Source organism: Chiloscyllium punctatum, chromosome 40 (assembly GCF_047496795.1).
Source record: "Chiloscyllium punctatum isolate Juve2018m chromosome 40, sChiPun1.3, whole genome shotgun sequence".
Lineage (NCBI taxonomy): Eukaryota > Metazoa > Chordata > Chondrichthyes > Orectolobiformes > Hemiscylliidae > Chiloscyllium > Chiloscyllium punctatum.
The window spans coordinates 19276383-19420561 of NC_092778.1; positions in this window are offsets into that span (position 1 = coordinate 19276383).

A 144179-nucleotide genomic window follows, 5' to 3' on the forward strand; every position below is an offset into this window, starting at 1 on the left:
TCCCTCATCAATCAGCTTTGTCACTTCCTCATAGAATTTTATTAAATTGGTAAGACATGACCTTCCCTCACAAAACCATGCTGTCTAACACTGATAAGCCCATTTCCTTCCAAACGGGAATACATTCTATCTGTCAGTATCTTCTCCAGGAGCTTTCCTACCAATGACATCAGGCTTACCAGTTTATAAGTACCTGGATTTTCCCTGCCACCCTTCTGAAACAAGGGCACAACATGAGCAGTTCTCCAATCCTCTGGGACCTCACCCATGCTCAAGGATGCTGCAAAGATATCTGTTAAAACCCCAGCTATTTCCTCTCTCGCTTCCCTTAGTAAGCTGGGACAGATCCCATTTGGATCTGGGGACTTGTCCTCCTTAATGCCATTTTGAATACCCAACACTTCCTCTCTCCTTATGCCAACTTGACCTGGAGTAATCAAATATCTATCCCTACCCTCAACATCTGTCATGTCCCTCTCCTTGTTAAATACCGATGCAAAGTTCTCAGTAAAAATCTCACCCATTCTCTCTGATTCCACACATAGCTTTCATCCTTTGTCCTTGAATGGGCCAACCCTTTCTCTAATTACCCTCTTGATCCTTACACATGAATAAAAGACTTTGGGATTTTCCTTAGCCCTGTTTGCTAAAGATATTTCATGACCACTTTTAGCCCTCATAATTCCTCGTTTCAGATGGGTCCTACTTTCCTGATAGTCTTCCAAAGCTTTATCTGTTTACAATCACCTAGACCTTATGTATTCTTCCTTTTTCCTCTTAGCTAATCTCACAATTTCACCTGTCACCCATTGTTCTCTAATCTTGCCATTTCTATCCCTCATTTTCATAGTGATATATCTGTCCTGCACTCTAATCAAGCTTTGTTTAAAAGCCTCCCACATATCAAATGTGGATTTACCTTCAAACATTTGCTCCCAATCCACATTCCCCAGCTCCTGCTGAAGTTTGGTATTGTTGGGCTTCCCCAAATTTATCCTTCTTCCTTTAGACAATTCTTGTCTTTGTCCATGAGTATTCTAAAACTTATGGAATTGAGATCACTATTCCTAAAGTAATCATTCCCCAACACCAGGCCTTTTCCCAAGTTGGGCTATTTACATACTGGGCAGCATCTGAGGAGCAGGAGAATCGACATTTCGGGCATAAGCCCTTCTTCAGGAATGAGGCTGGTGTGCTATTCCTGAAGAAGGGCTTATGCCCAAAACATCGATTCTCCTGCTCCTCGGATGCTGCCTGGCCTGCTGTGTTTTTCCAACACCACATTTTTCAACTCTGGTACTCCAGCATCTGCAGTCCTCACTTTCGCCTATTTACATACTGCTCCAGATAATCACCTGAATGCTCCTTACAAATTCTGCTCCGTCTAGCCCTCTAACAATAAGCAAATCCCAGCCAATGTTGGGAAAATTAAAATCTCCTATCACCACCATCCTCTTGCTCCTACATCTTTCCATAATCTATTTACATATTTATACATCTACCTTACACTCGCTATTGCGAGGCCTGGAGTACAGTCCCAATTTGGCTACCATACTCTTCCTATTTCTGAGCACTGCCCATATTGCCTCACTGCTCAAGTCCTCCACAGTGCCCTCCATCAACACAGCTATGATATCCTCTTTGACCAGTAATGCAACTCCTCCACCCCTTTTACCTTCCTCTCTACCCCACCTGAAGCATCGATATCTTGGGATATTTAATTGTCAATCATGCCGTTCCCTCAACCAAGTCTTAGTAATAGCAATAACATCATACTCCCAGGTACTAATCCAAGCCCTAAGTACATCTGCCTTACCTACTATACTTCTCGCATTAAAACAAATGCACCTCAGGCTACCTGTCCCTTTGTGTTCATTGCCTGCTTTAGTTACTACCTCCTTCCTGTCTACTAACCTCCTCATTTGGTTCCCATCCCCCATCCCAACAGCATTAGCAAAAGTGTCCCCTAGGACATGGGTTCCAGTCTGGCCCAGGAGTAGACAGTTCAATTTGTAATAGTCCCACCTCCCCCAGAACCAGTCCCAATGTCCCAAAAATCTGAATCCCTCCCTCCTGCAATATCTCTCGAGCCAAGTGCAAAGCCTCAAGCAATGACCATCTCCAATAAGAGAGAATCTAACCCTCGACCCTTGATAGTTAATGGCATTACCATGGCTAAATTTCCCATTGTCAATATCCTTAAGTTTTCTATTCAGCAGAAACTGAAATGCATCATCCATATAATTACAAAAACAGGTCAGTGGCTGGTCTTTTTGTGGCAAATATCTCACCTCTGGGTTCTCCAGTTCCTGACCATTATCTACAAGTTGAGACGCAATATAACAATCTTCCCTTGCCTTGGTTGATCTAACAACGTGAAAAGGTACGGGGACAGCAGAGATTTGAGAACACCACAAACTGCAAGTTCCCATCCAAAGCACCCACCATTCTGACTTAGAGCTGTATTGCCTTTCCTTCACTGTCACTGGGTGAATACCTTCAACTCCATTCCCAGCAGCACTGCGGGTATCTCTGAATTCCAATGACTGGAACAGGTTAAGAAGGCAGCTTTTCAAATATGCGCAGTATGCGCAGGCCTAGCCAGGGACATCCACATCCCAAAAACAAATAATATAAATTGGATGGAGATCACAGGTGCATTGCAAACCATCACCCTAGTCTCTGCTTTAAGATCCTGATCCCATAATTAGCATTCTGCACTCATTGCTGACAGCTACATTGGTCTGTACTTTGGAGTGCGTTTTGCAGATCACCCACTAGCGTGACCCTGAGTTTGGACACTCCAATTTGCTTCAATGTGGACCTTTCACTTTGCAGTCAGCTGCAGTGAAGCTCAATGTGAGCTTCAGGAACAGCACCGTAACTTTTGAGTCAAATCTCTTTAGCATTCTGGATGCAAAATCAAAATCAACAATGAGAGATCATAACTTCAGCTTCCCATTTTGTTCTGTGTGCTTTTCTTTTGTGTGTTTCTTTGTTTCTCTCGGGTCTGGGAACGGACCCATTCTTAGTACAGCTTATGCTTTTTCACCATCTATTAAGGTATATTTTACAAACTTTAGTAAAATAAATGCTAAAATGTCCATTAAGCTTTGTTTGGGCAATGGTGAGGTTCTTTGTGTGTGTCTGCTTTGACACAAGGCACTGTAGACTAGATGGTAGGGAGTAAGCAAAACAGCCATGACTCTGTTAAACCAAGCAGTAATTTAGAATTTAGAATTCCTACAGTGTGGGAACAGGCCCTTCAGCCCAACAAATCTACACTGAACCTCCAAAGATTCTCTCCCACTGATTACTCTATATTTATGCCTGACTAATGCACCTAATCTACACATCCCTGAACACTATGGACATTTTAGCATTGCCAGTTCACTTTTGGATTGTGGGAGGAAACCAGTGCACCCAGAGGAAACGCACACAGACACGGGGAAAATGTGCAAACTCCACACAGACTGGAATCGAACCCAGGTCCCTGGCGCTGTGAGGCAGCAGTACCAACCACTGAGCCACCATGTTGCCCTCCATGTTATTTCTCTCCATAATGCAGCTACAGGTTGACAGGGTGTGCTCCCAGGATCTTAGTAACATTGTTGCCACTGTTCCTCCTTCCCCTGTTATGATCCACAGTCTGGTGGCTCCCTCTATGCTGGATGACAACTCAGGCATTGGTTTCGAACATCACCAATTGTGATGATATGGGCAGCGCTATCTTTGTTCCTGGCAGCTGCAGCTTTCATCACTTCGAGGTGAAGTAACCTTGCATGTTCAGTGGCACTGGTGTTGACAATAAATGCAGATATCTACATCGTCATCTCTTTGGCTTTTGCATCTTCGATGAATGTTGCCAGTTCATTTCTCCTGCCCTATCAGAGTCCCCTCTTGTTCCTTTGCCACCTTACCCTCCTCAGGGCTCTATTGCTGGCTTAAAAACATTGATATTTCCACCATCCTCTAGTTCTGAAGAAAGGTCATTGACCTGAGACATTAACTCAAACTATGCAGAGCCTGCTTTATCATTGCTAAGAGCTAATGTTGCTGCTGTTGTTGACCAGAGCAGTTGAAGTGACACCCAATTTTCATGTTTACTTGTTTTTGCATGTATATCGAAACACCCAGCTCTGCCTAACTGACTATTATCACATCTGACTATTCAACTGCCTTGAAATTGTTACACTGCTTATTAATTATCCAGTCATGCTTGAGGTTGAACCTGACTCTTCGCAACAATGACATTGCAAAGAGCTACCTAGTACTTATTAAGATATCCTAAATCCTCCGACATGACATGACCAGCTCAGCCACACTGTTTCCAAAATATACCAGCCTTTGTCATCACTAGCCTTGATAACACTCGCTTGACATAGAATCCCGACAGTGTGGAAGCAGGCCATTCAACCCTTCGGGTCCGCTCTGACCCTCAGAACAGCATCACATCCATAGCCAATTGCCTACCCCATCCCTGCAAACCCTGCATTTTCCATGGCTAATCCATCTAGTCTGCACGTCCCTGGACAACTTAACATGGCCAATCCACCTGACCTGCACGTCTTTGAACTGTGGGAGGAAACCTGCACAGACATGGGGTGGGGGGGGCGGAGGTGGTGTTGGGGCGGTGGCGAGATAGCAGGGGAAGGTGTTGGGGGGTGTGAATGCACAAACTCCACACAGACAGTCACCCGAGGATGGGATTAAACCTGGGTCCCTGGTGCTGCTAGCACTGAGCCACTTTGCTGCCCATCTCACAGTGTACAATGTGGAAACTTGACATCAATCAATTTTTTGCTGCTCATGTTGTTAACACAACAAGTCCTGTTCACCATCACCCAGATAGGGTGTTTTTATCTTTAAATTCTCAACTGGTTTCTAAATCCTTGCACCTTAAAAATCTACCTTATGTTGCAGTTTTACAGGATGTTGGTGAGGCTGCACTTTGAGAATTGTGTTCAGTTTTGGTCACCTTGCTATCTGTTATTAAACTGGAAAGGGTCCAGAAGAAATGTACAAGGATGTTGCCTGCACTCAACAGTCTGAGTCATAGGGAGAGGTTGGACAAGCTGGGACTTTTTCTTTAGAATATTGGAGACTGAGGGGGGACCTTATGGAGCTGTATAAGATCATGAGAGGCATAGATAGGGTGAATGCAATCAGTCTTTTCCCCAGGTTGGGGAATCAAGGACTGGAGGGTATCAGGTTAAGGTTAGACGGGAAAGGATAAAAGGGAACCTGAGGGGCAACTTTTTTATACAGAGGGTGGTACACATATGGAATGAGCTGCCAGCGGAAGTGATTGAGGCAGGTGCATTTACGACATTTAAAAGGCATTTGGACAAATACATGGACAGGAAAGGATGAGAAGGATATGGGCCACGTGCAGGGAAATGGGGTTTTGGTCAGCATGGAGCAGTTTGGGTCATAGGGCCAGTCTCTGTGCTATAAAACTCTAGGATTCATTGACCAAACTTATCCTTCTATTTCTCCATGTTGTCTGGTATAAAATTTGATTGGTACCACTCCTGTCAAATACCTCAGGTCATTTTGCTACATTGCATTCACTGCACTTTCCAAATTGTCCACAGTGCAACCACGTTGCTGTGGGTCTGGAGCCTCACAAACTTGATTGAGTTTTTTGAAGAAGTAACAAAGAGGATTGATAAGGATAGAGTGGTAATGTGATCTATATGGACTTATAAGGTGCTCGATAAAGTTCCCTATGGGAGACTGGTTAGCAAAATTGGATCTCATGAAATAAAGTGAAAAATACCCATTTGGATAAGAACTGGCTCAAAGGTAGAAGACAGAGAGTGGTGGTGGAGGGTTGTTTTTCAGACTGGAGGCCTGTGAGCAGTAGAGTGCCACAAGGATCGATGCTGGGTCCACTACTTTTCATCATTTATATAAATGATTTGTATGTGAGCCTAAGAGATGTAGCCAGTAAGTTTGCAGATGACACCAAAATTGGAGGTGTAGAGGACAGCGAAGAAGTTTACCTTGGGTTACAACAGGATCTTGATCACATGGGCGAATGGGCTGAGAAGTGGCAGATTGAGTTTAATTCAGATAAATGTAAGGTGCTGCATTTTGGGAAAGCAAATCTTAGCAGGACTTAGACACTTAATGGTAAGGTCCGAGGGAGTGTTGCTGAACAAAGACACATTGGAGTGCAGGTTCATAGCTCCTTGAAAGTGGAGTTGCAGGTGGATAGCATTGTGAAGAAGGTGTTTGGTATGCTTTCCTTTATTGGTCAGAGTATTGAGTACAGGAGTTGGGAGGTCATGCTGAGGCTGTACAGGTAATTGGTTAGACCACTGTTGGAATATTGCATGCAATTCTGGTCTCCTTCCTATCGGAAAGATGTTGTGAAACTTGAAAGGGTTCAGAAAGGATTTACAAGGATGTTGCCAGGGTTATAGGATTTGAACTACAGGGAGAGTTTGAATAGTTTGGTGTTATTTTCCCAGGAATGTTGGCGGCTGAGGGGTGAACTTATAGAGGTTTATAAAATCATGAGGAGCACGGATATGGTAAATAGACAAGGTCTTTCCCCTGGGGTTGGGGAGTCCAGAACTAGAGGGCATAGGGTTAGGGTGAGAGGGGAAAGATATAAAAGAGACCTAAGGGGCAACTTTTTCACATGGATGGTAGTGCAATATGGAATGAGTTGCCAGAGGAAATGGGGAGAATGGTACAATTGCAACATTTAAAAGGCATTTGGATGGGTATATGATTAGGAAGGGTTTGGAGGGACATGGGCCGGGTGCTGGCAGGTGGGACTAGATTGGGTTGGGATATCTGGTCGGCATGGACGGGTTGGACCGAAGGGTCTGTTTCCATGCTGTACATCTCTATGACTCTATGAGATGTAGGCCCGACCTGGTAAGGATAGCAGTTTCCTTCCCTAAAGGTCATGAGTGAGCCATTACAAGTAAACACCTAGAACTTTTTAGTGCTGGCCTTCATGTTCACATTATCAACATCAAACAGCGCTCAGGCATTAGAAGTTGCCTTTAGGGAGCTGTTATCAAAGATAGAACCAAAGTTCCTGGCACCGATATTTCAAACAAATGGTTTTGCAGTTCACTCATGCCATTAATCCCCCAGAAAGCATATTTATATATTTTCCCTGAATATCTCTGCAATATTTTATTGCATTTTCACCAACTTGTTTCAGGAGTAATCCTTTTTGAAGGTGTACGGAGAAAACTGGGCATGATTGACAATTTCTCAAACTTTTATTAAACTGTTCCATGGGCTACATCCCTGAATTAAAGTCGTTTGGTTGATGGGTTCGGGCAGATTTGGTGTTTCTGTTATGGTTAGAATTAACTGGCTGACATCTGACAGCTCCAACAAGGATGACCATTAACCTGCACGTCACGAGAATATTTCATTGTCCCACCATGCCCCACAGCACTTCACAGGAATTGAGCTGTGCCAAAGTTGGAATTGTTGTTGCTATGATAATAAATGCAGCAGGTAGCAATTGCACATAAGAAAAGTTGATCAGTGATCAGAAAATGCAAATACCCCAGAAAATTCGGCAATCAGAAAATTGTGATGTTTGTTTTTCCTATGCTCAGTAGAAATGCTACAGCTGGTACACTCCTTCTAGCTGACTTCTGATGTAAATGGCTGTAGTATTTAGCCTAGTGCTAATCAGGAGAGGTTTGTGCAAGACCATTACTATATCGTAAGCAGGCCATGGCTCACAAAGGTGAGGTGGCACCCAACTACAGTCAGAACTAAAAGAATACCTGACCAACATGGTGGCTCAATGGTTAGCACTGCTGTCTCACAGCACCAGGGGAATGGGTTCGATTCTAATCTTGAATGACAGTTGAATGTGAAGTTTGCACATTCTCTCTGTGCCTGTGAGGGTTTCCTCTCACAGTCCAAAGATGTGCAGGCTAGGTGGATTGACCATGTTCAATTTACCCTCATAGCATCCAGGAATGTGCAGGCTATGTGGGAATCGCGATGGGAAATGTAACGTCACAGGGTTGGGGAGGAGTGGGCATTGGCTCTGGCTGGGATGATGTTCGGAGGGTCAGTGGAGACTCGATAGGCAGAATGACCTCTTTGCTTTACAATAGGGGTCCTATGCGAGCGTGTGACTTAGTAAATAGTGGGATCGCATATCGTTTAGTGCAGGAAGTGACTGCGAGAGATACTGACTCATTCAGTTCAGTGGGATAAGCATTTAGGGAGTGCAATGGTCACAGTGGATCAAAAGCTGAGAAGGTGGGCATTGTGCCATGAGAAATTCCCTGACTTCACTCTCTAAGTTTGGTGAAGAGGGAGTGGGTGATACCAGAGGCCCCTGCTGCTTCTCAGTGAGCTGTTGATTTTAATGCGCTTAGCATAGCAGGTGAAAGCCCATTGGCCTATCTGTGTTTGACTGCGGCTGCACTTGCCTTCCTGCTCCCTGGAGGAGAAGAGGAAGGGAGCAGGGGGAGACAGAAATCAGGTCCTAGGGTTAAGTGGACATTGGGACAATTGGGTCACAGGATCATGGAAGTAGAGGGGAGTCTCGAGTCCCAGGGAGTGGTGTCAGATTCTGAGGGGAGAGAGGGGTGTGTCAGGTCTGGGTCTGAGTTCTGAGAGAGCCGTAGGGGTCTGGGGAAGTGGCAATAGATGAGGTGGGAAGTAAGTCAGGGACTCAACTGAATAGTTGCTTAAGAGTTAGACTATCAATTCAATACTAATTTTTGCTGAGTAACTATTTACTTAACTGCATTGGAATCCTTCAAACACTTTGCCTTGAACAGATATTTCCAGAACCTTTCAGGTGAAGGGAAAATTGTTGAATGGAATCTTAAATTTCCCAGGCAGTTTGCCTGGAATTTGCTGCAATGGGGATTGTACATGGTCTCATACGTAACTCCAGCCACTCTGCAGCAAGTTAAACATCACACACAGCTCCAGGTTATAGTATTATAGGTTTATTTGGAAGCACTCGCTCTCAGAGCACTTCTCCCTCTGAAAGCCAGTACTTCCAGATAAACCTGTTGGATGATAACCTGGTGTTGTGTGATTTTTAACTTTGGATTAGAGTAGTGCTGGAAAAACACAGCAGGTCAGGCAGCATCCGAGGACAGTCCTTGTTTTTACCTAATTGATCTTTAACCTTGTCCACCCCGGTCCAACACTGGCATCTCCACATCAACACTGCGGAAATGACTGCAATTCAAGCCCAAATTTAAACACAGATGTTGGTAGCCCATTCCCATCGACATCCACATACCCTCCCTTAAGTTAAAGCCCTCGCGATATGCCTGATGCATCTATCCCTAGTGTTATATCCAGTCTTTTGGGTGAGGGAAAACCAGTAAAATTTGCAAAGGCTCACACTGCTCCCAACTTGTCTGACACACCTCACAGCAGACTCTCTCTACAACAGTACATTCATTTTCAGGTGTGGCTTTTTAGAAAAAGGCATTTCCCTGAATACAAATAAAAGCCTTGTGTGATGAAAACCAGGTGCTGCATTTTGGAAAGGCAAATCAGGGTAGGACTTACACACTTAATGGTAAGGTCCTGGGGAGTGTTGCTGAACAAAGAGACCATAATCACAGGTAGATCAGATAGTGAAGAAGGTATTTGGCATGCTTGTCTTTATTGGTCAGAGCATTGAGCATAGGAATTGGGAGGTCATGCTGCAGCTGTGCAGGACACTGGTTCGGCCACTTCTGGAATATTGCATTAACCTTTGTACTCCAGGAAGGATGTTGTGAAACTTGAAAGGGTTTAGAAAAGATTTACAAGGATGTTGCCAGGTTTGGTGGATTTGAGCTATAGGGAGAGGCTGAACAGGCTGGGGCTGTTTTCCCTGGAACATTGGAGGCTGAGGGGTGGCCTTATCGAGGTTTATAAAATCATGAGGGACATGGATAGGGTAAATAGGCAAAGTCTTTTCCCTGGGGTTGAGGGAGTCCACAACTGGAAGGCATGGATTTAGGGTGAGAGGGGAAAGATATATAACGGCCAACTTTTTCATGCAGTGAGTGCTGCGTTAATGGAATGAGCTGCCAGAGGAGGTGGTGGAAGCTGGTACAATTACAACATTTAAAAAGCATCTGGATGGGTATATGAATAGGAAGGGTTTGGAGGGATATGGGCCAAATGCTGGCAATGGGACTAGATTAATTTAGGATATTTGGTCAGCATGGGTGAGTTGGACAAAAGGGTCTGTTTCTGTGCTGTACATCTCTCTGACTCTGTAACTCACTACAAATTACTGCACAAATTACTCCCATTAACCAGGGATTTCTCAACAATGACTGCATTTTGTTTAAATCACATCGAATCCCTATGGTGTGGGCACATTGATTCTATACCAACCCACACCCCCAAAAGCAAGGGAAACCAGACCTATCCCTGCATTCCCCATCACTAGCCCACCAGACCTGCACATCCCTGGACACAATGGGGCAATTTAGAACAGTCAATCCACCCTAACCTGCACACCTTTGGACTGTGGGAGGAAAGCGGAGCACTCGGAGGAAACTCACGCAGACATGGGAAGAATGGGCAAACCGCACACAGACAGTCACCCAAGGGTGGAATTGAACCCAGGTCCCTGACGCCGTGAGGCAGCAGTGCTAACCACTGAGCCTAACCATGACGCTCCAATTTCCACATTTCCAGCCAAAGTGCTGGGAAAATTACCAATCCAGTTGTTAAATTGAATAACATTTACATATGACAGCAAAAGCAATTCTGTTGATTTAAAAAAATATACGTTATTTGTCCTTGAACTTGTACAGTTTTGCATTGTATCATGTACAAGATTCCTTTGACTAAAAGTTGTTTATCCATTCTGTTCTCTTCCACTGTTTAAAAAGTCATTAAGGCAAACAATAGACTAACAATTGCATTTGTATTCGAAACCAAAAAAAAAGAACACCACATGGTTAAAAGTTGCTTTATAAATTTTAACCGTTAAACCCACACCCTTTAGCATTAAATATCTTCGCAAAACACACTTGACAAACAAAAATGTCGTTTCACAGAAACTCAGTTGCCCAACGGATTGTGAATATCTGGATAATGCAGACGGGTGGGTTCCTAGCGAGATAGCAGGCTGCACTTTCCATGCAGTATCTGGGCTCCCAATGCTGAGCCATTCCTAATGAAGAAATGGCTTCCACAGTCATTATTAACAATGGCTAGTGACTGCACAGTGTGGGGCAGCGCCAGGTGGGGGGAGACAGAACTTGTTGAGGCTCACGGGAGATCCTCAAAAATGCAGGTTCCGTCTGATAGCTGCAGAACATTAAATAAAGTAATGAAGGCCCACATCAGTGTGGCCCAGGACTGACCATGCTGCAAGTTTGACTTTCTTATCCTGGTGTATCCTTCATTATCATCTTTTTCTTCCTTTGGTGTGAGGTGAACATAACAGAAAAAATACTGCTTTTATTGCTTACTTTCAATGAAGTGCTTGTTATTACCGACTGAAATGCCTCTGACAAGGCAAGATCAGAGAAGTTACATCAAAACAAGTCACGCCGACTTGTATTAAAGGTGTCGAGATGAAAATATTAAAACAGCAAAGAGAGAAATTTGGCATCAGTCAGTTCACACAATAATGTCACTACCTGCAATGTGGGCCCTCACAACCTCACCATTGTCCGACACATTTCAAGACACAGCTCTCCAGCATCTTCTCAAGGGCAATTAATGATGGATAATAAATGCTGATCTGACCCATACCTCTTGCAGAAATACCACAGAACAATGGTCTGTGTGACAGCTATTCTTTCTGCAGCTGCAAGAAACACTGTCAGGATTAAATGAGATAAATCATCAGATAAAGCTTCCCCCAATTTGTTCTATTACTATATTCTCTCTTTGCCTCCTCTTGTTCCCATTTTTAGATTTAGTCAACTTGGTAGAATCCCTTATTGTCACACGTACTGACATGGATTTAGTCACAAGCCTTGATCCCTGGATCAGAATCGATCTGGGAATCAGTCAGTAACCCCTTCACATGCAGTATAAATTATTGTTCCTTCTGAGATTCAGCATTCTTGAAGTATGGAGAAGGTACAATGGCAGCCTCTTATGATCCCATGTTAGGTACAAATACCTAGCTACAAACCTTGCATACAACAGAGGAATAAAGAAGTAGTTTAAAAAATAAGTTAGAATTAAGATAGCATTAAAGGGTTGACCTTACAGTGGGGTAAAACAATTTCAGATAAACATTACAGTGTAGCAGCTCGGCACAGGGCCACCATTAGATTAGATTAGGTTACTTACAGTGTGGAAACAGGCCCTTCGGCCCAACAAGTCCACACTGCCCCGCCGAAGCGCAACCCACCCATACCCCTACATATACCACTTACCTAACACTACAGGCAATTTAGCATGGCCAATTCACCTGACCTGCACATCTTTGGACTGTGGGAGGAAACCGGAGCACCTGGAGGAAACCCACGCAGACATGGGGAAAACGTGCAAACTCCACACAGTCAGTCGCCTGAGGCGGGAAATGAACCCGGGCCTCTGGCTAACTTTCTTCCTGTTTGTCCTACGTAGTGTTTGTGGCAGTCCTTGCATGGAATTTTGTAGATGACGTTGGTTTTGTCCAGGGGTTGTACTGGGTCTTTTAAGTTTGTTTGTTTTTGTTTAAGAGTGTTGGCTAGAACAAACAGCCCTACCAATCATCAAACCAAAAATCTGGGTTCACTACATAGATGACACCTTTGTCATCACAAAACGAAACAAGATAAAAGAGACATTTAACATCATCAACAACACCTTCACAGGCATGAAGTTCACCAAGGAGGAAGAAAACGACAACAAACTCGCATTTCTAGATGTCACAGTCGAAAGAAAGGACAAGGGAGAACTACAAACCTGTGTATACAGAAAACTGACAAACACTGACCAAATACTTAACTACACCAGTAACCATCCCAAAACACACAAACAAAGCTGGATCAGAACACTATTCCAATGGCCACCACACACTGCAGCACAGAGGAACTTTGGAATACAGAGAACTACCTATACAACATATTCAAGAAGAACTGTACTCAAAAATACAGTGCGCAGATTCTTCAAGAACAAACCACAACAAGCAGACCAAACACAGCCAGAAACCCTAACCACCTTACCATACATCAAAGAAGTTTCAGAAATGACAGCCAGACTACTGAGACCCCTCAGACTCCTAGTAGCGCACAAACCCACCAACACTCTCAAACAAAAACTAACAAACTTAAAAGACCCAATACAATCCACGGACAAAACCAACGTCATCTACAAAATTCCATGCAAGGACTGCCACAAACACTACGTAGGACAAACAGGAAGAAAGTTAGCCACCAGGATACATGAACACCAGCTAGCCACAAAAAGACACGACCCTCTCTCCCTCGTAGCCCTACACATGGATGAAAAAAAAACACCATTTCGACTGGGACAACACATCTATCCTGGGACAGGCTAAGCAAAGACAGGCTAGAGAATTCCTAGAGGCCTGGCACTCCAACCACAACGCCATAAACAAACAAATAGATCTATTAACCCCTCAGAAAACGAACAGGAAATGACATCACCACAAACTCCAGGAACCCCATCCAGGAGAAAGATATCAATAGAAAGCAGGAGACAACAGCTTCACTTCACTTGGAGGTCACCATGATGATGTTACCTAGCCAGGTAATGAAACGTCTGGATATCAAACCTACAACTCAGCGAGCAAACCTACACCCTAAGCTTATCTTGGTGTTGGGATCCCCTTACTGTATTTTTGGTGCATCTGCCACAGGGCAAGTGAAATTCTCACTGGGGAGTGGTGGGTTGCTGATTAGGGGGGAGAATTACAGTTTGGTAAATGACTCATTAACACCCCAACTGACCTCATTAATATTCAGCTACCTTGTCTTACCAAATGCATTGAGCAATCGAGACATCGACATCGAAGTCAGAGCATTAAACTGGTGAGTGCTTCCTCTGATTGATCTCCGTCATGAACACTGGGTACCAAATCTCAGGGCACTTTGGGCACTGACACTGGCACCCAACATATGTTAACTTCAAAAACTTTGTGATCCATTTACAAATGCTCTGACCCTTCAAAGCTGCCCCAGTAACCCATACTGTAATGCTGCAGCAAGGACACACCCAGTTGATGGAATGGGCCAGGCTCTAACTTCAGAATCCTTACTTGCTGTCACAGTGCTCACTCACTCTGAGCTAACATTCCTGCCTTGCCTTGTCCTTATGTGATTTGCCCCTTCAGCCAGAGACAATTAACTGGATGGCTACATGATATCAGCAGCATGGGTCTGATTCTTGCATTGGTTATGCTTACTGTGGGAAAATTTCTTTCTCAAACTTTGCTCCAGGTCTGAGGCATGGTGACCCTCAGGTGAAACCACCACCAGTTGTCTCTCTCTCTCTCTCTCTCTCTAATGGTCTGGTAAAAATATGGCAATTTTATCTTGACTGCCATGTAGAACAATACAAAGTATTTCTGTCATCAGCAGTCAGAGGTGTACTGCCTGATAATGGACCCTTCAGTCCAACCAGTCCACACCAAACATCATCCCAAACTATACTAATCATACCAGGCCCATATGCTTCTATGTCTTTCCTATTTATATATTTATCCAAGTGTCTTTTCAATGTTGTAATTGTGCCCACATCCACCACTTCCTTAAGAAGCTCATTCCACATGCAAACTACCCTCTGTGTAAACAAAATTGTCCCTCTTGTTTTGAAAACTCTCTCCTCTCACCTTAAAAATATACCAGTCAAGTCAAGGAAGAGAACCCTCAATTAGAAGCTCCAGACTTAGAAGGTCAAGGGCAGCCTCCAATACCAGTACAAGAGCATGGAAACAGTCAGTCAGCCACTAAGTCGGAGTCTGGATACCTTCCACATAAGGAGTAAGGTCAACCTGTGACTTGGCTTGACTCAGTTTGCCCTTTTGTGGGGTGTTTTCCTCCTGGAATGAGAGATAGGTGAGTACTGAGAGAGATGCAACTCAGTGGCATTGCTATTTCTTGTAACAGAAGTGTCCCAACTGAATGAATAGGCAGCGTGAAAGGTCGGTGCCAGTGGAAATTGGGGTGAGTAGGCAAATGAAGGAAAACACAACAGGCAATCTGAGCCTTGGTGGCAGGTCTGTGTGGAAGGAGATAAGAGAGAGAGTGAGTGAATTGGAGAGGTTATGGCACTTAAAGTGGAGGAAGTCATTGATTTTCAGTCATCTTGTACAGTGTTGTGCAATCAGTGGTTGAAGCTGATTTAACAGGCTGGCATGGTGTCATGGTGTCTTCAATCACAAAGTGCATTCTGTCTGCTCTCATTGGTAGATAAGTTATTAGAATAAATTCTGAGAGAAAACAGAATTAAACAAGGATGGTCAGCTTGACTTTGTTAGGGAAAGATTGTACCTTACCTACAGGATCACATTCTTTTTGAGAAAGTAACAAGGAGGTCTGGTATGGTCAGTACAGTGGACATTAGATACATGGATTTAAATAAGACATTTAACAAGGCACAACATATCAGACTGGGTCAGAAATGTGAAATTTCATGGCGAATGTCATGAGTTGGGTCAAATTTAGCTCCCTGACGGGAAACAATGGGCAATGATCAGTCGATAGTTTTGTGAAAGTGGTTTCCAGACTTGGGGCTCTGCCTATTTGCTGCATATATTGACGATGTAAACTCAAGTGCAGAAGGCATTATTTGGAAATTTGGAGATGACACAAGATTGGCCGTGTAAGGGGTAGCAAAGAGGGCTTGTTTCCAGAATGATATTAACAGCTCGTTTGAATGAAGCAAAAAATGGCCAATGTAACGCGATCTAGAGAAATATGAAATTATGCATTTGTGAAGGGCAAACAAAGCTAGGGAACTGACGGTAAATTGGAAAATATTGAAAGGGGTAAAGGCAGTGACAGACCTCAGAGAGTTTGTCCACATATGTTGTGGCTGTACAGGACATTGGTTAGACCACTGTTACAGTTCTCCTTCCTAACAAAAAGATGCTGTGAAACTTGAAAGGGTTCAGAAAAGATTTACAAGGACGTTGCCAGGGTTGGAGGGTTTGAGCTATAGGGAGAGGCTGAACAGGCTGGGGCTGTTGTCCCTGTAGCGTCGGAGGCTGAGGTTTATAAAATCATGAGGGGCATAGATAGATAAATAGACAAAGTTTTTTTTCCCTGGGCTGGGGGAGTCCAGAACTAGAGGGCATAGGTTTAGGGTGAGAGGGGAAAGATATAACAGGACAACCTTTTCACACAGAAAGTGGTACGTGTATGTAATGAGCTGCCAGAGGAAGTGGTGGTGGCTGGTACAATTACAACATTTAAAAGGCATCTGGATGGTTGTATGAATAGGAAGAGTTTGGAGGGATATGGGCCAGGTGCTGGCAGGTGGGACTAGATTGGGTTGGGATATCTGATCGGCATGGATGGGTTGTACCGAAGGGTTTGTTTTTATGCTGTACATCTCTATGACTCTATGACTCCATCTTTGAAGATAGCAGGACATCTCAAAAGGTGGCAAAGAAAACTAATGGAATTCTTTTTTTATTGGATTAGGTATAGAATACCAAAATCAGGGATACTACACTGGAACTGCGGAAATGCTGCTTAGAATGCTGCAAAACTAGAATTTTGTGGACAATATTGATCATCCCATCAGAGGATACAATTGCTCTGGAGATAATACAGAACTTTTTTACAAGAATGCTTTCAGTGCTTGTTAGTAGCAGGTATGAAGAAAGATTGAATGGTCTAGGGTTGATTTTGTTGAGAACAGCAGAGTTTGAAGGGTGACTTCATGGAATTGTACAAAATAATAAGGGGTCTAAGGTAGAGTGATGTCTTGGATCACAAAGTGTATCCAAACAGTTCTTTTTGGATTTGAATAAATGTAGTTAAGAGAAGACTCAACAATAACAATTTAGATTAGGTTATTAACAGTGTGGAAATAGGCCCTTCGGCCCAACAAGTCCACACCGACCCTCCGAACAGCAACCCACCCAGACCCATTCCCCTACATTTACCCCTTCAGCTAACACTATGGGCAATTTAGCATGGCCAATTCACCTGACCCGCATATTTTTGGACTGTGGGAGGAAACTGGAGCACCCGGAGGAAACCCATGCAGACACGGGGAGAATGTGCAAACTCCACACAGACAGTTGCCTGAGGCAGGAATCGAGCCCGGGTCTCTGGTGCTGTGAGGCAGCAGTGCTAACCACTGTGCCACCGTGCCGCGCATTTTGCTTGAATAAACATGAATATTTATTGAGTAATAATAAAAAATGGAAATTGAAGGAAAATTAAAAGATGGAATTATGTACATCAATTAAGTAATAAAAAAAGGAAAAAGAAGGAAAATAAAGCAATGAGCCTTATGTCCTCCTGCATGTTGGGACCCGTCAATTGATGGCTGGTCTGGACGCTTAGGTTTGTTCCTTGCACCGTTCACAATCTCGATCCAAGGTGAAGTCTGAATGAAACTCTCTGTTATACAAAATTAAAAATCACACAACACCAGGTTATACTCCAAAAGGTTTATTTGGTAGCACTAGCTTTCAGAGCACTGTTCCTTAAGATTGTAAGAAACAGAATTTATAGCAAAAATTTACAGTGTGACACAACTGAAATTTTGTATTGAAAAAGATCTGGATTGTTTGTTAAGTCTCTCATCTTTTAGAATGAGCATGTTGGTTTCAGTTCTTTCATATGTAAATCCAAGGACCTTTTTTAAAAGTTACATTCTCAAGTAAACTTTAACAATAGGTGCTGTGTCATCTCAGATAATTGAAGGTGTGAGGTGCCTTGTTAGAGACTGTCTGTGAGATACACAAAGCCAACACACCAGGACGTCCCACTGTATCAAGCAAAGGGACTCTGTGTGAGAAGCTCTCTGGCTATGTTGAAGGCATCTTGAAACCCATTGTAATATAGATTAGATTAGATTACTTACAGTGTGGAAACAGGCCCTTCAGGCCCACACCGACCCGCCGAAGCACAACCCACCCACACCCTACATTTACCCCTTCACCTAACACTACGGGCAATTTAGCATGGCCAATTCACCTAACCCGCACATTTTTGGACTGTGGGAGGAAACCGGAGCACCCGGAGGAAACCCACACAGACACGGGGAGAATGTGCAAACTCCACACAGTCAGTCGCCTGAGGTGGGAATTGAACCTGGGTCTCTGGCACTGTGAGGCAGCAGTGCTAACCACTGTGCCACCATGCCGCCGTGCCGCCCACTACAACATGCCAACATTTTCATGCACAAGTTCAACCAAGACTTCTTCTCCACGTAGGACCTCTAATCAACACTATACACTAGGTATATTGACAACATTTTCTTCCTCTGGACCCATGGTGAGGAGTCACTGAAACAATGAATTTCATCCCACCATCAAAACTCATCATGGAACTACTCTTTAGTATCTGTCTCATTCTTGGACACATGCATCTCCTTCAGGGGTGGGTACTTCAGCACCTCACTCTACCGCAAACCCATGGATAACTTCACAATGCTACACTTTTCCAGCTTCCACCTGAAACATATTAAAACAGCCATCCTTTATGGACAAGCCCTATCTGATGTACACAGATCTGTTCAGATGAGGAGAAACATGACAGGCACTTGCAAGTACTCAAGGATGCCTTCATAAGAACAGGGTACCATGCTCACCTCATCAACTGCCAGTTCCTACGTGCCATAGCAAGATACCGTAAAGGAACTCAGGGGACAAACACGAACTGCAACCGACAGGGAACCCTTCATTGTCCAGTATTTTCCAGGAGCCGAAAAACTATGCCATATTCTTCGCAGCCAGGAAAACACATTATCAATGAGGATGAGCACCTCGCCAAGACGTTCCCCGCACCTCCACTGCTCACCTTTAGACAACCACCAAACCTCAAACAGATCATTGTTCGTAGCAAACTGTCAGGCTTTCAGGACAACACCAGACAACCCTGTCAGGGTAGGCACTGCAAGACGTGTCAGACTGTGGACACGGATACCACCATTACACGTGGGGACACCACTCACTATGTATGTGGCAGGTACTCATGTGACTCGGCCAATGTTGTCTACCTCATATGCTGCAGGCAAGGATGCCCTGAGGCATGGTACATTGGTGAGACCGAGCAGAGGCTACAGCAATGGATGAAAGGACGCCGCACCGACAGGAGTGTTCCAGGATATTTGACCTTGGACCTTCGGGTGACCATCCTACAAGGCAGACTTTGGGACAAGCAACAACACAAAATGGATGAACAGAGGCTGATAGCTAAGTTCCCACAGGGATGGCCTCAACCGGGACCTTGGGTTTATGTCACACTACAGGTGATCCCACTGCATGACACTCTCTTTCTCTCTCTCACACACACACACACAAACACACACACTCCCACAGACATTTGTATTCTTCCACACACCCACACCCACATGTGCACACACAAACACATATAAGTTTGTGGGGTGAATTTGTACTTGCAGAATTATATTTTATTTTGCTCAAAAACTGCATGAATCCATGCAAGATTCTGTACATCTCTTTTATTAGAAATAGAATCAGTGTGAACGTTGGGCACAGACAGCCTCACACAGGCACACCTTCAATGCACTATCTGAGATGACATGGCACCTATTGTTAAAGTTCACTTGAGAATGTAACTTTAAGAAAAGGTTCTATGATTTGTATATGAAAGAACTAAAAGCAACATGGTCATTCTAAAAGATGAGAGACTTAACAAACAATTCAGGACTTTTTCAATATAAAATTTCAGTTGCATCATACTGTAAACTTTTGCTATAGATTCTGTGTCTTACAATCTTATATTCCACCTGATGAAGGAGCAGCACTCTGAAAGCTCGTGCTTCCAAATAAACCTGTTGGATTTTTAACTTTGCACACCCCAGTCCAACACCAGCTCCTCTAAATCATCTCTCTTATCCAGTTTAACAACAGGAAAACAAATTGATTATGTCACCTTCAGCATGTACAGGAGTGTTCACAGAACTCATTCAAGCTCATGCAGCTGTCAAATATCACCAACAAATTTAGCCCTTTGGCCCATCCTATACAACAGGAAAAGCCAGATGCCCAGAGAATTGTGAGCATCTGGGAGTCACTGCCTGATTTGGTGATTGATGCAGAAACACTCTATCTATTTAAAACGTACTTAGGTCTGCAACTGAACTGTGGTAACCCACAATCTATTGCCATTCTAATTATAGTCAGCCTTTCTGGCTTTGTGGATATGTAATGTAATTAAGTAGAGCTGGCTAGACAGGCAATGTGCTGTAGCTGTATGATGTGAGAGCTGGCTGAACCCATTGTGAACGGCAGTGACCACATCTGCAGCAACTGTTGGTTGCTGGAAGAACTCCGGATCAGAGTTGATGATCTGGAATCTGAGCTTCAAATGCCGCGGCATATCTGGGAGGGGGAGAGTTACCTCGACGCTTTGTTTCAGGAGGCAGTCACACCCAGTAGATTAAATATTTCAGACTCAGTTCATGATCAGGAACAACAGGGTGGGACTGTAAGTGAGGCAGGTCGAGGGATTCTGAGTTCAGGCATGGAGGAGCCTCAGCCCTTGACCTTGTCCAACAGGTATGAGATTTTTGCTCCCTGTATGGATGTGGAAAAGGGCTGCGGGGAGGATGAGCCAGCTGATTGAGGCACCATGGTGCAGAAGGCCATTCAAGAGGGCGGGGGAGCAAAAAAGACAAGTAGTTGTTATAGGGTGTTCTATAATTAGGGGGACAGATAGTATCCTTTACGAGCCAGATCAGGAGTCCTGCATGGCGTGTTGCCTGCCCAGTGCCAGGGACCAGGACATCTCCGACATGCTTGAAAGGATATTGGAGCAGGAGGGAGAGGATCCGGTTGTTGTGGTCCACGTTGGCACTAACAACATAGGCAAGGCTAGGGTAGAGGACATGTTTGGGAATTATCAAGCATGAGGAAGAAAATTGAAGAACAGGTCCTCGAGGGTCATAATCTCTGGATTACTGCCGGAGTCATGTGCGAATTGGCAAAGGGATAAGAAAATTAGGGAAGTCAACACGTCACTTAGAGATTGGTGTGGGAAAGAGGGATTCCATTTCATGGGACATTGGCATCAATTTTGGATCCGGAGGGATCTGTACCGATGGGATGGTCTCCACCTGAACCAATCTGGAATCAGTATTCTGGCAAAAAGGATAAATAGGGTAGTCACGAGGACTTTAAAGGGAATTCACAGAAAACTTACAGGATGGCTTTTTGGAACAGCTTGTGATGGAACCCACAAGGGAGCAGACTATTCTGGACTTAGTGCTGTGTAATGAGCCTGACTTTATAAAAGTAAGGAACACTTAGAGACAGCCATGATAATATGGTAGAGTTCAGTCTGCAGTTTGAAAGAGAGAAGGCAAAATCAGATGCAATGGTGTTACAGTTAAATCAAGGTAATTGCAGGGGCATGAGAGAGGAAATGATGAAAGTCAACTGGATGCTCAGCCAAGTGGGGAAGACAGTAGAGCAACAATGGCAGGCATTCCTGGGTGTAATTGAGGACACAGTTCACAGGTTCATCCCAAAGAAAATAAAGATGATCTGGGGAGGGGTTAGATAGCCATGGCTGACAAAGAAGTCAGTAAATGTATCTAGGAAAAAGAGAGAGCCTATAAAGTGGCCAAGAGCACTGGGAAATCAGAAGATTGGGACGACTACAAAAACAGAGAATAACAAAGAGAGAAATAAGGAAGGAGAGGATCAAATATGAAAGTAAGCTAGCTAGTAATATTAGACATGATAATAAAAGTTTCTTTCAATATATAAGTAGAAACGGGGCCACTCCAAATTGATGCAGGAAAGCTAGTGCTAGGAGATAAGGAAGTGGTTGAATAACTTAATAAGTACTTAGTGTCAGTCTTCACAGTGAATAATATCCCAAATAAATAAATAAATAAGGAGAGTCAAGGAGTAGAGTTGAGTATGGTAGCCATTGCAAAAGAGAAAGAGCCAGAAAACCTAAAAGGTCTTAAAATCAATAAATCTCCTGGCCCCGATGAGCTACATCCTAGAGTTCTGAGGGAGATGGCTGAAGAAATAGCGGAGGGATTGGTTGTGATCTTTCAAAAATCACTGGAGTCAGAAAAAGTCCCAGATGATTGGAAAATTGCTGGTGTAACCCCCTTGTTCAAGACAGGATCAAGACAAAAGATGGAAAATTATAGGTCGATTAGCCTAACCTTGGTGGTAGGTAAAATTCTAGAATCCATCGGTAAGGATGAGATTTCTAAACTCTTGGAAGTGCAGGGTCGGATTACAACAAGTCAGCATGGATTTAGTAAGGGACAGTCATGCCTGACCAACTTGTTAGAATTCTTTGAAGAGGTAACAAGTAGGTTAGACCAAGGAAACCCACTGGATGTTATCTATCTAGACTTCCAAAATGCCTCACGGGAGGTTGCTGAGTAAGGTGAGGGCCCATGTGTTCGAGGTAAGCTACTAGCATGGATTGGGGATTGGCTGTCTGACAGAAGGTAGTTGGGATAAAAAGGCTCTTTTTTGGAATGGCAACTGGTGACAAGTGGTGTCCTGCAGAGTTCAGTGTTGAGTGAACAGTGCAGCTGTTCACTTTATGTATTAATGATCTGGATGAAGGGACTGGGGGCATTCTGGCAAAGTTCGCCAATGATACAAAGTGAGGCGGACAGGCAGGTAGTTATGAGGAGGTGGGGAGGCTGCAGAAAGATTTAAATAGTTTAGGAGAGTGGTCCAGGAAATGGCTAATGAAACATGAACAAGTAAGAGGTCTTGCACTTTGGAAAAAAGAATACAGGTATGGACTATTTTTTAAGTGGTGAGAAAATTCCTAAAGCCAAAGTATAAAGGGATCTGGGAGTGCTGCTTCAGAATTGTCTCAAGGTTGATTTGCAGGTTGAGTCTATGATTAAGAAAGTAAATGTAATGTTGTCATTTATCTCAAGAGGGTTGGAATATAAAAGCAGCAACGTGCTTCTGAGACTTTATAAAGCTCTGGTTAGGCCCCATTTGGAGTACTGTGTCCAATTTTGGGTCCCACACCTCAGGAAGGACATACTGGTACTGAGCGTGTCCAGTGGAGATTCACACAGATGATCCCTGGAATGGTAGGCCTAACATATGATGAACGGCTGAGGATCCTGGGATTGTATTCATTAGAGTTTAGAAGGTTGAGGGGAGATCTAATAGAAACTTACAAGACAATGCATGGCTTAGAAAGGGTGGATGCTTGGAAGTTGTTTCAGTAAAGCAGGGACACTAGGACCCATGGACACAGCCTTAAAATTAGAGGGGGTCAATTTAAAACGGAAATGAGGAGACATTCATCTGGAGAGTGGTGGGCCAAGGAATTTGTTGCCATGGAGCGCAGTGGAGGCCAGGACATTGAGTGTCTTCAAGGCAAAGATTGATAAATTCTTGATCTTGCAAGGATTTAGGGGCTACAGGGAGAGTGCAGATAAGTGCACTCAGCCATGATTAAATGGTGGAGTGGACTTGATGAGCTGAATGGCCTTGCTTCCAAGCCTATGTCTCATGGTCTCCTGGAAATTTACCATGCATTTGCCCACTCACTGAACCTGTTCACATCATAATCATTTATCTCTGCATCCTCCTCACAGCTCACCCTCTCACCCAGCTTTGTGTCATCTGAAAATTTAGAGATGTTGCATTTAGATCCCTTCTCTAAAGTATGAAGTACATTGGAAATGGCTAGAGACCCAGCATTGATCCCTGCAATATCCCAGTATCTACTGCTTGCCATTCAGAAAAAGTCTAATTAATCCTGACTCTTGTTTCTTGTCTATCAACAGACCTCTGCCCAAAGCAGTACACCAGACACAATCCCACATGCTTTAAATTTTGTGTTCTAATCTCTTATGTGGAACCTCTTCAAAAGCGTTCTGAGAGTCCAAATAAATCACATCCTCAAAGATTCCAATAGATTTGTAAAGCACAATTTCCCGTTCATAAGTGCATTATGACTCGCCCTAATCTTTTCATTGTTTTCCAAGTGCTCTGTTGCAAATAGAGACATGGAGATGTACAGCACAGAAACAGACCCTTCGGTCCAACTCATCCATGCCGACCAGATATCCCAACCCAATCTAGTCCCACCTGGCAGCACCCGGCCCATATCTCTCCAAACCCGACCTATTCATAGACCCATTCATATGCCTTTTAAATGTTGCAATTGTACCAGCTTCCACCACTGCCTCTGGTAGCTCATTTCATATAGGTACCACTCTCTGCATGAAAAAGTTGCCCCTTAGGTGCCTTTTATATCTGTTCCTTCTCACCCTAAACCTATAACCTCAAGTTCTGGACTCCCCCATCTCAGGGAAAAGACTTTGTCTAGTTATCCTATCCATGACCCTCATGATTTTCTCAATCTCTATAAGGTAACCGTTCAGCCCCTGTCACTTCAGGGAAAACAGCCCCAGTCTATTCAACCTCTCCCTATTGCTCAAATCCTCCAACCCTGACAACATCCTTGTAAATCTTATCTAAACATTTTCAAGTTTCACAATATCCTTCCAACAGGAGAGAGACCAGAGATGCATTCAATATTCCTAAAGTAGCCTAACCAATGTCCTGTACAGCTGCAATATGATCTCCCAACTCCTATACTGAATATTCTGACCAAGAAAGGAAAGCATACCAAACACCTTCTTCACTGTCTTATCCACATACGACTCTACTTTCAAAGAGCTATGAACCTGCACTCCAAGGTCTCTTTGTTCAGCAACACTCCCTAGGACCTTACCATTAAGTGTGTAAGTCCTGCTAAGATTTGCTTTCCCAAGATGCAACAACTTGCTTTTATCTAAATTAAACTCTATCTGCCATTCCTCAGCCTATTGGCCTGAGTAATCTGAGGTACCCTTCTTTGCCGTCCACTATGCATCTAATTTTGGTGTCATCTGCAAACTTACTAACTGTACCTCTCATGCTCGCATCCAAATCATTTATACAAATAATGAAAAGTAGTGAACCCAGCACCGATCCTTGTGGCACTTGACAGGTCACAGGCCTCCAGTCTGAAAAACAACCCTCCACCACCACCCTCTGTCTTCTGCCTTTGTGCTAGTTTTGTATCCAAATGGCTAGTACTCCCTATAATCCATGAGATCTAACCTTGTTAACCAGTCTCCCATGGGAAACCTTGTCAAACGCCTTGCTGAAGTCCATATAGATCACATCTACTGCTCTGCCCTCATCAATCCTCCTTGTTACTTCTTCAAAAAACTCAACCAAGTTTGTGAGACATGATTTTCCACTCACAAAGCCATGTTGACTATCCCGAATCAGTCCTTGCCTTTCCAAATACATGTACATCCTATCCCTCAGGATTCCCTCCAACAACTTGCCCAATACCGACATCAGGCTCACTAGTCTATAGTTCCCTGGCTTGTCCTTACCACCCTTCTTAAACAGTGGCACCATATTAGCCAACCTCCAGTCTTCCGAACCTCACCTGTGACTATCGATTATGCAACTATCTCAGTAAGGAGCCCAGCAATCATGTCCCTAGCTTCCCACAGAGTTCTAGGGTACACCTAGTCAGGTCCTGGGGATTTATCTGCCTTTATGTGTTTCAAGACATCCAGCACCTCCTCCTCTGTGATATGGACATTTTTCAAGATGTCGCCATCTATTTCCCTACATTCTATATCTTCCATGTCCTTTTCCACAGTAAACACTGTTGCAAAAGACTCATTTAGTATCTCCCCATCCCCTGTGGCTCCACACAAAGACCGCCTTGCTGATCTTTGAGGGGCCCTATTCTGTCCTTAGTTACCCTTTTGTCCTTAATGTATTTGTCAACGTCCTTTGGATTCTCCTTAACTCTGTTTGCCAAAGCTATTTCATATCCCCTTTTTGCCCTCCTGATCTCCCTCTTAAGTATACTCTGACTGCCGTTATACTCTTCTAAGTAATCATTCAATCTCTCCTGTCTATACCTCACATACGTTTCTTCCTTTTTCTGAACCAAACCTTCAATTTCTTTAGTCATCCAGCATTCTCTACACCCACCAGCCATTATTTTCGCCTTAGCAGAAATGTACTGTCTCTGGACTCTCATTATTTCATTTCTGAAGCTGTCCCTTTACCTGCAAACATCTGCCCCCAATCAGTTCAACCTTAAAATTAGCCTTCAACTTTTAGATCTGGTCTATCCTTTTCCATCACTATTTTAAAACTAATAGAATTATGGTCGTTGGCCTCAAAGTGCTCCCCCACTGACACCTCGGTCACTTGCCCTGCCATATTTTCCAAGAGTAGGTCAAGCTTTGCACCTCCTCTAGTCGGTACATCCAAATACTGAATCAAAAAATTTTCTTGTACGCACTTAACAAATTCCTCTCCACCTAAACCCTTAATACTGGCAGTCCCGGTCTATGTTTGCAAAGTTAAAATCCCCTACCATAACCACCTTATTATTCTTACAGATAACTGAGATCTCCATACAAATTTGTTTCTCAATTTCCTCTGACTATTAGGGGGTGTATAGTACAATCCCAATTTCTTATTTCTCAGTTCTACCCAAATAACTTCCCTGGATGTATTTCCGGGAATATGCTCCCTCAGCACAGCTGTAATGCTATCCCTTATCAAAAATGCCACTTCCCCTCCTCTCTTGCCTTCCTTTCTATCCTTCCTGTAGTATTTGTATCCTGGAACATTAAGTCGCCAATCCTGTTTTTCCCTGAGCCATGTTTCCGTACCTGCTATGATATCCCAGTCGCATGTTCCTAACCATGCCCTGAGTTCATCTGCCTTCCCTGTCAAGGGTCTCACATTGAAATAAATGCAGTTTAATTTATCAGTCCTACCTTGTTCTCTGCTGTATACCTGCCTGCCCTGACTGTTTGACTTGCTTCTTTTCTCAACTGTACCACTCTCTGATTGATCTCTTTCCTCACTATCTCCCTGGATCTCCCAACCACACTCCCCTGCACCTTGCTAGTTTAAATCCTCCTGAATAGGTCTAGCAAATCTCTGTGTCAGTATATTAGTCCACTTCCAATTCAGGTGCAATCCATCCTGCTTGTACTTCTACCACAGAAGAGATTCCAATGATTCAAAAATGTGAATCCTTCTCCCATACACCAACTCCTCAGCCGTGCATTCATCTGCTTTATCCTCCTCTTCCTACCCTCACTAGCTCGTGGCACCAGGAGTAATCCAGATATTACTACTCTCGAGGACCTCCTTTTTAAATTTCTGCCTAACTCTCTATACTCTCCCTTCAGAATCTCAACCTTTTCCCTTTCTATGTAATTTGTTACAATGACCTCCTACTGGGCCCTCTCTCCCTTGAGAACATTTTGCACCCTCTGAGACATCCTTAATCCTGGCACAAGGGAGGCAACACACCATTCTGCTTTTTCACTGCTGGCCACAGAAACGTCTGTCTGTACCTCGGACTAGAAAATCCCCTAACACAATCGATCTCTTTGAATCTGACCTACCCCTCATTGCATTAGAGCCAGTCTTGATACCAGAAACGTGGCTGTTCATGCAACTCACCCCCTCCATTTTCCAAAACAGCATACATGTTTGAAATGGGTGTGGCTACAGAAGACTCCTGCACTAACTGCCTACTTCACCTGCCTTTCCTGGAATTGACTCTGTCTGCGACTTTTCTCCCTTCCTGTAATTGCCATCCATCACACCCCTTCGCTCTTGCAAATTCCTCATTGTCTCTGTCGCTCTAATTGTTCCATTCAATTTGATAGGATTCGCAACCAAAGGCATTTATTGCAGATAGAATCCTCAGGAACATGTAAACTCTCCATAAACCCCTACATCTGACAAGAAGAGCATTTTACTAAGGGCCATTTTTGCTTCTTCCAATCTACAGACCCAGAAAGTAGCCCCGTCTTATTCCTCTACAAAACACTGCTCCACTTAACACTTACGGCTTATATTTTTACGTTTAATCAAGAGACATAGCTCAATGAAACATAGAATGAAGAAACAATCCACTCCACTCACTGCAGTAAATTTACAGCAAGGTTATACTTTCCTGTTTCTGTACTATGACCTCTCCCAAGCAGATTCCTCTCGGATTAGTTGTGAATTTTGCTGTTTGTTAATTTTCCTAGGCGCACTCCGATGTCCAGCAATACATGAATTCCAACAGCAAAGGCGGTAACTGTACAGGTTCACCGCTGTGCCAGTTAGCAGTGTGGCTCTCTCTCTCTCTGTCCCAGTCTATTGAATCTTGGAAAATGGACAACAATACATCCACCATTTCTAGGGCTACTTCCTTAAATGTTGCACGATAAATATTATAGGGTTCTGGGGATTTATTAGCTTTTAATCCCATCCTTTTCCTGATTAATACTGATTTCCATCAGCTCCTCCTTCTATGTGTTCCCCAACATTTACTGAGACATTATTAGTGTTCTCATTTGTGAAGACAGGACCAATATATGTACTTAATTGATCTGCCATATTTGTTCTCATTACAATTGTTCTCTGACTAAAGAAGAAGTGATCAATTAGACAGTTTGAAGGCAATGAAATTCTTTGCTAGTAAAAAGAAAAATTATTCAGTCTGGTGAGTAGGTTAATGATAAGAGAAGATAGATTCAAAATCAAAGCAGAGAAACATTCCAAGAAGAGATTCCTGTTTACCGATTGAAGCCAGGAAGGGAATTGAAGAGCACGTTTACAAAACAATGAAAACATACTGGAGTTTCTGAAAATCTGAAATTAAAGAAAACAATGTTGGACACGCTGAACACACTGTGTATCACCCCCATCTGAATACTTTTAATTGCTTTTCGATGTTGGTTTTGGTTCTTCTGGCGACCTCGAGAAATACAACACAATTGGGAGAAAGAAGAAAAACCATCCTTATCCTTTGCTAGGAGACACTATTAATTGGACTGAATTATCTATAAGGTCATTGCATCCAATATTCTCCTTCTTGCAGTCCTCTCTGGAACACCCCTTCAGTTCTATTCATCCTTAGCCTTTTTCTCATTCCAGTGAAGAACAGCACTTGCAGTACCTAACTTGGGCTTTTCTCCATCACCTTCTCCAAGTTCCTTGGATCTCTTTCTCACATTGATTATTCTCATTGGTCTGAGTACCACTGAGAACTGAGAATTGAGATTTGAGTATTGAACCTCAACTGACAGTAGGACTCTTGACCTTTGACCACTTGCCCCCACTAACGCCACTCACCTGCATACCGCTCCCTCCCACTGTCACCATCCTCACACCCTCCCCCACCAGGAACCTGAGGGGAACACTACCCTTGCAAATGACTCCACCCCCATTCCCACTACCACCATGCCCACTCCAGTTACAGGCTGTGCCCCTACTCCCAGCTCCAGCCCTATACCAGGTCCTAGCTCCCAGCCCTGCTGAGTTTTCACCATTTCCCCCAGACCTCCCCCTCACTGAGGATGAACAATCAGTCCTCAGCAAAGGCCTTACCTTTATGCCGATCCGTCCATGCATCAATGAATTCAATATGCGTCATGACGTCGAACTCTTCTTCTGCCGCTTCCGCCTCCGAGCTTACTTTTACAAGCAGGACTCCCGCCCACCTTCCGAGGACCCCTTCACTCGCCTCCAACACACTGCATCCACCTGGACACCTTGCACTGGCCTATTACCTCTTCATTTCCAACTGCTGCTGAGACATTAACCGCCTCAAACTGTCTACCCCCCTTCCCCACTCCAACCTCTCATCCTCACAACGCACAGCCCTCCACTCCCTCTGCTCCAATCCCAACCTCACCATCAAACGAGCAGATAAAGGAGGTGCAGTGGTAGTTTGGCACACTGATCTGTATACCGCTGAAGCCAGGCGCCAACTCGAAGACACCTCCCCCTACCGCCCCCTCAACCATGACCCCCCATCACCAAATCATCATCTCCCAGACCATTCAGTACCTCATCACCTCAGGAGATCTCCCACTCACAGCTTCCAACCTCGTAGTCCGGGAACCCCGCACTGCTCGATTCTACCTCCTTCCCAAGAACCACAAGCCTGACCACCCCGGCTGACCCATTGTCTCAGCCTGCTCCTGCTCCACCGAACTCATCTCCACCTACCTTGATACTGTCCTATCCCCTCTAGTCCAGGAACTCTCCACATACGTTTGAGACACTACCCACGCCCTCCACCTCCATTTCCCCGGCCCCCGATCCTGCATCTTCACCATGGACATATAATCCCTCTCACTTCCATCTGTCATGACCAGGGCCTCCAAGCCCTCCGTTTCTTCCTCTCCTGATGTCCCCAACAGTACCTTTCCACCGACGCACTCATTCGTTTGGTTGAACTGGTCGTCACCCTTAACAATTTCTTCTTCGAATCCTCCCACTTCCTCCAGAACAAAGGGGTAGCCATGGACACCCATATGGGCCCCAGCTATGCCTGTCTCTTTGTTGGCTAGGTAGAACAGTCCATCTTCCGCAGTTACACCAGCACCACTCCCCACCTCTTCCTCCGCTACATTGATGACTGTATCGGCGCCACCTTATGCTCCCGTGAGGAGGTTGAGCAGTTCATCAACTTCACCAACATATTCCACCCTGACCTTAAATTCACCTGGATCATCTCTGACCCCCATCACCCCTTCCAGGACCTCTCCATTTCCATTAATGATGACCGACTTGACACTGACATTTTTTACAAACCCACCAACTCCCACAGCTACCTGGATTACACCTCTTCCCACCCTATCTCCTGCAAAAATGCCATCTGTATTCCCAATTCTTCCACCTCTGCCGTATCTGCTCTCAGGAGGACCAGTTCCACCACAGAGCACACCAGATGTCCTCCTTCTTTAGAGATCGCAATTTCCCTTCCCACGTGGTTGAAGATGCCCGCCAATGCATCTCATCCACATCTGTACCTCCATCCTCAAACCCCATCCCTCAAACCATTACAAGGACAGAACCTCTCTGGCCCTCACTTTCCACCCTACTAACCTTCGCATTAACTACACCATCAGCCAACATTTCTGCCACCTCCAAATGGACCTCACTACCAGAGATATATTTCCTTCCTCACCCCTTTCCGCCTTCCGCAAAGGCCATTCCCTCCGTGACTACCTGGTCAGGTCCACACCACCACCCCATCCCCTCCCCAACAACCCACCCTCCCATCCTGGCACCCTCCCCTGCCATCGCAGGAATTGCAAAACCTGCGCCCACACCTCCTCCCTCACCAACATCCAAGGCCCCAAGGGAACCTTCCACATTCATCAAAGTTTTACCTACACATCCACCAATGTCATTTATTGTATCTGTTGCTCCTGATGCGGTCTCCTCTACATTGGGGAGACTGGACGCCTCCTAGCAGAGCGCTTTAGGGAACATCTCCGGGACACCCGCACCAATCAACACCACCGACCTGTGGCCCAACATTTCAACTCTCCCTCCCACTCTGCCGAGGACATACAGGTCCTGGGCCTCCTCTATCACCACTCCCTCACCACCCACTGCCTGGAGGAAGAACGCCTCATCTTCCACCTCGGAACACTTTAACCATAGGGCATCAATGTGGACTTCACCAGTTTCCTCATTTCCCCTCCCCTCCACCTTACCCCATTTCCAATCTACCAGCTCAGCACTGTCCCCATGACTTGTCCAATTTCCCTTCCCATCTATCCACTCCACCCTCCCCTCTGACCTATCACTTCCATCCCCACCCCATTCACCTACTGTACTCTTTGCTACCTTCTCCCACCCTCTTCTCTGACTTATCGCCTCCATCCTCATCCCCATTCACCTTTTGTACTCTTTGCTACTTTCTCCCCAGCTGTATTGGAGACAGTTTGACAACCTTTGCTTTGGATGCCTTTGGTGGGCATCCTTTGGTTACCCAAGCCTGTGAGGGTCCTGTTATGCTGATTGTCTTCTACTAATCTGTCACAATGACAGTCAAAGGCATTTTTGTCAATGGACAGAAAGGCAGTGGAGAGGCTTCCCCATCAGGAGCACCCTGAAACATTCCACTGATGGCAGCTTATCTTCTACGATCAAATCTTTTCAGTCCTCCATATTTACGAGTGAGATATCAGGAGATGGACGTAACTCCAGACTGCTCATTCACCTCTTGTTCTGGCTCTGTTTACCAGAATTCAGAGCCTACGCAATGGGCAGCAGGTCAAAGAGCATACTCAGTATCCCTTCAGTTGAGCCATTGGGTTTGGTTGTACATGAAAGTCACTAGTGAGTCGATGGTGGAACCAGGCACTTGGAAGGGTTGTTGTCCTCATGTCCTTGATGGATCGCTCAGAAGTCTATGCCGTAAGTTGCAAACCCTCTGGAATCTGTGTTGCATATCCATTCATCTCACACTGTGTGTCATTACCTCTGTAGCCTGACAGACTACACCGGGCAATTGTCATCAGCTTGGGACTCAGGAACAGAAGGAGACCATTTCAGTTCTCTGAGCTTGTTTGGCCATTCAACACAATCATGGCTGACTGAACACTTCAACCCCTTTTACCTTCACTGCTTCCATCACCCTTCATGCCATTAGTCATCACAATTTCAAAAATGCATCATTTTCAGAATCTAGTTTACCTACATTATCAGGTTCTGACTTCAAGGAGCTTATCAATACTCCCTTGGGGGTGGTGGACACAGCTATCAAGACAAGGACAAGGAGCATGATCATGATTTGAGGTGAGTTTGGAGAAAACTGCTTTCGAAATACATACACTAGCACCATTGGGAGATTGTAACTCAGAACCTGGATCTTCAAGACTTCATCATTGAATCATAACTTCCTCCCTAAATTTTGCCCCGAGGGTCAAATGCTGTTGGCACCTTCCTCAGTTTGAAACTACTAACTGTTTCTTCAGCAAAGGAGAGCATTGCAACCTTGCAATCACTTCTGGGATCTATTCCCATCTGAACCAAAACTGGAATTCCACTGCTCGGCTTCCAGAGAGCTGAACGTTGGATTGTCACTTCCCTGAGGAACATGCATCCCTTTCTCACGTATATAAAAAGATACATTGTCACAAATCTGCCGTGAACAATTTGACCTCAAATACATGCAAAAATTGTCCTTGGTCAGCAATGAACAATTTTCAATGGTCCTTGCTAACTAAGAGATGCTGAATTCATAATCCATGCCTCACCCTAAATCTTGAGAGGACCTGATCAGCAATGGGATCCTGGAGGAAGCAACTCTGTTACACATGGAGTTTGAAGGATCTCTGAGAAACAGGCTGACTTCTATGATATCTTGAAGTGAGTTGGCATCTAGGAGAAAGTGAGGACTGCAGATGCTGGAGATCAGAGCTGAAAAATGTGTTGCTGGAAAAGCGCAGCAGGTCAGGCAGCATCCAAGGAGCAGGAGAATCGATGTTTTGGGCATAAGCCCATTGGCATCTGCCTGGCATCTCTCAACGTTAATGAATATTGTGATATCTTCAGGTAAGCAGATCCCCAAGCATTTAAACATCCCTAAACTCATAACTTATATTATGAGCAGATTGTCAAACTATGGTTAACACAGAGAGGTGACAGGTACCATTACCATTACTAATAACTTAGTAAACTCCGTTATTTCAAACTCAGCAAGTCAACTCTGGTCATGGCATTGCCATGTGTGCATATCAAATATGGACAGTTTCTATTGCTGAACTTGTGCAAACAGTGCAATGTTTATTTATTGCAAAGAAGTAGTGATTGATGGTGGGTCTTTACTTGTTGTTCAAGTTATTGAGATAGCTCGTCCTCTCAAGTTGAACTGCACTAGACTGTTCAGCTACTGGAGCCAGAAATCGAGTTTTTTGGCTTGTCCCAAGTTTTCACAATGCACAACAAGCAATGATTTGATTAGGGTAATAAGTATTGAGCAGGATAACATTGAAACACTCTCTCTCAGCATCACACCTACATGGTGAGCTGGTGGCTAATGTCCTAAGGTTGCTGAGGAAGCTGATCTGGTAATCCATGGAACTGTGGGAATCCTGACAATTGTGCTGACCACTGAACGTAGGCTTCAGTAAGCTGTGGATTCAGGCAGATCTTTGGCAGACTTCACAACTTATTCACCAAGAAAGGGAGAGTGCTTTGATTTTTATGTACCATATAAGAATGAATACTGAAAATGGTTGACTGACAAGATCTGGCAATGCAAGGGCCCTTAAAGGTCTGTCATCATGCAAAGGACCTGAATTATATGTTGCCATTTATTGCTTTACCATTTTCTTTTTTAACCTGCAAGTAGCTCTTATACCCTTACTGAGACAACCCAGTCTCTAATGACTGTCGGCAGCTTCAAATCTTCTTTTCACGGGAGGTTCAAGCTCTTCATATGAATATTTATATTTCTACTGACTATAGCCCCCCATAGCCAAAAGTACTTTTAAAAAAAATACAGGTCATTCTCCTGTAATGCGCATTTATTAAAAGCGATTTGATTGTAACACTCTTTGTGAGTTGTGGATTTTTTTTATAAAGCTGTTGTATGATTCAATCCCTGACACTTGCTGAACAGCAAAACCCAGCCTCAGGGTCATCTGTCTGCAAAATGCAAATTTAGTGTGTTCAGCTAAACCAGGAATGCTATCAGCTCTAAAACTTAAATTGAAACTGGAAATTGTAGTCTACATTTAGAAAGAACTTTATTCAAACCAGAGAAGAACCTTGAGGAAGATTGGAATGCCACGTTGGCATCACATGGTCAGTCAGCTCGTGAGCATTTGATGAAGTGCTTTGTGAAAGGTACAGTGCTGTGGTCAGTGATTTTAATGTTAACTTTACTGTATTATTTCATTAAATATATGATTTAATGATTTACTTAGACTGTGCTATTGTTTATGTTCGACTAATTAATATTTTTGTTTTGATTTTTACTGATATTTTTGTCCCTAACCCTATTTTTCCCCACAGGCCCTATTATTTATATAGCACAATTTTCTATAGCACATTGTTGCATGGTTCCAGTGGAGATTGGCTTGCACACTTGACTCTGCACATGCGTAATATCTGCGCTGGTCTTCATACTATTTTGCACATAAAACTACCACTTTTAGGAGAACTGCTTGTATGTAAGTCTGATCACTATTGTAATATATAATACATGGTAAGCGATTTGCACAGGAACCATTTGAACAAACTCCAACAACAATGTGCTGAAGATATAATCATTTCTTTTCAGTGTTGTTGACTGAGGGTTAAATATTGATCAGGACACTGAGGTGAATCCTTCTGTGCTTCCTCAAAATAGGACAGTGGGGTGACAACCTCTTAAAAACGAAAAGGTAAAGGGTTTGTTTACTACTTAGGCTGAAAGACAGCACCACTGACAGTGTGGTACTGCCTTAGTAATGCATTACAGTTAGATTAGTTTGCAATCTCTAAAGCAAGAATATTTCCAACTAAGCCATACCTGAGTCTCATATCATGTCGTCAGAGCAATTTTATTAATGCTGAGTTAATTGTTAGCTTGCAAAGACATTTTAAATATACTATGCTCCATTCTGTATCTTCCATAACTTTGTATATTTCTCGTTGACTTTAATATTCAAATTTGAATTATACAGAAACACACAATTATCACAAGAAACAATTAAAACAACAGATAAATTAAAAGATAATTTAAGTGGTTTAATGGACTTTAACTTATTAAAGTTTAAGCTTTTTGGGATTTCGTGATAAGGATCACACACTGAGGAGTCCTTGTTTTTGGTGTGTCAGCACAGATAGTTCTGGGATAATGCACGTTTCAGCAGCGTGATTTGGCTATAATGTCGCTAAAGAATTAAGGAACAGTATTTTGGAGAACGTTTGCCTCCATTGGCATTGGTGTGGTTCCAGTGGAGATTGGCTTGCACGCTTCGCTCTGCAAATGCGTAATATCTGCGCTGGTCTTCATACTATTTTGCACATATGCTGATGTCAGCTGACAGAAAGCAGCTTTCTTACATCTTTTTAAATTTACTCTGTTAAATTTACTTCAGTTTTGTCAATAAATGTGACCTTTATTCAGGCTGTGCTATCCTTTGCATAGACTTTTGGGAGATTTTTGAGCAATCATGAGTGATAGTTTTTCTGGTCTGCCCCTAACCCCCACTTTTCTCAAAGGCTACCCTATTCCTAATAAACAATTATCTATTGAGCGAGGTTTCGCTGGAAAGCAACTATGGCATTATCGGAGAACTCTCCGCATATCTGTCAGTTTACAAGGTGTGGGTGGATATCCAATTGAGTTCTTAAGATTCTGTTGATTGCCAACTGAAACAAACATTTCAGGGTCCTGTCAATCTCCTATTTGATAGACACGGTGAATGGTTATCATCCCGTACAATGATGCAGCAAATTTCAGTTCACTATTTACAGCTGAGTCATCTTACTCTAGCTGATTGGAAGTATCTATGGAGCCTAACATGGTTTATCAGGTTCTAAGTGATGAACATGCATTCTACAGTGTAAAGTATCTCATGTATGTACACAGGTCTGTGAGTAAATGATCCGAGCAAATTCACTTATCAGTTGAATTCACAGTGTGTCAGTTTGGCACCACATCAGAACCACATTTTAATACTTACCACCAAGATTTAACTGCAGAATGTAGTTAAATATTTTATGTTACAGAACAAATTAATTCCAGCAAACACGTTAGGAGCCAGAGCAAATAATCCTTGACTATCTCATTAACAAGCACAAGATTCGTGTAATACCTTTCATTATCAGGAACATCTCTGTTGCGAAAGAAAGTGATAGCTGAAATATAATGTGGATACGTATCAAAACATCCACTTTGGAAGGGAAAATAAAGTAAACATTTACAAATGACAAAGTGGAAATTCAGCTGATCCGATTGCATTGTGTGTGAGTCACACAAATTTAACATTCAAGTGCAATTTGCAAAGTAAATTGTGTGTCAGCCCTTATTAGAGCATTTGAGTATCATCATCTCACTGTAATTGTTGAGACTGTAGTGAGACCACACCTTGTGCTGCCTTTGGCTTGGTCTCCATTATTAAAGAAATATGTATCAACATATTTTGCTGTGTACAAGTTGGTCATTATGTTATTGACGTTACAATAGTGACTACATTTTAAAGTATTTAATGGGATGTGTAACACCATAAGATGCACGTGGATGTATCGTGCATTATATAAATACATTTCATTGGCGATTTCTACAATTGTTCAAGTTCTTGTTGCTTTCTATTATTCTTGAACAATAAAGTCCAGAGAAAATTGTGCAGCAGATGCTGAAGGGCTCACGTTTCAATTTGTTCATAGGCTTTGGGCGTCTGATAAAATGAGTATTTATTGCCTCTTGAATTTACACATACAAAGGTGACTCCTTGAATAGCTGCAGTCCATGTGGTGTAGATACATCCACTGTGTTGATGAGGAAGAAATTTCAGGATATCAAGGTCAGAGAGCGATCGAGGGAGAATGCACGGGAGAGCGAGAACGGGAGAAAAAGTCTTACCAGGGTGCTAGGATATCAAAGACATGTCAACAGGAATTCTTCACTGTAATTATTCTATTTTGTAATATACTGGAACTCAGCAAGGAGCTCCCCCTGCAGGGGACAAGGTGGGGGTTAAATTAGCAGAAGAAGTAGCAGATACAATATAGATAACATTGAAAACAGTCAGACTATGAACTTCCCTAGAAAAATTATTGTTTATCTCTATGAAACTGAGGTAAACACAACCATATTCAATTTCTTACACCAATGCTGATAGTCATCATCGGTGGTGGTCCTTCACAGGTGAGGATGGCTTTCTTCTGTTCTCTGTGGGTGGCTGTACAGAGCGATGCGGCTTCCGTGGACTCTTGTTACACGTGAGCAGAAGGTGTTCATGGGAAGGGGTGGTTGGTGTGGTGGGATGCTCCTTATGCAGTCTTTGCTTGGCTTCCGCTTTCTCCCCAACAGCAAGTCTGGAGGAGATCAACATCTTCCCAGATGCTCCTCCTCCCCTTGGAAGGTCTTAGGTCAGTGATTCCCAGATGTCTGCAGAAATGCCACACTTCAGCAGTGAGGCGTTGGGTTATCACTGAAGCACAGCCCCTGACTACCTGGGACTCACCTGCCATTTCAAAGCTGCAAATACAGCACCTGCTTGAGGAATCTTGTGTCAGTCATGTGCATGACATGCCCAGCCATAGCAACCGATCAAGGATGCTCAGTGCCTTGACTCTAGGGATATTGGCCTGGTCAAGGACATTAGAATGGGTACATCTTTCTTCCCAGTAGATTCACAGATCTTGCACTGGCAGCATTGATGGTACTGTTCCAGAGCCTTGAACTGTTTGCTGGACATAAATCCACGTCTCCGAGCACAGCACAGCACCATCGGCTGGATTAAAAATTAAAACAAAATTTTACAAAAAATTTTGCAAGTGGATCAGTCTGGTTGAAAATGCAAGAAGTTGCTTAGATCTGGCAGAACCTTCACATGTGCTTCAGAAAACTCTTTAACTTGCTTAAAATTTTGAAGGAAACAGGGGGTAAAAAGGCCTGAGAAAACAGATAGCTCACCCTAATTGCTCAAGGCAAAAGACCAAATGTCAATTTTATAATCCACCTTTTATTTAATCTCTACCTGTTATTGTGTACCTCAAGGTGGAAAATGATCTTATTTTCCAATCTGTTTGTGTTATAAAGCAAAGAAAGACGATGCAGGTGGGATTGGTAGCTAAAATCAAAGTAGAAAATGCTGAATGTTGCTACTTGTTTCTGGACAGTGGACGGATGGCTTTGATTTGGCCAATTAAAGAAAGTAAATTGTGATGCCAGTCTCTATATAAAATTGATTTGACACCAAGGCACCATTTCTAACCTTGTTGATCCTCCTAACATACTGTCCCAAAGACACACAGATCGGAAAAAGGTTCATGGGCAACCTGCCACTTTTATCAGGTAGAGCTTGAAAACTAGTAAAACTAGCAAATTAAACATAGTCCAACTCCTCTTGAATGAAGCTCCAAGACTTATCCAAGTCTTACTGGTTTCTCTATCTTGGACTGAGACAAGGATAGCACTGCCAATGATGGTATAAGGTGACTGGGGCCGTCAACTTGCTTTACATCGGGATTCTTCCTGCAGACATCTCTCAGTTTGCTATCCACTGCTGCACCAGAGATTATTGTTCCTTCAGAATAGGCTGTGATTTGGAGAGGAACTTGCAAGTGACAGTGTTCCCATGCATCTATTGTCCTTCTAAGTGGTAGAGGTTGTGGGTTTGGAATGTGATGTAAAGGCATTTGTAAAGTTGCTGTTTTCCACCTTGTCAATCAGACATGGCTGCCCTTGTGCATTGGTGGTAGGGAAAGTGAATGTTGAAGTTAGGGGACTGAGTCAAAAGATGAAATGCTAGCATTTGAGTTCTAAGCACAAGTATTTGAGTAATAAGGAGAGGGAATGTTCACCTTAATTTCAAAAGGAAATGTCTTGAATTGAATTGAAATTATTGTCACGTGTACCGAGGCAATACAGGCAGATCACAGAGTTAAGTAGCAGAGATAGTAAATAATAGGTCAACAGTGGCAATAACAAAAACACAGGTACAGGCAAATGTTAAGAGTTTGTGAGCCCATTCGGTATTCTAACAACAGTAGGGGAGAAACTGTTGCAAAACTGGCTGGTGCTTGTGTTCGGGCTTCTGTACCTTCTCCCCGATTGTAGATATTGTAGAAAAACATTGTCAGGGTGGGATAGATCTTTGAGAATGCTGGCGGCCTTTCCTTGACAGTGGGCCTGGTAGTTAGATTCTATAGATTGGAGATTGGCTTTTGTAATTGTCTGGACCGAGTTCACCACTCTCTGTAACTGCCTTTGATCTTGAATGGTACAGTTGCCATACCAGGTAGTGATACATCCAGACAGACTGTTCTCGATGGCGCATCTATAAAAGTTGGCAAGGGTATTCGCCATCATGTCGAATTTCCTCAGCTGCCTGAGGAAGAAGAGACGTTGTTAGGCCTTTGTAACCAGTGCGTCCACGTGAAGAGTCCAAGAAAGCTTGTTGTTGACGACCACTCCCAGGAGCTTGACACTCTCCACTCTTTCCACCTCTGTGCTGTTAATGTGTTGGGGGGCATGAGTCAATAATGAGTTGAAAGTCAATAATGAGTTCTTTGGCTTTGCTGGTATTTTTCCAGGTCTTCCACTTCCTGTCAGTAGTCTGTTTCATCGCCATCTGAGATTCAAACAACTATGGTGGTGTCATCAGTGAACTTGTAAGTGGCAGTGATCTGGTATTTGGCAACACAGTCATGGGTATACAATGAGTACAGTAGGGGGCTGAGTATGCACCCCTGGGGGCTCCAGTATTGAATGTTAGTGATGATGGAATATTTTCCCCAAACTTCACTGACTGTGGCCTGTGGGTCAGGAAACTGAGGATCCAGTTGCAGAGAGTGGGGCTTAGTCTGGAATCACTAAGTTTAGTGATCAATTTCAAGGGGTTAATAGTGTTGAAGGCTGAACTGTAGTCAATGAGTAGCATTCTCACGTAGCTGTTCTCGGTGTCAAGATGTTCTAAGGAGGAGTGAAGGGCAAGTGATATGGCACCTGACATGGATCTGTTGGCCCGATAGGCAAATTGGAGTGGGTCAAGAGTAGTGGGGAGGCTGGAGTTGATTAATGCCATGACCAGCTTTTTAAAGCACTTCATGACCACCAAAGTTAGGGCCACTGGGTGGTAGTCATTGAGACATGCTGCATGAACTTTCTTAGGCACAGTGATGATGTTGGCCCTCTTGAAGCAGGCAGGGACAATGGCCTGCTGCATGGAGAGATGTCCAAGAAGACCTCTGCCAGTTGATCTCTGCATGCTCTGAGTGCATGGCCTGGTATTCCATCTGGTCCCATTGCTTTCCTTGGATTCACACAAAGGAAAACTGATCTGACCTCAAATGCAGTGACTGTTGGGATAGGTTCGTCAGGACTTGATGGGATAGTTATTACCTCTCCCCTGAAATTCTGCTGAAAGCGAGCATAGAAGACATTGAGACGATCTGGGAGGGATATGTCATCATCTGCTATCTTGCACTGTCTTTTTATATAACCTGTGATGTCATTCAGTCCTTCCCATAGTTGCCGGGTATCTGTCTGGGTCTCTAGTTTGGATCGGTATTGGTCCTTGGCTATCTTAATTGTTCTGCAAAGGTCATATTTGAGTGGGTCTCCTGATCTAAAGGCCTCACGTGTGGTTTTTAGCATGTTCTGTATGTCCTGATTCATCCAGGATCTCCTGTGGGGGCACACTGGGATTGACTCCTTTGGTATGCAGTCCTCCACACACTTGCTGATTAAGTCTGTGATGGTGGTGGCGTACTCATCCAAGATACCTGTGGACTGTTTGAACCCAGCCCAATCAGCCGATTCCAGACAGCACTGGAGTTGATCCTCTGTCTCCTCCCACCAGTGCTGGACCTGTATCAACAAAGGGGTCTCCTGGTTGAGCTTTTGCCTGTAAGCCACATGGTATCGTGGTCGGCATTCCCGAAATGAGAGCGGGGGATGGTGCAGTAGGCATCCTTCACAGTGGTGTTGCAGTTCAGGCCCCAGGTAGGCAGGTCATATTCTGCTAGTATTTGGGCAACATCTTCCTTAGATTGGCTTGATTGAAGTTGCCAGTCACAATAAACAGGGCCTCAGGATTAGATTACTTAAAGTGTGGAAAAGGCCCTTCGGCCCAACAAGTCCATACTGACCCTCTGAAGAGCAACCCACCCAGACCCATTCCCCTATATTTACCCCTTCACCTAATACTACGGGCAATTTAGCATGACCAATTCACCTAACCTGCACATATTTGGACTGTGGGTGGAAACCGGAGCACCCAGAGGAAACCCAAGTAGACACGAGATGTTCAGCTCTAGAGTGTTGATGATGGAGTACAGCACATCCAGAGCTTCCTCAACCCTTGTTTGCGATGGTATGTACACAGCAGTTAGTATAGCTAGTAGTATAGCAGTTAGCATAGGTCTTGCTAAAACTTCACAAGACATTTGTCAAACCACACCAGGAATACTGTGAGAAGTTTTGGTTTCCTTATCTGAGGAAGGGTATAAACTGCCACTGGTGGTCTGAATACAGTTCACCAGATTTATTCTACGTACGGCGGATGGATGGTTTTATGAGCAGAGGTTGTGTGTTTATTAGAGTTTAGAAGAATGAGAGCTCAGGTTATTGAAACATGGAAGATCCTTAGAAGGCTTGAAAGGGTAAGCTCTCCCCATCTGAGATAGTCCAGGACGAGAATAAGGCGCCATCCATTTCAGACAGAAATGAGGAATTTCTTCTCAGAGGGGAGCGAACCTGTGGAACTGTTTACCTCAGGAGGTTGCGGAGGCTGGGCAGTCAGTTGGATAGACAGATTTTTAATCAGTAAGGGAATCAAAGGTTATTGGGAAAAGGCAGGAAAGTGGAGTTGAAAAATTATCAGATCAGCCATGATGTAATTGTTTGGCAGAGCAGACTCAGTGGGTCATAAGACTTATATAACACTCTAAGATGTAAGAGCAGAAGTGAGTGGAATGCTTTGTCTTTGATGGTGTTGCACATCAAGAATTGGAGCTGCACGAGTCCAACCAAGTGTATTGCCTCATTCCTGAATTTATCACATGACCACACATCAGGGATTGGAGAGTTCTGAGGCGAGTCACTCACCACAGAAGTTCAGTTTCTGTTGAATGATGTGGACAGTAGAGGATTCATTGATGGTAATGACTTTGAAGAAAAAAGAGAGTCACAAGACTGTTACATGACAGGAGGACAGTTAGCCCACTAGGTCCACTTTGACTCTGAGTGAGCATTATGACTTAATACTGTTTTCCCATCCTTTTCTCACAACATTAGACACTAAACCTATCCATTTAATCATCCAATGCCTCTCTTGAGTGCCTCAGGTGAACCTACCTCCCTATATTTCAATGTTGTAGATCTCGCTGAGTGTAAAAGGTTTCAGTTCTTACTTCAGATTTGCTTATTTTGCAAATTACTTTAAATTAGCAATGTCTCTCTGCATCTTTTCATGAATGCTTATAGCTTATCCTTGTCCACACTGTCCAGAACAATATTGTTTTTTTGAAAACTTCTGTAAAATGGCACTTTTGCTTCTCCTCTCCAAGAGAAACAATCCCAATGTTTCCAGCCTATCCTCCGATTGATCCTCCAATCTATCCCCCAGACTATCCTCCAAACCGTCCTCCAGTCCGTCCTCCAATTTATCCTGCAAACTATCCAACAACCTATACTCCAGTCCATCCGCCAGTCCATCCTCCAATCTATCCTCCCATATATCCTGCAATCCATCCTTCAGTATATCCTCCAGCCTATCCTCCAGCCTATCCTCTAGTCCATCCTCCAGTCCATCCTCCAGTCCATCCTCCAATCCATCCTCCAATCCAACCCCCACTCTATCAGCCAATCTATCCTCAAGTCTATCCTCCCATTTATCCTGCAATCCATCCTTCAATTTATCCTCCCATATATCCTGCAATCCACCCTCCAATCTATCCTTCAGTTTATCCTGAAATCTATCCAACAATCTATCCTCCAGTCTATCCAACAATCTAACCTTCAGTTTATCCTGCAATCTATCCTCCAGTCTATCCCCCAGTCTATCCCCCAGTCTATCCTCCAATTAATCTTCCAATTAATCTTCCAATCTATACTCCACTCTATCCTCCAATCTATCCCCCAGTTTATCCTCCAATGTATTCGCCAATCTATCCTCCAGTCTTTCCTCCAGTCTGTTCGCCAGTCTTTCCTCCAGTCTATCCCCCGGTCTATCCCCTGGTCTATTCTCCCATCTATCCTCCCGTTTATCCTCCCGTCAGTCATCCCGTCGGTCATCCCGTCTGTCATCCATTCCAACCTACATCTATCCTCCAATTTATCCTCCAATCTATCCCACAGATTATCCTCCATTCTATCGTCCAACCTATCGTCCAATCTATCTTCCATTCTCTCCACCAGTCTATCCTTCAATCTTCCACCAAGCTATCCTCCAAACTATTCTGCCATCTGTCCTCCAATCTATCCTCCAGTTAATCCTCCAGGCTATTCTGCAAACTATCCCCTGGTCTATCCACCAATCCATCCCCCACCTTACCCTCCTATCTATTCGCCCACCTATCCTTCAATCTATTCTCCAACCTATCCTCCATGCTATCCTTCAATCTTCCTCCAATCTACCCTCCTAACTATTCTGCAATCTATTCTGCTATCTATTCTCCAATCTATCCTCGACTCTATCCGCCATTCTTTCCTTCAATCTACCTCCAAGCTATCCTCCTAACTATTCTGAAATCGGTCCTCCAATCTATCCCCCAGACTTTCCTCCAATCTATTCTCCAATCTAACCTCCATTCTTATCCCCCATTCTAACCTTCAATCTTCCTACAATCTATCTTCCTAACTATTCTGCAAACAGTCCTCCAGTCTATCCCCCAGACTATCCTCCAAACTACCAGCCAATCTGTTCTCCAATCCATGCCCCAGTTTCTCCTCTAATCTATCCCCCAGTCTATCCCCCAGTCTCTCCTCCAAACATTACCCCAATATTTCCTCCAGTCTTTCCTCCAGTCTAGCTTCCAATCTATCCTCCTTACTATCCTCCAATCTTTACCCCAGTCTTTCCTCCAATCTATTCTCCACTCTATCCTCCAATCTATCTCCCAGTTTATCCTCCAATGTATTCTCCAATCTATCTTCCAGTCTTTCCTCCAATCTATTCACCAATGTATCCTCGACTCCATCCTCCACTCTATCCTCCAATCTTTACCCCAGTCTATCCTCCAGTCTTTCCTCCAGTCTATTCTCCAGTCTATCCTCCAATCTATTCTCCAGTCCATCCTCAAATCTATCCCCCAGTCTATCCTCAAATCTATCGCCCAGTCTATCCTCCAGTCCATCCCCTAGTTTTTACCACAGTCTATCCTCCAGCCTTTCCTCCAATCTATTGTACAATCTATTGTCCAAACTATCCTCCAGTCTTTCCTCTAATCTATCCTCCAGTCTCTACCCTAGTCTTTCCTCCAAACTAACCTCCAATCTATCCTTCAGTCTATCCTCCAATTAATCTTCCAATCTATTCTCCAATTAATCTTCCAATCTATTCTCCACTCTATCCTCCAATCTACCCACCAGTTTATCCTCCAATGTATTCTCCAATCTACCTTCCAGTCTATCCTCCAGTCTATCCTCCAGTCTATCCTCCAGTCAATCCTCCAGTCTATCCTCCAGTCTACCTTCCAGTCTACCTTCCAGTCTATCTTCCAATCTATTCTCCAATCTATTCTCCAGTTTATCTTCCAATCTATCCTCCAATCTATTCTCCACTCTGTCCTCCAATTTATCCTGCAATCTATCCTCCAATCTATTCTCCAATCTATCTTCCAGTCTTTCCTCCAATCTATTTGCCAATCTGTACTCCAATCTATCCTACAATCTGTTCTCCAATCTATCCCCCAGTCAATCCTCCCGTCAATCCTTCCATCTATCCTTCCATCTATCCTCCCATCTATCCTCCCGTTTATCCTCCAATCTGTCATCCAATCTATCCTCCATTCCAACCTACAATCTATCCTCCAATTTATCCTCCAATCTATCTTCCATTCTCTCCACTAAGCTATCCTTCAATCTTTCACCAAGCTATCCTCCAAACTATTCAGCCATCTGTCCTCCAATCTATCCTCAAGTCAATCCTCCAGGCTATCCTGCAACCTATCCCCCAGTCTATCCACCAATCCATCCCCCACGTTACTGTCCCATCTATTCGCCCACCTATCCCCAGTTTATCCTCCAGTCTATCCTCCAGTCTATCTTCCAATCTATCCTCCAATCTATTCTCCAATCTATCATCCACGCTATCCTTCAATCTTCCTTCAATCTATCCTCCTAACTATTCTGCAATCTATTCTGCAACCTATTCTCCAATCTATCCTCGACTCTATCCCCCATTCTATCCTTCAATCTACCTCCAATCTATCCTCCTTACTATTCTGAAATCAGTCCTCCAACCTATCCCCCAGACTTTCCACCAATCTATCCTCCAATCTTTACCCCAGTCTATCCTCCAGTCTTTCCTCCAGTCTTTCCTCCAATCTATTCTCCAATCTATCCTCCAAACTATCCTCCAATCTTTACCCCAGTCTTTCCTCCAGTCTTTCCTCCAATCTATTCTCCAATTTAGCCTCCAATATATCCTCCAATTTATCTTCCAATCTATTCTCCACTCTATCCTCCAATCTATTCTCCAATCTATTCACCAATCTATCCTCCAATCTATTCTCCAATTTATTCTCCAATTAATGTTCCAATCTATTCTCTACTCTATCCTCCAATCTATTCCCCAGTTTATCCTCCAATGTATTGTCCAATCCATCTTCCCATCTTTCCTCCAATCTATTTGGCAATGTATTCTCCAATCTTTTCTCCAATCTATCTTCCAATCTATCCTCTAATCTTTAAGGTAAAAACAATGACTGCAGATGCTGAAAATCAAATACTGGATTAGTGGTGCTGGAAGAGCACAGCAGTTCAGGCAGCTTCCTGATGAAGGGCTTTTGCCCGAAACGTTGATTTCGCTGCTCATTGGATGCTGCCTGAACTGCTGTGCTCTTCCAGCACCACTAATCCAGCCTCTAATCTTTACCCCAGTCTATCCTCCAATCTATCCTCCAATCTATCCTCCAATCTATCCTCCAGTCTCTCCTCCAGTCTCTCCTCCAGTCTCTCCTCCAATCTTTACTCCAGTCTTACCTCCAATCTATTCTCCAATCTATCCTCCAATTTATCTTCCAATCTATTCTCCACTCTATTGCCCAGTCTATCCTCCAATCTATCCTCCACTCTATCCTACAATCTGTTCTCCAATTTATCCTCCAATCTGTCCTCCAATCTATCCCCCAAACTCCCCTCCATTCCAACCTACAATCTATCCCACATACTATCCTCCAATCTATCTTCTTATCTATCCTCCAGTCTATCCTTCAGTCTTCTACCAATCTATCCTCCAATCTATCCTCAAATCATTTCTCCAACATATCCTCAGTTTATCTCCCAGTTTATCCACCAGTCTTTCCTTCTGTCTATCATCCAGTCCATCCTCCAATCTATCATCCAATCTATATTCCATTCTATCCTCCAATCTGTCCTCCAATCTATCCCCCAGTGTGTCCTCCAATCTATCCTCCAATCCATCGTCCTGTCTATTGTCTCATCTATCCTCCAAGTTATCCTGAAATCTATCCCCTCGTCTCTCCTCCAGTCTATCCTCCAATCTATCATCCATACTATCCCTCAGTTAAAACTCCAACCTATCCTCCAATATATTCTTCCGCAATCTCTCATACAATCTATCCTCCAATCTATCCTCCAATTTATCCTTCAGTCCATCCCTTAGTCTATCCTCCAATCTATTCTTCAATCAATCCTCCAAGCTATCCTCCAGTCTATTCAACAATCTATCCTCCAATCAATCCTCCAGTCTATCCTCAAGTTTATCCCCCAACCTATCCTCCAATCTATTCTCCAATCTATCCTCCAGTCTATCCTCCAGTCTATCCTACAGTCTATCCTCCACTCTATCCTCAAATATATCCTTCAATCCATCCCCCAGTCTATCCTCCAATCTATCCTTCAATCCATCCTCCAATCTATCCTCAAATCATTTCTCCAATATATCCTCAGTTTATCTCCCAGTTTATCCACCAGTCTCTCCTCCAGTCTATCATCCAGTCCATCCTCCAATCGATCGTCCAATCTATCCTCCAATCTGTTGCCTAATCTTCCTCCAAACTATTCTCCAATCTATCCTCAAATCTGTACTCCAGTCTATCCTCCAATGTATCCTCCAGTCTATCTTCTAATCTATCCTCCAATCTATCCCCCAGTCTATCCTCCTGTCTATCCGCCAATCTATCCTTCAATCTGTACTCAATTCTATCCACCATGTTTCCCTCCAATCTATCCCCCAGTTTATCCTCCAATGTATTATCCAATCTATCTTCCAGTCTTTCCTCCAATCTATTCACCAATCTATCCTCCAATCTATCCCCAAACTATCCCCCAAACTATCACCCAGTCAGTCCTTCAGTCAATCCTCCAGTCTATCCACTAATTTGTCATCCAATCTATCCTCCAACCTATCCTCCAATCTATCTTCCATTATCTCCACCAATGTATCCTTCAATCTTCCTCCAAGCTATCCTCCAAACTATTCTGCCATCTGTCCTCCAATCTATCCTCCAGTCAATCCTGCAAACTATCCCCCAGTCTATTCACCAATCCATCCCCCACGTTACTGTCCCATCTATTCGCCCACCTATCCCCAGTTTATCCTCCAGTCTATCTTCCAATCTATTCTCCAATCTATCCTCCACGCTATTCTTCAATCTTCCTCCAATCTATCTTCCTAACTATTCTGCAATCTATTCTCCAATCTATCCTTGACTCTATCCGCCATTCTATCCTTCATCTACCTCCAAGCTATCCTCCTAACTATTCTGAAATCAGTCCTCCAATCTATCCCCCAGACCTTCCTCCAATCTATTCTCCAATCTAACCTCCATTTTATCCCCCATTCTATCCTTCAATTTTCCTCCAATCTATCTTCCTAACTATTCTGCAATCTATCCTCCAGTCTATCCCCCGTCTATCCTCTAAACTATCATCCAATCTGTTCTCCAATCCATGCCCCAATTTCTCCTCTAATCTATCGTCCAATCTATTCTCCATTCTATCCTTTAATCTATCCTCCAATCTATCCTCAAATCTATCCCCTAGTCTATCCTCCAATCTATCCTCAAATCTATCCCCTAGTCTATCCTCCAGCCCATCCTCCAATTTTTACCACAGTCTATCCTCCAGTCTTTCCTCCAATCTATTCTCCAATCTATTCTCCAGTCTATCCTCCAGTCTATCCTCCAGTCTATCCTCCAATCTATCCTCCAATCTTCACCCCAGTCTATCCTCCAGTCTATCCTCCAATCTATCCTCCAATCTATCCTCCAAACTATTCTGCAATCTGTCCTCCAATCTATCCCCCAATCAATCCTCTAATCCACCCTCCAATCTATCCTCCAGTTTATCCTCCAATCTGTCCTCCAACATATCATCCAAATCATCTGCTAATTTATCCTCCCATCTATCTCCCAGTCTATCCTCCAATCTATTCCCCAGCCTTTCCTCCAGTCAATCCTTTAATTTATCCTTCAATCTATCCCCCAGTCTGTCCTCCAATCTATCCTCCAATCTATCATCCAATCTATCCTCCAGTCCAACCTCCAATCGATTCCACAATTTATCCTCCAGTCTATCCTCTAATTTATCCTCAAATCTATCCTCCAATCTATCCTTCAATCTTCCACCAATCTATCCTCCATTCTATCCTTAAACCTATCCCCCAATCAATCCTCAAATCTATCCCCCAATCAATTCTCCAGTCTATCCTCTAGTCTCTCCTCCAGTTTATTCTCTAATCTATCCAAAGTCTATCCTCCAATCTGTCCTCCAGTCTACCCTCCAGTCTATCCTTCTCTCTTTCCTCCAGTCTATCCCCATCTATCCTCCACCTATACTTCAATCTATCCTCAAATCTATCCTCAAATCTATTCTCCAATCTATTCTCCAATCTATCTGCCAGTTTATCCTCCAGTCTATCCTCCAGTCTATCCTCCAGTCTATCCTCCAGTCAATCCTCCAGTCTTTCCGACAATCTATCCTCCAATCTTTCCTACAATCTATCCTCCAATCTATTCACCAACCTATTCTCCAATCTATCCTCCAATCTATCCCCCATTCTATCCACCACTCAATCCTTCAATCTATCCTCCAATCTATCCTCCAATCTATTCCCCAGCCTATCCGCCATCCTATCCTCCAAACTATCCACCCGTTTATCTTCCTGTATATCCTCCAATCTAATCTCCACTCAATTCCCTGTTTATTCACCAGTCTATCCTCCAATCTATCCTCCAATCTTTATCCCAGTCCATTCTCTAGTCTTTCCTTCAAGGTATTCTCCAATCTATCCTCCAAAGTATTCTCCAAACTATTCTCCAATCTATCTTCCAATCTATTCTCCAATCTATCCTCCAGTCTGTCCTCCAGTCTGTCCTCCAGTCTGTCCTCCAGTCTATCCTCTAATCTTTAGCCCAGTCTATTACCCAGTCTTTCCTCCAATCTATTCGCCAACCTATCCCCCAGTTTATCCTCCAATCTGTCCTCCAATCTATTTTCCAATCTATCCTCCAATCTATCTGCCAGTTTATTTTCCAGTCTATCCTCCAATCTCTCCTTGAGTCTACCCTCCAGTCTATCATCCTGTCTATCCCCCAATCTACCCTCTTGTCTAATCCTCCAGTCTATCCCCATCTATCCTCCATCTATCCTTCAAACTATCCTCAAATCTATCCTCCAGTTTATCCTCCAATCTATCCTCCAGTCTATCCTCCAGTTAATCCTCCAGTCTTTCCGACGATCTATCCTCCAATCTTTCCTACAATCTATCCTCCAATCTATTCACCAACCCAATTCTCCAACATATCCTCCAATCTATCCCCCATTCTATCCACCAGTCAATCCTTCAATCTATCCTCCAATCTATCCTCCAATCTATTCCCCAGTTTATCCTCCATCCTATCCTCCAATCTATCATCCCATCTATCCTCCTGTCAATCCTCCAATCTAATCTCCACTCAACCCCCCCATTTATCCTCCAATCTATCCTCTAATCTCTACCCCAGTCCATCCTCCAGTCTTTCCTCCAATCTATTCTCCAATTATTTGCTAAAATCTATCCTCCAGTCTGTCCTCCAGTCTGTCCTCCAATCTGTCCTCCAATCTATCCTCCAATCTTTTGCCCATTCTCTTCCCCAGTCTTTCCTCCAATCTATTCACCTACCTATCCCCCAGTTTATCCTCCAATCTATTCTATAATCTATCCTCCAATCTATCTGCCAGTTTATTCTCCAGTCTATCCTCCAATCTATCCTCCAGTCTATCCACCAGTCAATCCTCTATTCTTTCCGGCAATCTATCCCCCAATCTTTCCTACAATCTATCCTCCAATCTATTCACAACCCAATTCTCCAATCTATCCTCCAATTTATTCCCCATTCTATCCACCAGTCAATCCTTCAATCTATCCTCCAATCTATCGTCCAACCAATTCTCCAATCTATTCCCCAGTTTATCCTCCATTTTATCCTTGAATCTATTGTCCCGGCTATCCTCCAGTCGATCCTCCAATCTATCCCCCAGTCTATTCTCCAATCTATCCTCCAATCTATCTTCCATTCTCTCCAACAATCTATCCTTCACTCTTCCTCCAAGCTATCCTCCAAACTATTCTGCAATCTGTCCTCCAATCTATCCTCCAGACAATACTCCAGGCTATCCTCCAATCTATCTGCCGGTCTTTCCACCAATCCATCCCCCACTTTACCCTCCTATCTATTCACCCACCTATCCCTAGTTTATGCTCCAGTCATTCCTCCAATCTATTCGCCAATCTATCCCCCAGTTTATCGTCCAATCTATCCTCTAATCTATTCTCCAGTCTATCCTCCAATCTATCCTACAAACTATCCTCAACTCTATCCCCCAGACTGTCCACCACTCTATCCTCCAAGTTATCATCAAATCTATTCCCCAGTTTATCCTCCATTATATCCTCGAATCTATCGTCCCGTCTATCCTCCAGTCGATCCTCCAATCTATCCCCAGTCTATTCTCCAATCTATCCTCCAAACTATCTTCCATTCTCTCCACCAATCGATCCTTCACTCGTCCTCCAAGCTATCCTCCAAACTATTCTGCAATCTGTCCTCCAATCTATCCTCCAGTCAATCCTCCAGGCTATCCTCCAATCTATCTGCCGGTCTATCCACCAATCCATCCCCCACTTTACCCTCCTATCTATTCACCCATCTATCCCTAGTTTATCCTCCAGTCTATCCTCCAATCTATCTTCCAATCTATTCTCCCATGTATTCTCCAATCTATCCTCCATTCTTTCCCTCATTCTCTCCTTCAATCTTCCTCCAACCTATCCTCCTAACTATTCTGCAATCATTCCTCCAATCTATCCTCCAGTCATTCCTCCAATCTATTCGCCAATCTATCCCCCAGTTTATCCTCCAATCTATCCTCCAGACTATCCTCCAGTCTCTCCTCCAGTCAATCCTCCAGTCTTTCCTCCAATCTATCCTCCAATCTTTCCTACAATCTATCCTCCAATCTATTCACCAACCTATTCTCCAATCTATCCTCCAATCTATCCCCCATTCTATCCACCAGTCAATCCTTCAATCTATCCACCAATCTATTCTCCAATCTATTCCCCAGTTTATCCGCCATCCTGTCCTCCAAACTATCCTCCCGTCTACTCTCCTGTCTATCCTCCAATCTAATCTCCATTCAACTCCCCATTTATCCACCAGTCTATCCTCCAATCTATCCTCTAATCTTTACCCCAGTCCATCCTCCAGTCTTTCCTCCAAGCTATTCTCCAATCTATCCTCCAAAGTATTCTCCAATCTATTCTCCAATCTATCTTCCAATCTATTCTCCAATCTATCCTCCAATCTTTAGCCCATTCTCTTCCCAAGTCTTTCCTCCAATCTATTCACCAATCTATCCCCCAGTTTATCCTCCAATCTATTCTTCAGTCTATCCTCCAATCTATATGCCAGTTTATCCTCCAGTCTATCCTCCAATCTATCCTCCAGTCTATCCTCCAGTCAATCCTCCAATCTTTCTGACAATCTATCCTCCAATCTTTCCTACAATCTATCCTCCAATCTATTCACAACCCAATTCTCCAATCTATCCTCCAATCTATCCCCCATTCTATCCACCAGTCAATCCATCAATCTAACCTCCAATCTATCGTCCAATCCATTCTCCAATCTATTCCCAAGTTTATCCTCCATGTTATCCTCCAATCTATCGTCCCATCTATCCTCCTGTCTATCCTCCAATCTAATCTCCACTCAACCCCCACATTTATCCTCCAGTCTATCCTCCAATCTATCCTCCAATCTATCCTCCAATCTATCCTCCAATCTATCCTCTAATCTATCCTGAAATCTATCCTCCAATCTATCCTCCAATCTATTCTCTAATTTATCTTCCAATCTATCCTCCAATCTATCCCCCAGTGTATACTCCAATCTATTCTCCAATCTATCCTCCAATCTATTCTCCAATCTGCCCTCCAATCTCTCCTCCAGTGTATCCTCCTATCTATTCTCCAATCTATCTTCCAGTCTTTTCTCCAATCTATTCGCCAATCTATTTTCCAATCTATCCTCCAATCTGTTCTCCAGTCTATCCTCCAATTTATCTTCCAATGTATTCTCCACTCTATCCTCCAATCTATCCCTCAGTCTATCCTCCAATCTATCCACCAATCTATCTGACACTTTATTCTCCAGTCTATCCTCCAATCTATCCTCAAATCTATCCCCCAGTGTATCCTCCAGGCTATCCTCCAATCTATCCTCCAATCTATCCTCCAATTTATCTTCCAATGTATTCTCCACTCTATCCTCCAATCTATCCCTCAGTCTATCCTCCAATCTATCCACCAATCTATCTGACACTTTATTCTCCAGTCTATCCTCCAATCTATCCTCAAATCTATCCCCCAGTGTATCCTCCAGGCTATCCTCCAATCTATCCTCCAATTTATCATACAATTTATCCTACAATCTGTTCTCCAATCTTTACCCCAGTCTATCCTCCAGTCGTTCCTCCAATCTATCCTCCAATCTATTCTCCAATTTATCTTCCAATGTATTCTCCACTCTATCCTCCAATCTATCCCCCAGTCTATCCTCCAATCTATCTTCCAATCTATCCTCCACTCTTACCCCATTCTATCCTTCAATCTTCCTCCAATCTATCCTCCTAAATATTCTGCAATCGGTCCTCCACTCTATCCTCCAGTCTTTCCTCCAATCTATTCTGCAAACTATCCTCAAATCTATCCCCCGGTCTATCCTCCACTCTATTCTCCAATTTATCCTCAAATCTATCCCCCAGTTTATCCTCCAATCTATCCTCCAATCTTGACTCCAGTCTATTCTCCAGTCGTTCCTCCAATCTATCCTCCAATCTATTCTCCAATTTATCTTCCAATGTATTTTCCATTCTATCCTCCAATCTATTCCCCAGCCTTTCCTCCAGTCTATCCTTTAATTTATCCTTCAATCTATCCCCCAGTCTGTCCTCCAAACGATTCCCCAATTTATCCTCCAATCTATCCTCCATTCTATCCTCAAAACTATCCCCCAATCGATCCTCCAATCTGTCCTCCAGTCTATCCTCCAGTCTATCTTCCAGTCTATTCTCCAGTCTATCTTCCAGTCTATTCTCCAGTCTATTCTCCAGTCTATTCTCCAATCTATCTGCCCATCTATCCGCCAATCAATTCTCCAATCTATCTGCCAGTTTATCCTCCAGTCTATCCTCCAATCTATCCACCAGTCTATCCTCCAGGCTATACTCCAGTCTATCCTCTAGTCTTTCCTACAATCTATCCTTCAATCTATTCACCAACCTATTATCCAATCTATCCCCCATTCTATCCACCAGTCAATCCTTCAATCTTCCTGCACTGTCTCCTCCAATCTACCCCCCGGTCTATCCCCAAGTCAATCCTCCAACCTATCCTCCAATTTTTCCTCCAGTCTACCATCCAGTCTATCGTTAAATTTGTCCTCGAGACTATCCTTCAATCTTTCCCCCCCTCCATCCACCAGTCTATCCTTCAGTCTTCCTCCAATCTATCCTCCAAACTATTCTGCAATTTGTCCTCCAATCGATCCCCCAATCTATCCTCCAATCTACTCTCCAACCTATTCCCCACTTTATCTTCCATCCTATCCTCCAAACTATCCTCTCGCCTATCCTCCAATCTAATCTCCACTCAACCCCCCATTTATCCTCCAGTCTACCCTCCAATCTATCCTCCAATCTTTACTCCAGTCCATCCTCCAGTCTTTCCTCAAATCTATTCGCCAACCTATCCCCCAGTTTATCCTCCAATCTATCCTGCAATCTATCCTGAAATCTATCCTCCAATCTATAATGCAATCTATTCTCTAATTTATCTTCCAATCTATTCTCCACTCTATCCTCCAATCTCTCCCCCAGTGTATACTCCAATCTATTCTCCAATCTATTCTCCAATCTATTCTCCACTCTACCCTCCAATCTATCCTCCAGTTTATCCTCCTATCTAATCTCCAATCTATCTTCCAGTCTTTTCTCCAATCTATTCGCCAATCTATTTTCCAATCTATCCTCCAATCTGTTCTCCAGTCTATCCTCCAATCTATCCCCCAGTCTATTCTCCAATCTATCCTCCAATCTATCTTCCATTCTCTCCACCAGTCTATCCTTCAATCTTCCTCCAAGCTATCCTCCAAACGCTTCTGCAATCTGTCCTCCAATCTATCCTCCAGTCAATCCTCCAGGTTATCCTCCAATCTATCTCCCAGTCTATCCACCAATGCATCCCCCACTTTACCCGCCCATCTTTTCACCCACCTATCCCTAGTTTATCCTCCCGTCTATCATCCAATCTATCTTCCAATCTATCCTCCACTCTTACCCCATTCTATCTTTTAACTTTCCTCCAATCTATCCTCCTAACTATTCTGCAATCCGTCCTCCAATCTATCCTTCAGGCTATCCTCCAATCTATCTGCCGGTCTATCCACCAATCCATCCCCCACTTTACCCTCCCATCAATTCATCCACCTATCCCTAGTTTATCCTCCAGTCTATCCTCCAATCTATCCCCCAGTCTATTCTCCAATCTGTCCTCCAATCTATCCTCCACTCTTTCCCTCATTCTATCCTTCAATCTTCCCCCCACCTATCCTCCTAACTATTCTGCAATCATTCCTCCAATCTATCCTCCAGTCAATCCTCCAGGCTATCCTCCAATCTATCTGCCGGTCTATCCACCAATCCATCCCCCACTTTGCCCTCCTATCTATTCACCCACCTATCCCTAGTTTATCCTCCAGTCTATCCTCCAATCTATCTTCCAATCTATTCTCCCATGTATTCTCCAATCTATCCTCCACTGTTTCCCTCATTCTATCCTTCAATCTTCCTCCAACCTATCCTCCTAACTATTCTGCAATCATTCCTCCAATCTATCCTCCAGTCATTCCTCCAATCTTTTCGCCAATCTATCCCCCAGTTTATCCTCCAATCTATTCTCCAATCTATTCTCCAGTCTATCCTCCAATCTATCCTACAAACTATCCTCAACTCTATCCCCCAGTCTTTCCTCCATTCTATCCTCCAACTTATCCTCAAATCTATCCCCCAGTTTATCCTCCAGTCTATCCTCCATTCTATCCTCCAATTTATTCTCAAATCTATCCCCCAATCTATCCTCCAATCTATCCCCCAGTCTATCCTGCAATCTATTCTCCAATCTATCCTCCAATCTATCTTCCATTCTCTCCACCAGTCTATCCTTCAATCTTCCTCCAAGCTATCCTCCAAACGCTTCTGCAATCTGTCCTCCAATCTATCCTCCAGTCAATCCTCCAGGTTATCCTCCAATCTATCTCCCAGTCTATCCACCAATGCATCCCCCACTTTACCCGCCCATCTTTTCACCCACCTATCCCTAGTTTATCCTCCAGTCTATCATCCAATCTATCTTCCAATCTATCCTCCACTCTTACCCCATTCTATCTTTTAACTTTCCTCCAATCTATCCTCCTAACTATTCTGCAATCCGTCCTCCAATCTATCCTCCAGGCTATCCTCCAATCTATCTGCCGGTCTATCCACCAATCCATCCCCCACTTTACCCTCCCATCAATTCATCCACCTATCCCTAGTTTATCCTCCAGTCTATCCTCCAATCTATCCCCCAGTCTATTCTCCAATCTGTCCTCCAATCTATCCTCCACTCTTTCCCTCATTCTATTCTTCAATCTTCCTCCCACCTATCCTCCTAACTATTCTGCAATCATTCCTCCAATCTATCCTCCAGTCAATCCTCCAGGCTATCCTCCAATCTATCTGCCAGTCTATCCACCAATCCATCCCCCACTTTACCCTCCTATCTATTCACCCACCTATCCCTAGTTTATCCTCCAGTCTATCCTCCAATCTATCTTCCAATCTATTCTCCCATGTATTCTCCAATCTATCCTCCACTCTTTCCCTCATTCTATCCTTCAATCTTCCTCCAACCTATCCTCCTAACTATTCTGCAATCATTCCTCCAATCTATCCTCCAGTCATTCCTCCAATCTATTCGCCAATCTATCCCCCAGTTTATCCTCCAATCTATTCTCCAATCTATTCTCCAGTCTATCCTCCAATCTATCCTACAAACTATCCTCAACTCTATCCCCCAGTCTTTCCTCCATTCTATCCTCCAACTTATCCTCAAATCTATCCCCCAGTTTATCCTCCAGTCTATCCTCCATTCTATCCTCCAATTTATTCTCAAATCTATCCCCCAATCTATCCTCCAATCTATCCCCCAGTCTATCCTGCAATCTAATCTCCAATCTATCCTTCAATCTATCTGTCAGTTTATCCTCCAGTCTATCCTCCAATCTCTCCTCCAGTTTACGCTCCAGTCTATCATCTTGTCTATCCCCCAATCTATCCTCCAGTCTATCCCTCAGTTTATCTTCCAATCTATCCAAAGTCTATCCTCCAATCTCTCCTCCAGTCTACCCTCTTGTATATCCTCCAATCTATCCCCATCTATCCTCCACCTATACTTCAATCTATCCTCAAATCTATCCTCAAATCTATTTTCCAATATATCTGCCAGTTTATCCTCCATCTGTCCTCCGAACTATCCTCCAGTCTCTCCTCCAGTCAATCCTCCAGTCTTTCCTCCAATCTATCCTCCAATCTTTCCTACAATCTATCCTCCAATCTATTCACCAACCTATTCTCCAATCTATCCTCCAATCTATCCCCCATTCTATCCCCCAGTCAATCCTTCAATCTATCCACCAATCTATTCTCCAATCTATTCCCCAGTTTATCCGCCATCCTGTCCTCCAAACTATCCTCCCGTCTACTCTCCTGTCTATCCTCCAATCTAATCTCCACTCAACTCCCCATTTATCCACCAGTCTATCCTCCAATCTATCCTCTAATCTTTACCCCAGTCCATCCTCCAGTCTTTCCTCCAAGCTATTCTCAATCGATCCTCCAAAGTATTTTCCAATCTATTCTCCAATCTATCTTCCAATCTATTCTCCAATCTATCCTCCAATCTATCCTCCAGTCTGTCCTCCAGGCTGTCCTCCAGTCTGTCCTCCAGTCTGTCCTCCAATCTATTCTCCAATCCTTAGCCCATTCTCTTCCCCAGTCTTTCCTCCAATCTATTCACCAACCTATCCCCCAGTTTATCCTCCAATCTATTCTCCATTCTATCTGCCAGTTTATCCTCCAGTCTATCCACCAATCTATCCTCCAGTCTATACTCCAGTCAATCCTCCAGTCTTTCCGACAATCTATCCTCCAATCTTTCCTACAATCTATCCTCCAATCTATTCACAACCCAATTCTCCAATCTATCCTTCAATCTATCCCCCATTCTATCCACCAGTCAATCCTTCAATCTATCCTCCAATCTATTGTCCAATCTATTCTCCAATCAATTCCCCAGTTTATCCTCCATTTTATCCTCCAATCTATCGTTCCATCTATCCTCCTGTCTATCCTCCAATCTAATCTCCACTCAACCCCCTCATTTATCCTCCAGTCTACCCTCCAAATTATCCTCCAATCTTTACCCCAGTTTATTCCCCAGTCTTTCCTCAAATCTATTCGCCAACCTATCACCCAGTTTATCCTCCACTCTATTCTCCAATCTATCCTCCAATCTATCCTGAAATCTATCCTCCAATCTATCCTCCAATCTATCCTCCAATCTATTCTCTAATTTATCTTCCAATCTATCCTCCAATCTATCCTCCAATCTATCCCCCAGTCTATCCTGCAATCTATTCTCCAATGTATCCTTCAATCTGTCAGTTTATCCTCCATCTATCCTCCAAACTATCCTCCAGTCTCTCCTCCAGTCAATCCTCCAGTCTTTCCTCCAATCTATCCTCCAATCTGTTCTCCAATCTATCTTCCTATCTATTCTCTACTCTATCCTCCAATGTATTCTACAATCTGTTCTCCAATCAATCCTTCAGTCTATCCTCCACTCTATCCCCCAATCTATCCCCCAGTCTATCCTCCCGTTTATCCTCCAATCTGTCATCCAATCTATCCTCCATTCCAACCTACAATCTATCCTCCAATTTATCCCACAGACTATCCTCCCATCTATCCTCTCATCTATCCTCCAGTCTATCCTCCATCTATCCCCCAGTCTATTCTCCAATCTGTCCTCCAATCTATCCTCCAGTCAATCCTCCAGGCTATCCTCCAATCTATCCCCTGGTCTATCCACCAATCCATCCCCCAGTTTACCCTCCCAGCTATTTGCCCATCTATCCCCACTTTATCCTCCAGTCTATCCCCCAACCTATCTTCCAATCTATTCTCCCATCTATCCTCTACGCTATCCCCATTCTATCCTTCAATCATCCTCCAAACTATCATCCTAACTATTCTGCAATCTATCCTCCAATCTATTCTCCAATCTATCCCCCAGTCTATCCATCAGTGTATCCTTTAATCATCCTCCAAACTATTCTGCAATCTGTCCTTCAATCTATTCCCCAATCTATCCTCTAATCCACCCTGCAATCTATCCTCCAGTTTATCCTCCAATCTATCCTCCAACGTATCCTCCAGTTTATCAGCCAATTTATCCTCCCATCTATCCCACAGTCTATCCTCCAATCTATTCCCCAGCCTTTCCTCCAGTCTATCCTTTAATTTATCCTCCCATCTATCCCCCAGTCTGTCCTCCAATCGATTCCCCAATTTATCCTCCAATCTATCCTCCATTCTATCCTCAAAACTATCCCCCAATCGATCCTCCAAACTGTCCTCCAGTCTATCCTCCAGTCTATCTTCCAGTCTATTCTCCAGTCTATTCTCCAATCTATCTGCCAATCTATCCGCCAATCAATTCTCCAATCTATTCTGCAATCTATCTACCAGTTTATCCTCCAGTCTATCCTCCAATCTATCCACCAGTCTATCCTCCAATCTACCCTCCAGTCTATCCATCAGTCTTTCCTACAATCTATCCTCCAATCTATTCACCAACCTATTATCCAATCTATCCCCCATTCTATCCACCAGTCAATCCTTCAATCTTCCTGCACTGTCTCCTCCAATCTACCCCCCGGTCTATCCCCAAGTCAATCCTCCAACTTATCCTCCAATTTTTCCTCCAGTCTATCCTTAAATTTGTCCTCCAGACTATCCTTCAATCTATCCCCCAGTCCATCCACCAGTCTATCCTTCAGTCTTCCTCCAAACTATTCTGCAATTTGTCCTCCAATCGATCCCCCAATCTATCCTCCAATCTATCCTCCAATCTACTCTCCAACCTATTCCCCAGTTTATCCTCCATCCTATCCTCTAATCCAGCCTCTCGCCTATCCTCCAATCTAATCTCCACTCAACCCCCCATTTATCCTCCAGTCTATCCTCCAATCTATCCTCCAATCTTTACTCCAGTCCATCCTCCAGTCTTTTCTCTAATCTATTCTCCAATCTATCCTCCAAAGTATTCTCCAATCTATTCTCCAGTCTGTCCTCCAATCTATTCTCTAATCTTTACCCCAATGTATTCCCCAGTCTTTCCTCCAATCTATTCTCCAATCTATCCTCCAAAGTATTCTCCAATCTATCTTCCAATCTATCCTCCAATCTGTCCTCCAATCTACATTCCAATTTATCTTCCAATTATTCTCCACTCTATCCTCCAATCTATCCTCCAGTTTATCCTCCATTCTTCCCAAAGTCTATCCTCCAATCTTTCCTCCAGTCTACCCTCCAGTCTATCGTCCTGTCTATCCCCCAATCTATCCTCCAGTCTATCCCTTAATTTATCCTCCAATCTCTCCAAAGTCTATCCTCCAATCTCTCCTCCAGTCTACCCTCCAGTCTATCCTCCAGTCTATCCCCATCTATCCTCCAGCTATCCTTCAATCTATCCTCAAATCTATCCTCCAGTTTATCATCCAATCTATCCGCCAATCTATCCTCAAATCTATTCTCAAATCTATCTGCCAGTTTATCCTCCAATCTGTCCACCAGTCTATCCTCCAGTCTATCCTCCAGTCTATCCACTAGTCTTTCCTACAATCTATCCTCCAATCTATTCACCAACCTATTCTCCAATCTATCCTCCAATCTATCCCCATTCTATCCACCAGTCAATTCTTCAATCTTCCTCCAATCTACCCTCCAGTCTATCACCAAGTCTATCCTCCAAACTATCCTCCAATCTTTCCTCCTGTCTATCCTCCAGTCTATCCTTCAATCTATCCCCCAGTCCATGCACCAGTCTATCCTTCAATCTTCCTCCAATCTATCCTCCAAACTATTCTGCAATTTGTCCTCCAATTGATCCCCCAATCTATCCTCCAATCTATTCTCCAATCTATTCCCCAGTTTATCCTCCATCCTATACTCCAATCTATCCTCCCGTCTATCTTCCTGTCTATCCTCCAATCCAATCTGCACTCAACCCCTGGTTTATCCGCCAATCTATCCTCCAATCTATCCTCCAATCTTTACCCCAGTCCATCCTCCAGTCTTTCCTCCAATCTATTCTCCAATCTATTCTCCAATCTATCTTCCAATCTATTCTCCAGTCTATCCTCCAATCTATCCCCCAGTCTTTCCTCCAATCTATTCTCCAATCTATCCTCCAATCTGTCCTCCAATCTGTCCTCCAATCTATTCTCCTCTCTATCCTCCAACCTATCCTATAATCTGTTCTCCAATCTACCCTACAATCTGTTCTCCAATCTATCCTCCAATCTATCCACCAGTCCATCCTCTAGTCTAGCCTCCAATCTATCCTGCAAACGATCCTCAACTCTATCCTTCAGTCTATCCTTCACTCTATCCTCCAATCTATTATCCAAATTACCTTCCAATGTATTCTCCACTCCATCCTCCAATCTATCCCCCAGTCTATTCTCCAATCTATCTGCCAGTTTATCCTCCAGTCTATCCTCCAATTTATGCTCAAATCTATCCCCCAGTTTATCCTCAAGTCAATCCTCCAATCTATCCTCCAATTTATCCTACAATCTGTTCTCCAATCTTTACCCCAGTCTATCCTCCAGTCTTTTCTCCAATCTATCCTCCAAACTATTCTCCAATTTATCTTCCAATGTATTCTCCACTCTATCCTCGAATCTATCCCCAGTCTTTCCTTCAATCTATTCTCCAATCTATCCTCCAATCTGTCCTCCAATCTTTACCCCAGTCTATCCTACAATCTATTCTCCAATCTATCCTCCAATCTGTTCTCCAATCTATCCTCCAATCAATTCTCCAATCTATCCTCCAATCTATTCTCCACTTTATCTTCCAATCTATTCTCTACTCTATCCTCCAATCTATCCCTCAGTCAATCCTCCAATTTATCCTCCAATCTATTCTCCAATTTATCTTCCAATCTATTCTCTACTCAATCCTCCAATCTATTCTCTACTCAATGCTCCAATCTATTCCCCAGTCTATCCCCAAGTCTATCCTCCAATCTATCCTCCAGTCTATCCTCCATCTATTCTCCAATCTATCCTCCAATCTTTACTCCTGACTATCCTCCAATCTATTCTCCAATCTATCCTCCAATCAATTCTTCAATCTATCCTCCACTCTATCCCCCAGTCTATTCTCCAATCCGTCCTCCAATCTATCCTCCAGTCAATCCTCCAATCTATCCCCCAGTCTATCCACCAATCCATCCCCCAGTTTACCCTCCCAACTATTCGCCCATCGTTCCCCAGTTTATCCTCCAGTCTATCCTCCAATCTATCCTCCAATGTTTTCTCCAATCTATTCTCCAATCTATCCTCCACTCTATCCCCCATTCTATCCTTCAAGCTTCCTCCAATCTATCCTCCTAAATATCCTGCAATCAGTCCTCCAATCTATCCACCAGTCTTTTCTCCAACCTATCCTCCAATCTATTCTCCAAGCTATTCTCCAATCTATCCTCCAATCTATTCTCCAGTCCATCTTCCAATCAATCCTCCAATCTGTCCTCCAATGTATTCTCCAATCAAACCTACATTCTATCTCCCATTCCATCCTTCAATCTTCCTCCAACCTATCTTCCTAACTATTCTGCATTCGGTACTCCAACCTATCTGCCAGTCTATCCTCCAATCTTTTCTCCAATCTATGCCCCAGTTTCTCCTCTAATCTATTGTCCAATCTATCTTCCCGTCTATCTTCCAATCTATCTGCCAATCTAACCTCCCATAGATTCTCCAATCTATCCCCCAATCTATCCCCCAGTCTATCCCCCAGTCTATCCTCCCGCCTCACTTCCAATCTGTCATCCAGTCTATCCTCCATTCCAACATACAATCTATCCTCCAATTTATCCTCCAATCTATCCCGCAGATTATCCTCCAATCTATCCCACAGATTATCCTCCAATCTATCCTCTTATCTATCCTCCAGTCTATCCTCCAATCTATCCCCAGTCTATTCTCCAATCCGTCCTCCAATCTAACCTCCAATCAATCCTCCAGGCTATCCTCCAATCTATCCCCCGGTCTATCCACCAATCCATCCCCCAGTTTACCCTCCCATCTATTCGCCCATCTATCCCCAGTTTATCCTCCAGTCTAACCTCCAATCTATCTTCCAATCTATCTTCCAATCTATCCTCCAATGTTTTCTCCAATCTATTCTCCAATCTATCCTCCACTCTATCCCCCATTCTATCCTTCAATCTTCCTCCAATCTATCCTCCTAAATATCCTGCAATCAGTCCTCTAATCTATCCACCAGTCTTTTCTCCAATCTATCCTCCAATCTATTCTTCAATCTATTCTCCAATCTATCCTCCAATCTATTCGCCAGTCTATCTTCCAATCAATCCTCCAATCTGTCCTCCAATATATTCTCCAATACATTCTATCTCCCATTCTATCCTTCAATCTTCCACCAATCTATCTTCCTAACTATTCTGCATTCGGTACTCCAACCTATCCGCCAGTCTATCCTCCAATCTTTTCTCCAATCTATGCCCCAGTTTCTCCTCTAATCTATATTCCAATCTATCTTCCCGTCTATTCTCCAATCTATCCGCCAATCTATCCTCCCATAGATTCTCCAATCTATCCTCCAATTTATCCCCCAGTCTATCCACCAGTCTATTCTTCAATCTTCCTCCAGTTTATCCTCCAAACTATTCTACAATCTGTCCTCCAATTTATCCCCTAGTGTATCATCCAGGCTATCCTCCAGTCTATCCCCAAGTCTATCCCCCAATCTAGCCTCCAATCTATTCTCCAATCTATCCTGTCATTTATCCTTCAATCTATCCTCCCATCTATCCTCCCATCAATCCTCCAATCTATCCTCCAGTCTATCCTCCGGTTTATCCTCTGGTTTATCCTCCAGTCATTCCTCTAATCTATCCTCCAATCTATTCCCCAATTTTATCCTCCAATCTATTCTCCAATCTATCCCCCAGTCTATCCTCCTGTCTATCCGCCAATCTATCCTCCAATCTGTACTCAATTCTATCCACCATGTTTTTCTCCAATCTATCCTCCAATTTATCCTACAATCTTGCCTCAAATCTATCCACCTGTTTGTCCTGCAGGCTATCCTCTAATCTATCCCCTAATCTATCCTCCAGTCTATCCTCCAGTCTATCCTCCAGTCTATCCTCCAATATATTCCCCAGTCTATTCCCCAGTCTATCCTCCAAACTATACCCCAATCTATCCCCCAATCTATCTTCCAGTCTATCCTCCAATCTATTCTCCAGTATATCCTCCAATCTATCTTCCAGTCTATCCCCCAGTATATCCTCCAATCTTTTCTCCAATCTATCCTCCAATCTATCCTCCAATCTATTCTCCATTCTATCCTCCAGCCTATCTTCCAATCAATCCTCCAATCTGTCCTCCAATCTATTCTCCAATCTAACTTCCATTCTATCCTTCAATTTTCCTCCAATCTATCTTCCTAACTATTCTGCATTCTGTCCTCCAACCTATCTACCAGTCTATCCTCCAATCTATGCCCCAGTTTCTCCTCTAATCTATCGTCCAATCTATCTGCCTGTCTATCCTCCAATCTATTCACCAATCTCTCCTCCAATATATCCTCCAATCTATCCTCCCATAGATTCTCCAATCTATCCTCCAATTCATCCCCCAGTCTATCCTCCAGGCAATCCTCCACTCTATCCCGCAGTTTATCCCCCAATCTATTCCCCAATCTATTCTCCAATCTATCCTGCTGTTTATCCTTCAATCTATACTCCAATCTATCCTCCCATCTATCCTCCAGTCTATCCTCCAATCTCTCCTCCAATCTATCCACCTGTTTGTCCTCCAGTCTATCCTCCAGTCTATCTTACAATCTATCCTCCAATCTATTCTTCAGTCTAACCTCCAATCCGTCCTCCAATCTATCCTCCAATCAATCCTCCAGGCTATCCTCCAATCTATCCCCCGGTCTATCCACCAATCCATCCCCCAGTTTACCCTCCCATCTATTCGCCCATCTATCCCCAGTTTATCCTCCAGTCTAACCTCCAATCTATCTTCCAATCTATCCTCCAATGTTTTCTCCAATCTATCCTCCACTCTATCCCCCATTCTATCCTTCAAGCTTCCTCCAATCTATCCTCCTAAATATCCTGCAATCAGTCTTCCAATCTATCCACCAGTCTTTTCTCCAACCTATCCTCCAATCTATTCTCCAAGCTATTCTGCAATCTATCCTCCAATCTATTCTCCAGTCCATCTTCCAATCAATCCTCCAATCTGTCCTCCAATGTATTCTCCAATCAAACCTACATTCTATCTCCCATTCCATCCTTCAATCTTCCTCCAACCTATCTTCCTAACTATTCTGCATTCGGTACTCCAACCTATCTGCCAGTCTATCCTCCAATCTTTTCTCCAATCTATGCCCCAGTTTCTCCTCTAATCTATTGTCCAATCTATCTTCCCGTCTATCTTCCAATCTATCTGCCAATCTAACCTCCCATAGATTCTCCAATCTATCCCCCAATCTATCCCCCAGTCTATCCCCCAGTCTATCCTCCCGCCTCACTTCCAATCTGTCATCCAGTCTATCCTCCATTCCAACATACAATCTATCCTCCAATCTATCCCGCAGATTATCCTCCAATCTATCCCACAGATTATTCTCCAATCTATCCTCTTATCTATCCTCCAGTCTATCCTCCAATCTATCCCCAGTCTATTCTCCAATCCGTCCTCCAATCTATCCTCCAGGCTATCCTCCAATCTATCCCCCGGTCTATCCACCAATCCATCCCCCAGTTTACCCTCCCATCTATTCGCCCATCTATCCCCAGTTTATCCTCCAGTCTAACCTCCAATCTATCTTCCAATCTATCTTCCAATCTATCCTCCAATGTTTTCTCCAATCTATTCTCCAATCTATCCCCCATTCTATCCTTCAATCTTCCTCCAATCTATCCTCCTAAATATCCTGCAATCAGTCCTCTAATCTATCCACCAGTCTTTTCTCCAATCTATCCTCCAATCTATTCTTCAATCTATTCTCCAATCTATCCTCCAATCTATTCGCCAGTCTATCTTCCAATCAATCCTCCAATCTGTCCTCCAATATATTCTCCAATACATTCTATCTCCCATTCTATCCTTCAATCTTCCACCAATCTATCTTCCTAACTATTCTGCATTCGGTACTCCAACCTATCCGCCAGTCTATCCTCCAATCTTTTCTCCAATCTATGCCCCAGTTTCTCCTCTAATCTATTGTCCAATCTATCTTCCTGTCTATTCTCCAATCTATCCGCCAATCTATCCTCCCATAGATTCTCCAATCTATCCTCCAATTTATCCCCCAGTCTATCCACCAGTCTATTCTTCAATCTTCCTCCAGTTTATCCTCCAAACTATTCTACAATCTGTCCTCCAATTTATCCCCTAGTGTATCATCCAGGCTATCCTCCAGTCTATCCCCAAGTCTATCCCCCAATCTAGCCTCCAATCTATTCTCCAATCTATCCTGTCATTTATCCTTCAATCTATCCTCCCATCTATCCTCCCATCAATCCTCCAATCTATCCTCCAGTCTATCCTCCGGTTTATCCTCTGGTTTATCCTCCAGTCATTCCTCTAATCTATCCTCCAATCTATTCCCCAATTTTATCCTCCAATCTATTCTCCAATCTATCCCCCAGTCTATCCTCCTGTCTATCCGTCAATCTATCCTCCAATCTGTACTCAATTCTATCCACCATGTTTTTCTCCAATCTATCCTCCAATTTATCCTACAATCTTGCCTCAAATCTATCCACCTGTTTGTCCTGCAGGCTATCCTCTAATCTATCCCCTAATCTATCCTCCAGTCTATCCTCCAGTCTATCCTCCAATCTATTCCCCAGTCTATTCCCCAGTCTATCCTCCAAACTATACCCCAATCTATTCCCCAATCTATCTTCCAATCTATCCTCCAATCTATTCTCCAGTATATCCTCCAATCTATCTTCCAGTCTATCCCCCAGTATATCCTCCAATCTTTTCTCCAATCTATCCTCCAATCTATTCTCCATTCTATCCTCCAGCCTATCTTCCAATCAATCCTCCAATCTGTCCTCCAATCTATTCTCCAATCTAACTTCCATTCTATCCTTCAATTTTCCTCCAATCTATCTTCCTAACTATTCTGCATTCGGTCCTCCAACCTATCTGCCAGTCTATCCTCCAATCTTTTCTCCAATCTATGCCCCAGTTTCTCCTCTAATCTATCGTCCAATCTATCTGCCTGTCTATCCTCCAATCTATTCACCAATCTCTCCTCCAATATATCCTCCAATCTATCCTCCCATAGATTCTCCAATCTATCCTCCAATTCATCCCCCAGTCTATCCCCCAGGCAATCCTCCACTCTATCCCCCAGTTTATCCCCCAATCTATTCCCCAATCTATTCTCCAATCTATCCTGCTGTTTATCATTCAATCTATACTCCAATCTATCCTCCCATCTATCCTCCAGTCTATCCTCCAATCTCTCCTCCAATCTATCCACCTGTTTGTCCTCCAGTCTATCCTCCAGTCTATCTTACAATCTATCCTCCAATCTATTCTTCAGTCTAACCTCCAATCTGTCCTCCAATCTATCCTGCAGTCTATCCTCCAGTCTATCCTCCAATCTTTCCTCCAATCTATTCCCCAATCCATCCCATAATCTATCGTCCAGTCTACCTTTCAGTCTATCTTCCAATCTATCCTCCAGTCTATACTCCAGTCTTTCCTCCAGTTTATCCTCCAATCTATCCCCCGGTCTATCCCCCAGTCTATCCCCCAGTCTATCCTCCAATCCATCCTCCATCTATTCTCCAATCTATCCTCCAATCTTTACTCCTGTTTATCTTCCAATCTATTCTCCAATCTATCCTCCAATCAATTCTCCACTCTATCCTCCACTCTATCCCCCAGTCTATCCTCCAATCTATCCTCCAATCTATCCTCCAATCTACCCTACAATGTATTCTCCAATTTATCTTCCAATCTATTCTCCACTCTATCCTCCAATCTATCTCCCAGTTTATCCTCCAATGTATTCTCCACTCTATCTTCCAGTCTTTCCTCCAATCCTTTTGCCAATCTATCCTCCAATCAGTGCTCCAATCTATCCACCAGTCTTTCATCCAATCTATTCTCCAATCTATCCTCCAATCTATTCTCCAGTCTATCCTCCAGTCTATCTTCCAATCAATCCTCCAATCTGTCCTCAAATCTATTCTCCAATCTAACCTACATTCTATCTCCCATTCAATCCTTCAATCTTCCTCCAATCTATCTTCCTAACTATTCTGCATTCGACCCTCCAACCTATCCTCCAGTCTATCCTCCAATCTTTTCTCCAATCTATGCCCGTTTCTCCTCTAATCTATCGTCCAATCTATCTTCCCGTCTATCCTCCAATCTATCCCCCAGTCTATCCACCAGTCTATCCTTCAATCTTCCTCCAGTTTATCCTCCATACGATTCTGCAATCTGTCCTCCAATTCATCCCCCAGTCTATCCTCCAGGCTATCCTCCACTCTATCCCTCAGTTTATCCCCCAATCTATTCTCCAATCTATCCTGCCATTTATCCTTCAATCTATCCTCCAATCTATCCTCCCATCTATCCTCCAATCTATCCTCCAATCTATCCTCTGGTTTATCCTCCAGTCATTCCTCCAATCTATTTCCCGATTTTATCCTCCAATCTATTCTCCAATCTATCCCCCAATCTATCCTCCAATCTATTCTCCAATCTATCCCCCAGTCTATCCTCCTGTCTATCCGCCAATCTATCCTCCAATCTGTACTCAATTCTATCCACCATGTTTTCCTCCAATCTATCCACCAGTCTATCCGCCAATCTTGCCTCCAATCTACCCTCCAATCTATCCTCCCATCTATCGTCCAGTCTCTCCCTCAGTCTACCCTCCAATCTGTCCTCCAATCTATCCTCCAGTCTAACCTCCAATCTGTCCTCCAAACTATCCACCAGTCTATCCTCCAATCTATCCCCCAATCTGTCCTCCAATCTATCCTCAAATCTATCCCCCAATCCATCCCCAATCTATCCTCCGGTCTATCCTCTAATCTATCCTCCAATCTATCCCCCAGTCTATCCTTCAATATATCCCCCAATCTATCCCGCAATCTATCCTCCAATCTATCCCCAAGTCTATCCTCCAATCTATTCTCCAATCTATCCTCCAATCAATTCTCCAATTTATCTACAATCTATTTTCCACTCTATCCTCCAATCTATCCCCCAGTCTTTCCTCCAATCTATCCTCCAAACTATTCTCCAATATATCTTCCAATCTATTCTCCACTCTATCCTCCAATCTATCTCCCAGTTTATCCTCCAATGTATTCTCCAATCTATCTTCAAGTCTTTCCTCCAATACTTTCGCCAATCTATCCTCCAATCTGTTCTCCAATCTATCTTCCAATCTATCCCCCAATCTATCCTCCCGCCTATCCTCCAATCTGTCATCCAATCTATCCTCCATTCCAACCTACAATCTATCCTCCAATTTATCCTCCAATCTATCCCACAGATTATCCTCCAATCTATCCTCTTATCTATCCTCCAGTCAATCCTCCAGTCTATCCACCAATCCATCCCCCAGTTTACCCTCCCATGTATTTGCCCAGTTTATCCTCCAGTCTATCCTCCAATCTATCTTCCAATCTTTCCACCAGTCTTTCCTCCAATCTATTCTCCAGTCTATTCTCCAATCTATCCTCCAATTTATCCCCCAGTTTATCCACCACCAGTCTATCCTTCAATCTTCTTCCAGTTTATCCTCCAAACTCTTCTGCGATCTGTCCTCCAATTTATCCCCCAGTCTATCTCCCAGTTTACCCCCCAATCTATCCTCCAATCTAGCCCGCCATTTATCCTTCAATCTATACTCCAATCTATCCTCCCATCTGTCCTCCAATCTATCCTCCAGTTTATCCTCCAGTCTATCCTCCAATCTATCCTCCAGTCTATCCTCCAATCTATCCCCCAATATATCCTGCAATCTATCCTCCAGTCTATCCTCCAATCTATCCCCCAATCTATCCCGCAATCTATCCTCCAGTCTATCCTCCAATCTATCCTCCAGTTATCATGCAGTCTATCCTCCAATCCATCCTCCAATCTATCCTCCCTCATGATATGTCTTATCCGTGGAGGCATTCCTATTTACATTGTCAGCACTCTCGAGTATGTTCTGATCATTCCTGAATGTAAATGATATATGGTGAAGCAGCTGGGTTCTCACAAGTGTCTCACACAAATTCTGCATAACATCCTTGCTCTTGTACTTCATGTCCCTAATAGTAAAACTGAGAAAACTGTATGCTGTATTAACTATTCTCTCTGCCTATCTTGCCTCCTTTAAATGATTTATCCACATGTACCATCTCCTCCTGCATATCCTTCAGAGTTATATGCTTTATTTTGTACTGTTTCTCCACATCACCTCAGACTTCTCTACAATGAACTTTAATATCCACCATCTGCCCACTCCAACAACTAAGGAAGATGCTTAAATAAAAACAAAGTACTGCAGATGCTGGAACATAGAAATAAAAACAACAAGTGCTAGAACAACTCAGCAGGTCTGTCAGCATCTGGACAGAGAAAATGTATTTTTTAAGTGCAATGTGACTATGGTTTTTAGTTAAATTTTACTTATCCATAAATCTTCCATTTTGTGTTCTTAATTTGTTTTTAAATTATGTTATTTATTTCACCGTTAAAAGTAGTTGATTATTATTCACAAGGCTTACTGATAGAAGGAGACTAGGTACGCGCAATTCTATTAGGTGAACAGTGGGAAAATGCAACACAATCAAATGCCATGTGAGTAGCATGTGTCTTGTTACTGAATACCATGTGATCAATTCTCAGAGAAAGTCCATGAGAGGTCCTCCTATCAAATAGCACTGTGTGCAGCTATGCATTTTTAGCAGGTGATGACTCAGACACAGGTACACATTGCAAACAGTGTAGTACTCTGTCCAAAATAATTTATTAGATCTTTAAATAGTGTATTCAGGTTCTCCTGACACCAGTGCAATAGATGCACATTAAATCAGCAAAATACCATCTTATGGAGAAAGTGAGCACTGCAGATGCCGGAAAAAGTGTGGTGTTTGGAAAATCTCAGCTGGTCAGGCAGCATCTGAGGAGCAGGAGAGTCAATGTTTTGAGCATAAGCCCTTCATCAGGAATTCCTGAGGAGCTGATGCTCGAAACATCAACTCTCCGACTCCTCGGATGCTGCCTCACTGGCTGTGCTTTTCTATCACCACATTTTTTGACTCTGATAGTACCATTTCACAATGGCAAAAAAATCACCAAAATGAGTTTCAAATGCACAGGAGTCCACAGTGGGAAAGGGTGTAAATTTCAGGGAGTGCTACAGGACAGGACAAAGTAATAGAAATGGAGAAGGATGGGTCGGATGTCCGTGGCTAAAGTGTAACCTTGAAATGATTTAAAGGGCAAGAATTTGAAAATCAATGTGTTGTTAGTTCAACGTTAATTTGGAAGCAAAGAATGTGTCTACACATTGGGCCTTTCTCAACTAAATAAATGCTTGGGAGCCAGCCTAATCATGCTATATCCCCCATGGCAGAGTACAGATCAACCAGCATTAACTGTCCTTTAGTTCACTTTCCAAGGCAACACCGCTACCAGGGTCAACTAGCTACCATCAGCATCTTCTCAGAAAATATAAATTGGTGTTCCCTTTCACTTTTGAATTTCTGGCATGTCTACCTTGCGTTCTCGATGAAATGTTTTGACAGCAAAGGTCTTTTCACAGAATTAGTCAAGTTCTGTACAAACTACTAAGTATTTATATTAATTTCTAAAATGTTAGGGTAGTTACATTCTTTTAAAGTTAAAAAAAGGCCTGTATTTATATTCTTTTAATTGACTTTTATTGTGAAGATGATTCATTGAGATTTCCTCAATAAATACTGAACATTGCACTAAACGTTGCAAATTACATTTCACATTCAATGGGATGGCAGAATTAATCATTAGTAAGAATTATTAGAAATCTGAAGGCTGCAAATATTAATGTACCATTATGTTGTACAACAATCTGAACAGCAAATACTGATCATGGCTTGAATCATCGCATAATTGAATGTGTGACAGTGTTATAACAAGCATAGTTAGACATTTTTAAAAGTGGCTGTCTGGGTTTGGATTGGCAGGGTTAACAATTTTTGTCATATGTAATTCTGCTCTGCAGTGTCGTAACTCATCCTGTTAATGGTGCCAATTCACCAGAAATCCCTTTTAAATGGGACAAGAAGTTGCTGCACATTTGTGTTGAACATTTGACAACCTCCGCTCCCCTGAAGTAAGTAACTGGCAAGCGAGAGGGTAGGATTGAAATAGAGATGCAACTCCCCATCCCTGCAGTGGAAATCAACACTGAACAAAATTCAGAAAATGCTCTTCATCCAAGCTGGGATCCATTTGCCAAAGTCTCCATCTCATCCCTCAAGATGGAATATCTAGTTTGGATGAAATTGGATGAATTGGTGTTAAAGGAGAGTACTTCTGGGAGTGGAGATTACATGATGCCCTTCTCTGCACATGTAAACTTAATTGGTAGTCAAATCAGAAATCAGTACACAGAAATACACTGAAATAGGTGTCAGTGCTGGAACAGAACTGAAATGTTATGTTTGAGGAAGCTTCCAGTCGATTGAGATTTCCTGTGTTGCAGGAAACTAAATAAATGGAGAACCTTATAGGGCATATGAAATTACAATGCAAAAAATAATTCAATGTAAAAAAGAATCATCAATGGTTCAATATCCACTAATGTGCAGCAAAGAGTACTATTTTTGAAGTTTGGTTTCTTTCTGTCCAACTGTTTGAAGTATTTACTCATTGGCTTCCATTTAATACATGAACTGTACCTCCATTCAGAATGAAACAGTGCCATTTTGGCATGCAGAGATGTGCTGGATTTGAGATGCCTGACTTTTAACAACCATAATCATCTTCCTTTGTGCCAAATATGACTCCCACCAGCCCAGAGTTTTCCCTCTGAATCCCATGGACTGAAATTTTACTCCTTGATGCCACACTTTGTCGAATGTGACCTTGATGCCAAGGGCAGTTAGTCTCATCTCACCTCTGAATTTTAGGTGAGTCACTTCATCAAACCATCACTCACTCTGCCTTCTTGAGGCAACTCTATCACATTGTTTCATTCAACTACTTACTTTCCAACCGTAATCTCCCTGTTCAGCAAATTCCCATCAGTGCACCCATCACTGCTGCTCACCTTCACACTGATAGAATTCCATGCCTATCCTTGATCATTATATTCATATAATGCAATATAACAGGAATGGGTGTACAATTCCAGCCAGGCAAAAACATTTTTTCCCTTACTTCAGGAATGAATGCAGAATGTTAGGAGAGAACAAACTGTCATCCTCCCAGCTAAAAACAGAAAGATTGAAAACATTGGCAATAGGTGGCACCTTGCTATCCTTGATTATTAGAGCAGGAAATATTGAGTGTTCCTGGTGACAGAATGAAAGTTCAGCACCAACCTCCACCATGTTAACCTGATTGCAGCTACAATCGGAAATTATTTTTATTATGTCAATTTACACCATTTCGTGTCTGTATTAATTCACTTCTCTACTAGATCCTGACCATAAACACCAATGGCGCCTGGATGTAGCTGATGATGAATCATGCAGGAGGTCCACTGTAACTTGATATCCCCCTTACCATGCCAGTGCAGTTATTCACTCTGCAATGGGACCAGTTAGATTAATCACTCACTTTAAACAGGTGACTCACACTGTATTGGGGAGCATGAGCAAACACTGACAGCAGTGCAAAGTTAGTAAGAAAATTCATCAAACTTTCTTCAGCTGGATACAGATGTTGTACCTCGAGAGACCAATTAACATAAAAAGAGATTGAGGATGGGAATCTGTAATATAGTGGCAGGCCTAACTTGCAATGTGTCTCATCTTCCCTGTCTTCTCCTCTCCAACATTGTCAGATTTGACCTTGGGTGATGTGCGCTGGGCATTTTGTTCATGCCAGCTTCAATATGTCTGTGAAGTTATAGAAAGCACAGTAAACTATAATTATTATGGAAACTTTGCCTCTTGTGGACTGGAGGACAATTTCTGCACTGGTCCAGAAGCCTGTAGCACACTTGAGTATCTCAATCACTAGGCATCTGATGGTAGCATGGTATTAAATAGAGTCATAGAGTCATAGTCCCACCTGCCAGCACCAGGCCTATACCACTCCAAATCCTTCCTATTCATATACCCATCCAGATGCATTTTAAATGTTGCAATTGTACTAGCCTCAAACACTTCCTCTGGCAGCTCATTCCATACACACACTACCCTCTGCATGAAAATGTTACCCCATTCGTCCCTTTTATATCTTTCCCCTCTCACCAAAAACTTATGCCCTCTAGTCCTGGACTCCACCACCCCTTTGTCTATTTATCCTATCCATGCCCCTCATGAATTTATAAACCTCTATAAGGTCACCCCTCAGCCTATGATACTCCAAGGAAAACAGCCCTAGCCTATTCAACCTATCCCTATAGCTCAAATTCTCCAACCCTGGCAACATCCTTGTAAATCTTTTTTGAACCCTTTCAAGTTTCACAACATCTTTCCGATAGGAAGGAGACCAGAATTGCACGCAATATTCCAACAGTGGCCTAACCAATGTCCTGTACAGCCGCAACGTGACCTCCCAACTCCTGTACTCAATACTCTGACCAATAAAGGAAAGCATACCAAACGCCTTATTCACTATTCTATTTACCTGCAACTCTTCTTTCAAAGAGCTTTGAACCTGCACTCCAAGGTCTCTTTGTTCAGCAACACTCCCTAGGACCTTACCATTAAGTCCTGCTAAGATTTGCTTTCCCAAAATGCAGCACCTCACATTTATCTGAATTAAACTCCATCTGCCACTTCTCAGCCCATTGGCCCATCTGATCCCACTCCTGGATTTTTGAGATAAAATGGCTTATGTTGTCTAAGGGCTAAAGCTTTAGTGGATAGTAATAAGTGAAGTTAGCCAAGTACATTGGAACTAATAATCAAGGCAACCAAACTATCAATACAGACAAAATACCATGAATGCTGGAAATCTGAAATAAATACAGAAAAAGCTGAAGAAACTGAGCCAGCATTGCAGTACATCTTGTAGATGGCACACACTGCTGCCACACTGCACCAGTGGTGGAGGGAATGAACGTTTAAGGAGACAAATAGGTTTCCGAGCAAGTGGGTTTTGTTTTAAATATTGCACGTGGGGAGCATTCCATCACTCCTGCCTTGTAGGTAGTAAAAAGTCTTTGGGGAATCAGATGTTAAATTAAATGCTGTGGAATTCTCTGTCGTGGCCCTGCTCCTTTTCTGGTCAGCAGTAATATTCTGTTTGGTGGAAGATTGATTGCTGTGGATCTGGACTCACCTGTTGACTGAACTAGCTCTGAAAGGTAGATTTCCCTCCAGCACTCTCCAACAATTCTATAAGCCCTTGGACCACCATCTCCATGACATTATTTGCCTCAGTCAACCTGCTTCTGAAATCCTTATTTGTGCTTTTGTTAACTCCATATTAGACTATCCCAGTGCTCTATTTGTTGGATTGTGGATCCTCACCACTGGCAGCTTGGGGCAAAAAAATCCATCCAACTGATTTGCTGTCACTGTTGTGATGATACTCCTTTAGCAAGGTTACTTTGCCCTTCATTTTTCTTTCAGGAGGTTGTGAAGACACAGGCTCCAAAATGTCTGATCTTGATCTACTTGAAGAAGGTTTTAAGTTTTAAAAGTAAAACACTTGCATAATGAAAGAAGAGTGCTAGTTCTCCCAGCTCAGCTTTACTCTGGTTTGGTTTCAGTAAGCAGTTGACAATGAAGCTGCTGGACCCAAAGAAACAGGTCCATGCTGATCCACCCCCTCTATGACATCTCTCCTGGAAGACCTTGCGTTTGACTTTACCTTTTTGCCATGGGGTGTTTATGGAGATTGTTGGAATAGCATCATTAAGTTGGAATAATCTGTTAGGTTTTTGAATTGGTTAAGTCATTCTATATTGTGTTTCATTCCGTAATTTTGCAAATAAGTTCTGTTTTGTTTAAAACTAAGAGGTTGGGCCAGTTGCATCACTCCTGGAATATCCATTTTACACCTGCTTAAAACAATTAGCAAAGTTAGGGTCTGGGCTACTTTCTTGAAATGCTTTGAAGGAGTCTGGCCTGGTCCATAACAAACTGGGAGTTCTTTACAGGATTTGTTCTATCATTGGGATCGGGCTTACTGGACTCTAAGGCAATGAGTGGTAGACATTGGTATCTTTTGTTCTGAGTGTTGATTTCAGTTGGTTTAAACAGTGCATGGGATATCAATGGCTCTTTCAGTCAACAAAAGATTTCTGGGGGTGGAAGAAATGACTTTGGGGCTTTTATAAAAGAGAATAAGGCCAACTGCTGGAATTAACAGACAAGCTGAGGTTAGAGCTGCCTCAATCCGTAAGGAAAGGAAATAATTACAGCAATTTGCTGGAAACATCACCAAAATCTTCAGAGAAGGCTAAAATTCAATTGAAAATGAAGCAGCTTGAATTGGAGGTAAAACACAAAGAGAGGGCAACAGAAATGAAATGATTTGAATTATAACTAAAAACAGAGGAAAGAGAGAGAGAAAGAGAGGGAGTTTGAACATTAGAAATTGGCACTAAGATAGGAAGGTCAGCTTAATAGATTGAAGGCTGAAGATAAGCATAGTGAGGAAGAGAGTGAGGATGAACAAACTCATGGTAGCCAAAAGCCTGGTGAGAAACTGTTTAAATTTATTGTAGCATTGGCGAAATTTGATGGATAGGATGTGGAAGCCTTTTTCATCTCGTTTGAAAAGGTGGTTAAACAAATGTAGTGGCCACTGACCATATAGGTTTTGTTGATCCATACAAAACTTGTAGGTAGGGCGAGTGAGATACTTGCATCACTATCAGAGGAGGTATTTAGGACAGATGAGATAGAACATAGAAAAATAGAAAAATACAGCGCAGTACAGGCCCTTTGGCCCTCGATGTTGCGCCGAGATGGTGAAGAAAGACATCTTAGGTGCATATTAGTTTGTGCCAGAGGCCAACAGACAACGTTTCAGAAATCTAAGGAGGGACCCTGAGTTTGAAAGGATTAAACAAAGTAATTTTGTGAGGTGAATATGGGCTTTAAAAACCAAGCAAGCCTGTGACGCTCTTAGAGAGATGATTATTTTAGAAGAGTCCAAAAATTCGCTTCCTGAATTCATAAGAACTCATGTGGAAGAGCCATAGAGTTCAAATGACAAAATTAGCAGCCAAAATGGTTGATGATTATGATTTATGGACCAACTCAAAGTTTGGCTTCCAAAATCAATTTCAACCCTTGACAGATAGAAACTGTGGAAAAGAGATATCCTCACGTAACAATGGCAGGATAGATCTCAGTGAAGGTCATAAGGATAACTTACCACAGGATAAAAAGGAAACCCTTTAAGGGGAAAGAGAAGTCAAAAAGCTCTGGTGTTTTCACTGCAATAAAATAGGCCACATGAAATCAGTATTGCTGGGTTAGAAAAAGGATTAGGAAGCCAGATGTAGGAAAACAAGATGAGCCAGTGAATTTTGTTGGAGTGGTAACAGAAAACACGCTGGAGGCTAAAAGGTTGCAGTAGAATGTACAACCTGGTTGGAGATTGGTGAAGTAGAATGCGCCAGATCGTCTTAAACTTTATTCCTGCAAAGGTAGAGTTTACTCACATTGGCCAGGAGGTAGAGCATCCTCTAAATCTTTAATGTTGAAAGACAAGGAGATATGTACCTCTAAAGGAATATTGCCAGAAAAGGTGCTAGTATCGGGAATTCACAGTGAGACAAGGAGCTCTCAATTATGTAGAGTGAGGTTAGAGTGTTCATTGAAGAAGTTGTAGTAGGAGTACTGGACAAACTCTCAGCTGCAGCAATACAATTTGTCCTCGCTAATGATATAGCTCATTCACGGATAGGAGTGCTGTCTACTGTGGTTGAAAAGCCAGTGGAAACTCAGGCAAATGAAATATTACAGGACACATATCCCAGGATTTTTCCTGACTGTGTGGTAATGAGGTCACAAAGTTACCAGTTGAAACAGTTAAGACTCACACTAGGTTATACCCCAACATGTTTATTTGGAAGTACCTTTAATGCTGAGCTGAGATGTCATTTATTTTTAGAAAACATTAAGTTATCTTGGCAATGTGACTTGAAAGAAGTTCTGGGATTTACATATTAATTAATCAAAACCTGCAACCCAATGTAAAAGATGAAACACTTAGCTTTAGGACATCTCTGCAGGAGACCCTCAGGGTAGTGTCCTCGACCCAACAAACTTCAGCTCCTTCATCAATGACTTTCTCTCTGTTGTAAGGTCAGAAGTGGAGATGTTCATCGATGATTGCATAGTGTTCAGCACCATTTGCCACTCCTCAGATACTGAAGCTGTCCGTGCTCAAATGCAACAAGATTTGGACAATATCCAGGCTTCAGCCAACAAGTGGCAAGTAACATTCGCACCACGCAAATGCCAGACAATGACCATCACCAATAAGAGACACTCTAACCACTGCCCCTTGACATTCAACAGTATTATCCCCACTGAATCCCCCACTGTCAACATCCTGGGGGTTATCATTGACCAGAAACTCAACTGGACTCACCACTAAACACAGTGGCTACAAGAGCAGCTCAGAGACTAGGGATACTGCATTGAGTAACTCACCTCCTGACACACGAAAGTCTATCCACCCTCTACAAGGCACAAGTCAGGAGTGTGATGGAATACTCCCCACTTGCCTGGATGGGTGCTGCTCCAACAACACTCAAGAAACTTGACACCATCCAGGACAAAGAAACCCGCTTGACTGGCACCACATTTACGAAAATTCAATCCCTCCACCACCAGCACTCAGTAGCAGCAGTGTGTACTATCTACAAGATGCATTGATGAATCTTACAAATGATGCCATAATGAAGAAATGGACACTATCACATAGTCAGGCAGATAAGAAATGGGCATAGAAAATAGAACATAGAAAAATACAGTGCAGTACAGGCCCTTCGGCCCTCGATGTTGCGCCGACCGAAGCCTACCTAACCTACACTAGCCCAATAACCTCCATATGCTTGTCCAATGCCCGCTTAAATGACCATAAAGAGGGAGAGTCCACCACTGCTACTGGCAGGGCATTCCATGAACTCACAACCCGCTGAGTAAAATCGGGCAGACGTTCATCAAGTCAGAGTGGGTTAGAGAAAGGATGCATTGTGAGTGGTGCATAAACTACCAGTAGGGGGTCATTTAGGGGTAAGAAAAACCCAAGTTAATATACAAAAACATTTTTACTAGCCTGGGCTGCATAAGGATACAGTTGGATTTTGTTACAATTGGAAAACCACAGGCAGTAATAAAACCCACACCTTTAATACATATTCCTGCATTTGTAGAACCTTTCACAAGAGTTTTTTTTTCAATTGCTTACAGTGTGGAAACAGGTCCTTCGGCCCAACAAGTCCACACCGACCCTCCGAAGAGCAACCCACCCAGACCCATTCCCCTACACTTACCCCTTCACTTCACACTGCGGGCAATTTAGCATGGCCAATCTACCTAACCTGCACAGTTTTGGATTGTGGGAGGAAACCAGATCACCTGGAGGAAACCCACATAAACACAGGGAGAATGTGCAAACCCGCTTCAATTATGTCGTTTTAAAGTGTAAGAATGTGCAAACAGATAGTTGCCTGAGGAGGGAATTGAATCCAGGTCTCTGTCGCTGTGAGGCAGCAGTGCTAACCACTGTGCAACCGTGCTGCCCCAGAGTCTTAATTGATTGCATAGTTCCCCTATCTAAAACAAAAAATGGGAATCAGTATTTGTTAACAATAATGGATGTGTCCACTAGATTTCCAGAGGCCATTCCATTACGTGATATCAAAGCTGAAAGGATTGTAGAGGAATTACTCAATTAATTCATAGATATGGACTACCCACACAGATACAATCAGATCAAGGGTCAAACTTCACATTGAAATTATTCAAGGAAGTTATAGAAACCTTAGGAATAAAACAATTCAAATCTACTGCATACCTTCCAGAGTCGCAGGGAGCACTAGAAAGTGGCATCAGGCATTAATGTTGAGGCTTATAGTCAAGATTATCCAGATGATTGGGATAAGGGAATTCTGTTTGTATATTTTGCAATCAAAGATACACTAAGTGAATTGACCAAATTCAGTCCATTTAAGTTAGTTTTTGGGCATGAAATGAGAGGACCAGTAAAATTGATTAAGGAGAAATTGGTAAGTCATAATTCAGAGACTACATATTTGGACTGTGTGTCAAATTTTAGGGAACAATTAAATAGAGCGGGGGAGTTGGCTAGACAACATTTAAAAGTATCACAGCATATAATGAAATAGGAAGCAGACAAGAACTCAAAAACTTGCAAGTTTGCTATGTGGGATAAGATGTTAATGTTATTTCCAGTGATAGATGAATCTTTAAAAGCAAAATTTAATGGGCCTTAACAAGCCAAAAGGAAATTGAGTGAGGTGAACAATTTGACAAGGACTCCAAACAGAAAGAAAACTCACAGTGTGTGTCATGTGAATATGCTCAAAAGATACTTTGACTAGAAAGGAAAGCCAAAGGAGATGGTGTTATTGGTTACAGAGTGAAGAACCAAGTTCAGAGGATTCCAAATCAGGCTTTCCTCAAATTAAATTGAGTCATGAGGAGGTTGTCAAAAATTGGTATAAGTTATTGACTTACCTTCCAAAGGGAAATTGAAGTGACCTGAAGGAGTTATTACTATGGCATGAGGAGAAATGTGGAAATAAGCTGGGAAATGTGAACCTAATTATGCACAATCTTGATAAAGGTGATGCTGCTCTGATCAAGCAACATCCTTAGAAGCATAACACTCTAAAGTTGGCACAAGTTCAAAGGGGATTGAGCTCACATTTTAAAATGACATAATTGAAGCGAGTTACAGTGACAGAAGCTCACCCATGGTAATGGCACCAAAACCAAATGGTACCCAATGGTTATGTGTGGACTATCACAAGGTCATTGCAGTCACAAAGAATGATGTATATCTGATTCTGCATTTGGAAGACTGTGTTGAAAAGGTGGGACAAGCATCTTATATTTCTAAGTTGGACTTATTCAGAGGATACTGACAGGTACCTTTGTCCCAAAAAGTGCAAAAACCATATTGGCTTTTGTGACACTGAATGGACTGTCTCAGTTTAAAATCATGCTAGTATGAAAAACATGCCAACCACATTTCAGAGACTAATCAATAAGGTCATTGCCAGATTACTCAGTTGTGTCATATATGGAAGCAACATTTGCAACATTTATCAGAATTGTTCGATCAACTTCGGGAGACAGGCTTGGTGATAAACCTAGCTAAAAATGAATTTGCCAAAGCCCAAGTCACCGTCCTGGGCCATGTTATTGGACATGGGCAAATGGCTCCATAGAATGCAAAAACAAAGGCAATTGAGGAGTTTCCCGTACTATCAATAAGAAGAACAGTACTACAATTCCTGGGATTGAGTGGATTTTTATTGAAAATTCAGACCAAATTTTATCAGTGTGGTTGCACCCTTCACTGAATTGCGAAAGAAAGGCCAGGAGTTTCAACGGGCTGTCAGAAGGCATTGGACAGTCTGAAAGCTGTGTTAACCATTGACCCAGTGTTAGCCACATCTAATTACGCAAAACTACTCAAAAGTGGCTAGTGATGTGAATAATGTGGGTGTCAGTTCTGTGTTTTTACAAGATGATGAGAAAATAGAAAGACCTATCGGGTATTTCTCCAACAGTCATCAGCAGAAACGTTCGACAGTTGAGAAGGAGACCTTGAGCTTGGTGTTGAAGTTATAACATTTCAATGCTTATGTTACCAGTAACGTAACTGGGATAATTATATACACTGATCATAACCCATTGAAGTTTGTGGAGAAATTTAAGGACAAAAGTTCCAGACTGTTTAGGTGGAGATTGCTATTACAGCCACTCAGTGTGAAAATTGTACGTGTGGCAGAACGAGAAAGCATGATTGCTAACGCATTACCGAGACTTGAATGCAAAATGGAGGCGTTCAGTGGCAGGAGTAAACCAGACCGAAACAGAATGTAGGAGTGCATGTTTGCATGATTATTGTCAATGTATTGTAAATGGGTGTTGTTGTGTACTAACAATTTAAGATTAAGGGGCTTTATAATGAAGCCATCTTTGGATAGAGATGCTTTTTTTTAAAAGGGGGGAGGTTTGCTAATGCTCCTTTAACAAGGTTATATTCTCCTTTGTTTTGCTTTCAGGAGATTGTAAAGACACAGGCTCTGAAACATCTGGGCTTGATCTACTTAAAGAAGCTTTTAAGTTTAAAAAAAATTATGTTTCATTTTGTAATTTTGCAAATAAATTCTGTTTTGTTTGAAACTAAGTGGTTGGGTCAGCTGCATCACTCCTGAAATATTCACCCTACACCTGCTTAAAACAACTAGCAAAGTTAGGGTCCGGGCTACTTTTTTGAAATGTTTTCAGGGGGGGTCTGGTCTGGTCAATAACGGACTGGGGGCTTCTTTCAAGGTAAGGTTTAAAGGAGCTGACTGGTCTGGTGTGGTAGAGGAAAACCATGTGTGGACTAACAAGAAGTCGTTAGAGCCTTAAACAAGATGCAGTTTATTGAATATTAGCAATCAAGTCCAAGTTAGACAGTTCCTATGATGATAGCCATGATGTGGAGGTGCCTGTGTTGGACAAGGTCAGAAGTCACACAACAACAAGTTATAGTTCAACCAAAAAGCTAGTATTTCCAAATAAACCTGTTGAACTGTAAACTGGCGTTGTGTGATTTTTAACATAGTCCTACAGGTTTATTTGAAAACACAAGCTTTCACAGCACTATTTCTTCATCAGGTGAATTGGAGGAGTGAAGTGATGAAGGGACAGCACTCTGAAAGCTTGTGCTTTCAAATAAACCTGTTGGACTATAACCTTGTGTCATGTGACTTCTGACTAAGATGATGAGGGAGAGCACAATAGTGTGTCTGACAGTTTTAGAATCTAGAACTGCCTTCCTGCCCGAATCCATTTGACATCATCACATTGTGTGTGTGGTTTAGTGCAGTGCATAACGTTATGCTTTCAGACTCTTACACAACATTCCCCAAAACTTTCCCCCCACTGTTAATATTATATCTTTGGCATATATAGTTAAATTTAACACCATTCCATTTTCCCTCAAGTATTTGAATTCATAAATTTAGGAGGTTTCCTTATTTTCCCAGATTGATTTTGAAGATTGGCAAGTCTCTGAGGTGGAAATTTGACTCTGTTCTTCACAGTGTGAGAGCTGAGAGCCTCTTTAAAATGGAAGCACTTTTTATCTCTCAGATTTCCTTCACTAACAATGTTTACTGTTGAAACAGAAGATTCCTCTCTCGGGAATATCTGAATGACCCAAAATCTCAAACAAAAAAAAAACAGAAATTGCAGGAGAAACTCAGCAAGCCTGGCTGCACCTGTGGAGAGAAAGCAGAGTGAACATTGAATCCAGTGACCTTTATTCAGAACTGATAGTCAAAGTATGGAAACAGACCCTTTGGTCCAACTTGTCCATGCTGACCAGATATCCTAAATTGATTTAGCCCTATTTGTTAGTATATGGCCCATTTTCCGTAAACTCTTCAAATTCACTATAGTCCAACAGGTTTATTTGCAAGTACTAGCTTTTGGAGCGCTGCTCCTTCATCAAGTAATTGGTCCATTTTAAATGTTGTAATTGTATCTGTTTCAACCACTTCCTCTGGCATCTTGTTTCATACCATCGACATGAAAAGGTTACTCCTCAGATCCCTTTTAAATTTTTCCCCTCTCACCTTAAACCTATGTCCTCTTCTTTTTGACCCCCCTACCCTGGGAAAAAGACGTTGACTATTCACCCTATCCATGCCCCTCATGGTTTCATAAACATCCATAAAGGTCACCCCTCAGCCTCTGACATTCCAGGGAAAATGGCCCCCACCTATTCAGCCTCTCCCTATAGCTCAAACCTTCCAACCTTGGCAACATCCTTGTAAATCTTTTCTAAACTTTTTCAAAAATATCTTTCCGATAGTGGGGACACCAGAATTGAAAGCAATATTCCAAAAGTGGTCTCACCAATGTTGAGTACAGCTGCAACACAATGTCCCAACTCCAATCCTCAATGTTTTGACCAATGAAAACAAGTTCACCAAATACCTTCTTCACCACCATGTCGATCTGCAACTCTACTTTCAACGAACTATGGTTATGCCTCCTCTAGGTCTCCTTATTCAGCAACACACACCAGGCCCCTACCACTAACTGCGGAAGCTCTGACATGGTTTAATTTTCCAAAATGCAATACCACACATTTATCTAAATTCAACTCCATCTGCCACTCGTCAGCCCAATGGCCCATCTAGTTAAGTTTCTGCGTACCCTATGAATCTTCTTCATTGTTCACTACACCACCTATTTTGGTGTCTTACTTACGAACCATTCCTCATATCCACATGAGAATTATTATAGAAATGACAAAAAGCAGTGGGCCCAGTACTGATCCTTATGGCACACAGCTAGTCAGAGACCTCCAGTTTAAAATACGACCCTCTACCACCACTTTTTGGTTCCTGCCTTCAAACCAATTTTGTATCCACTGGGAGCAAGTGAGAATTGCCGTTGTTGGAAATCAGAGTCAAAGAATGTAGTGCTGGAAAAGCACAGCTAGTCAAGCAGCATCCAAGGAGCAGAACAGTCAATGTTTCGAGCATAAACTCTTCATCAGGAATTCATGATAAGAGCTTTTGCTCGAAACGTCGACTCTCCTGCTCCTCAGATGCTGCCTGACCGGCTGTGCTTTTCCAGCACCACATGTTTTGACTCTGACCACTTTGTATCCATTTGGCTAGATTCCCCTGGATTCAATGTGGTCTAACTAGTCTACCATGCGGAACCCTGTTGAACGCCTCGCTGAAGTCCATTCGGGTAATGTTTAATGTTCTGTTTTCAATCTTCTTTGCCACTCCTTCAAAAAAATTCCAACAAGTGAGGGGGCCAGGTTTAAAAGGCCCTGAGAAGTAATTTTTCTGACAGAAGGTGATGCAAGTATGGAAGGAGCTGCCAGAGGATGTGGTGGAGGCTGGTACAATTATAACATTTAAAAGCCATCTGGATGGGTAAACAAATAGGAAGGGATTAGAAGTATATGGGCCAAAGGCTGGTAAATGGGACTATGTAAATGTTGGATGTCTAGTCGGCATGGACAAGTTGGACTGAAAGGTCTGTTTTCGTGCTGCGCATCTCTACGACTCTAACTTAGTGAAACATGATTTCCTACGCACACAGCAATGTTGCCTCTCTCTAATCAGTCCTTGCTTTTCCAAATGTATGCAAATCCAGTCAGTAGCTAAGAATAGGTATTAATGTAGATTCTATGGGGTGGGGAATGAAGGATGAGTGGATAGGTGGAAACAGAGCACAGGTAGAGAGGAATATATTTAGGCAGACAAATAAATTATTGATACTAAGTCAGGGAAGGAAAATAAGCTAGTAATGGGCACAAAAATTAGGCAAAAATGGGTTGGCTGTGCTGAAAGTAAAACAATGAACAATACAACAGAGGAACAGGCCCTTCGGCCCTCCAAACCTGCATCACATTTTGCCCTTCCATCCTAAAACTGTCTTTACTTACAGGATCCCTATCCCTCTATTCCTATTCTATTCATGTATTTGCCAAGGTGCTTCTTGAATGCTGCTTTTGTGTCTGCTTCCACCACCTCCTCTGGCAATGTGTTCCAGACACTCACCACCCTTTGTATGAAAACCTTGCTGCATCTCTTTTAAACCTGCCCCCCTCACACCTTGAACACGTGTCCCCGAGTAGTTGACCTCTCTACTCTGGGGAAAAAGCCTTTCACTTTCTACTCTGTCCATGCCATTTACAATCCTATATATTTCTAATAGGCCGCCCTTCAACCTCCTGCATTCCAGTCAAAATAAACCCAGTCTATCCAACCTTTGTTCATAATTAAAATCTCCAATACCAGGCAACATCTTGGTAAGCCTTTTCTGTACCCTCTCCAAAGGATCCACATCTTTCTGGCAGCGTGGTGACCAGACGTGTATGCATTATTATTGGTGTGGCCTAACGAAACCTCTCTAAAGTTGCAGCAGAACTTGTCTATCCTTATACTCAATCATTCATCAGTGATCTGTGAACCTGCACACCCAGATCCCTCTACATATCAATACTCCTAAGGGTTCTGTCATTCATTGTATAATTTCTACCTGTACATGACCTTCATCAGGAAGAGCTTATGCCCAAATGTTAATTCTCCTGCTTTGCGGATGCTGCCTGACCTACTCTGCTTTTCCCGCACCACACTCTCAACTCTGATCTCCAGCATCTGCAATCCTCACTTTTCCCTATTTTCACCCACTGCCAGCTTTCCTTTCTCCCTGGTTCGATATCATTCATTTCTTTGCCTGGCTAACTTGTTTTTTTTTGCTCTGAGTTCCATTTCTGCCTAACCAATCACTCCTCCCAGTCTTTAGCATATATACCACCTTTCCTAGCACTATCAGTTTCGAAGGGTCAATGGCCTCGAAAAATTAACGCTGCTTTCTCTTCACAAATGCTGCTGGATCTGCTGAGTTTCTCCAGCAATTTCAGTTTCAATGTCATATTTCCAGTATCCGCAGTACATTGTTTTATTAAAATCTCAAATTCCTTTTGCAAAGGATAATTGTCTCTTGGCACAATTTTTTTTGCAGTATCCCCTGACATCGTACCAGGCAATTTTCTCTCTTTTTCACGCTGTCCTGGATCTCAAACGAGACAGTTTCTCTTTTTTTTTGACCATGTTTCAAAATTGTGAATGTTGGTTATGCCTTTGCATTGGTGGCTTCCATGGGGTTATATGCACCACCTCCTCAATCTATACAAACAATATTTGTTAGCAGTCTATGTGAAAACAGAGCATCTTTGCTTTAACTTATTCGCTAGGGTTGGATGTTTCATTCAATTGTAGTGGACGCACCATTGGTGAAACCAGTATATTCATTCCCTGTGGTGATACTGTCATTAAAAGGTGTATTTTGTCCTGATGTTTTATGCAGAAAAGTTGAAACTGAGTAGACTGATTAGCAACTCTGACCAAAATAAAGAGTTTGAACGGCTTTGGGTCTATCTTTTTAGTCAGAACAATAGCAGTCTGAATGGGTGGGGTCAAGCACCCACGGAACCAAGATTTTTAGTTTTCGTTTTCAGTAGCAGTTAAAGATCGCAAAGCTGGGCGTGGAAGCTATTATTCCTCTCTCTGTTTACAGCTAACAGCTGGGGATTCTCTTCCTGCTGTTAGAATCGCAAGTGAGACAATCTGTTTCATGAAACATAGACTCTCCTGTTCCTCTGATACTGCTTGAAATCTGCTGTGCTTTTTCCAACTCTGCACTTGATCGACTCCGACTTTCCACCATCTGCACTCCTTATTATCTCCAATCTATTTCCACTGAATTTGCATTCGCTATGGGTGTAGACAAGTAGGAAGCTGAAAGAACAGAGCAAGCCAGGCAGCATCAGGAGGTAGAGAAGTCAACGTTTGGAGTATAACCCTTCTTCAGGATTGGGGGTGTGTTTAAGGGGAGCTAGGGCTGGGGGCAGGGTGGTGAGGTGGGGATGAGTGAACACAGGTAGAGAGTACGATGTAGTTGGTCAATGGGAGGAATGAATCTGATTGGGAGCTGGAAGGAAGGGTCGCTGAGAGGGATGGAAGGGTAGGGGAGGGGCTGGGAAGGGAGTCGGAGGATGGGAAGGAAGGTTATTTGAAATTGGAGAACTCAATGTTGGGTTGTCTGGGCTATAGATTGCCCAGGCAGAAGATGAGATTTTGTTCCTCCAATTTGTGGTCTAGTACACTGTGGCAATGGAGGTGGCCAAAGGTGGTCATGTCGAAAAGGGGAATTAAAACGTGTTGTGACTGGGAGGTCAGATTGGCCCCTGCAGGCCCAGCTGAGATGCTCGTCAAAATGTGCCTTGAGTTTACGTTTCATCTTCCCAATGTAGAGAAGACCACATCGGGAGCACCGGATACAGCAAACAAGATTGGAGAAGAGGTGGGTGAATCTCTGTCTCACCTGGAAGGACTGTTTGGGGCTCTGGATGGAGGTGAGGGGTGTGGTGTGCTGGCAAGTTTTGCATCTCTTCAGGTTGCATGGGAAAGTAGCTGGGGGTTCAGGGAAGGTTGGTGGGGGGAGTGGCATGACCCAAGGATTAACGAAGGGAATGGTCCTTATGGAAGCAGAGAAGGGTGGGAGAGGAAGATATTCTTGGTCTAATTGGAATTGGCGGAAGTGTTTAAGGACAGTGCATTGGATTGAATTGAATTGAATTGAATTTATTGCCACGTGTACCGAGGCACAGTGAAAAGATTAGTCTTGCGAGCAATACAGGCAGATCACAGAGTTAAGTAGCATAGACAGTAAATAATAGGCAAACAGCGGCAAAAACAAAAACACAGGTGCAGGCGAATGTTAAGAGTTTGTGAGTCCATTCAGTATTTTAACAACAGTAGGGTAGAAACTGTTTCAAAACCAGCTGGTCCGTGTGTTCAGGCTTCTGTACCTTCTCCCTGATGGTAGAGGTTGTAGAAAAACATTGCCAGGGTGGGATGGATCTTTGAGAATGCTGGTGGCCTTTCCTTGACAGCGGGCCTGGTAGGTGGATTCTATAGATGGGAGGTTGGCCTTTATGATTGTCCGGGCTGCGTTCACCACTCTCTGTAACCGTCTCCGATCTTGAATGGTACAGTTGCCATACCAGGTAGTGATACATCCAGACAGAATGCTCTCAATGGCGCACCTATAAAAGTTGGCAAGGGCATTCGCCGTCATGCCAAATTTCCTCAGCTGCCTAAGGAAGAAGAATCGCTGTTGGGCCTTTGTAACCAGTACTTCCACATGAAGAGTCCAAGAAAGCTTATGGTGATGACCACTCCCAGGAGATTGACACTCTCCACTCGTTCCACCTCTGTGCTGTTAATGTGTCGGGGGGCATGAGTAACATCTGGCTGAAAGTCAATAATGAGTTCCTTGGTTTTGCTGGCATTGACAGCTAGGTTGTTCTCAGTGCACCATTTTTCCAGGTGTTCCACCTATAGTCTTTCATCGCCATCTGAGATTTGATTGACTATGGTGGTGTCATCAGTGAACTTGTAAATGGCATTGGTCTGATTCGGTGACACAGTCATGGATATACATTGAGTACAGTAGGGGGCTGAGTACGCACCCCTAGGGGGCTCCAGTGTTGAGTGTTAGTGATGATGAAATATTGTCCCTGATCTTCACTGATTGTGGCCTGTCGGTCAGGAAACTGAGGATCCAGTTGCAGAGAGTGGGGCTTAGTCCGAGATCAGTAATTTAGTAATCAGTCTTGAGAGGATGATAGTGTTGAAGGCTGAACTGTAGTCAATGAGTAACATTCTCACGTAGCTGTTCTTGGTGTCAAGATATTCTTGGGAGGAGCGAAGAGCAAGTGATATTGTGGAGACTGATGGGGTTGTAGGTGAGGACAGGGGCATGGGTCCCTGCCTTTATTGTGTTTGGGGTGGGGGGGGTGGAGGGGTTTACATCAGTGGAGTGGGGAATGGAGGTCGTGCAACGAAGGGCTGTCTGGATGACAGAGTCGGTGGAGGGGAGAAGCACATTGTTCAAAGTATATGGGACGTCGGGGTGCTTGGGAGTAGAATATCTCCTCGTCAGAGTAAATGAGGTGGAGGTGGAGGAATTGGGAGAATGGGATGGAGTTCTTGCAGAATACTGGGTGGGACAAGGTGTAGTCCAGGTAGTTATGGGAGTCTGAGAGTTTATAGTAAACATCCATCTGGAGACTGTCGCCGGAGTTGGAACTGGACAGGTCAAGAAAGGGGAGGGAGATGTTCGAGATGGACTAAGTGGGTCTTTGCCGAGGGGGTGTTTATGGGACGTAATTATATTGGAACAGCTATAGTTTAGTAGTTAAGTAATCTATTGTTCTGATAAATTTTCAAATAGAGTTAAGTTATTCCTGTTTCTTTCCTTTTGTTATATTTTAATTAGTTGTATATGAACAAAGTGTGCTTGCTTCAAGGCTAGTAGTTTGACCAGTCGAGTTGCATCATGGTTATAATGCCTGGTACTTGCCTTTAAAATATGGAAGTTAAGAGTTTAGGCTATGGTGGGGGTGTGGTGGGTGGGTCTGGTCCATAACAACTCCTCAGTTATAGTATCTGTGGAAACCTTCTCTCTCAGAAATAATCAGCAACAACTGTACCAAGAAAAGGAAATGAAAAGCTTTATTTGAACTTGTCTTTTCTGAGGCAGCTTGTGCTATATCTGGCGAAAGATTTGTTACTTAACTCAAGGGGAATCTACTGTTCATTGGATCTCTCATCACTCATCTCTCCTTGAAAACCTTGCTAAGTCATGTCATCGGAACTTTCTTCAGTGATGGTAGGAGTGGCGTACACATGTCTGTCAACCCTGCCTAATCACAGGTTTCACAATGGCATGAGATCTTCAATGTCTTTGGAGATGCCAGGTCACTGCTCTGTTGACCAGGATTTGGCTCTGCACCGGATGATTTGCAGTTATCCCAGGTGAATCTTTGCCAGATTATCTCCCTGAAGGGAAACTGAAATGTACCGGGCTAGTGATCTATGATCATGAAATGCTGTTGGTGCTCAAAGTATGCGTGCGTTGCCAACCTTTGTCAGTATGTGTCACGGGATGCCGACAATAAACGGTGACACTTTCTGAGTCACCTTTGGGCTTCTGCTGAATTTGGATTGAGTCAAGATTAGAGTGGTGCTGGAAAAGCACAGAAGGTCAGGCAGTATCCGAGGAGCAGGAAAATCAATGTTTTGGGCAGGAGCCCTTCATTCAAGCATTGGAAAGGTGCAGAGGAGATTTACCAGGATGTTGCCTGGTCTGAAGGGAAGGTCTTATGAGGAAAGGCTGAAAGACTTGGGTCTATTCTCATTGGAAAGAAGAAAGCTAAGGGGGGATTTGATAGAGACATACAAGATAATCAGAGGATTAGATAGAATAGACAGTGAAAGTAATTTTCCTAGGATGATGACGTCAGCTTATACGAGGGGCATCACTACAAATTGAGGGGTGATAGATCTAAGACAGATGTTAGAGGCAGGTTCTTTACTCAGAATGGTATGGGCGTGGAATACCCTGCCCTCCAATATAATTAACTCAGCCACATTAGGGAGATTTAAACAATCCTTGGATAAGCACATGGATGATGATGGGATAGTGTCGGGGGATGAGCTGAGAATAGTTCACAGGGCGGCACAACATTGAGGGCGGAAGGGCCTGTACTGTGCTGTATTGTTCTATGTTCTATGTTCTATTCCTGATGAAGGGCCCCTGCCTGAAACGTCGATTTTCTCGCTCCTCAGATGCTGCCTGACCTGCTGTGTTTTTCCAGCACCACTCTAATCTTGACTCTAATCTCCAGCATCTGCAGTCCTCACTTTTGCCTAGCTGAATTTAGATGGAGCCAATTACGGCAGCATGGCAGCCATGTCTTTCTTACAGGATGGAAAAAATTCACTTATGCCAACATAATTTATCTCAATTGTAACAGAGTGGCACAGCAAGTGCGTTCTGGGTCCACAACCCAGAGGTTAATGGATTGTAACCATCCTCTGCTATTCACTCAATGTCACAGGGTGGCATAGTGGTTAGCACTGCTATCTCACAGTGCTAGGCACCTGGGTTCAATTCCAGCCTTGGGTGACTTTCTTGGGAGCTTGCACATTCTCCCTGCATCTGTGTGGGCTTCCTCCCACAGTCCAAAGATGTTCAGGTTAGGTGAAGTGGCTATGTTAAATTTCCCATTGTGTAAGGTGCATTAGTCAGAGGGAAATGGGTCTGGGTGGGTTACTCTTTGGAGGGTCAGTGTGGACTTGTTGGGTCAAATGGCCTGTTCCCACACTATAGGGATTCTAATCATCTCATTGGATTCTGTACTTTATTTGGGTTCTAATGAGTCAAGGAAGCTCACTAAAATCCTGTATCAATTGCCCCTTGACCCAAATTTATTTGACCTGTTGTTCTATGTTTGACTATTCCTTTCAAACATACCAGATTCTTAGGGAAATTGACGGGATATTTGCAGAGAGGTTGTTTCCCTTTAAATCTAAGACCAGAGGACATAATCTTAGAGTAAGGGGTCAGCCATTTTTAAGACAGCGATATGGGGGATGTTTGTCCTTCAGAATACTATAAATCTGTGGAATTCTTTGCTACAGAGGACAATTGAAGTTGGGATTTTAAGTATACTCAAGGCTGAGTTAGACAGATTTTTAACCAAAAAAGGAATCAAGGATTATGGGGGAAAGGCAGGAAAGTGAAGCTGAGGATTATCAAATCAGCCATGACAGACGTGATGGGCTTAATGGGCTACTTCAGCTCCCACATCTTATGATCTCATTGTCCTTGACTATGTCTCTTGACTTTAACTAATTTATCTCCTTCTGCTATTGAATTCCAAATGTGCATGCATGCTCAAAAAGGTGAGAATTCACAATTGGAAAATATACATTCTCTACTAATAGTTGCAGATTTGCTTGTAACTTTAATATTCAGTGGTATATCTTCTGAACCATGCATTGTTTAGGAAATGAACACTATTTCTTCAGCCGTGGCAAACAATCTAATCAGATAGTTACACTTGTTCTTGCATTAAGTTTAAAATTAGTGAATTGTCAATTGACAAATACCTTGCAAAAATTCTTGACTTGGATCATCTATTTTCCCAAGGATTACCTTTGGCTTTTCTATCTCATTGACAATTTTGTGTAAACAGACACTTGATTTTTAGTACTCTAACTATATCCCACTTCTACACATCTACTGGAAGTGACCAATCGTTTTAATTGACACCTGGGCAGTGCTTGTGCTTGTGAGGTTTCTTCACTTCACAGCACTGAAACTGGCCTGCAATAACTACTTATTCTTTCTACTGTCTGTATATTTTTGTACATTAAGAGGTGATTGGATTTTGCTAATCTCCTATGATAAGGTTGATCGCTTGTCTTCCTTCTGGCTTTCTGCTTCACTTAATATTTGAATGGCTTTCTCTAAAGTTAAGCCTTCTTTGACTTCTTTGAGTATGTAGTTTGGAAGCAACAATGAGGCTTCAGAACTGCTTTCTCTAAGATGCCCAAATCTGTGCTCCTTTTGCCCCATCATTGAAATTAAATCTTCCTAATAAGATTGTTTTTGCTGCCATGCCTTCCCAATGTGATAGTTGACTGTGAATACTTGAAAGGCTTTTAATTCTGCTGAACCTCAATGCTGGAGAAAGTGAGGACTACAGATGCTGCCTGACCTGCTGTGTTTTCCAGTGCCACACTCTCGACTCTGAATCTCAATGATGTTTTATCCTCTTTGTAATACAGCATTTCACTTCTGCAGTGTAACAGTGCTCTGTCTGTATACTGCTATACAGAAGAGATTGATCTCATTTTGGCAGTCAAAGTGGTGGATTACCACTCATTGCAAGTGAAGTGGATGATTTCCTCCCTTTTTCTGCCTAACAAGCATTTCCTTTTTCTCTTTAATAGATTTACTGAATGAATCTAATTGTGGCTTTAAAGTCAATCCCATTTTCTTAATGGCTTTGCTGAATGAATCTTACCCCTTGCGGCTCTATCAGATGAATCACATTCCTTCCACAGAAGGCCCTCAATGGTTCCCACTGTCTGCAGCACGACTTATAAACTCATTGCTTTCCATTTTCTTTTGATTGAGTACCCAGTGGCTGCAGTCTTAATACATTCTTACAGCTTTTACTGGAAATCAAATAACGGATGTTCGCTTTCTTCTGCAGCCTGAACAGTGTCTTAATTTTCTTCTACCAGAGATTTTGTCTACTAGTCTTTGAATTTGTCCTTTTTTGTGTGTTACTTCTGGTTTTGCGAAGTTCATGAGTTTGTGACCTGATTTATGTTTCTGTGCATCTTGATTTCTCGTCCTGTTGCTGTGATTCGTGGTTTCACTCCACTGTGGCTGGGACTTGTGGACTGAGCTGATAGTTGTTTTTATTTTTTTTCAAATACTAAGCTTGTTTTCCCCCTCCTTCTTCCCTTCCCTGTCAGAGATTTCAAACTTTACTTACAGGACCTCTGATTTCTGCTCACCCACTAGAATAACTCCAACTCAGAGAACTTTAGCATCCAATGCAGATTCTAAAGAGCAATGCTGCAGTTCCCTGAAGTTCCTTGGTCACAAGAACTGCAGTACATCTCTTCCCCGCTTTTTAAAATTGACTGCATTTCAGCCCATGCAGCATTCAGCCACAAGCTTCTCCTCTGCAACGCTTTTGAAAGGTCAGCTCTTTTCTTCCATCCTGGTTCTCCCATGACCAGCCTTCTGAACCATGTGTCTGAAGATTTCATTAAAGCTCACTGGAATCTGTACCTCTGCTAGCCATGTCTCGGGATGGATCCTCACCACAGTTACATTAGTGAAAGATAGATTTACTGCCACTTTCTTCCTTTTAGTTTGTGATCTTAAGGCCTTAACTAGTCTGGTAAGGGAGATGAAAACTACTTAGTTGATTAAGGAGATGAGAGTCTTGCCTTTAATACAGTATAGGTTATTACAAGTTACATGGGTGAGCTCAATGTTAGTCTCACTCCTTCAAATCTAGAGCTGCTCTGGGTCTCAGAACATTATCTGGACCTCTGCAGTCCAGTGAGAATACCACTAGGCTATCGCCTCCCCTTTGGACTGGACTGCCACTGGACTTGCTCAGAAGCTAGATGAGATGAGCCTTGAACATGATCAGCACTTGTGGTAATAATATTTTAAGAAGATAAACAGGTTGGTGATAAATAAGAGGTCATTAAATGCTTCCTTGACTTCAGTTTTCACAAGGAGCTCTTAATTTATCAGGAAAAATTCAGCAGGGGCATCCACTCATTTGCAGAAAACGTCGATTCCATAGAAGATGTCCTGCATCAGGTGCCAGAGTCCTGTGGCTTTGGGTCGGTCTGTAACAAGGCAGAGCTGGAAGGCAGAGGGCACTCTCACCACCATTTCTTGATATCTCCATGGTGGTGAAAAAACAGCACTTCATCGTCAAGCCTCTCCTGTCACTAACATAGAGAACCGGTTCTGCCACAAGAGAGGGCATTTAAAAACTATGCCACTGCAGGGTGCTTTTAGTTCCTATTCAAAATTTAAAGGCGTACTCCAAACACCGCTTCCAAATAATTAGAGAACCTTCATATTTGTCACTTTTTAAAGTATTATGAAGGTGTAGAGGTACTGTACCTTTAAGAGAGTTGAAAAGCTAGCAAGGACAAAGCACAGAGTCTGTAACAAGGTAACAGTGTAACACTTGGTCAAAACAAATAGCAGCAACTGGGTTGCCATGAAACAAAAACAAATTTAAATTTGGCCAATCAGTTTAAATTATGGTTCAAGTTATCGAAATCCAATAAAATTTGAATATAGTATTTTGATAATATTAAAACCAATGAAATGATCCAGTGTTGTGGGGTATAAAGCCAGACATTTTGAACAGTTTGGAGAGAACTACCAAGCCACCAACAAGTACAGACTGCTAGCAGAACAGCTCTCTGAGAGGTACCTGTCTATAAGAAGTTTGCACAGCAGAACATCGAAAAGAAGACAGTGGAAAAGCTGCAGAGGAAGATACAAAGAGAAGATTTTACAGCTGACTGGTTTTGAAAGTTTGATTTATTTTTGCAAACCTTAATCAGGATTTTTTTTTTCAGACTAATATTGTTGAGTGGGAGGTAAAGGAAAGGAGTTGTAAATAGTTGTTGGTTTTAATATTCTCTTTTGGACTTTAAGAATAAAGTTGTTAATTTTTATTTAAATAGTGACCTCTGGGATAATTCTTTGCCTCTCAAATTTTAACAAATTACTGCACAAGGTGAATCTTTTCTGTGTGTCGGGTTTAAGTTAACAGAGGGGTTTACCCTGTGTCATAACAAAAGATAAGGTGACAGAACCTAAAGGACATTTTTAGATCAGTAATTTAACAGCTAAGGACAAGATAAATTTTTACACTGGATGCATGAGGGATGTGTCCATTGTCCAATACCTAAATCCTGCTTGAAACAGAATTTCTCCAGCCATTCACCTTTCACCTCCATGGCCCTGGGAGCATTGCATTAAAGGTATAGGGCCAAATAGCCTGCATTTTTAGCTCAAGGGAAGAGAAATCACTGAAGTCCTTTTCGTCATCCACAATTAGAAACGCTGCTTACCGAGTTGCAAAACCTTCACAGACTTGCACCTTACCTACAAGATGGATGAGCTGAACAATCAAGATTAGGTAAATTCAAAAGGAAATTTCTGAAACTATTCTGAGATGTGGTAACATGTTAACAATTAAAGTGCTCTGTCTATGATGGCAGATTAAATATCACTGGAAACTGAAGAGAAAGGCTCTAATGGAATCCAGCTGAAATTTTTATAAATAGTATATATTTGCCAGTTTGGGCAAGCAGGTTTTGGAGTCTTCTTCTATGAATTGCACCCAGAGCCTGTTCATGATAATCATCTTAGTACAAGTTATGCTCATCAACAGACATCAGCTCCCAGTCCTATAATGCATCAGAATATTTCCATCATTGTGTCAGATAACTTTAACTCCTTCTATTTCTGAAAGCTCCAAGAATTCTGTGCTCTCCAAACTCTGGCGTATTGAGAATCCTCAATTTTCTTTGTCCCACAATTGGTGGCCATGTTATAAGCCAAGTTAAAATTTCAGGAATACCTTCCCTAAGCACCTCCACCTAACTACCCTGATCTCCTTCACGATGCCTGTTCAAACATATCTCTTTGATCAAACACTTTATCTGGCTTAATGCCTGTGTATGTGTACTGGTGTTGGATTTTACTTGCTGTCATTCCCACGAACATCTGAAGATATTTCACAGAATAAGGTGAATGGCCTCATTGGTGCCTGCACTGAATCTGTCATTTAGTGCCAATCTTCTGCTTTTTACCCACATCAATGCACATCATTTCTATCCAAATAATCAACTTATGCCTTCAACTGAACCTGTCTCCACCATATTTCCAGCTGGGCATTACTTTCTACTGAGTTAAAGTTGATATATAAATGCAAATTTGTGTTGTTGCTGTCAACCTGCCATCTTGGAATTTTCTTGATTTGCTCCAGTTAAACAGGAGGAGACTAATGTAACCATCTTCAGTCCCATCACAAAGTCTTGCTACTGATTCGATTCTTCTTAGTCACTGTATCAGACTGGACCTCATCATTTATAACCTCAGTGGCTTGGCCAAGGGTTGTCCTATCCCATCCTCTGTATCTCCAGAACTGCCTCCATCTATGTTATAATGAAGTACTTATTTCTCCTTCAGTTTGTTACATTTACTTTTTTTTAATTGATCATCTATCCCTAATTATTTCCTGTGCTTACAGAAACTACCAAAAGTTCTGGTCACAGTCACCAACTTAAGCTTTCGCTTCACTGTGTTTTATAACCTACTGTATCCAGGTGATTTTGATTAGTTTGTAGAGGTGTTTGAAACTAAAATGTCCTTGTTCTTTTTCCAAGGCTTTTAACTGCCTTTTTTCCACAACTTGAGCAATATTAAACTCTTAGCATCTTACTGGATTCAGCTTTACCTGTTGCGATGAGAATTGTTTTCCGTTACCACAGATGTAGTCATTATGTTACTGCGTAAGTTAGAATTTAAAACAATTAGATGCAGAGCTAATACCAGCTTTGATCTTTTTAGAATGTTTGTTTGTTATTCAGATGATCTTCCGGGCACATTTATTATCCTTTTTAACAGTTAAAAGGGTGTGACTTTTAGCTGTTTGACGTTAGTCGTAGATTACTTACAGTGTGGCCCGACAAGTCCACACCGCCCCGCCGAAGCGCAACCCACCCATACCCCTACATCTACCCCTTACCTAGCACTACGGGCAATTTAGCATAGCCAATTCACCTGACCTACACATCTTTGGACTGTGGGAGGAAACCAGAGCACCCGGAGGAAATCCACGCAGACACGGGGAGAATGTGCAAACTCCACACAGTCAGTCGCCTGAGGCGGGAATTGAACCCGGGTCTCTAGTGCTGTGAGGCAGCAGTGCTAACCACTGTGCCACCGTGCCGCCCACATACAGTACAGAAACAGACCTTTCAGTTCAACCCATCTGTACTGACTAGATATCCTAAATCTGACATAGCCTTGTTTGCTTTTAACCCCTTCCTATTCATATACCCATCCAGATGTTTTTTTTAAATGTTGTAATTGTACTTGTACCATCCTCCACCACTTCCTCTGGCAGCTCATTGCAAACACGCACCACCATCTGCTTGAAAAAGTTGCCCTTCAGGTCTCTTTGGATTGTGAATGTTTTTATTGAGAAAAAGATTTTAAATTTTTTACAAAATTTCAAAATTCCTACAAAATCATATAACAATCTTATACTATAACAGCAATAACAGTAAACAAACTATTACTCTACTCTACAATCCACTGACAAGAGAGAAAAAAAGACAAAAACTACAATTCAATAAATAACTAAATTAAACCAAGTTGAATCAAAATAAATTAAATTACATTCAGTTAAGTTATCACACGCAGCACAATCCCACCAGAGCTCCCCACCACCGGGAACATCAGTTGGCAAACCTGTATTTGTTCGGTATTCTTCCTCCCAGGGGCCCCCTGTAGCCCTCATGACTACACAAGGCCCTGACCAATACAGCCGACAAGTCTGCGTCTCTATAATTCAGCAAGGGCCGCCACATTCTATAAAACAGTTCTGTTTTCTGGTGCACCATACTCCTAAGGAAGTCCAGGTGGGATGTGCTCCATAAACTAATCTACACCGCCCCGAGAATCCTGGGGGATTCTCTGACACCCAGCTCATTAGAATGTTCTTCCTCGCACAGAATGAAAGAATATTAAACAGTTTCTTCCCATGCGTGTCCAAAGAAGGGAGATTTGGCAAACCCAAGGGGAGGGACACTGGATCCACCTTGACCTCAGTTCCCAAGACTCCTTCCAAAACACTTGCTAGGGCACCCCAATACCTATGCAATTTGTGGCATGACCACAAGCAATGAGTAAGAGTGCCAACATCTGGGTTCCATTTGGGGCACATTGGAGACGCTTCTGTCTTTAATTTCACAAACTGCTCCATTGCCTAGTGAGCCCTGTGGAATAGCTTCAGAATGCTTCTCATTGCAAATCAAAGTCTTCCTTACGTCTCTTAAATATCCTCCCATGCCTTTGATGGGATCTCCACCGCCAGGTCTTGAGTCTAGATTCCAAACAGCTGCTCAATGTCCTTCGAGACATAGCCTCCTGATAAGTGATAGAGAGTGCTGACCAAGAGAGTGCCCGTGGACTGAAGCATTCTCCTCTCCATATCCGACTTATAGGGACTAACCGTCAATGTAGTCGTTTTCTGTTGAAAGTCCCTAACCTGAAAGTAATGAAAGAGGTCCCTCCTAGATAGTTTATGTTTCTGGCTCAGCTGCTCAAAAGACATCATGACCTCCCTGTCAAATAAATCTCCCAAACAGGAGATCCCTCTAGACTCCCAGAGCTTAAAGCCAGAATTCATCGACCCCAGCCGGTATCCTAACGTTCCCACTCTAGGAGTGAAAAGGGGAAGGTTTTTGTAAATTGCCCTCACCTTGCAGCATCAATCTCCATGCTTTAACCGTATTAAAGACAATCAGGTTTCTGCAATGGTCCATAACAGTCCTCATCTTGTCCATAAACAACAAATTGACGAGGGGGCATTTTGCCCTGAGAGGCCTCGATGTCCAACCAGATTGACCATGGGTCCTGGCAAACCCAGTCAGCCACATAGGATCGGAGGGAACTCAATTGATATTTCTTACAATCCGGGAAATTCACACCCCCATCCCCTGCGGAAGCTGCAATTTGGCAAACTTAATAAGAGGCCGCCTACGATGCCAGATGGAAGATCTGAGCCAACGGTAAAGCCTCCGTAGTGCTTGCCTTGGCAGCATCAAAGGGAGTACTTGCATGGGATATAATAAATGAGGAAGAACATTCATTTTGACCAGAGCTATTCTACCCAACCAGGATATTGGAAGATCCTCCCAGCGCCGAAGGTCCTGCCTTATCTTCTCTAGCAACTGAACAAAGTTAGCTTTATATAATTGTACGAAGGCTGAGGTGATAAAAATGTCTAAATACAAGAAACTTCCCGTGATCACCTGAAAGGGAAACAGGTTCCATCCCCAAGATCAGGTATTCTAATAAAGTCGCCCACAGACATGGCCTCTGACTTCATGAAAATGATTTTATACCCTGAGAACGAACCAAATAGATTAATCATTTGTATTAAACTGGGCACTGATATCATCGGATCAGTTAAAAAGAGAAGAACGCCATCCTCATTAGGATGATCTTATGCCTACCTGACTCTACCTCCAGGGAAATTATATTTGGGTCCCTCCGGATGGCCTCTGCCTGAGCCCAATCACCAATGGAAATAGTAGCTGCGAGAGAGGGCACGCTTGGCGGCTGCCTCTACTGATACTAAAATTGTCAGACCGTATACCATTAGTGAGAACCGCCACTTTCGGGTCACTATATAATACTGCCACCCGCCTGGCAAAACCCCCTCCAAACCGCTCCAGTACACAAAAGACATACAGCCACTTCACCCGATCAAACATCTTCTCTGCATCCAGGGAGACTACCAAGCTTGGAATCGAACCTTGCATACCTGAACCATGTTTAATATTCTTCTAATATTATTAGTAGATCTACGACCCTTAATAAAACCTGTCTGGTCCTCCTTTACAATGAAAGGCAAAACCCTCTCCAACCTCAACATATTTTCGACAGAACTTTAAAATCCACATTCAATAACAATATGGGCCTGTACAAAGTACAATCCTCTGGGACTTTCCCTTTCTTGAGAATAAGGGAATTATTTGCTTCTCTCAGTGAGGATGGGAGGCAGTCCTGACTGTACGAGTAGTTGTACATATCCAACAGTGGCCCGGCCAGCTTGTCTATAAACTTCTTATAAAATTCACTGTGAAATCTGTCTGGGCCTGGCGCTTTACCACTCTGGAGCTGCCTCCTGTATCTCTCGGATTGTCAGAGGGGTATTCAAAAGAGATGCTTGCTTTGAAGTTACCCCTGGAAAGTCCAGGGTCTTAAAAAAGGTCTCCATCTTCGCTAATCTGTCCTTACAGCAAATAATTCCCTTATTCTCAAGAAAGGGAAAGTCCCAGAGGGCTCAGAGTAGAACTTCCTAAATGCTGCGTTAATCTTTTTGACATTGCAAGTAAGAGCACAGCATTCTCTCTAATTGATGCAATAGAATTGGGGGCATTCTTCTTTCTGGCCAGGTATGCTAGGTATCTACCCGGTTTATCATTATACTCGATTAACCTCTATTTCACAAAGGAGATTTCCCTCTTTGCTGTCTGGGTGGGCACAGCATTCAGAGTAGCCCTGAGGGCTGTAATCTGCTGCAACTTGGTTACAGACGGTCTGTCAAAGTATGCTGTCTGAGCTGCCTTCAGGCCAGCCTCAAGCAAACACTACTGTTCTTCCCTCTGCTGCTTCCATGTCACCGAGTAAGAAATAATCAAAGCTCTTGCATAGGCCTTGGCAGTCACCTAGAGTACCAAAGGAATACTGGCGATACCAAACATTTTTAATTCCCATGAAAAATACTCAATAAACTCCCTATCCTTCAGGAGAAAAGAATCCTTGCGCCAGTGCCATGAGTCTGTCCGATTACCACTGGCCTTTACCTCCATGTACACTGCTGCATGATCGGAAATGTCTATGTTCCCAATTTGAATTCAGCACCGAATTCAAAAAGGTCGATGGGGCAAAAAACATGTCAAACTTAGCACAGCACTTATGTGGGTTAGAGAGAAAAAGTGAAATCCCAACCCTCACATCTCCACACATCCACCAACCCCAGCTCCCTGTTCAGGTCCACCAACTGCCTAGATTGCAGGGACATACCCACAAGACCCCTCGGCATCCTGTCCACTTCAGGGTCAGTAAGTCAGTTAAAGTCTCCCCCTATAATTGTATGATGTGCCCAAGGACCATCAACCTGGAAAGCGCATCCATTAAAATTTTGAGGGGATATATATTCAAAATCCATTATGGCCATATGTTACTTGCCACTTGTCAGACACTGGATAGTGTCCAGATCTTGTTGCATTTGAGCACAGACTCCTTCAGTATTTGAGGAGTCGCGAATGGTGCTGAACACTGTGCAATCACTGGCGAACATTCCCCCTTCTGACCTTATGACTTAGGGAAGGTTATTGATGAAGCAGCTGAAGACTAATGGGTGTAGAACACTACCCTGAGGGACTCCTGCAGAGATGTCCTGGAGCTGAGATGACTGACCTCTACAACCATCTTCGTGTCAGGTATGACTCTAACCAATGGAATGTTTGCCCCTTGATACTCATTGATACCAGTTTTGCCAGGGCTCCTTGATAGCATAGTCGGTCAAATACGGCCTTGATGTCAAGGGCTGTCACTCTCACATCTCCTCTGGAGTTCAGCTCTATTGTCCATGATTGAACCAACTCATCTCCATGAGATCTGGAGCTGAGTGACCCTGGCGGAACCCAAACTGGGTGTCACTGATCAGGTTATTGCTGAGCAGATGCTGTTTGATAGCACTGTTGATGACACCTTCCATCACTTTACTGATAATGAAGAATAGACTATTTGGGCGGCAATGGGCCAGGTTGGATTTGTCCTGGTTTTTGTGTACAGGACATACCACATTGTCAGGTAAATGCCAGTGCTGTAACTGTACTGGGAGAGCTTGGCTAGGGGAGTGGCAAGTTCTGGAGCACATGTCTTCAGTACTATTGCCAGAACGTTATCAAGGCCCATTGCCTTTGCAGTATCCAGTGCCACCAGCCATTTTTGATATCACATGGAGCGAATCGAACTGGCTGGAGACTGGTATCTGTGATGCTGGGGACCACTGGAGGAGTCCAAGATGGATCATCCACTCAGCACTTCTGACTGAAGTTTATTGAAAATGCATTAGCCTTATCTTTTGCACTGATGTGCTGGGCTCCTCCATCATTGAGGATGGGGATATTTGTGGAACCTCCTCTTCCAGTGAGTTGTTTAATTGTCCATCACCATTCATGGCTGGATGGGCAGAGCGAGATCTGATCCAGTTGTTGGGGATCACTTAGCTCTGTCTACCACTTGCTGTTTATTGCGTTTGGCATGTATGTAGTCCTGTGTCAGCTTCACCAGGTTGACACCTCATTTTTGAGTACGCTAGAGTTTTTTTTATTGAATTCAAATTCCACCATCTGCTGTGGTGGGATTTGAACCCAGGACCCCACCACATTATTCTGGGTTAATAATCGAGCAATACCACCACTAGGCCATTGACTCCCCTTTAGCCTATTTGATTCAAATGCTGAGTGATAAGCACTGCATAGGAAGGGTTCAGAGGAATATGGGCCAAATACTGGCAAATGAGACCAGAATAATTTAGGAAATCTGGTCAGAATGGAAAAGTTGGACTGAAGGGTCTCTTTCCATACTATACATCTCTGTGACTGTATGATATAGGTGTGATAGAAATTATTTCAAGGCATTTTGACAGTTTAGCAACATTTGTGTAATGATTTATATGAATGACACCTCTAATCTGACTTAAAATAAGTTGGACCCTTGCTGTAACATCACTTGCAGTTTTAAGCTATTTGAAGGAGGAACTTTCTGAGGAAGGGTCACAGGAACTGAAACGATAACTCTGATTTCTCTTCACGGATGCTGCCACACCTGCTGAGCTTTTTCATCAAATTGTTTTATTTTGCTTTTGGTCAGGTGAATGTGTTAGCTACAGTAAGGGTACAACAAAGGCACAACAGACACAGAAGAGGAGCTAAGACCTTTGCCTGTCAGCAGTGCAGAAAAATCAACCATCAGTTCCTGAGAATGTGCAGGAAGAGAATAATCGATGTGATCACGAACATGTTCTATATCATGTTTCAGTGCAGGGAAGCATTTAGCTGCTTCAACAATGCTCTGCAACAAGACCTGAGGCACTAATGGTGGAGATGCTGCAATGCCTTATCAGTGTCGAGTGTGTGATGGTGGAAAAGCACAGCAGGTCAGGGAGCAACCAAAGAACAGGAAAAACAACTTTTCGGGCATCAGCCCTTCATCAGAAAGGAGGCTTGTGGGCCGGGCGTGGAGCTAAGAGATAAATGGAGGGGGGGTGGGTTGGACTGGGGGAGGGGAAGGTAGCTGAAAATGTGATAGGTAGATGAAGGTGGGGGTGAGGTGATAGGTTGGAGAGGAGTTGGAGCGGAGGGAAGGAGGACAGGTCAAGAGGGCAGTGCCAAGTTGGAGGCTTTGGACTGGGATAAGATGGGGGGGGGGGAAGGCCAGTGAGGAAACGGGTGAAATCCACATTGATCCCTGTGGTTGCAGTGTTCCAAGGCGGAATATGAAGCATTCTTCAACCAGGCATCGAGTGAGTAGGGTTTGGTGATGGAGCAGGCCCAGGTCATTGGTGGAGTGGGAGGTGGAGTTAAAGTGTTCAGCCACAAGATGGTGGGGTTGGTTGGTACAGGTGTCCCAGAGATGTTCTCTAAAATGATCCGCAAGTTGGCGTCCTGTCTCCCCGACGTAGAGGAGACTATTCAGGTGCAATGGACACAGTAGATGACATGTGTGGAAGTACAGGTAAATCTGTCGGATGTGGAAGGATCCTTTGGGACTTTGAATGGAGGTGAGGGGGTAGGTGTGGGCACAGGTTTTGCACTTCTTGCATCAGCAGGGGAAGGTGCTGGGAATGGAGTGTGGGTTGGTGGGAAGCATGGATCTGACAAGGGAGTCACAGAGGGAATGGTCTCTCCAAAATGCAGATAGGGGTGGGGAGGGAAATATATCCCTAGTGGTGGGATCTGTTTGTAGTGGTGGAGGATGATGCGATGCATCCGGAAGTTGGTGGGGTGGAAGGTGAGGACCAGGGGTGTTCTGTCCTTGTTGCAATTGGAGGGGTTCAGGTGCAGGAACTGGAGGAGATGCACTGGAGGGGATTGTCAACCACTTGGGAGGAGAAATTGCAGTCTTTGAGGAAAGAGGCCATTTGGGATGTTCTGTGGTGGAATCAGTTATCCTGGGAGTAGATGCAGTGGAAGAATTGGGAATAAGGGATGGCTTTTTTACAGGAGGCGGGGTGGGAGATGATGTAGTGGCTCACACGGTAACCCGTGGTGGGTGGACGTTCATGTGTGCGTCATTTCAATTAGGTACTAGGGATGTGTGAAACATCCAGAGTGCATCGGCAGCACACAATCCCCAGATCCTTGAGACTAAGAGACCTCTCATTAACTCAATCATATCCCTGCAAAGATCAGAGCCATGCCCATCACATTTCATATGGTTGCTGACCAACTGAGTGTTTACAACTGATGAAACCTATTTTCCAATAACAAACCTGCTTCACAATGTACTGATTGAATGTCATGAGCATTTACCCATGCAAAGGGTGTGAATTTTAATCACTGGGGATGTGTTATTGATGGGACTTGCCTTCAAGAACTCAATGGGTGTTGAGAATTATCCACAGAAGTGCGGTGGATGACACCATGCCAAAAGCAGCAATGCTGCACAGATGCCAAGGGAATTGGGAGAAGCTGATATGATTGTAATGTTTAAGAGACATTTAGACGAGCATATGAACAGGCAGGGAATAGAGGGAACATGTGTAGGCAGATATAATGTGCTGAAGGACCTGTTCTTTGTAATTCTATAACGCATCACACAAATAAACATTCTGAATTGCACTGGAGCAACCTGTGTTAAATACCATCAGCAGTATAACAATGAAAGAAATGACAGACGATGAAAATATGATATTAACCCTGATCAAAAATGGATGGTGAGGGGCTAGGTGGAGGAGGGAGGGCCTCTACCTCCTTCACTAGCTCCCCCATACCCATGAGATAATGTCCCACTCACAGCAGCACATGAATTCAGTTCTGCGCTGAGAGTGGGTAGCACAATGGCTCAGTGATTAGCACTGCTGCCTCACAGCATGAGGCACCCAGGTTCAAACCTATCCTGATGCAGCTGCATGGAGTTTGCATGTTCTCCCAGTGTGTGGGATTCTTCTGGATGCTTTGGCTTTTTCTCACAATTGAAAGATGCATGGGTTGGGTGGATTGGCCATGCTCAATTGCCCAAATAGTGTTCAGAGATGTGCAGGCTAGATGGACTAGCTATGGGAAATGCAGGATTACAGAGATAGATGGGGGAGTGTGTGACACTCTTGAGTCTGGATTTGATGAGCCAAATGGCCTCCTTCAACACTGTAGGAATTCTAGAAGTTCAGCCACTAACTCTCTCCCATGACCCTCACGTCTGAGCAGATTTTAGTGAGGTCCTCATGAAGGATTTCAATCAATTATTGCAAACGCTGACAAATACCTGCCGTAAATTGCTCACAGCTGGCCCCAGGTCAGAACATCACTGCCAGCTGGTTCCCATCAATGTGAGCTGGGGGCAGGATTGCTCATTGCCTTAAACTTTCTGTTGCTCAGAAGGTAAGTGATCCCAGTCGGTTCCCAGAAAAAGCAGCTTTTGTTTATTTGTTTCCTCTTCACTGTTGCTGTTGCTGTTGTCTTTCCAGGATCTGATTGAACAATGAGAAGATGTTGGGCCATTCTGGGCATTAACAACAGAGTAACTCTGCAAGGTTTGTGAAGGTTTGTAGCTCAGGTTGAGGGTATAGGTTTGCTCGCTGAGCTGCAGGTTTGATATCCAGACGTTTCATTACCTGGCTGGGTAATATCATCAGTGGCGACCTCCAAGTGAAGCAAAGCTGTTGTCTCCTGCTTTCTATTTATATCTTTCTCCTGGATGGGGTTCCTGGGGTTTGTGGTGATGTCATTTCCTGTTCGTTTTCTGAGGGGTTGACAGATGGTATCTAGATCTATGCGTTTGTTTATGGCGTTGTGGTTGGAGTGCCAGGCCTCTAGGAATTCTCTGGCATGTCTTTGCTTAGCCTGTCCCAGGATAGATGTGTTGTCCCAGTCGAAATGGTATTTTTTTTATATGTGTGTCGGGCTATGAGGGATAGAGTGTCTTGTCTTTTTGTGGCTAGCTGTGTAGGTTTGATATCCAGACATTTCATTACCTGGCTAGGTAACATCATCAGTGGTGACCTCCAAGTGAAGCGAAGCTGTTGTCTCCTGCTTTCTATTTGTATCTTTTTCTCCTGGATGGCTAGCTAGCCACAAAAAGACACAACCCTCTCTCCCTATAGCCCTACACAAGGATGAAAAAAAAACACCATTTTGACTGGGACAACACATCTATCCTGGGACAGGCTAAGCAAAGACATGCCAGAGAATTCCTCGAGGCCTGGCACTCCAACCACAACGCCATAAATAAACACATAGATCTAGATGCCATCTATCAACCCCTCAGAAAATGAACAGGAAATGACATCACCACAAACCCCAGGAACCCCAACCAAGAGAAAGATATAAATAGAAAGCAGGAGACAACAGCTTCGCTTCACTTGGAGGTCGCCACTGACGATGTTACCTAGCCAGGTAATGAAACGTCTGGATATCAAAACCTACAGCTCAGCGAGCAAACCTACACCCTAGAGTAACTCTCCCTTTGACATGCGAGCTGAGATAGTACAATGTTAAGGATGGGTAACTGTTGTAATTTGGTTCTCTGACAGCAATCCCTTTACAAACATGCAGTTACATCTGCAATGAAGTGTGTTTGGAGATTTGTTTGCTTTCTCTCCGATGGTGGGCACAGTGGTGGTGGTGGTGGGTGGTTGATGTTCCTAGCTGGTAGTATTTGACCTAGTACATGACTGGGCTCTGGCAACAGGAATCCAAGGAGGTCCTGCAGTGGTGAATACATCTGCCTCTGGTGAGGGGAAAAAGCACGAGAGGTGCCATTGAAGCATAGCGCACAGCTCACAAGATGAACAGTGCAGGTCTCATGGGGAAACCCTCACGAAACCCAACAAAATTCACACTTTTTCCAATCTCTGGTAAAATTCAGCTTTATGAAAAGGTTCTGTTGTTAACCCAGAATGACAATAATTCATCTGAAAGTGCTTTTTCAATTCCATTCACCACTACGATGGTTTAAATCCCTTCATGTTGAGTGGATATGTTCAAGGCGTTTTGAATTTTGCTGCTGTGAAACGTGAGGTGGCAATGGTTCAGATGCATGAATGCTTACAACTCAACGTAGTGTTAGATATTAACAAAGCTTTTATGCAAATAGTTGAAACACTGTCGACATGAAAGAATCATATATGAATTGTGGATCCAATGTATTCATGCAGACAAAGCAGCCATCGCCACAATTCCAACGATCACTTCCATTATCTGGCCTCAGTGCAATGGATCAATGTCAGGAGCAAACAAGATTCGGGAAGTGTTTACCTGCTCCTTTTCTGTGGTGGATTTCTAACAATAGGATTTTACAGAAATTAGTGAGACTAGCCCCAGTCAGCCTCAAACTGAAGGTGCAACGATTGAATGAACCACTGGAGTGCAGCATTAGCTCCTTTTAAATGATGTTCAGTCTTAGAAGCACTATTATACATCTGACTGATTCTATACAATTTGCAAAGATTACGTTTCACAGCATGAAATGTAATTCATTAATGCCCACTTTTCAGCCTGCTTCATGTTTTTCCATTAAGCACTCTGCTGCCATTGTAGAGTTCCAAAGTGTGCACAAATTGCAAGGTTAGACAGTTGAACACAGAACTAAATAACTATTTTCAATCAAAGTCATTACAAAACACTTTAAGGATAATGTGAGATCAAGTGGGGAGATGATCATTGTACCCAAACATAAAGGCACTGGCTGAGTGCGCAGGCCTGGACACCCCAGCTTGGAAGCAGTATTGTCGAGTCAAACTCGACAGGGCCAGCTGCTGAGATTCTAACTTCTCCACAGTTGAGAAATAAGGAAACGTTCAGGATTTATCTCTCTGACTGCTGTCCAATGACTTCTGCTGGGAAATGCATGCAGAGGCATCAAATGAATCGTGCTCCATTGCAATGTTATCTGCATTTCAGAGTCACAGATTGCCTACAGTGTGGAAGCAGGGTCTACTGCATGGCTCTCCAACTACCACCACTGCAATATGTTTGTAACATGCTTAAGCTTTCACCTGACACATAACAAATTCCCTCTTTCTCTGACACCGACTGTCTCTCAAACAGCTCAGCCCCTCATCCCATCAGGGCGAAAGTCAGGACTGGAAATATTGGAAATCAGAGTCAGGATTAGAGTGGTGCTGGAAAAGCACAGCAGGTCAGGCAGCATCCGAGGAGCAGGAAAATCGATGTTTTGGGCAAGAGCCCTTCATGCTGATGAAGGGCTTTTGCCTGAAGCACAATTTTCCTGCTCCACGGATGCTGACTGACCTGCTGTGCTTTTCTAGCACCATTTTAATCTTGACCCTCATCCCATCAGCCCCTTCTTCACCCTTGAAGAAGCCACAGATCCTTCAGAGGATACATCAGCAAGGCTGCTTCCTGCAACAGCTCTGACACTAACACCTCGATGGGTTCTCTGTCTAGATTACACACAGCAGCACATGACTGGCCTGTCTTTATTGCTGGACAAGGGAAAAACCATCCCAAGTCACTGGCATTCAGAGGACTGTCAGAGATTAGGCATCTGCTCATCCCCAAACAAGTGATGATCCCATGGTGGTCGGCCATTGATACGTTTATTCAAATATGCAGATGCAGCCACAGTAACAGAAGGAAGGTTCATCCATAACATTCAATAAACTGGATCAAAGAGTGGAGGACTCCAACAATGTTGGGAGAGTGGTCCAGGAAATGGCTGATGGAATTTAACGTGAGCAAGTGCGAGGTCTTGCACTTTGGCAAAAAGAATAAAAGCATGGACTACTTTCTAAATGGTGAGAAAATTAATAAAGCCAAAGCACAAAGGGATCTGGGAGTGCTAGTCGAGGATTCTCTAAAGGTAAACATGCAGGTTGAGTCCGTGATTAAGAAAGCGAATGCAATGTTGTCTCTTATCTCAAAAGGGTTGGAATATAAAAGCAGAGATGTACTACTAAGACTTTATAAAGCTCTGGTTAGGCCCCATTTGGAGTACTGTGTCCAGTTTTGGTCCCCACACCTCAGGAAGGACATACTGGCACTGGAACGTGTCCAGCGGAGATTCACACGGATGATCCCTGGAATGACAGGTCTAGCATATGAGGAACGGCTGAGGATACTGGGATTGTATTCGTTGGAGTTTAGAAGATTAAGGGGAGATCTAATAGAGACGTACAAAATAATACATGGCTCGGAAAAGGTGGATGCTAGGAAATTGTTTCTGTTAGGCGAGGAGACTAGGACCCGTGGACACAGCCTTAGAATTAGAGGGGGTCATTTCAGAACAGAAATGCGGAGACATTTCTTCAGCCAGAGAGTGGTGGGCCTGTGGAATTCATTGCCACGGAGTGCAGTGGAAGCCGGGACGCTAAATGTCTTCAAGGCCGAGATTGATAGGTTCTTGTTGTCTAGAGGAATTAAGGGCTACGGGGAGAATGCTGGTAAGTGGAGCTGAAATGCGCATCAGCCATGATTGAATGGCGGAGTGGACTCGATGGGCCGAATGGCCTTACTTCCACTCCTATGTCTTATGGTCTTATGGTTATCAGTAGAGGTAGTTAATAGCCTAGTGATATTATTGCTCAATTATTAATCCAGAGACCTTAGTAATGTCCTGGGGACCTGAGTTCAACTCCTGCCATGGCAGATGAAATCTGAATCTGAATTCAATAATAATCTAGAAAGGGGAGTTTAATGATGACCATGTCACTTGATTGCCAGGAAAAACTGTTTGGTTTATGAATGTTCTTTGGAGAAGAAAATCTGCCATTCTTACTTCGTCTGGTCTACATGACTGCAGACCCACAGCAATATGGTTGACTCTTAACTGCATTCTGGGCAATAAATGTTCGTTCAGCCAGAGATGCCGTCATCCCGTGAATGAATAATTTTTAAAAAGTTCCATGCCAGCTCTCACTGTCTCCATGGTTAGGATGGCAGGTACCTTAGAAAGTCAGGTCCAGGAGAACACACAGTAGCTGCTGGAAATGTACATAAATCTGCCATTCATCACTTCAGTCACTGGTGCTTAGCATCAATGGCAAGGCATGAAGGAGGATGAGTGAACTTAACCTCACTCTAGGTGTCTGAGGCAAGGAAATGCCAGAAGGCACCCAACTAGAGGAGGAACCAGAGATAGACCCAGCAATCTCTTTTCAGGGTACAGCGAAGGTTCCTCCAGGATCCTCCACATTCAGCTTGACATTGGATCCCTAACCCTGTCTAAATTGCAGGTGAAGAGGGTGTGTCTGCATATGGACACACTCATCATGGTTGGTTAGAGGACCGACAAACTCCCCCAGATTCATCTACCCAAACCTTCCTTGTCAAAAGACTCCACTACAGAGCAGGTTCCTTCCATCCCAGCTGCAAAGTCTGGGGACTGCACCTAGACACAGGAAGACAGCAATAAGCCGAGCACACTTCAGTTACACAGGTAGCACTCCTTTGTATCTATCATGTGTAAAAACACATGTTCACTTTCAATCAATACCTGTCCGATTGATTGGGTGTAGAGATGTGGGTGTTAAACTGGGGTGAAAATGTCAGAGGTCACATGATACTAGCGACTCAGCCAAATGTTGCCTACCTCAGGAAAGGATAGCCCAAGGCGTGGTATATTGGAGAGACCATGGAGGCTCTATGACAATGGATGAGTGGACACTATGCAACCCCTGCCAGGTAGGAGTGTTCCCTCCCAGTCAGGGAACACTTCAGGGGTCAAGGACATTCAGCCACTGATCTTCAGGTAAGCATCCTCCAAGGCAGCTTCAACATACACAACACAGAATCACCGAACGTCAATGGAGAGCCATGTTACATACCCACGAGGATGTTCTTAACCTTGATCTTGGGTTCATAGCGCACTACATACAACCCCGCCACACTGCTCTGCATTTGCAAAATCTTCATTACTATTCAATTTTGCCCTGATATGATTGCTCCATCTTAGTTTGTACAGTTTTGGATTATTTGTTACTTTGGTTAGGTCCTCCTAATGTGACTGTGATACCTATCATGTTGTTCCAGCCATTTGGTTTGTCCCTAGCACCACCTTATTTTTGATATTTTGTAATTATCTCTCTGCTTTGATGGGATCCTAGGCCATCCCTTCACTTCCTCTTCAGCTGTTGACACTTTACTCAAACTGTCTGACACTTTTGATCACCTGCAAAGACTTGTCATTCAGCCTATAGACACTCCACTCACACTGTTTATATTTATGTTTTAATACTCTTAATTACCTGAGTTATTTTACCATTATTTCTCTGCATAAAAGTTCTGTGTCTGTGTGTTTCCCTCCATTTCACCTGACAAAGGAGCAATGCTCCAAAACTTTGAGATTTCAAATAACCCTGTTGATCTGTGAGTTGGCATCACAATATGGTAGTGAACCCTTCTGTTAATTAAAGTAAACACCCAGAAAAACTCACTTCACCTCATAATCTGTTAATATGAGTGACAGAGAACTCCCCAAATTCTACTAAAAGAAAACAACATCAATTTATTCTTTAACTCCAGAAGTGAACATTAAACGACAACTATTCCTAAAACTCTAAGCCCCCCTTTTTCTTAACTGCCTCCAACTTTACAACAAAATACTGTTCCAATAAGGCACTTACATCAACTTAATTTCAAAACCACACAGCATTTGTCTCTTCAGTGTCTTTCTTCTTCTGGGTGAACATCTCCCAGGGTCAGCTTCTTTCTTGTTATTGTGAAGATGTTTCATATGAAAAGGTACCTTTGACAGAGAGAGTGTTTCAATGTCTCTTGGGTCTCTCTCTCTCTCTCTCTGGATGTAGTTACTCTGTCTGATTTTCAAAATGCCTGCCTTTTTTATATCCCCAACAGAGAATCATCTCATTGGTTCGATGTTGGCAAAACCCCAATAAATTCAAACGCGACTGGATTTTACTATCGTGGGGCACAATGTAAAATGGTTGGTTAAATTTGAATTGTTGTCAAAACAGCAACCAACTCAGGTATGTACTTCACAGCAAAATGTTACACATTTTCCATTTTCCAGTACACTCAGACCGCCCTTGTAAGCTCTCTGTACAGAACAGCATTCACTCTCTTAAAAGTACAGTACACGCCTTCAACTTCATAACACTGGTGCCGTGTGACATCTGACTTCATCTGATTTACTGTGATTATAGCTGTCAGACCAGGCTCATAGTCTAACATGTCAGATAAAATCAGCTTCTTATACATCTCAAAGAGGATAAAAGCTATATTGGCTAGGCATTACACACCTCCTTGAAGCATCCTAGAGAGCAACAGATTTCACCAACCCTTCAACCTTGTGCTGACAAGTGCAGTCAAGGATTAGCACTTTGGTGAGGAAATTACAATTTAAAGGGATCATTTTGTAATAGCACTTTGCTTCCAGCCATGTTCCACACGTATGGCCACTTTGTATATGTGCAAGAAAATGTGATTGTTCCTGAGTGCATGCTTATCTCAGGTTAGAAGTTGATTCTGTGAATGTGTCTTATATTGAAGCACACTCTTAACTGAAGATGGGTGATGGCTAATGCTCCATTAACATCCAAACTCTGCCTCACACAAACAGGTCCATCCCATCCCCACAGACAGGACAAACCTCCTATTGCCTGGTGGAATCAGGGAAAATTATGCACTCCATAGAAAGGATGTGAGATTAGTTGTCAGTGAGATGTAAATGCTTGGAAATAAGATGCTTGCTGCTTACTAGCAAGATACTCATTGAGCCACTGAAATTTTAAGTTGAAAATCAAACTCGTTTTTGTCTTGACTTTGAAAAACAATCAGATTCTCATTTTCATTATGTTTTCACAAATTTTTTACCGTTACCCACTTTACTCAGGAGCTGAGGAAAATTCTATACTGTCTCCGTCTCTCTCCATGGATGCTGTCGAATTGTTTCTTGTGTTTTATTGTTTCTTTTTCATTTTCTGATTTCCACCATTTGCAGTGTTTGGTTTTTGTCTTAGGATGAAGTTTATTTGACCGGATAGTAAGAGTGAGAACAACCTAGCCTCCCATAGTGCAGCTTTCATGAAAGAACCAGAAAAGTTTTCAAATAGCACATGTTTTTTTTTAACATTAGAATCTTAAATCATTCCATGAACATCTGGGTTGCTTAGCATTGCCAAGATGATTGGACATTTTGTAGACTGAGTTTTGTTGCTGTACAGCCAGGAATAACGGAACGACAAATATTCTAGAGAAAATGTACACCCTCTGTCTGTAATCGGAGAATGGTATTTGTTGCTGAACACATCCCTTCCCAGCTATCCTACATACAACACACACTCAGCTCTTGAAACCTTGGAAATTTCATTGCTTAATTCTGCATAATTTGTACCAGCGTAGTTTGCTTCTTTCTGTCCACTAATGTTAATGTTCTTCATGATACAGGAGACATGTTGAGGTTTTGCTCCAGAATTCACAAGACTTGAAGACCTCCTCACTTACTGCTCCACACTTTGTGGCCAGTTGTGCTTTGCTATCTAGGCCTTGTACAGGTGCCAGTGGAAGATTCAGCAGCAATGCTGTCTCGGAGAGAAAGACAAGTACAAAACATGTGAGGCAACCTTCCAGACAAACATTTGCAACAGGGAATGCTCAGAGGTTTCAAAGTTATGATTCATTTAGTCTCAGCATAGGAAGTTACCAGGGAATCTCGTGAGAGTTATCAGCAATGCTGTCATATTCCATTGTGTACACAATCAAATAAAGTCATGACTCAGATTTACAGCACGGAAATAGACCCTTTAGTCCAACTCGTCCATGCTGACCAGATGTCCTAACCTAATCTTGTCCCATTTGCCAGCACTTGGCCCATATCCCTCTAAACCCTTCCTATTCATGTACCCATCCAGATGACTTTTAAAGGTTGTAATTGTACCAGCCTCCACCACTCCCTCTGGTGGCTTATTCCATACATGCACCACCCTTTGCATGAAAATATAGCTTTTTTTTGATAGCTTTTTTTTAAGTGTGGGAACAAGCCATTTTGACCCAACAAATCCACACCAACCCTCCGAAAATAACCCAAACAGACCCATTCACCTACCCTATTACTCTATTTACCCTGAACTGATGCACCTAACCTACACATCCCTGAACACTATTATGCCCATTAAGCCCTATTTAAAAATTTTCCCCTCTCACTCTAAACCTATGCCCTCTAACTCTGGGCTTCTCAAACCCAGGGAAAAGACCTTGTCTATTTATCCTATCCATGCCCCTCATGATTTTATAAACCTCTATAAGGTCACCCCTCAGCCTCCGACGCTCCAGGGAAAACAACCCCAGCTTATTCAGCCTCTACCTATAGACAAATCCTCTGACCCTGGTAACATTCTTGCCAATCTTTTCTGAACCTTTTCAAGTTTCACAACATCCTTCCAACAGGAGGGAGACCAGAACTGCAGGCAATGTTTCAAAAGTGGCCTTAACCAATCTGGAGAGGAGGAGGAAAAAGAGGTGACATGATCGAGGTATGCAAGGTAATGAGAGGCATGGATAGAGTCAATAGCCAGAGACTATTGCCCAGGGCAGGATTGACTGGCATTGGGGGGGTCATAATTTTAAGGTGTTAGGAAATAGGTATAGAGGAGACGTCAGAGGTAGGTTCTTTACACAGAGAGTTGTGAATGCATGGAATGCGTTGCCAGCTGTGGTGTTGGAAGCAAAGTCATCAGGGACCTTTAAGCGACTGTTGGACATGCACATGGACAGCAATTAATTAGTGGGTGCGTAGGTTAGGTTATTTTATTTTAAATTAGAAATAATTCTTGGCACAACATCATAGGCTGAAGGGCCTGTTCTGTGCCGTAAGTTTCTCTGTTCTATATTCTAATGTCCTGTACAGTGGCAACATGACCACCCAACTCTTCCACTCAATGCTTTGGTATGCTTTCCTTTATTGGTCAAACATCTTCTTCACTATCCTATCTACCTATGACTCCACTTTCAAGGAACTATGAATTTGAACTCCAAGATGCCTTTGCTCAGCAACACCCTTGAGATTATATAATTGCAGTTTACAATATGAAATAATTACAATCAGTAAATATGGCACACGGACAAACCAACTTAAATCTATGTACTACCTTTAGTGTCAATGGAAAAGCATCATAGTTTTTCCTCAATTGAATGTGGACAACAGCAGTGAGGCCAGCAAAGGGTGTCCTTCTTCATTTGCCATGGAGACTTAGACAATGGTTTGAGATATTGAGTTTGCAAATCATTCACAAAAATACCTTTTTTGAAAAAAAAATCAACCTGCCCAAAGAAGTAATTACACACCTCTGGAGCAGGTGAGATTTGAAACCACGCCTCATAAGTTAGTGTTACAGGAACTGCTATTGGTTTTATCAGCAGATTTTTGATCTGTACAACAGATCCGACCCTTAATTTATGCTCATAAGATATTTGTTTCATGCTTCTTTGCTATCTCTCTGTATCCACCTCTCCAGATTTGACTATGTTATGACACAGCCCAATGGAGGGTATATGGAGCTAGGCCACAGATCAGTCATGATCTCGTTGAATGGTGGAACAGGCTTAAAGAATGGAATAGAATATAGAATATCCTTTGTTGTAATATATACTACAATACAGAAGCACAGGAACACACCGAAATGTTTTTATAATGGCTGCTTCTAATGACGCCATCTTAGGTACAAATACACAGGTTCAAATCTTGGATACAAAAAGGGCTGAATGGCCCACATCTGTTCCTACATTGTTTCAGTGTCCTAGGAATGAAAAATTGAAATGGTTATTATGCCTCTGACCAAACAATTTTCTATCAGAGAATTTTAGATCTTCTTTGCAAATTGATGCTTCAGATTATTACAAGCATTTTAAAAGAAGTAACTCTTCTCTAAGAAGCTTCTGGGAGCCAGGATGAAAATAGGAAATGCTGATGTCTTTGTTGTGGGCACTTTCATTTTTTAAAAAATTCATTCACAGGATATGAAAGTGTTTGGCTCGGCCAGCGTTCATAGCCCATCCCTACTTGCCCAGAGGGCATTTAAAGGTCAACCACATTGTTGTGGGCATGGAGTCACATGTCAGCCAGACCAGGTAAGGATGGGGGCAGTCTCCTTACCTGAAGGACATTAGTGAACCAGATGGATTTTCCCTGATGATCGACACAACATTCATGGTCATCATTAGACTTTTAATTCCAGGTATTTATTTGAATCCAAACTCCAACATCTGCCGTGGCATATTCAGTGAATAGTTAATTATTTCTTTATATGAAAGCTCCCCGCTCTGGTGGAACTATACACATTATTTTAGAAAATATCTACATTCCTTTGAAGCTTTTTTTTTCAGTTTATTGTCACTTCCTGAGACATTTAAGCAGAACTAGATTCGTGTTGTACTGGAAAAGCACAGCAGGTCAGGCAGCATCTGAAGAGCAGGAAAATCGACATTTCAGGCAAAAGCTCTTCATCAGGAATTTTGCCTGAAACATCGATTTTCTTGCACCTCAGATGCTGCCTGACCTGCTGTGCTTTTCCAGTACCACTCTAATCTAGACTATGATTTCCAGCATCTGCAGTACTCACTTTTGCCTATTTAAGCAGAACTGCTAATTCAGCTCACTTACTGTTTAACATCTGTTGCTTCACTTCATGGTCTTTCTCTGACAGTACTAACCTCCTAATTTTAGTTTTCTTTGAAGTAATTCAGAACTATTTTGCCCATCTGTTTGACCTGCTGTTGTTAACAAGCTATTTAGTTTGAATTGTTTTGTTATTGCCTGAATTCTGAATGAAGTTATTCCTGTCTGAATAAACCAGCTACCGCTCCCAGCACCCAAATTCAGTAACAAGGATATCCACATTAAATCAACAGCGCCATGCTAGTGTCCAGTGTTTACTGATTTTTTTGGGGGGTTGGTGGGAATTAAGAGACGCAGCAAATTACGCCCTCATGGCTGGCTCTTCATGTATCTAAATTCATTTGATTTCTTAGAAATGTTTTCTCATCTCGCTGTTCAAAATGACTTTGACCTCTAAACAACTGAAAACAAAAGTCCATTTTTCCTCCACTTTGGACTCCAAGCTCCCCATAAAAATTTTATTATGGACCTCTACTGCAATTCAAAGCTGCTTCTATTGTTAGGTTCTTCTCCCTGAGGTTTCACACACAAGATGCATATCAAGCACACCAACCTCTGCAAACAGTTAAAGTTTAATAAAGCTTGTACAAGCTAGCTGACCACTATGACACTTTTCGCAGGCGTGCAAAGTCGAGTCAAAATGAGCCCAGAATGAAGAAAACACATCCCCTTTATACAGGTCAGTTGGTAATGCTTACAGATACTCCAGCCATTACCCCCTCCTAATCATGTTACCCCAGGTACAATGGTAGGATGAGGTCATCCTCGGGGATAATGTAAATGTAAATGCCCTAATCCTGGGGAATCATTATGCAAACGATTTCCTGACTCTGTGACGCCCCAAGACGATTGTAGGTGTGATATGTCCTAGCTTCAGGCCAGCCCTGCAAACGAGTTCTGGCTCCGCTATGTCCCCAGACAATGTAGGTATGATATGCATCAGTATCGGGGAATGATCACACAGATGAATTTGATTGGTTGGGGGATGGCAATGAAAGCATTTCTGAATGGAAGGGACTGGAGGGGAGTTTAATTTGATGGAAGCAGGAGAATGGCAGTAAATGGCTGCCCAAATGCACTGGGAGTCATCCACATTCCTGCATGAATTTCACCCCTCCCTCACTTCCAGAACGTTCAGCTTCTGGAGAGAGACAGTACAGTTTAGCTCTTAACAGTAGGTGAATAGTACAAGTTAATCTTTGAACATTATATACCATCGTTTTATCATTCCATGATAACGCCCCTAGCAGCTCATTGATAAGGATCCCGCAGCCAGTGTTTAAGTAAGTGAGACGCAGCATACAATGAGTAAGACAGCAAAAAATCGTAGCAGGTGAAGCAAATAGGATCCCCCCTACAGCCACCCTAGCCAGTCTTCTACATTGAGGGCCCTGTCTAAAATGATCTAATTGGTGCTGAATGGACTGAATGGTGTGTGGCATGTTGTATGATTTATCTGTAAAGTGGGTAATGCATTTATTTCCCATAATTGTACAGACGCTACCTTGTTGGGCCAATAAATAGTCAACACACTTTCTGCTCTGTTGTGTGTAGAGCCTTAGTTCTGTCAATTCATGATTAACTGTAGTTAGTCCCTTATGGTACCTTTGCTGAGAATGGTCAACCCACAAATGAGGTAATTTCTGTTCTTTGCAGTGATCATGCCCACCGATCCTCCTAGGGACAGCACCCCCTGGAACCTGTAGCCCAGAAAGGGTCCCAGAGTTACTGGGTCCCTCCAATCCTCACTGAATCTTTCACTAACTGCTCAGGCTACTATCCTGTGGTGGATAGGAGCTTTTTGTGGACATGGGACAGTGAGAGCTCCTCCTGTCCCTACAGCGACCAGGACGGGGAGAGTCGGGGTGGCCACTGTGACGGTCCCGTTGAGAAGGAACACAAACCTGCTTTTAGCCCGGTCGCACCTAACTGCTTTGTGGCTGTCAGCCGCGAGCTGCATATCCTGCCAGCTGCTGTCCTCGCCGGAGCATTCCCCCGAATCGATCAGCTGGTAATCAGGAAAAGGATATGACCAAAAGGCCAAACTGACATTGGCACCATTGCAATGCCCACAAATGAACTGCCATCCTGCAGTAACGTTTAAGCACCTTTATTTGTCACAGGTGCAGGTGAACATTCCATGCCTGACCTGGCGAAGCCTGTGGGTACATTGTCTCTGGGCACAAGAGGCATTCATGAGGACCAAGGCATAGGCACAAGTGCACCCCCATAGCGAGAAGCAAAGCAGATAGCTTGTGAGGTGGTGGGATGCAGTACCTTCTCTTCCCAGGATTCCCGCGTTGTTCGGGGACTGGGTTTTATCTGAATTTATCAGCTCTATGTACTGACGCGAAGCCATCTTTCTAAGTCGCCTGCTCTGGCTGACATGGGGGCATCTGAGGTATATATCTTGTACAGATTAAGGGGGCCCCACTAGGTATTGGCAACAAACAAAGCATCTACTGACATACAGTCCGATTACCGTGCAAACGCATATGAGTCTTTAAAACAAATTGTCCTCTAGGCCGAATACCACGACGGTGGCTATGGTGCCATGGACTGCGAGTACAGTTGTCAGGCTGTTTGATAGGACCATCACTCACAGTCACATCCCAAGGGGTCTTACTGGGTCAGCCGGAGTTTGCCTCAGCTGTCGACAGCCCAGTGGTTGAGTGTGGGATAATCCTCATGTGATACAGGGCCAAAAGCAAAGATCTTCAACCAGTTCAGGCCCGTTTCACATGTCAGCTGAGTCAATTTGGTTTTAAGAGTTCCATTTGTCCTCTCCACTATGCCTGACGCCTGAGGGTAGTAGGTGCAATGGAATTACTGCTGGATATGCAGCTCTTCACACAGCTCTGTATTAACTTTCCCTACAATGGGGGCCATTGTCTGAACGAAGCCTTCGGGGCATTCCAAAACTCGTTATAATCTCTGTTAGGATCAGTTGTACCACCGTTGAGGCCGGGTAACTAGTAGTTGGAAAAGTCTCAGTCCATCTACTAAGTACATCAATAACAACAAGCCAATACTTAAAGCAATGTACACAAGAAAGTTCAATAAAACCAAGCTGAATACATTCAAATGGACCGACTGGCAAGGGGTTTTTCCTGTTACACACCGCACCCCTTGACCTGCATTAGTTTGCTGACATTTCAAACATGACCTGACGTGCTTTTGAACTGCCTTGGCCAGTTGGCGGACCCACCAGGCCAGCAACATGACATTACTCAATCCCCCCTCACCAAGGTGTGTATCATTATGAAGGTAATTGATGAACATTGGTGACAAAATATCAGGTATACTTACTTGACCAACTGGATTGATCCAGAGGCCTCCTGACAGAGAGTGCGAACACCCAATCGTCTTCCATATCTGCTTTTCTGAACCAGGGGCAAACCCCTATAAACGCTGCACTGTGACATTGTTTGGAATGCGTTTTGTTTTGGAGGCAGCTTTTCAATTAGCCACCTGCCAGTTAATAGTGGACACTATTGAATTGTGAGGCCTTGCCACATCCTTGGCAGCTTGGTCAGCTCTGGCATTGCCATGGCTGACCTCTGCATTGTCCGTGGTGTAGACAGCACATTTGATTATGGTCAATTGCTTGGGGAGGAGGATGGCCTAAAGGAGACGTTTGACATATTAGATTACTTACAGTGTGGAAACAAGCCCTTCGCCCCAACAAGTTCACACCGATCTGCCGAAGCGCAACCCACCCAGACCCAAGCCCCTACATTTACCCCTTCACCTAACACTATGGGAAACTTAGCAGACCAATCCACCTAACCTGCACATTTTTGGATTGTGCGAGGAAACCGGAGCACCCAGAGGAAACCCACGCAGTCACGGGGAGAATATGCAAACTCCACACAGAGAGTTGCCTGAGGCGGGAATTGTATTGTGAGTAGGGGTGTCTGAAGAGGTCAGGAATCCTCGCTGAGACCAAAGCTGACCAAAAGTATAAGCCACCCCAAAGGTGTACCGTGAACCTGTGTATAGATTCACCGTTTTCCCTGTGGCCAGGATACAGGCTCGTGTCAACGCAAAGAGTTCTGGGAGGGGGCTGGTGGGGGTGGGGTCGAGCGAGGCTGCTGCCAATATGTCCGTGAGGATTATGATTGCATATTCTGGAAGAGGTATTCCTAAGGGTGATGCTGATGAGCTAGCATGGACAAAGGGGGTTAAATCCAGTATGGGCAATGGAGCATCTGAAAGCTCCAGTCGGTGGGGGGATGGGGTGTGTGTAAGGGATATCACGAAGTGGTTGCTCAAAAGGCAGTCATGGGGAGGTTCGGAACGCTCCTCTGGAGGGGCACTGAGGCAAGTCACCAGTTAACGGTCGAGCAGTCGGAGAAGGTGGGATGGGAAGGGTTACCTCGTAATGGATAAGTCGAGCCTGTGGGAAGTATTGGGTCTGGTGGGAAGTCAGGTGGGCTACAATCATGAATGATGAATCGACAGTCAAGGGTTTCTGGAGGGTTACATTGGACGCAGCTGTCACAAGGGACTAAAAAGCCGGCAGAATTTGTGAGCAAGGTGGAGGCCCATAGCGACAGGGTCAGGGTGAGTTGAGTAATAGGCCACTGGCCTCTTGCGATCTCCATGGGTCTGGGTTAAAACAGCAGTTGCACAGTCTTCTAGGATACTAGCATACAGCTAGAAAGGTCTGTCATACAATAGTTCGCTGAAGGCCAGGGCACTGGCCAGGGCTGCTTTTAATTCACTGAAAGCTGACTTCTAGTCTTCCACTAATGTGAAAGTCCTTGAGGCCTTATCGGAGGTGAAAGGGGTTAGCTGCTTTGTAAGTAACATTACATTGGGGAGTTATTGTTGGCTGTAGTTAACCAAGCCTAAAAAGGCATGCATCTGCTTAGCGCTCATGGGCAGAGGGGTTGCCATGATGGGCACGATGCAGTCCGGGGTCAACTCTCGGTCTGAAGTGCTGAGCAACGTCCCCAAGAGTAGAGGGCGTTTAGGGGACAGTTGATATTTGCAATGTTAGCAGATACCGAGGGGCTAGCTAAGAGTAAATCATCCACCTATCGGACGACTGCAGAGCAGTCCGTGAGCTAAAGCTAAGAGAGCTGCCAGTGCAATACTTGGGAGAATAAAGAGGGTGAGTGGACAAATCCCTGGGGGAGGCGCGTCCAAGTATATTGTTGACCCTTAAAGGTGAAAGCAGGAAAATAATATGACTCCGCTGCCAGAGGGAGATCAAAGAAAGCATGCTGTAGTTTAACTATGGTGAAAACACAGGTGCTGGCAGGGATATTGCCGAGAATGGTCATAGGGTTCAACACAACTGGGTGTAGTGGCTGGACTATTCTGTTGATCAGTTGGAGATCCTGTACTAACCTCCACTCTGGGCATCCTGGCTTTGGGACAGGTAGAATTGGGGTGTTACAGGGCAGTTGGCAGGGAACTAGAACTGAGTTTTGTGCGGGGGAGATCATGCCTTACCAACTTAATAGAGTTCTTCGAGGAAGTGACCAAGTTGATAGATGAAGGAAGGGCTGTAGATGTCATATACATGGACTTTAGTAAGGCATTTGATAAGGTTCCCCATTGTAGACTAATGGAGAACGTGAAGTCACATGATGTGCAGGGTGTTCTAGCAGGTAGATAAGGAACTGGTTGAGCAACAGGAGACAGAGAGTAGTAGTTGAAGGGAGTTTCTCGAAATGGAGAAAGGTGACCAGTGGTATTCCAGAGGGATCAGTGTTGGGGCCACTGTTGTTTGCAATATACCTAAATGATCTGGAAGAGGGCACTGTTGATATGATCAGCAAGTTTTCAGATGACACGAAGATTGGTGGAGTAGCAGAAAGCCTAGGGGACTGTCAAAGAATACAGGAGGATATAGATGTACTGGAGAGTTGGGCGGAAAGGTGACAGATGGTTTTCAATCCAGACAAATGTGAGTTGATGCATTCAGGCAAGATTAATTCTAAAGCGAATTATACAATGAACGGAAGAGCCTTGGGAAAAGTTGATGAGCAGAGAGATCTGGGAGTGCAGGTCCACTGTACCCTGAAGGTTGCTGCACAAGTGGATAGAGTGGTCAAGAAGGCATATGGTATGCTTGTCTTCATTGGACGGGGTATTGAGTATAAGAGCTGGCAAGTCATGTTAAAATTGTACCAGACATTGGTTCGGCCACATTTAGAATACTGTGTACAGTTCTGGTCGCCACATTACCATAAGGATGTGGACGCTTTGGAGAGGGTGCAGAGAAGATTTACGAGGATGTTGCCTGTTATGGAAGGTGCTAGCTATGAAGAGAGGTTGAGTAGGTTAGGTTTATTTTCATTAGAAAAAAGGAGATTGAGGGGGGACCTGATTGAGGTTTACAAAATCATGAAGGGTATAGACAGGGTGGATAGAGACAAGCTTTTTCCCAGGGTGAAAGATTCAATAATCAGAGATCATGCTTTCAAAGTGAGAGGTAGAAAGTTTAAGGGGGATACATGCGGCAAGTACTTCACACAGAGGGTGGTGGGCATTTGGAATGCATTGCCAGCAGAGGTAAGGCACGGTAGATTCATTTAAGATGCATCTGGACAAATGCATGCGTAGGTGGGGAGCAGCGGGATACAGATGCTTAGGAATTGACTGACAGGGTTAGACATTACATTTTGATCGGCTCAGGCTTGGAGGGCCGAAGGGCCTCTTCCTGGGCTGTACATTTTCTTTGTTCTTGGTGGAGGAATGAGTCTATCAAAGCTGATATCACTTCCATGGCTTCTGGTTTTAGGGGCTTTGGGGTATTGAAGGCAGTTCTGCCCCTGGTGTAATGTAGATCTTGATAGGGTCCACAGAAGTGCACCCTACTTCATGGTAGAAGGCTGACCAGAGGTTGGGGAAGGGTTCTTCTGAGGAATTATGTCAGGGCTGATAGCAGCGAAGTAAACAAGCAACAGTGAAAGGGCTAGAGTAATAACTTAACTTCCCCAAGGTGGGTAGCAGTTGGGTCTGGTCAGTGATACTGGAGTCTGACTGCTGCTGTAACTGGTGTGCTAAAAAACCCAGGACATTTGCTTTATATCCCTCATTCACAGACAAGGTAATGTGGTGAGAAAACAACCCTGGTTGGTTCCAGAGGTGGACAGGAATGTCTACGAAGAAGGCAGATCCATCTTTACCTTCAATGTGTCCCGTTATGGTAACAGCGACAGTGGACTCCAGGAAGGGGGCAAAAGTGGCTGCCTGCTCAGTGAAAGCTCTAGTGGAATCGTAACAAAAGATGACATGGGGATCAGAGACTTGTAGAGGTGGGATAACATCCTTTGGCTTCAATTTGACAGCACACCATTGGGACAATAGATCTTGAACTGTCTCTTGGTAGAATTATTTCTAATTGTAATGCCCTCATCAAGGCAGGGAATCTCGACCCAAAGGGCACACAACAAATCCCTCCCAGCTAGGTTAACCCCTAAATTAGTGGTTTGAGCAAATTGAACCATGCAGGTTTGGGGGTCAAACTGAACCATGAGCAGTTCTGTTAGGGGATACTGCCTCTCCTGCCCAATTAGACCACTAAGGTGTACAGAGATGGGTGAGAGCCCAAACCACTGTTGGTACACATAGGAGGTTGGTGATGTCATTTCCTGTTTTTCTGAAGGCGTGGTATCACCACAGGAAATGACATTACCAACCCAAGGAAACCTAAACACATAAATAGAAAGTGGGCCAGCACTTCATCCGGAGGCTCACTGATGATGTTATCTGGTATGGCGATGAAACGTCTGAAAACGAACCTTCCAGCTCAGCCTGCAAACCTACATCTGTAACCTCAACCTGAGTGACAAACCTTCTCAAAATTCGCTAACACCCATAGGCGCAAAACGTTAAAACCGGCCTGAAAATGGGAAACCAATGCCATCCGACAGAGTGCCACCTGCAAACAGCTGTACTTCCTGCATGAATGTCTAAGGAAACAGGTACTACCTAGATATCTTAAATACAAACCTCCCCTTAACACCCCACTAGCCAAAAGAATAGCAGAGCAAAATGGTCACAGAATGCATAGAGAAATAATTAATGATGCCCACAATAGTCTTCATAAATACAACTGGGAAAATAACTTAACTCACTAATGCAACAGACCACGAATGGACAGACATAGTACAACAATGGGTGAGTGGGGGAGGAGATGAAGGTGATAGGTCAAGGAGGAGAGGGTGGAGTGGATAGGTGGGAAAGAAGATAGGCAGGTCGGACAAGTCAAGGAGACAGTAACTGAGCTGGAAGTTTGAAACTAGGATGAGGTGGGGGAAGGGGAAATGAGGAAGCTGTTGCAATGTGGACTTCAACAGCTTCCTCATTTCCCCTTCCCCCACCTCATCCTAGTTTCAAACTTCCAGCTCAGTTACTGTCTCCTTGACTTGTCCGACCTGCCTATCTTCTTTTCCACCTATCCACTCCACCCTCTCCTCCTTGACCTATCACCTTCATCTCCTCCCCCACTCACCCATTGTACTCTATGCTACTCTCTCCCCACCCCCACCCTCCTCTAGCTTATCTCTCCATGCTTCAGGCTCACTGCCTTTATTCCTGATGAAGGGCTTTTGCCCGAAACGTTGATTTCGCTGCTCGTTGGATGCTGCCTGAACTGCTGTGCTCTTCCAGCACCACTAATCCAGTATTTGGTTTTCAGCATCTGCAATCATTGTTTTTACCATAGTACAACAAGCCTTAGACATTAAACAGTGACAAACACAAAACCAAAAAAAAACTAGACAAACTTGCACAAAATAACAACACAGCAGCATGGATTAAAAACAACTTAGCTGACTGACCCTTAACGGACACTGAGAAAGCAGTCTTAGTCAGAGGATTAAATTACAACTTTGAGGATGTGGACAGGTAAGATTTCTTAGCAGCATTAGAAACAACACTGAAAGACAACCAACTCACAGAAGAAACCCAGCATCAGACAGACAGTCGCACTGATATTAAGTAGGAAAAAGGAAGGAAACACACTCAATACACAAGAAAGGAAAGCACTAGAAAGACAAAAAAAAGAGATAAACATTGTTATCCTGCTTGACAGTCATTTTAAATCAAAGAGACTACATTGAGAAAGCAAATACACTATTTGCAGATACCTACATTGACCAACAAGTGGCGATAGACCCCACCCCACAAGTAGAGAACCAAATCCCAGCCCCACTCAAAAACCTTCAGAAATCTGGAAAAATAAATAAGACCGACGTCCAAAAAATGAAACCAGATGGATCCGACACACCACACTTCTATGGATTACCCAAAATTCACAAACCAGGAGCCCCCCCTCAGACCTATAGTCTCACTACCTGGAACACCAACTTACAGGTTGGCCAAGGAGCGACACCAAAGACTAAAACACTTAGTAGAAGACTCACGCCACTCCATCCACTCCACTCAATAATTCCTGAAGACCAAAGACACCAAGATAGATGAGGATTAAATAATGGTCTCCTTTGATGTAACAGCCCTTTTCACATCCATCAATATTGACCTGGCCAAGGAAACACTGACTACATTGTTAGAAGAACCAAAGACTCAAACACCATCAACTTCATCACCCAGGACAATACTGTCAAGCTAGTGGACCTATGCCTTACCACCCACTTCACCGTCAACAATAAAACTTACAGACAAACCAATGGAACACTGACAGGATAAGGTATCAGGGTTCTTAGTAGAAACAGTGATGCAGAGACTCAAACAAATAGCTCTGCCAACCATCCAACCCAAACTACATGGATGACACCTTTGTCATTACTAAACAAAACAAATTAGAGGAAACCTTCAAGACCATCAATAATACCCTTACTGGCATAAAATTCACTAAAGAGGAGGGAAACAACAACAAACTGCCTTTCCTAGATGTCGCAGTAGAGCGAACAGCCAATGGGGATCTTCAAACCAACGTCTACAGGAAAACAACACATATGGACCAAATACTGAACTACAGAAGCAATCATCCCAACATCCACAAACGAAGCTGCATTAGAACATTATTTCAACAAGCCACCACACACTGCAGCACAGATGAACTATGAAGAGCAGAGGAAATCACCTATACACTGTATTCAAAAAGAAAGGGTACCTAATGAACACAGTCCACCGATTTCTCAGCAACAACCCAAACAAGCAGACAAAACACTAGCCACTCTCCCCTACATCAAAGACATCTCAGAAATGACTGCTAGACTACTCAGACCTCTTGGCATCATAGTAACCCACAAACCCACCAACACACTAAAACAGCAGCTAATGAACTTGAAAGACTCTCTACAGACAACAAACAAAACTAATGTCATTTACAAAATACTTTGCAAGAATTGTAACAAACACTACATTGGACAAACAGGCAGAAAACTAGCCACTAGGATACATGAACATCAACTGGCACAAACGACATAGCCCACTCTCACTAGTGTCCTTACTTACAGATGAGGAAGGACACCACTTTGACTGGGACAACACATCCATCCTAGGACAAGCCAAACAGACATACAAGAGAATTCCTAGAAGCATGGCAATTTCAAACGGAACTCTATCAACAAGCACATTTACTTGGATCCTATTTACAACCCCCTGAGAAAAAGAACAGGAAATGACATCACCAACCCAAGGAAACCTAAATGCTTGAATAGAAAGTGGGCCATGCCACCAGTGCTTCATCCAGAGGCTCACTGAAGATGTTACCTAGTATGGTGACAAAATGTCCAAAAATGAACCTTCCAGCTCAGCGACCAAACCTACATCCAGAACATCAACCTGAGCTACAAATCTTCTCAAAACTCATTAGGAGGGACTTGGGACACAAAGAAATGTTTAAAGGCTGAAGAGGCAACCTGGAAGTGCAATGTGGGCACTCAGTGGAGAACTTTAATAAAAGCGTAGCAAAAAGCAGTTGAGGAATTGAAAGACAAACCTAAGCAGAGCAGCTGGGAGAATAGCGTGTGCCAGCGTGAGATTAGATTATATGATAACAGGGGTAACCCTAAGCCTTGAGCAGTGTTGAAGAGTCAATGTGAGGACTATGATCTAAATGAGAAAAACCAAGGAAAGCTTAGATGCACTTGACAAATTAATAGGCCTGGATTAAAGCGCAAAACATAGCTATTGGCTGAGAGCAAAAGAGAGGTACCTCCAGACATGCCTAATCGGCCGATGTTGTTCCAAATTGATGACACTGATGAGCAGGAGGAAGATTGGTAAATTCTGGCTAGTGCCACACCTACCCTCACCCCACCCCCCCACTCCCATTTCAGCTGCTACACCCTACTACCCATACTAGTGCCATGACACCCCAACTTTAATCCACTGGCCTACAACCTCCACCCCCACCATATCCTTTACTGCTGCCTATCCCAACGTGCTGTAACCCTCAGCCACAGGAAAGTTCCGGCCCTCTACACCCTGACCAGAACCAGGCTCCTGAAAGCTTCGCTGACCCAGTCGCTTTCAGGACATGATCAAATGCTAAGAAAGACAAAGAGACATGCCCTTTTGGGACGCACAGAGGACAAGGCAGTTCATCCTATAACTCCAACACGGACAGTGGTAGCGACCATGACAGACCCCACTATTATGACCCTGAGAGCAAGGACTGGCCTAGAGAGGTTGCAAATGAATCAGCTAACTCCAGCTTGTCTAACAAAAACAGAAAAGACAATGCCACCTGTAAACATGAACACAAACAGTTCCCTCCTGCCTTCCTTGGGCAATCTAACCCCAATCAAAACCCTCTTTTGTGCAAAGTGACTCAAACATTCTGTCACCACCATGTTCCAGGAGACAGTGGCTTGACTGCGTGTTAAGTTTAGAGAGAGAGAGAGAGAAAAAAGTGAGAGGTCAAGGTGAATCTTATCTTGTGGGCCCATCCGTCTCACGCAACCAACACTCAGACGATCGCTTATTCAGTCCAACTGGAAGCTCTGTGTATGTTGGAATCCCACTGCTGCTACTATATGTTAGGTTCTTTTCCCCGAGGTTTCACAAGTGAGAAGCAATTCACACACACCAACCTCTGCAGTAGTCATGATTTGGAGATGCCGGTGTTGGACTGGTGTTGGACCCCAGTCCAACCTCTGCAAACAGTTAAAATTTATTAAAGCTCGTAGAAGCTAGATGACCCTTTGACACTCTTCGCAGGCATGCAAAGTCGAGTCAAAATGAGCCCAGAATAAAGAAAACACATCCCCTTTATACAGGTCAGTTGGTCATGCCTACAGGTATTCCAGCCATTACCCCCTCCTAACCACATGTTACCCCAGGTACAATGGTAGGATGAGGTCATCCTCGGGGATAATGTAAATGTAAATGCCCTAATCCTAGGGAATCATTATGCAAATGATTTCCTGACTCTGTGATTTCCCCAAGACAATTGTAGGTGTGATATGTCCTAGCTTCAGGCCAGCCCTGCAAACGAGTTCTGGCTCCGCTACTTCCCCAGGCCGCGCAAATGAATTTGATTGGCTGGGGGGTGGCTATGAAAGTACTTTTGAATAGAAGGGACAGAATGAGAGTTTAGTTTAGGAATAGCAGGAGAGTAGCAGTAAATAGCTGCCCAAATGAAGTGGGAGTCATCCACATTCCTGCATGAATGTCACCACATTGCATTCACAAATTGTTCTGGATCTCCCATGGAACACAGAAGCCAGGAAGACATTTCACAGCTGCTGTTTTTTCATACGGTGTGCTGCAAAGAGGTGAAACCCACTTGAATGTTGATATAGAGGAAGTTGCTGCATTCAATTACTTTGGGAGGATTGCATCTAACTTATATACCTATACTTGTTTGATAATCAGAGTCTTTGCGGTGATTTTTGATTGAGATCCTCCACTGTGGTCACAATGCACTTTGAACTGGAACTTTTTATGTCCACAATGAGAACAAGAAAACATCTTGGCAAAGGAGCTGAGGATCGTGTGAGATGTAGCCACCTGGAGGCTACAGTTAGTTCTCAATTAGAATGCCGTCATTACTCACTAAAGAGCCTTTTTGGTATCTGAATCCCATCTCTCAGCAGTAGACACTGTTTGGATGCTAGCATGCCACGGATGTTGGTTAATGTGGATATACTTGTTAGTGAAGCTGCGAAGTGGATATCTGAAACATTTTGGGAGATACCCAGGACACTTACCAAGACATCACAAAGGCTCAAGCAACAGTAATTCCTTGATACCTTTGCTGCTCTACTTTACTAAAAACTTTATAAACCAATACATCCTGTCACAGTAAAAGATAAACTTCTTAAAAAATAGAAAATGACAACATATTTTGCAGAATTACATTCTGTACACACATTATACTTTACACTTTTTCCCTCATGCATATTCGTGTTCCAAACATCCATCTTCCAAGATTTCTAATAGTTTCTTAAATTTACTTCTTCCTGCATTAAACAATAATATAGTTGACTGCTACTTTGCACCTATTTCAATCAGGAGATTTCTCCATTCTCAAGCATCTGTTTAAAACTGCAAATCAATTCTCAATCTTTGCGCAAATTAATTGGTGCATTTTTTTGAATGTACATTATTCCAAAGTGATTTACTATTAGCGCAGCACTCCATTTAGGTATTGCTCTTGAATACTTATTTGGAATTACTTCTAATAATTTGACTAAGAAAACCTTCAATGTATCACCTCAACAAGAACAAGGTTTTTAAAAAAATACCCCTCTTACCTTTTTAGCTTCCCAAGCTAAAGGGCAAAATTTACCTCCCTCTCATGAAACAAACTAAATTCCTTGCATTTCAGAACATATCAGATACATGCATAAGACATTCCACTAAAATTAAGGTTCCTTCTCTTTCTGACATTTCTTACTGATAGAAATTTCAAAGGACAATGTGTAATTTTTTCAACATTTTGTTTATCCAAACAACATATTTTTCCTAGGCATTTTTCATAGTCGTATTTAACTCTAAGATCGCATTACTTGCATCTGGCCTTGTTTGGATACCCAGCCAAAGCCCACGATGCCATGGTGGCTCAATAGCTAACACTGCTCACAATACCAGGGAATCAGTTGCCTGAGGCTGGAATTGAACTTGTTAGTGTGGGTTTCCTCCAGCTTCCTCCCACAGTCCAAAAATATGCAGGTTAGATGGGCTGGCCATGCTAAATTGTCCATTGTGTCCAAGGATGCACAGGCTAGCTAGATTAGCCATGGAAAATTCATCTGTGTAGGATGCTTTTGAGAAGGTTGCTATGGAATCAACAGGCTGAATGGCCTGTTTCCACACTGGAAGGATTTATATGATTCTATAATACAACTGTTCAATAGAATTTCACAATTCCGCCATTTCAGTTTGGGAATTTTTGTGTAAACATACTCTAGCCAAGAGCATTGAGGCTAAGATTTTCCAAACAAGATTACTTATGCTTAATGGATTCTGCCTTATTTTCAATGCAATGAAAATTTCAGCCCCAAAGCTTCCAATTTTGAATTCTACTTCGAGCCCATTTATGACAATGTTCTTAAATTCATTCCATCCACCCTGCAAAATATCATCCGTGTGTACCATCATCATGCTTACCTGCTTCCCTTAATACTGCCAATAAAACATGACAGGAAGGTGGCCCAAATTTACAGAGAAGTACCAAAATTCCAGTTCGGAGACTTAGGTTATATCGATGTGTTTATGACTTTCTAACTCTTACCCACTTGTGTTTGGCACCTCTTTTGGAAGGTGACCTCCCAGCAGAAATGCAGCTTTTGTGTCGACTGAACTGACCTTCCAAGCATGTGTTGCGAAGAAAAACCAAGAAAACTGTCAAATTTTCAAGCTATCGGCAAATGTCATCTTGCATTCTCTTCCCTGTGTTTCCCTTCAAAACAAATCTTGCTTAAATGTCATTGGAATACATCTTTTCCAAGCACGGTGGTTCAGTGGTTAGCACTGCTGCCTAATAGCACCATGGCCCCAGGTTCGATTCTCAGCCTTGGGCGACTGTGTGGAGTTTGCACATTCGCCCAATGTCTCCGTGGGCTTTCTCTGGGTACTCTGGTTTCCTCCCGCAGTCTACGTGAATTGGCTATGCTAAATTGTCCATAGTGCTAGGTGCATTAGTCAGAGGGAAATGGGTCTGGGTGGGTTACTCTTTGGAGGGTCAGTGTGGACTGGTTGGGCCGAAGGGCCTGTTTCCACACTGTAGCGAATTTAATTTAATTTTAAAATATCCATCAGTTTGATCGTTAGCCTTTCCCTAACTGCCACTTCCCATGGACACCCCGAATTCCCGCCAGTCTCACTGATTGGAGCTTTTTGTCAACTTCCTAATTGGATTTGGAGATGCTGGTGTTCGGTTGGGGTGTACAAAGTTAAAAATCACATAATATCAGGCTATAGTCCAACAGGTTTAATTGGAAGCTCTAGCTTTTGGAATGCTGCTCCTTCACAACCACCTGATGAAGGAGCAGCGCTTCAAAAGCTCGTGCTTCCAATTAAACCTGTTGGACTATAACCTAGTGTTGTGTGATTTTTAACTTCCTAATTGGGTCTTTACAGTCAGGTGGTATGGAGAGTATAGTAGGATTGGATTAGGTTGGTGGACCAATTAGATCGTTTCACTGGGTAGTCAGGTGGTTCTTGGAATCAGATTTGGGATTGGCTTGTGGTGGTCACCTGATTAGCTCAGGTGAGTGAGTGACTGGCTGATTGGTAGGTTTATGTGTTGCACAGAACTTCGTTTTGGTCCTATTTGACTTAGCCAGGTAGGTACTCCATCTCGCCCGGTATGTTTTTGGGGAAGTTCACATTTCTGGGCAAATTCTCACTTACTTCAGCCTGCCAGAATGTCTGTAGGATCTGGGTAAGTCTCTTTGATCATGCTGCCAGTGTCTGACCAGCTAACAATTTGGTTGGGCAAATTCACTCCACAAAGTCCCACCACCCTCCCCTTACCCACTTACCCTCAAATTCTTTTTCACCACCCCTCACTTACTACTTTCCTCGCCACCTCCTCCATGTTGGAAAATCAACCAACAAGTACTCTTGTGCAAAACCAATCAGTAATGCCCTTTTTGACAGCAAAGTGCAATATATACAATCTAACAACACATGATAAGGGTCTTCAAATTTTGCACAAACATCCTTTGTGTTATTAGTCATGAGTCATAGAGTCATAGAGATGTACAGCATGGAAACAGACCCTTCAGTCCAACTTGACCATATCGACCAGATATCCCAACCCAATCTAGTCCCACCTGCCAGCACCCGGCCCATATCCCTCCAAACCCTTCCTATTCATATACCTATCCAGATGCCTTTTAAATGTTGCAATTATACCAGCCTCCACCACTTCCTCTGGCAGCTCATTCCATACCCATACCACCCTCTGCGTGAAAAGGTTGCCCCTTAGGTCCCTTTTATATCTTTCCCATCTCACCCTAAACCTATGCCCTCTAGTTCTGGACTCCCTGACCCCAGGGAAAAGACTTTGCCTATTTACCCTATCCATGCTCCTCATAATTTTGTAAACCTCTATAAGGTCACCCCTCAGCCTCTGACGCTCCAGGGAAAACAACCCCACCTGTTCAGCCTCTCCCAATAGCTCAAATCCTCCAACCCTGACAACGTCCTTGTAAATCTTTTTGGAACCCTTTCAAGCTCCATTTATTAACACATATGCGCCAAAGTCCTGATTGTAGATACAGGCTTAGCTTCCAACAGCATATTGGATAGATCTATATTGGGTACATATTGCTGTGAAATAGTCATACAACATGAACAGACCCTTTGGTCTAACCAGTCCATGCCAAACATAATCCCAAACTAAACTAGTCCCACCTGCCTTTGCCTGGCACATGTCCCTCCAAATGTTTCACCTTCACTCACTCACCTGAGCTAATCAGGTGACCACCACGAGCCAATCCCTTGCATCCACCACTTCTTCTGGAAGTTCATTTCCCATATGAATCACTGTCTATGGAATCAAACAAGAAGCCCCTCGTGTCTTTTTAAAATCTTTTTCCTCTCATCTTAAAAATATGTCCCCTTGCCTTGAAAGCCCCGTAGGCAAACAAAATCACTGACATTTCACCTTATTTATACCCTTGCAAGATTTTTTAAACCTCTATAAAGTCACCCTTGAACTTCCTATGCTCCAGTGAAAACGTCTCAGCCCATTCGACTCGATACCTCCATTCCCGGCATTGTCCTGGTAAATCTTTTCTGAACTGTCTCCAGTTTAATATTATTTTTATAACAGGGTGACCAGAAATGTCTTAACTCTATTTCAGTAGCAGTGTGAAGCAGAATGGTTGCTGTGGAGGAAGGGATGTGGTAAAGAATGTCCTATGTCCCTGGATGCTAACACTTCCCAATGCCATCAGAGAACTGATGTAATAAAGACAAGGGCTAGCAGGCCACCGAGTGGTAGAATACTTAAAGGAAGGTTTTGGTGTCTGGGTAGAGTATACATGCAGATATTTTCGTGATTCACAAACCTGGACAGTAACCAGCCAAAGAATGCTACACTTTTATGATTCACTTTACCCCCTGCCAGTACACTGGAACTGTAAGTTGACACCATTGACATCATCTTAGTGTGCTCCTCCTATAGTTGTTGCCTCTCCTTCATTGTTTGACTCATTGATTCCCTCAGTGAGCTGTTTGTCCCTCTCTTCATCACACTCCTTACCTCCCCACTTACCCACTTACCCTTCCACTCACCACTGTCTTCACCACCCCCTCGTTTACCCATTTACCCCTCCCTTTACTCTCTCTTCACCACCCTCCCCTGACCCACTTACCCTCTAATTCTCTCTCACCACCCCCTCACTTACTCACTTACCACTTCCCTCACCAACTCCTCTCACTTTCTCACTTACTATTCTCCTTCTTGCCCATGTCATAGTGCCCCCTTACCCCTCATCTGCTTCCCATTGCCCTGAACCTCTCCTCAGCATCATGCTTACCTGCTCACCATTGCCCCAGTTCCCTTCCTGACGCCACTTTGCAGATCGGGCCTCCTCCCAGTTCCAGGAACCAGGGAAGCAGGTGAGATGGCTGCAGATTTCCAGCAAATGTGGTTCATTTTGTTTTTGCAGCTCTTAGGCCTTTCATTCTTGCTCTGATAGCACATCCCCCACTGACAAGAACTTCCTTCGATTCTTGTCAGCTACTTTTTGAGAAACAGCCACAAGTGACCCAATTTGGCATTTTTTTTCAAGGGTTGAGTAGTGAGTCAAGTGAATGGAAGTTCTATTGCAACCACTATCACTGGACATCAGTGATAGGCATTTGACTGTTTATTGTATGTCACTCAGCCTCTCTCAATGTTTAACCAAGTTGACAATCAGAATATGCTGGCCTCTTTTATCTGTGTGCAGAACTATTTCAAGGACACAAGGGTCCTGCTTTCCTTCAATGAATCTGTATGCCTCTGCTGTCTTTGAACAAAGGATGGTTTTAACTTTACTCATTTCATTCTTATCAGTTAGTTTTGGCGTTTTACAGTAGTTTCGGTACAGTGTGTCTTTTTATGCTAAGTGCACAATTTCCGTGGGATGCTAACACCTTCGCCTCTGTGTACATTCCAGGAATATGTCAAGCATCGCCTTGTGAATTAGGATCAGTTATGGACCACTTAGGTTCTGTCAGATAGGCCTGACGCAAGAAGCCTCAGAAGATGCCAGAGGCAATGCCTTCAGTGCTGAAGGGCCCATTTCCTGGAGTAGCGGAAGCAGATGAAATGGCAATAATATGTCCTGGCACATAGTTCAACATCGTCAACTTAATTAATTAGCACCTTGGATGTAATCAAATCACCCAAGGTATTTCACATATTAGAAAAAAGAGAGTTTTGTAACTGATGACACCCAGCTATATAGGAGATATTAGGAGGATAAACAAAAGCTTAGTCACAGATATAGGCTCTTAGAAACATCTTGAAGGCGGTATTTGGGATAAAGAGGTGCAGAGAGGGACTCCACAGCTTGGGGTCCAGACAACCATAAATGCAGCCAGTGATATTGGAGAAATTAAAATCATGAACACCAAAGAACATCAAATGACAAGAACTGGCACAGACCCCTCAGCTCGTGTGGGACAGGAGGAGATGGCAAAAGTTCAGCAGAGGCAAGGCCATGGAAGGATTTCAAAACGAAGATGAGAGTTTTAAAATCGGTGTTGCTTGACCAGAAGCTAGTGTAGGCTCACTTCCTCCACCACCAATGCTCAGTAGCAGCAGTGTGGACAAGACACACTGCAGCAACTCACTAAGACTCTTTAGACAGCACCTTCCAAATCCACAACCTATTCCACCTAAATGGACAAGAGGTACTCCCCACTTGCAAGTTCCACATCAAGCCACTCACCAGCCTGACTTGGAAAGATAACAGGTCGTCCGTTTGCTCGCCAAGCTGGTAGATTTGCTCTCATACATTCTGTCACCATGCTAGGTAACATCAGGGAGCCACCGATGAAGCACTGGTGTTCTGTCCCACTTGCCATTGTCTATCTTGGTCTGTTGTGGTGGATGATATCACTTCCAGTTCTTTTTCTGAGAGGTTGGTAAATGGGGTCCAAATCGATATATTTGTTAATGAAGGTCTAGCTTGAATGCCAAGCCTTTAGGATTCCCATACGTGCCTTTGTTTTGCCTGTTCCAGGTTGGATGGATGGTCCCAGTCAAACTGGTGTTCCTCTTCATCTGTGTATATGGACACTAGTGATAGTTGGTCATGTCTTTTGGTGGCTAGTTGGTGCTCATGTATCCAGGTGGCTAGTTTCCTGTCCATCTGTCCAAGGTAATGTTTGTTGCAGTCCTTGCCGGGTATTTTGTACATGACGTTTGTTCTGCTAGTACGGGGTCCTTCAAATTCATCAGTGTGGTGGAAGGTTTGTGGGTTACCATGATGCCTAGGGGCCAGAGTAGTCTGGTCATCATCTCTGAGGCTTCTTTAATGTGTGATAGGGTGGCTTGACTCTCTAGGCGTAGTTGTATCTTCTTGTTTAGGTCTGTTGTGTAGGAATTGGCAGACTACGCTTATAGGGTATTCATTGTTCCCTAATACAAATGTACAGGTGTTTTTCCTTAGCTTCTTGTAGTTCCTGGGTACTGCAATGCCGATGACGCGGTCATGGTTTCCTTCGACGTGAAGGCCCTATTCACATCAATAAGCATCAACCCAGCCAAAGAGACACTGATCTCGCTGCTAGACGAACCAAGGAGATACACACACATACACACACACACGTGACAGCACCAAGTCCACCAGCAAGGACAGTGTCCTCAAACGAGTAGACCTGTGCCCCTCAACACATTCACTTTTACTGACAAGACCTACGAACAAATTAATGGAATGCCTATGAGATCACCAATATCAGGGCTCTTAACAGAAGCAGATTTGGAAAGGTTAGAACAAACAGCCCTTCCCATGATCCAGCCCAAGCTTTGGGTCCGCTATGTGGATAATACCTTTGTCATCAGGAAATGCAACAAATTAGAAGAAACCCTGACAAACACATAAACAACAATCTTATCGATATAAAGTTCACCAAAGAGGAAGAGAACAACAATCGACTCCCCTTCCTACACATCACAGTAGAACGCAAAGCCAATGGGGAGCCACAGACCAGTGTTTACAGGGAAGCCACACACACACTGACTAGATACTCAACAACAGGAGCAATCATCCCAATGCCCACAAATGGAGCTGCATCAGGCCATTATTTAAATGACTCACAACACACTGCAACACCCAGGAACTAAGAAGCTGAGAAAAAAGACCTGTACAGCATATTCAGGAACAATGGGTACCCCATAAATGGGGTCCACCTATTCCGGCACAACAGACCTAAACAAGAAGACACAAAATGCCCAGAAACTCTAGCCACCCTGCCATACATTAAGGACGCCACGGAGATGACGACCAGACTACTCCAGCCCCTCAAACCTATCACCTCATGGTAGCCCACAAACCTATCACCACACTGAAACAGCTCCTGATGAATTTAAAGGCCCTGTTACCAACAACCAGCAGAACAAACGTGATATACAAAATACCCTGCAAGGACTGGAACAAGCATTACATTGAACAGACAGGCAGGAAACTAGCCACCAGGATACATGAGCCCCAACTAGCCACCAAAAGACTGACCGAATATCACTAGTATCTATACACAGATGAAGAGTATTACTATCACTAGTATCCATACAGAGTTCAACTGAGACCAGACATCTATCCTGGGACAGGCAAAACAAAGACACACACAGGAATTCCTTGAGGCCTGACATTCAAACCAGAACTCCATTAACAAACATATCGATTTGGATACCATTTACCAAACTCTCAGAAAAAGAACCTGAAGTGATATCACCCACCACAACAGACCAAGACACTTCAATAGCAAGCGGGACAGAACACTAGCGCTTCATTGGAGGCTCACTGATGAAGCTATCTAGCATGGTGACGAAACATCTGAGAACAAATCCACCAGCTACTTAACTCTGTGATCTGCCTGTATTGCTCGCAGGACAAAGTTTTTCACTTTGCCTCAGTACATGTGACAATAAATTCAATTTAATTCAATTCAAACTTACAAGCTGATCCACAAGCTACAAACCTTCTCCAAAATTGGAAAGATATGGCTGTTCCTTAACTGTCACTAGTCCAAATCTTGGAATTCCCTCCCGAAGGACATTGTGGGTCAACCCACAGCACATGGACTCAGTAGTTTGAGAAGACAGCTCACCACCATCTTCTCAAGGGCAACCTCTAGAAAGTGAAAATAGACAAGACCCCTTGGCCAGATGAGAATTATCTGAGGATTCTCTGGGAAGCTCGGGAGGAGATTGCAGAGCTTTTGACCTTGATCTTTATATTGTCATTGTCTACAGGAATAATGCCTGAAGACTGGAGGATAGCAAATCCCTTGTTCAAGAAGGGGATTAGAGACAACCCTGGTAATTATAGATTAATGAACCTTACTTCGGACGTGTGTAAAGTGTTGGAAAGGATTATAAGAAATATGATTTATAATCATCTTGAAAATAATAATTTAATTAAGGATAGTTAGCACGGTTTTGTGAAGGGTAGGCTGTGCCTCACTAACATTATTGAGTTCTTTGAGAAGGTGACCAAACAGATGAATGAGTGGTTGAGGTGGTGTGTATGGGTTTTAGTAAAGCATTTGATTAGGTTCCCCACAGTAGGCCATTGCAAAAAATATCGAGGGATGAGATTGAGGGTGATATGGTGGTTTGGATCAGAAATTGGCTAGCTGAAAGAAGACAGAGGATGGTGGTTGATGGGAAACATTCATCCTGGAGTTCAGTTACTAGAAGTGTACCGCAAGGATCTATTTTGAGGCCACTGCTGTTTGTCATTTATATAAATGTCCTGGATGAGGGCATAGAAGGATGGGTTAGCAAATTTGCTGATGACTCTAAGGTCGGTGGAGTTGTCGACTGTGTAGAGGATATAGAGGGACATAGACAAACTGCACAGCTGAGCTGAGAGGCGGCAAATGGAGTTTAATGCAGAAAAGTGTGAGGTGATTCGCTTTGGAAGGAGTAGCAGGAATACAGAGTGCTGGGCTAATGGTAAGATCCTTGATAGTGTGGATGATCAGAGAGATCTCAGTGTCCATGTGCATAGATCCCTGAAAGGTTGATAGGGTTGTTAAGAAGGTATATGGTGTATTAGGTTTTACTGGTAAAGGGATTGAGTCTCAGAGCCATGAGGTCATGTTGCAGCTGTACAAAACTCTGGTGTGGCCACATTTGGAGTATTGTGTACAGTTCTGGTCGCCGCATTATAGGAAGGATGTGGAAACATTAGAAAGGGTGCAGAGGAGATTTACTAGGATGTTGCCTGGTATGAAGGGAAAGTCTTATGAGGAAAGTCTGGGTGACTTGAGGCTGTTTTCGTTAAAAAGATTGAAAGTTAAGAGATGGCTTAACAGAGACATACATGATGATCAGAGGATTAGGTAGGATGGACAGTGAGAGCCTTTTTCCTTGGATGGTGATGGCTAGCACAAGGGGAAATAGCTTTAAATTGAGGGGTGATAGATATTGGGAAGATGTCAGAGGTAGGTTCTTTACCCAGAGAGTACTAAGGGCGTGAAATGCCCTCCCTGCAACAGTAGTAGACTCACCAACTTCAAGGGCATTTAAATGGTCATTGAATAAACATATGGATGATAATGGAATAGTGTAGGTTCGATGAGCTTCAGATTGGTTGCACACTTTGGCTCAACATCAAGGGCTGAAAGATCTGTACTGTGCTGTTATCTTCTGTGTAGGGATGGGCAATAATTGCTGGCCCAGCCAGTGATGCTCACGTCCAGTGAATGAATGGGTCAAAAGGGGAATGGGTTCACTGTCAGTAAAGACACAAGTAACAGAGTTTTGAGTGGCCTTGCTTTTACCAAAGATTGAATGCCGGAGACCAACCAGGAGCGTATTTGAATAGTGAAACTAGACATAACTAATGCATAGATGAGTGTTTTTAACAGAAATAGACATCCCAATAAATCAAACAATGTTATTTGTGTATCTTATCCAGCAAAATATCTCCCTTCTGTCATTCAGCTTTCCTATGGCTTTAAGTAAAATCCTTGGCCCATACGGATAACCATCAAGTCTTCATTCTGAGCCTCACCAACAACAGAATCAAGTGACCATTGAACAAAGAAAGAACAAAGAAAATTTACAGCTCAGAAATAGACCCTTTGGCCCTCCAAGCCTGAGTTGATCCAAATCAACTGTCTAAACCTATCGCCCAATTCTTAAGCAGTCCTTATAGATGTTTACAAAATTATGAGGGGCATTGATAGGGTAAGTAGGCAAAGTCATTGCCCTGGGGTCAGGGAGTCCAGAACTAGAGGGCATAGGTTTAGGGTGAGAGGGGAAAGATTATAAAAGAGACCTAAGGGGCAACTTTTTCACACAGAGGGTGGTACATGTATGGAATGAGCTGCCAGAGGAAGTGGTGGAGGCCGGTACAATTGTAATATTTAAGAGGCATTTGGATGGGTATATGAATAGGATGGGTTTGGAGGGAAATGGGCCGGGTGCTGGCAGGTGGAACCAGATTGGGTTGGGATATCTGGTCGGCATAGAATGGTTGGACTGAAGGGTCTGTCTCCTTGCTGTACATCTCTATGACCCTATAACTCTATCTGTATCCCTGTGCTCCCCACCTACTCATGTATCTGTCCAGATACACCTTAAATGAATCTACCGTGCCTGCTTCTTCTACCTCTGTTGGCAATGCGTTCCAGGCACCTACCTTCCTCTGTGTAAAGTACTTGCCATGTATATCCCTCTTAAACATTTCACCTCTCACCTTGAACACATAACCTCTCGTTATTGAATCCCTCACCCTGGGGAAAAGCTTATCTCTATCTAGCCTGTCTATACCCTTCATTATTTTGTAGACCTCAACCAGGTCCCCCCTTCAATCTCCTTTTTTCTAATGAAAACAATCCGAACCTACTCAACCTCTCTTCAGAGCTACCACCTTCCATACCAGGCAACATCCTCGTAAACCTTCTCTGCACCCTCTCCAAAGCATCCACATCCTTTTGGTAATGTGGCGACCAGAACTGTACACAGTATTCTAAATGCGGCTGAACCAATGTCTTGTACAATTTTAACATGACCTGCCAGCTCTTATACTCAATACCCCGTCCGATGAAGGCAAGCATACTATATGCCTTCTTGACCATTCTACCCATCTGTGCAGCAACCTTCAGGGTACAATGGACCTGAACTCCCAGATCTCTCTGCCCATCAACTTTTCTCAAGGCTCTTCCATTTATAGTTTGTTCACTCTAGAATTAGACTTCCCAAATGCATTATCTCACATTTGCCTGGATTGAACTCCATCTGCCACTTCTCCGCCCAACTCTCCAGTCTATCTATATCCTCCTGTATTCTTTGACAGTCCCCTATGCTTTCTGCTACTCCACCAATCTTTGTGCCATCTGCAAACTTGCTGATCAGACCAACAATGCCCACTTCCAGATCATTTATGTATATCACAAACAACAGTGGCCCCAGCACTGATACCTGTGGAACACCACTGGTCACCTTTCTCCATTTTGAGAAACTCCCTTCAACTACTACTCCCTGCCCCCTGTTGCTCAACCAGTTTGTTACCCACCGAGCTAGAACACCTTGCATACCATGTGACTTCACTTTCTCTATTAGTTACTGGGGAAACCTTATCAAATGCCTTACTAAAGTCTATGTATATGACACTTACAGCCCTTTCTTCATCTATCACCTTGGTCACTTCTTCAAAAAACTCTACTAAGTTGGTAAGCCATGATCTATCCCGCACAAAACCATGTTGCCTATCACTGATAAGCCCATCCTTTTCCAAATATAAATGGATTTTATCCCTCAGCACCTTCTCCAGCAACTATCGCACCACCGACAGGCTCACTGGTCTGTAGTTACCCGGAAT